Raw genomic sequence first — 121,896 nt, forward strand, 5'->3', positions numbered from 1 at the left:
ACTCACTGTCAACCCTCGTCGCATGATCATCAAATCGAAAATTTGAATTTTCAAAAGACGATTTTTTCGTGTCAAATTGAAAGCAGAACCAAATCTAATGCTATGGGATGTTGTTGTTGTGTTATGGGCTGAGACCAAGGCCGTAATCATAATCAATATTGGGGGGACACACCCCCCCCCCTCCAATATTAAAATTTACTCAAAATGTCCCCCCCAATATATTGCTATAAAATAGATGTATGTTTATATGATTGTGGTTATGGTTGTACTTTATTAATCCATAATCTCTGCCATTAGATACAATGAAACAAGAAAAGGGAAAAAAGAAAAAACAGAGCAATGTAATACAATACACTATTAGACATTATTGTAAAAAATACATAAAAAGTCAATCCTCTGTGTTAGTGAATTTTTTAAAATATTTTAGGCAGGAAATGGCAGTAAATTCGTTTTCAAATTTAGATTTTTTTTTCTGGGGGTGAGCCCCAGACCCCCTGGAAGATTTGGTCCCTACCCATGTTGACTCCATGGCTACGGCCTTGGCTGAGACCATCAGCTCACTCCACTTGAGTACCGAGTTTATCCACAGGTGGCTGAAGCCTGGATTTGAACCCACAAACTGTGAACGGTGCAGGGCTCAGTGCTGAGACCCTTTGAGTCGTGCGACCAAACTGCACGACGCGTTCATGGAAGTCACGTCAACTCTTGTCTCGCGTAATAAAATGCACGCCTTGGCCAAAACAATTTGATGCTGACGCATGATCTCAGCGAAGGTGGCGTAATGCAACTGGTTTACCCATTGCAACAGCTTATCTCTTGAGTTATACATATGGCGCTCAGTCAGGATTCTCAAACTGCTCAAAGTGTTTGGCGGTGTGCATCTCCATGCGTGAACTTGAGCCAGTGTTCGAAGCTCCATATTCATATGGCAGAGACAAGTAACTTCACAGCACTGCTATTGCAAGCTCTCTCGCGAGTGGTGCGGCCTCTTCACACTTTTTTTCTGACCCCGGAAGGACAAGGGGTACGAGTCAACCCGATATCAGGGATTGAGCCTGTGCGGTCTTCATTGGGAGGCCCTGCCTGTCACACCAGCTGGACTACGCAAGCACCCATTGCTGCCGCTGTGAGCGAGGGGTGAGTCCGTGTGCCCTCCACGATTCTCGTGCAGGACTGGGACGGCAACGCCTCTCTGTAAGTTGCAGCGGCGGCAACGCAAACAGCGTGCGGGCACGGATGGCATCAACAGCCGGGAGCCTGAAGCCGCCCCCACCAAAGCCTCGCCCTTCAACATCACTACAACAGTTAACTGTGAATAACCCAACCAATAACAGATAACTATTGTAATTGATGTGACAACATTAACCCCCCCACCCCTCTCTGGTCTTCGCACCTGATTGTCGTACAAGTAATGACATTTACCCCCCACTCTATTTAAGAGCGAATCAGGAGGAGGATTTTCTCCACAATTCTGGTTGCCGCCTGATGGTGCTGGTTGTTGTAATTACCGGCGAAACGCCACGGCTCTTGAATTGTAAATGTTGTGGATTTGCTCTCCAACACACAACCGGTGTGTGCTGAACCAGTAACGAATTGCCACGTTTGGTTTGCGTGACAAACCTTACTCATTGGCTGTGTCGGGTAGTGGCGGGTTTAACGACGCATTTCTATTTACGCGATCTAACCCAAACAACCCCTATTATGGATAACGTTGGTCGTGAAAGCCTCCTACGACTAACTAGGTGTTAAAATCACTGCAAGAATTACGCTTTGCTGCTCAATAAAAAAAAAACCCCTGTGGCTTTCGCACCGACGTCGCTTCAATTATGACCTGTGAACAATTCTCTTTCGCGTGAACGTCACACGCGAGGTGCGACTGAGATGTAAATAGCTACCTCGTGTGGGGTGGGGAGGTGCACTGCCGACAGGAACATGCTCTCTGCCGTGGCTGCTGCTGCTGCTGCCTGTGAGTGTGTCTGTGTGTGTGTCTGTGTGTGTGTCTGTGTGTGTGTCTGTGAGTGTGTGTCTGTGTGTGTGTGTGTCTGTGTGTGTCTGTGTGTGTGTGTCTGTGTGTGTGTCTGTGAGTGTGTCTGTGTGTGTGTCTGTGTGTGTGTCTGTGTCTGTGTCTGTGAGTGTGTCTGTGTGTGTGTCTGTGAGTGTGTCTGTGTGTGTGTCTGTGAGTGTGTCTGTGTGTGTGTGTCTGTGTGTGTGTGTGTCTGTGTGTGTCTGTGTGTGTGTCTGTGAGTGTGTCTGTGTGTGTCTGTGTGTGTGTCTGTGAGTGTGTCTGTGTGTGTGTGTCTGTGTGTGTGTGTCTGTATGTGTGTGTGTCTGTGTGTGTGTGTGTGTGTCTGTGTGTGTGTCTGTGAGTGTGTCTGTGCGTAACAACCGTGGGGAGCGGTGGTGTAGCTGTTAGCGCGCTGCGCTACGAACCTGGCGACCCGAGTTCGATTCCCGCTCACTGCCAAAACCAGTGACGATAACCTGAACCGGTTCTGAGCCGACCCTAGGTCGACTCAACCTCAAATGAGTACCTGGTGCGGTGTGTAAACATCACCAATAGGGAGACTAAGGTGGCTGGGCGTGGTGTTGGCCACCCACCCCCTCATTCATGTGCCTTACCGGCCTTCATAAGTGCTCACTAACAGCACTTGCCCCGACAGTATGTTCAGGCTATACGGGGGATCTTTGTCTTTGTAACAACCGTTATCGGTGCTGTAGCGACCTTCATGAGACAGTCAGAATCGCGCGCATGTTGATCTGTACTGCCGGCAGCAAGTGGGATCGTGAACCCATCTGTGGGGACCGCTCAGTGTTGTTCTATTCCCATGCGTGGGTTTCGGTGTTGTTTTATTTCTGGGTACTGCGGCTCCCTCTCGCTTTTCCCAAACTCTCCATTCATTCATGAAGTTGGCCAAACGGCCCAAATGCAGGACCCTCCTGAAAAGGAGTCTTAAGACTGAGACATTCATTTCAGTTTTCAGTTTCATTTATTAGGTATAGCCCTGTGAGCCATTCGGCTCTTGAATCGGGTGCAACCGCAACAAACGAAAAACTAAAACATGAAACAAAAACATGAACAAGAAAACATCTTAAAGTGACTATGCGCAAACAGAAAAATCCAGGAAAAAACTGCAAAGTCTTCCAGAAAAAAAGCACCGTACACCAACGCTGTGCAAAAATCCCAGTGAGATGCAATTCAAACAACAACAACAACAACCACGAGACAACTTAGATTGAAAGCCATCATTCTAACTCCGTACTACAACAAACAAATATGGCCAAACCAAAAAACTTTTCGAAATCACCAAAATGAAGCCATAAACAAGATCAGGCATGACAGCCCTGCAGTCTAACCCCTGAGAAAGGCCTACATCCAGCAGTAGATCGACCAGGGCTGATGATGATAATTGCTGTCGTTATTATTCTCACTCAACCTCACTGCTGATGGCAGTCAATGCGTGGCACGATGTCAACAAGTCTCGTACATTTACCAACGCCATTTAATTGTCAATTCCTGCCAAGTCCTTGTTTACTCAAGTCAGCTCGCTCTTAATCACTTGGAATAAAAAAAATATAGACAAAGTCTGCAACTCCCCCCCTCCGCCCCCTGTAAACCTTTCTATTTCGATAATAACATCAACGCGTCCATCACATTCTCTACAGAATCATTGCAGAAAACGCGTCAACATGTGTACCAGCATCTAACGCAACGCGCAGTCGCTCTGCGCTAGAGCACGGCAGCGGTAAGTTGCCGGACTCGCGTTGACGGCGCGTGCTTGGTCTACGTCTCTACGGTAGCGCCCGTTCACCATTCTGCAGGCGACCAGCATGGACACTTCACACACTGCACAAGGCCTCCAACTCAGCCGAAACAAAAGAGAGAAGCGGACAATACCCCACCTTCGCCTATTCCGTCTCTCCGCAATAAACAAATAAAGTATTCCTGACACAGCCCATCATCATCCCGACTGCCTTGCTGGAGTCGGACATTTCAGCGGCGCCGATGATTCGGTCGAAGCAAAAAAGGCTCTGGACCGGTTTCGACAGTCCGGGTCTGATCAGCTGACTCAGGCGCGCTCGAATCAATGCCGGCGAGCTCTCAGATGGGTGTCGGCACGATACGGATCCTCGTGACACGCAAAATTCTCGACAAAAAAGTAATACATTTCATCATGTAGGACTGGAATCAGGCAAAATATGTTCAATGTTGTTCTTTATCTTGATTTGAAGCTTTCGTGACCGCAGGAATCCCCACTCTTTGGTTATTTCGGTAAAGTCACGTAGTGAGAAATAAATTTAAATGAAACAAATCACGACGTCTCGATTGCAACACAAGCAATCATCATCATAAACTCTCCGCGACGGCGAGAATGAGTATTTAGTGTGGTGTCGAACGCAGCCGTTCAGGCGAATTCTGCCGCGATGGGCGCTCCCTCAGTGAGACGTGGGGCCGAGTGTGCTCACAACACCGGGGGGCGTCTGCGGACCCCCCCCCCCCCGTCTCCTGCGAGGGTCATCCTCGTGAGCCGCCTTCCCTGCGCCACAATGAGCGGCGGCGTGGGGGGCGGTGGAGGCAGCGGGTCGTCTTGGGGAGGGGCCCTGGGGGACGAGGAGGGGGGGTTGGTGTTCACCCAAGGCCGTAATAATTATTATATTGGGGGGGACACATTCCCCCCCAATATTCAAATATGCTCAAAATATTTCCCCCCAATATCTATATATATAAAATCGTGCATGTCTGTCTGTCTGTGTATGTGTGTGTAGATTTCGGACCATACGCACTTTCATTGGACGGCGGTTGCCCCTGGCAACAGCTAACGACGCCTTCGCCGCTTTCATTGGACGGCGGTTGCCCCTGGCAACGAGTAGCAACTTTTCTCCGCGGGGTGGACGCCATTTTTAATAGCGCGGGGGGGGGGGGACCGGCACCCGTACCCAGCGTTCGCCGGGTGGGAAAATCAGGCAAGGCGGGAGGCTCTGCACGGTGCTAGGCCTCGACACCCAACACGCCACTCTGAGGTAAATTCATACAAATTTCACGTCCTCTACAGAGTGGCGAGGGAGGCAGAGTGGCGAGGGAGGGACTCATCCTCAAAACGAGTAACTGGTGTGGCGTATTAACATCGCCACTGGGGAGACAAAGGCGGCCGGGCGTGGTGGATACAAGTCCCGGGCAAAGCCGGGTCATGACTATGTGTGTATGTGTTTATGTGTATGTCTGTGTGTCTGTATGTATGTGTGTATGTATGTGTCTGTATGTGTTTGTGTGTATGTATGTGTGTGTCTGTATGTATGTGTGTGTGTATTGTGTATGTGTTTGTGTGTATGTATGTGTGTGTTTGTATGTATGTGTATGTCTGTGTGTATGCATGTGTGTGTATGTGTTTGTGTGTATGTGCGTGTATGTATGTGTGTGTATGTGTGTGTCTGCAGCAAGCGCGTGTATGTGTACCTATGGACGCGCGCGCGTGTGTTGTGTAGGGGGAACGGTAGTGTAGTGCTTAGCGTGCTGCCTGTGTCTGTGTGTGTGTCTGTGTGTGTGCGTGTGTGTGTGCGTGTGTGGTGTGTAGGGGGAACGGTAGTGTAGTGCTTAGCGTGCTGCCTGTGTGTGTGTCTGTGTATCTGTGTGTGTGTGTCTGTGTATCTGTGTGTGTGTGTCTGTGTGTGTGTGTGTCTGTGTGTGTGTGTCTGTGTGTGTGTGTGTGTCTGTGTGTGTGTCTGTGTTTGTGCGTGTGTGGTGTGTAGGCGGAACGGTAGAGTAGTGCTTAGCGTGCTGCCTGTGTGTGTGTCTGTGTGTGTGTCTGTGTGTGTGTGTATGTGTGTGTGTCTGTGTGTGTGTCTGTGTGTGTGCGTGTGTGGTGTGTGGGGAGCGGTAGTGTAGTGGTTAGCGTGCTGTCTGTGTGTCTGTGTGTGTGTGTCTGTCTGTGTGTGTGTTCTGTGTGTGTGTCTGTGTGTGTGCGTGTGTGGGGAGCGGTAGTGTAGTGGTTAGCGTGCTGTCTGTGTGTCTGTGTGTCTGTCTGTCTGTGTGTTTCTGCGTGTGTCTGTGTGTGTGTCTGTGCGTGTGAGGAGCGGTGGGTGTAGTGGTTAACGCTACGCTGTGCTACCAACCCGGCGAACCGAGTTCGATTCCCGCTCATGGCCACCACCGGTCAAGATTATTTGAACCTCCCATAGGTCGACTCAGCCTCAAACGAGTAACTGGTGTGGCGTATTAACATCGCCACTGGGGAGACAAAGGCGGCCGGCCGTGGTGGATACAAGTCCCGGGCGAAGCCGGGTAGTACAGCTAGTATTGCTATAAAATAGATTTGTGTTTATATGATTGTGTTTATGGTTGTACTGTATTAATCCCTAATCTCTGCCATTATATACAATGAAACAAGAAAAGGTAAAAAAGAAAAAAAACAGCAATGTAATAAATACAATACACTATTAGACATTATTGTAAAAACGAAATAAAAAGTCCATCCTATGTGTTAGTGAATTTTATTTTATTTTAGGCAGGAAATGGTCGGAAATTCGTTTTCAAATTTAGATTTTTTTTCTGGGGGGGGGGGGGGGGGACCCACAGACCCCCTGGAAGATTTGGTTCCCCCCCCCAATGTTGACGCCATGGCTACGGCCTTGTTATTCACCCAAGGCTGCCCACAGGCCCCGATGTCCCCTCTTGCCAGGCGTGGCTTGCCCCAGCCCCATGCCCGCTGCGCCCTCGAAGCGACTCGATTCGTCAGCCTCTGTGGTGGATTTTGTTTGTTGTTGTTGTTTGTTGTTGTTGTTGATCTGTCGTTGTCGCCGTCGAGTGGCGATGGGTGCGGGCGTCTTCCGTGCAGCGGCCACGCGCTTGGCGAGTCGTAGCAACAGCGACAGCGGTGGTGGTGGTGGTGGTGTTGTTGTTGTGTCCGCGGGCTAGCCGCAGCGACAGCGGTGGTGTTGTTATTGTTGTTGTTGTGTCCGCGTGATGACGGCGCCGCGAGCGAGGCTCCTCGTGCGACGAGCGCAGCGCGTCCCCGATGGGCGAGAGCTGCAGTCGGAGGGCGATGAAAGGCCGGCGGGTCGCAGGGTTTTGAGGGTTTTTTTGGGGGGGGGGCGGTGCGGGTGGTTGGTGTAGATGATTATTGAACTGTATCATGGGACCTCCTTTGGCAAAACAGCTGTTGAGATGTTTTAACATCATCAACAGCTGTTTTGTTGCCAGAAAAAAGGGAAAACCCTATTCTCATATTTTGGTAATGGCAAAGGAGGTCCCATGATGTAGATGCTCGCCCCGAGCCCTCAATACTCTGATAGTGCATTGTCTTTGGGCTGTACGCCTTTTGGCGTCCTCTGGTCTAACACCGTTTGGAGACTAGGCTCAAAAGAAAGCTGTCTCTGGTGTGGACCAATCAATTTCAAAGACAATGCAAATATTATCAGAGTACGTTTTTACTATGCATTCTGACCACAAGTATTGTGGTTAATGCAGACATGATTCCTCGTAAAAGGTTTCAGTTTGGTGTTTTAACATCTCAACACCTGTTTTGTTGCCAGAGAAAAAGGGAAAACCTATTCTCATTATTGAACTGTGTTTTAAAAAAACACAACGTCGCATGAACACTGGCCTCCTTGTGTCAGCGCCACGAGGTGTGTTTTCAATCCGGGAGATGTGACGTGCCTCGGCCGCTGGGGGCTCGAGGCCCCCGTGGTTGGGCCCCTGACGTCACCCAGGGCCGGGAGGCCGCCTCGGGCTGCCGCAGGGAGCGGAGTCCCGGCTGCTGCTCATCCCACGTGCACGTGCACAGTGCCGCATGGAGCTGCTGCTCCCACGTGCACAGTGCCGCATGGAACTGCTGCTCCCACGTGCACGTGCACAGTGCCGCATGGAGCTGCTGCTCATCCCACGTGCACAGTGCCGCATGGAGCTGCTGCTCCCACGTGCACGTGCACAGTGCCGCATGGAGCTGCTGCTCATCCCACGTGCACAGTGCCGCATGGAGCTGCTGCTCCCACGTGCACGTGCACAGTGCCGCATGGAGCTGCTGCTCCCACGTGCACGTGCACAGTGCCGCATGGAGCTGCTGCTCCCACGTGCACGTGCACAGTGCCGCATGGAACTGCTGCTCCCACGTGCACGTGCACAGTGCCGCATGGAGCTGCTGCTCATCCCACGTGCACAGTGCCGCATGGAGCTGCTGCTCCCACGTGCACGTGCACAGTGCCGCATGGAGCTGCTGCTCCCACGTGCACGTGCACAGTGCCGCATGGAACTGCTGCTCCCACGTGCACGTGCACAGTGCCGCATGGAGCTGCTGCTCATCCCACGTGCACAGTGCCGCATGGAGCTGCTGCTCCCACGTGCACGTGCACAGTGCCGCATGGAGCTGCTGCTCCCACGTGCACGTGCACAGTGCCGCATGGAGCTGCTGCTCCCACGTGCACGTGCACAGTGCCGCATGGAGCTGCTGCGGGGCCTCTGGGATGTGTTATAAAGGGGGCCTAAATAAATAAAAAACCACGTGAATATTAACACACAAATTTTTAACTTGCATAGTAAGTAATTGTGTTTTTTTCATTTGCTATACAGCCGAATACGACAAATCGCTAACCTTAAACAGCCAGTCGTTCATAAAAGGCGGTATAGTATTATAGTAATGGAGCAAGTGCAGAGTCACTGAACCGCAATTGATAGCTTGAAAGCATTTAGCGCGGGGGGCCCTTGGAAGTGCGGGACCCGTAGCATTTGTAGTAGCTACATGTGTAGCTATATATATGTAGTAGCTACATGTGTAGCTACTACATATGTAGTAGCTACATGTGTAGCTATGTATATGTAGTAGCTACATGTGTAGCTATGTATATGTAGTAGCTACATGTGTAGTTACTACATATGTAGTACTACATATGTAGTAGCTACATGTGTAGCTATGTATATGTAGTAGCTACATGTGTAGCTATGTATATGTAGTAGCTACATGTGTAGCTACTACATATGCTTTTGCTCCTGGTATAATCCGGCACTGCACATTCCGCTCCGAGCCCCAGTCCGTTCCAGTTTGCTTGAGAACTCAGCGGGCGGCAACCAGGGCGGCAAGAGCGCCTGCAGGCCGGCCAGCCAGCGGCGCAGCGAGGAGGGAACAGCCGGGAGCCCCCCCCCCCCCAACGCCTCGCCCTTGAACATCACTGCAATAATTAAACTGTGAATAACCCAACCAAATAATTGATATCCAGTGTCATTTATATGAGAACATGAACCCCCCCTCCCCTCTGGCCTTCGCGCCTGATTGTCTCATCACTTGCACCCCCTCTATGTAAGGCCGAAGCGGGAGGATTTCCCCACAATTCTGGCTGTCGCCTGATGACGCTGGTTGTTGTAATTACGGGCGAAGCTTTACGGTACTCGAATTGTTAATGTTGTGGTGGGTTTACTCTCCAACACACAACCGGTGTGCTGAATTAGCAAGTAATTGGCAGGTTTTGTTTCCGTGACAAACCTTACTAATTGTCGGGTGGTGGCGGGTTTAACGACACATTATACGTACGCGATCTAACCCCCCAAAAAAGCAATTCTTTGGGAAACTCCCGTAGAACGAGGATTATTGTGACCAGGTTGCATCAAAACGTGCGATGGGGAATTCCCTTCAATGATAATTGCACTTAGATGTGGAATCGAATGGAGATGCACTCTGGGTTGTCCTCTGCGACTTCCGCCTTCTGAATAAGGCGTGCCCAGCTCCGTCTCACGCACATTGTGCCACGCTCGCCGCGTTTGTGAAGTCGCTTGCACTCCGCACTTGACGTGTATCATGACGACGTTGACATCACTTCCTTGAACTGCAACGATGCCTCTGACACGGGGCTCCGCGAGAGACTCACTGAGCCGGACTATCGCAGTGTTCAGATTGGTAGAGTTGAACACTTCAGAGGGCCAGGCTCATGGACCGCTGAGGTCCTTAAGATGTCAGCATCAGTAACAACGACTCATCGAGCCAGGCAAAGACACGTCTTACAATTCCTCGCATGAACGTCACCGGCAAAGGCTGAGATGGGAGCACATAGTCGTCAGAACAATTTAGATTTTCTCTGCTCCGGTATGAAAAAAAATGCTAAATGGATAAACACGTGGATGGGAATGGATTGGATTTGCTGGCATCATCTTTCACTATTTTTTGTTCCTCATCTCCACGGAACATTACGCCGCATCGCAACAATCCATCACCACGCGTCTCCATCAGTCACTTCGCCATTGCCCTTTAGCGAGAGTGGAGAACACTGCGGTCGTCATCCGTCTCGGGAAGCAACAGTGTGGACCTGCGGGGCACGGCCACAGCGAAATGCCTTTCACCACGCGACAATAGAATACATTGTTACGATATGCGACGTCGCGTATTCGACCATGGCATATCCGCCCAGAGCAACAATCCCAGAGCAGCACACGTGCACGGTGTCGACCCCGCGATCCTCTTCACAATCGATCGGAATCTTTATCGAGACTGCAGGGGGAATCCGATGAGCTATGAAGCGCTTTTTCACCGACGTCCTGTGGGGGCGGGTCAGCGAGTTACAAACAAAACCAACCCACGATAGGAGCGCACAATAGAGAAACAAATAAGCTGGGCGTGAAATGTAAATAATTAATAAATAACGTATTCATATAAGTCCGATTTATCACGCTTGGACAAGGCAGCAAAAACAACAAAAACAACACCAACAACAAGAACAACAAGAACAACAAGAACAACAACTCATTCCCAGACCACACCAGGACAACACCACGCAGCAGTCGTCCCTCCATACAATCGCACATTAAAATGTAACTATCGATACACCGGTAAGCATCAAAGTCACCAATCACATTGGCAAAATGTGCCTGCTGTATCCAGCACTAATCTTCTGCGTCAGGATATATTTTTTGTTATTATTAAATACGGATGTTCTCGAATCCGACCTTTTTCCAAATGCCACATATCCGCTGAATGTCGCTCAGTCCCCAGAGAGTAGGTCCCTGTACCGCCATTGCTTTGGGATCCATATTCTTGGCTCTTTCGGTAAAGTCACGTAGATAGAAACAAACATCAAAGTTAAAAGCATAAAAACCCACGACGTGTCGACCTTCTTCAGGTGGATCCTCATCGCTTCCTCGATGTGTGAGGCCCGCAGACCGCACCGGCGATGCTGGCGATGGCCACGTGGGGCCGTGGAATGATTCCCCCAGAGGAGGAGACGCGGGGTTCGCGTCACCTTGCCCTAAGTGGAGGTGGTAAATCTGATGTTCTCCCAAAGTCTGCCCCAAGTCACGGATCACAGGAAGATAATCCAGAGATCATCCCTCGCAACGACATGCAGCCCACCCCCAATACGCACCCCCAATACCCACCCGCGCATGGACGCCGGGGACGTGGCGAGGAAGAAACGGCGTGGTGGAGCAGCAATCTGTGGGCAGAGACGATGCAATTCACATTAACATAGCATGTCAATACATTGAGATGTCAAAAATTGTGAATTAATCTGCTTTGCACCACAAGTCATGAATTATTTAATAATTATTATTGCGCACAGAACGCATGAATGTGCACCGCTCCAATGTGGAAATCAAAGTGCTCTGGTGGAACCGATATATAAAAGATATATAATATATAAATAATGCAGTCTCATTTTGATATGCGCACAAACTGAATGGCACGTCACGTCACGCCCTGACGCGACGCCTGTAGCAGTCGCTGGAGTCACTGGAACATCTCAGACTCGCTTTGTAATGATCGTAATCAACGGGCGTGATATATCCACTGCTGGATGAAGCTTCCCCCCCACCAAGTCGTTACCATCCGTCACGTCTTTTTTTGTTAGAATGCATCAATCCGTCGAACTCTGCAAACGAGCCGAACTCGTCGCCCCCTTCCCCGTGGTGACCGCGCTCCCTCCTTTGGCTGCCACGCCGCCCTTCGTCTTGACCACTGGACATCATCCCCGTGCGAGCCATGCGTGCTGCCCAAGCCCGCCTTGCATTCACGGCCACCACGTCTCTAAGTAATTGCACGTTTTGATTTAAAGCTTTCGTGCCTGCAGGGATTCATATTCTTGGTTCTTTCGGTAAAGTCACGTAGAAGGGAAACAATAAAATAATTAAAATATAAAACAATTAAATTCTCACGACGTTTCGATTGCAACACAAGCAATCATCATCAGGTGTGAAAAACACTTTTTAAAAAAATGTATTGCTGTGGTTTTCACACCTGATGATGATTGCTTGTGTTGCAATCGAAACGTCGTGAGGATTTTATTGTTTTATATTTTTATTATTTTATTGTTTCCCCTCTACGTGACTTTACCGAAAGAACCAAGAATATAATTGTTTGTTCTCTAATCAATGGGCACCTCGTTCCGTATCAGCGTAAATCCTAAGCGTGACCTCTCCACTACAGGATGATGGAGCTCGCTGGGTAGGAGGGGGGAGCCTGTGACGTGAGGTTTTTGCGTCGCACGTACAAAAATAATTCACCCTTGCCCAGACCACCGGTTCAAAAGAACTGAATGCGTGACCATGTTTTCGTTTAGACCACCAGCTGAAGGGGTTGGGCAAAATATGGCCATTCCTACCAGCCAGCAAAATTTCACAACTTACCAGCAAATTGTTGGGTTTGAAAAGTATAAAGCCATCAATGCCCACGAATTTGCAAGAACTTGCCAGGACCATGGCGCGAATCCTCGTGCGACTCAGTGATGTTTTTTTTTTTCTCGATAAACAAGTGGAATACATTTTTTTTTTAGATCTGTGAAATAAAGGTACAGAGCATAGAGAGAGTTGGCGTTCCAACCCACACCCACGAGTTTGTGAGGACGCCACAGTGAACTTCGTTGTACCCATCACAAGTTACTTTAAAATGCCGCCCTTAACCGTTGCGACATTGGCCCCGTAGACGGGAGACGTAAATTGTTGCTGACCGCGCAGTGACAAGCACCTGCAGAGCGGTTGTGGAACGAGACGCGACCACGTCCACGGGTGCAGCCTCGGCGTGCAACCCGCCCGCGAGTGCATCGTGCGACTGGCTCCGTGACACGTGGACGGGAGTGCTGCGACGGCGTTACGCGCGGTGGGTGCACAAGCGGTGGGTGCACAAGCGATGGGTGCACACTCGGCAGAGTAAGAGACGCGCCTGCCAGGCGGACCCCACACCGAGTAAGCAGTGCCACGCGGACTCATGCAGTGACTCACTCAGCGCCACGGGGACTCACTCAGCGCCACGGGGACTCACGCAGTGACTCACTCAGTGCCACGGGGACTCACGCAGTGACTCACTCAGTGCCACGGGGACTCACGCAGTGACTCACTCAGTGCCACGGGGTCTCGCGCAGTGCCCGGCCCCCGCTGCGTGCGCGTGAGCGCGCGGCCACCGACGCCCCAGTCCGGGTGAACGTTACAAAGAGTCGAGTCAAAGTGTTGGGATTTTTCATAAGCGGCAATAAAGTTGGGTCTGGGTGGGTGGGGGGACAAGGCACAAAAGAGCATTCATTCATTTAACATCCTCCGTAAAATAGACATCGACACCTACAATACAATTTGTAGAGAGAAAAAAAAGCAACCACACGAGATAATGGACACCATATAATTATACTGCTTCCTGTGACATGTGAATGTTGTAAGGCGTGTACTGGTCGTGTCGGTTATAGGAGAGATAACCGCTCTCGCTGTGGCGAGGTGGCGAGGTGTGTGTGGATGTTGAACTTCTTTCGCACCGTGCTTAATCGGCGGTGCGAGGAGGACAACAAACGAAAGACAAAAAAGCGGTCCTCAAGAAATTCGTTTCCAATCTCGATGATGACGATTTAAAAGTACGTATCTCCCAGTGGACGTCCCAATATCGGAAGGAAGAACGTTCCAGACGGGCCGCAGAAGCGCATCGGAAAGGGCGCGTGATGCGGTGGCCGCCGTCTGTGTTCGATGGTTGGCCAAAAGCCGCTGCTGTTGCGAGGGTGGCCCGGAGTTCGCGTGATGATGGTTTGTGCTCCCTGGTGGTGGCGTGAACATCACAGCAGACGCCGGACTTCGTGAAGCGTTCACACGAATGTGGGCAGCAGGGTGGGAGCGCCGCAGTTGGTAACAACGCGTGGCCTCAAGACGCGCATGCGTTTGATTCACAACTTTGGTGACTTTTTTTTGCGTGGATTTTTGTTCTCTCTCTCTCCCCCCGTTCTACGTGCGGTTTTCTCCGGGTTCTTCGGTTTCCTCCCACGGCCTAAAATAAGAGACGCAACGTGACTGGTATTGGCCGCACACATCTCAATGCTGAAACATTTATTGCGAATAACTCAATCGGGGATCACAGCAGCAGCAGCAAGAGCAGTAGCAGCAACATCGCCTCCTGCTGCGACAAACTTGGCAGGACCCTCTTGAAAATGACTCCTGGGACTCGGGTGAGGATTTTCTGGGTAAACACGTGGAATAATAAAACACGAGTTCTCGAAGCCCTGGGGGTGAGATTCGCCCCATCTTTGGACATCTGCGGGTGAGACGGAGACGCGCCACTGGGTCTCTAGGACGCGTCCCAACGCTGCAGTGTGGCCGTCCCCACAGTTCCTTTCACAGCAGATCTGCCGCACCGATGCAATTACACGCGGATGTAAATGAAACGCATAATACGTACACAGACAAATATCCCCAACATAGCCTTAACAGACTGTAGGGGCAAGTGCTGTTAGCGAGCACCTATGAAGGCCGGAACGGCACACGAGGGGGTGGGTGGCCTACACCACGCCCGGCCGCCTTTGTCTCCCTAGTGGCGATGTTTACACACCACACCGGGTACTCGTTTGAGGCTGAGTCGACCTAGGGAAGGGAGGCCCGGGACCGGTTCAGATAATCGTCACCGGTGTTGCCCGTGAGCGGGAATCGAACCCGGCTCGCCGGGTTCGTAGCGCAGCGTAGCGCTCACCGCGACACCGCCGCTCTCGAGCATGCGCGGGCGTGTGCAGCCAGTGGATTGTGAGCGCCGAGCCGCTGAGAGACGCCGCGGGGCACGGGAACGAGCACCCTGGGCGCGCCCGATGGGCCGCCTGAGGTCACATTGAAGGGGCCCGCGCCGCAAGAGAGCGCTACGAATGATGAGGTCTGAACGCAGACAAATATTGGTCTCCGCGGAGCCCAGGTGAAATCGCGTGACTCCATTTGTTTTGCGTCTTCACGACGCTTCAGCTTGGGACGATTTCGGTGAACGTGGTAGGCGAGCAATCGACTTGCGTCGTCTGCCCCGCTCTGGCTCTGCGGACTGGGAGTGCTGTGTGTGAAGGCGTCTTGCACGACCCGCCAAACCCCTGGCGCGTGAACACGCCCTGGGCCGCCAGCGTGTTCCACCGGGCCTGGCAATGTGCTGAAGTCAACGTCGCACGGAGGATTCGTCGCTAACGCGCGTGACATTTCGCGGTGTCCTTTCCAGGTAACTTTGCCAGTTACATATTGACCATTGTGTTGCGTTTGTGACAAGTTGAACGTGAAATGTGTGATGCGAGATGATGATGAGGATCAGGGCTTCATTTGTCATGCAGTGATTTAATCACACAGCAGGAAGGGATTAAATAATTTCTGGAGCTCAGCCCTGGACAGCTCCAGATGTATTAAAACTTGCTGATGTTGATGCGTTTTAAATATATGCACGATGAACACTAAACGAGGCGAGGTTAAATCTTCCGTGAGATGTACACCACAGCGCTCAAATGTGAGGCTCGTTTTTGTTTAGGCGTTGTACTGAATCAGACACGGAGCGATTCACGATCGAGAAGACATCAACTCACCCGAGCGGGACCCCCACTCCCCTGGGAATCCCCTCACCCCAGAGGGACCCCCATGCACTCCCCTGAGACGGCATCCGTGCAAAACGTCAATTGTGTAATTACACTTGTATATATTTCTACACGTATATAAGACGAAGATCCGCAATCAATCTGTCAAGGTCCAAGACGTTGATTTCAGCAGCTCATTTTCAACATTCGCGTGGCCCACCAACCATGGCCCCCACCACCCACGGCGCTGGGCTTCAGGGCCTCGCGCGTGGCCCACCCCCGCCTGCGGAGCGCCGTTGCGGTAGAAACGGCGATGAAATTAAAATGAAAAGGAGTTGCGGTTCAACACGGGGCGCGATTCGAGCAGTCCCGATTCTCAGCCACAGCCGCTGCAAAGTTCCAACTTTCACGGCGACCCCCTCGTGGGGATCGTAGCTCACGGAGCCCGTGCGGGAGGAAGCGCCGCGCGAGTGACACGGGACCGCTCCGCCGCTGCAGGATCCGTCCCTAAAGTGCGAGACAATGAACACGCGAGCCACGCGGACGCGGGGTGCGTTTATAAGTAGCAGCGCGGGCTGCAGCGATGCACTCGAAGCAAAGCGTTCTTCGCATTGTCCCCAACGTTTGATTACACTGCTGCCAATTAGGAACGCTAGGGAACTTCGATGCGACCGAGTGGCATGGAACGTCAGTAACGTACGTGACCTGCCTGTCGGGGGTTGCAACAGCAAAGTCTTTCCTACGAATGACTCGGTTTTTAAAGCCACGGTTGGCAACGTACGGTGCGAAAGAAGTTCAACACATGGTACACACAATGCAATCAGATCCATATTTGCTCGTGGGTTAGGCCACGTGGTAACTGTTTTCTCTCCACAGAATTCCTCTAATTAAACCCTCCACTAGCCGACGAGATTGTCACGTGCGTAGAGGCTTTATCTCCACATTGCCAATGTGTGGATCAAATTGTGACCGATAAAGCTCCTCCTCACCGGTGGCCGAATTATTGTCTCCGGAAGAATGTTTGTTCGCACAACTGTGGTGTAAGAACAATAATCATCATCGCGACCTATTTACCCAGCAGGCCACACGGAGTTCAAGGACTCGGAATTCCAGGGGGGGGAGTAAAATTGTCCACAATGACATTGTCTAAGGAGATGATGTAATATTTTATATTGAGATGTTTTTGTTTCTTCTATCAAACAAATGAGTGAGTCAACACACTCTTCACGCGTGTTTCTAAACGTGGAGGAACCGGATAAAAATCCACGCGACCACGGGCGCCAGGGTCGGGATCGAACCCACGACTTTGCTGACGCCACAAAACACCCCCGAACCCAGAGCCTCCCAACCGCACGCTGCGTTAACCACGCGCCCCCTTGTCCCGCACCCGCGATTTGCGCGGTTGGACACGTACCGCGCGAAAGAAGTTCAACATACATACACAAAGACAAAGATCCCCCGTATAGCCTTAACAGACGGTAGGGGCAAGTGCTGTTAGCGAGCACCTATGAAGGCCGGCACGGCACACGAGGGGGTGGGTGGCCAGGACCAAGCCCGACCGCCTTTGCCTCCCTCGTGGCGATGTTTACACACCGCACCAGGTACTCATTTCAGGCTGAATTGACCTATGGGAGGCCCGGGACCGGTTCAAATAATCGTCACCGGTGTTGGCCGTGATCGGGAATCGAACCCGGGTCGCCGGGTTCATAGCGCAGCACGCTAACCACTACACTTCCGCTCCCCACACACATACACACACATACACACACACACATACACACATACACACACATACATACACACACGCACACTCTGAATAACGCACGCACAGGAACGTGTAAACTCCGCGGGTTTTTTGTCCGTGTTCATTCCGCTTGTTTCCCAGAGTCTCAAGACTCCTTTGGAGGAGGGTCCTGCCCAGGCTTCCTCAGGAGCCGGCGATGTTGCTGCGTAATCCCAACTCAGTCATGTGCAGGTCATTGTTCAGCAGTGGGATGTTTCGCCAATGCGGTACCAGTGACATGGTGTGGACTTGTGTTTCTTTAGCTACGAGACGAGAAGAGATCAACCCAGAGGGACTCCGTTCAGAGCAGAGGGGGGGGGGGGGGGGGGGGACGTGTTCTCACTCCACGCGCAAGGCGCCCGACTCCCGAATTGCACTTCTCCGCGCCAGTCTCCCGAGTGCCACCACCCCGCGGCTGCCTCCCTGGACGCGCTGGGGCCGCAGGTAACAAGGGGAGGCCGTCACCCCCCTCGTCTCACAGAATCCCGAACGCGTCTGGGGGGCCGTCCATAAATGACGTCACGCGATTTTGGACGGTTTTTGACTTCCCCCCCTCGTCACAACGGCGTCACAAAAAGTCAGACCCCCCCCTCAAATATGACGTCATAAAGCTCTGCCCCCCCCCCCAAATATAAAACATGCTTCAAATCGCTTTAAACTATTGTCATTGTACTGCGTATTTAATGTGGCGCTGCACTCTGATGTTGTAGGAGAAAACATTCAGTCTATTTGATGAAGGAGAACGTGTTGTCTATATTTATTTAAAGTTGCGCATGGCATCTTTGTCGAGTTGTAAATACATACCGCAGCATTAAACCATTTCATTTAACCAGACGATTTAAAACAAATATTTTACCAGGTGAGACCCACTGAGCTAAATAGTTATTTTTCAGAAGCGACCTGGCCACAAATGATAGCTCAATGAACTGGATTATCACGTGGGAATTTATAGTAACCAAATACTCTAAACGCGTGATGTTCATTCTAAATGTGGAGGGGAAAACCGGAGGACACGGAGAAAAATTCGCGCGACCACGGGGAGAGCGACACGCAAACTCCAAATATACAGCAGCAGGCGTCAGGGTCCGGTTCACACCCACGACCTCCTGTCCACCAGGCGAGGTAGTTAACATCTCCTAGCCACCGTGATGATGAGAGAGCGAGACACGCAAACTCCAAATATACAGCAGCAGGCGTCAGGGTCCGGTTCACACCCACGACCTCCTGTCCACCAGGCGAGGTAGTTAACATCTCCTAGCCACCGTGATGATGAGAGAGCGAGACACGCAAACTCCAAATATACAGCAGCAGGCGTCAGGGTCCGGTTCACACCCACGACCTCCTGTACACCAGGCGAGGTAGTTAACATCTCCTAGCCACCGTGATGATGAGAGAGCGAGACACGCAAACTCCAAATATACAGCAGCAGGCGTCAGGGTCCGGTTCACACCCACGACCTCCTGTACACCAGGCGAGGTAGTTAACATCTCCTAGCCACCGTGATGATGAGAGAGCGAGACACGCAAACTCCAAATATACAGCAGCAGGCGTCAGGGTCCGGTTCACACCCACGACCTCCTGTACACCAGGCGAGGTAGTTAACATCTCCTCGCCACCGTGATGATGAGAGAGCGAGACACGCAAACTCCAAATATACAGCAGCAGCAGGCGTCAGGGTCCAGATCACACCCACGACCTCCTGTACACCAGGCGAGGTAGTTAACATCTCCTCGCCACCGTGATGATGAGAGAGCGAGACACGCAAACTCCAAATATACAGCAGCAGCAGGCGTCAGGGTCCAGATCACACCCACGACCTCCTGTACACCAGGCGAGGTAGTTAACATCTCCTAGCCACCGTGATGATGAGAGAGCGAGACACGCAAACTCCAAATATACAGCAGCAGCAGGCGTCAGGGTCCAGATCACACCCACGACCTCCTGTACACCAGGCGAGGTAGTTAACATCTCCTCGCCACCGTGATGATGAGAGAGCGAGACACGCAAACTCCAAATATACAGCAGCAGCAGGCGTCAGGGTCCAGATCACACCCACGACCTCCTGTACACCAGGCGAGGTAGTTAACATCTCCTAGCCACCGTGATGATGAGAGAGCGAGACACGCAAACTCCAAATATACAGCAGCAGGCGTCAGGGTCCGGTTCACACCCACGACCTCCTGTACACCAGGCGAGGTAGTTAACATCTCCTAGCCACCGTGATGATGAGAGAGCGAGACACGCAAACTCCAAATATACAGCAGCAGGCGTCAGGGTCCGGTTCACACCCACGACCTCCTGTACACCAGGCGAGGTAGTTAACATCTCCTAGCCACCGTGATGATGAGAGAGCGAGACACGCAAACTCCAAATATACAGCAGCAGGCGTCAGGGTCCGGTTCACACCCACGACCTCCTGTACACCAGGCGAGGTAGTTAACATCTCCTAGCCACCGTGATGATGAGAGAGCGAGACACGCAAACTCCAAATATACAGCAGCAGGCGTCAGGGTCCGGTTCACACCCACGACCTCCTGTACACCAGGCGAGGTAGTTAACATCTCCTCGCCACCGTGAGCAGGGCGGCTACTGGAATCGAACCGCAAGGAGCGGTGGACGTGCTCCTGCTGCAGGCAGCGTCACCGCCCGATGGATGACATCTCTCGTGTTTGCTTATCTATCGGAAGCAGAAAAAAAACGATGAATGAGCTCAAAGCCGATAAGCCAAGCCAGCAGCTCGACATTGAAGAGCATTGTTCCAGAATGACCGCATGCGTTCCCAGCACTACGCATGAGCAACAGTAACAATATTGACCCATATTGCCGCTATAACGCAGCTGGTCCGATGCAACTGAACCTGAGTAATCAGGTCATTATCAACCAAGGCCATCTGAAGACAACGTTCAATGTTGCCTCTACCGCAGAGGATAGCCACGTGTGTGTGCTTCGCGTGGACCCTCCCTCTCTCGCGAGGTGGTCCGAGTGATCGCCAATGGAAAAGAAAGAGCGCACATTGCAATGGCATGGCCGCAATCGCACTCGTGTGACTTGCCTTTGATGTATCTCTATGAGTCTCTGTGTATCTCTCCGGGTCTCTATGCACCTCTATGGGTCTATATGGGTCTCTATGAGTCTCTGTGTATCTCTCCGGGTCTCTATGCACCTCTATGGGTCTATATGGGTCTCTATGAGTCTCTGTGTATCTCTCCGGGTCTCTATGCACCTCTATGGGTCTATATGGGTCTCTATGAGTCTCTGTGTATCTCTCCGGGTCTCTATGCACCTCTATGGGTCTATATGGGTCTCTATGAGTCTCTGTGTATCTCTCCGGGTCTCTATGCACCTCAATGGGTCTATATGGGTCTCTATGAGTCTCTGTGTATCTCTCCGGGTCTCTATGCACCTCTATGGGTCTATATGGGTCTCTATGAGTCCTCTGTGTATCTCTCCGGGTCTCTATGCACCTCTATGGGTCTATATGGGTCTCTATGAGTCTCTGTGTATCTCTCCGGGTCTCTATGCACCTCTATGGGTCTATATGGGTCTCTATGAGTCCCTGTGTATCTCTCCGGGTCTCTATGCACCTCTATGGGTCTATATGGGTCTCTATGAGTCTCTGTGTATCTCTCCGGGTCTCTATGCACCTCTATGGGTCTATATGGGTCTCTATGAGTCTCTGTGTATCTCTCCGGGTCTCTATGCACCTCTATGGGTCTATATGGGTCTCTATGCGTCTCTGTGTATCTCTCCGGGTCTCTATGCACCTCTATGGGTCTATATGGGTCTCTATGAGTCTCTGTGTATCTCTCCGGGTCTCTATGCACCTCTATGGGTCTATATGGGTCTCTATGAGTCTCTGTGTATCTCTCCGGGTCTCTATGCACCTCTATGGGTCTATAGGGTCTCTATGAGTCTCTGTGTATCTCTCCGGGTCTCTATGCACCTCTATGGGTCTATATGGGTCTCTATGAGTCTCTGTGTATCTCTCCGGGTCTCTATGCACCTCTATGGGTCTATATGGGTCTCTATGAGTCTCTGTGTATCTCTCCGGGTCTCTATGCACCTCTATGGGTCTATATGGGTCTCTATGAGTCTCTGTGTATCTCTCCGGGTCTCTATGCACCTCAATGGGTCTATATGGGTCTCTATGAGTCTCTGTGTATCTCTCCGGGTCTCTATGCACCTCTATGGGTCTATATGGGTCTCTATGAGTCCCTGTGTATCTCTCCGGGTCTCTATGCACCTCTATGGGTCTATATGGGTCTCTATGAGTCTCTGTGTATCTCTCCGGGTCTCTATGCACCTCTATGGGTCTATATGGGTCTCTATGAGTCCCTGTGTATCTCTCCGGGTCTCTATGCACCTCTATGGGTCTATATGGGTCTCTATGAGTCTCTGTGTATCTCTCCGGGTCTCTATGCACCTCTATGGGTCTATATGGGTCTCTATGAGTCTCTGTGTATCTCTCCGGGTCTCTATGCACCTCTATGGGTCTATATGGGTCTCTATGCGTCTCTGTGTATCTCTCCGGGTCTCTATGCACCTCTATGGGTCTATATGGGTCTCTATGAGTCTCTGTGTATCTCTCCGGGTCTCTATGCACCTCTATGGGTCTATATGGGTCTCTATGAGTCTCTGTGTATCTCTCCGGGTCTCTATGCACCTCTATGGGTCTATATGGGTCTCTATGAGTCTCTGTGTATCTCTCCGGGTCTCTATGCACCTCTATGGGTCTATATGGGTCTCTATGAGTCTCTGTGTATCTCTCCGGGTCTCTATGCACCTCTATGGGTCTATATGGGTCTCTATGAGTCTCTGTGTATCTCTCCGGGTCTCTATGCACCTCAATGGGTCTATATGGGTCTCTATGAGTCTCTGTGTATCTCTCCGGGTCTCTATGCACTTCTATGGGTCTATATGGGTCTCTATGAGTCCCTGTGTATCTCTCCGGGTCTCTATGCACCTCTATGGGTCTATATGGGTCTCTATGAGTCTCTGTGTATCTCTCCGGGTCTCTATGCACCTCTATGGGTCTATATGGGTCTCTATGAGTCCCTGTGTATCTCTCCGGGTCTCTATGCACCTCTATGGGTCTATATGGGTCTCTATGAGTCTCTGTGTATCTCTCCGGGTCTCTATGCACCTCTATGGGTCTATATGGGTCTCTATGAGTCTCTGTGTATCTCTCCGGGTCTCTATGCACCTCTATGGGTCTATATGGGTCTCTATGCGTCTCTGTGTATCTCTCCGGGTCTCTATGCACCTCTATAGGTCTATATGGGTCTCTATGAGTCTCTGTGTATCTCTCCGGGTCTCTATGCACCTCTATGGGTCTATATGGGTCTCTATGAGTCTCTGTGTATCTCTCCGGGTCTCTATGCACCTCTATGGGTCTATATGGGTCTCTATGAGTCTCTGTGTATCTCTCCGGGTCTCTATGCACCTCTATGGGTCTATATGGGTCTCTATGAGTCTCTGTGTATCTCTCCGGGTCTCTATGCACCTCTATGGGTCTATATGGGTCTCTATGAGTCTCTGTGTATCTCTCCGGGTCTCTATGCACCTCTATGGGTCTATATGGGTCTCTATGAGTCTCTGTGTATCTCTCCGGGTCTCTATGCACCTCTATGGGTCTATATGGGTCTCTATGAGTCCCTGTGTATCTCTCCGGGTCTCTATGCACCTCTATGGATCTATATGGGTCTCTATGAGTCTCTGTGTATCTCTCCGGGTCTCTATGCACCTCTATGGGTCTATATGGGTCTCTATGAGTCCCTGTGTATCTCTCCGGGTCTCTATGCACCTCTATGGGTCTATATGGGTCTCTATGAGTCTCTGTGTATCTCTCCGGGTCTCTATGCACCTCTATGGGTCTATATGGGTCTCTATGAGTCTCTGTGTATCTCTCCGGGTCTCTATGCACCTCTATGGGTCTATATGGGTCTCTATGACTCTCTGTGTATCTCTCCGGGTCTCTATGCACCTCTATGGGTCTATATGGGTCTCTATGAGTCTCTGTGTATCTCTCCGGGTCTCTATGCACCTCTATGGGTCTATATGGGTCTCTATGAGTCTCTGTGTATCTCTCCGGGTCTCTATGCACCTCTATGGGTCTATATGGGTCTCTATGAGTCTCTGTGTATCTCTCCGGGTCTCTATGCACCTCTATGGGTCTATATGGGTCTCTATGAGTCTCTGTGTATCTCTCCGGGTCTCTATGCACCTCTATGGGTCTATATGGGTCTCTATGAGTCTCTGTGTATCTCTCCGGGTCTCTATGCACCTCTATGGGTCTATATGGGTCTCTATGAGTCTCTGTGTATCTCTCCGGGTCTCTATGCACCTCTATGGGTCTATATGGGTCTCTATGAGTCTCTGTGTATCTCTCCGGGTCTCTATGCACCTCTATGGGTCTATATGGGTCTCTATGAGTCTCTGTGTATCTCTCCGGGTCTCTATGCACCTCTATGGGTCTATATGGGTCTCTATGAGTCTCTGTGTATCTCTCCGGGTCTCTATGCACCTCTATGGGTCTATATGGGTCTCTATGAGTCTCTGTGTATCTCTCCGGGTCTATATGCACCTCTATGGGTCTATATGGGTCTCTATGAGTCTCTGTGTATCTCTCCGGGTCTCTATGCACCTCTATGGGTCTATATGGGTCTCTATGAGTCTCTGTGTATCTCTCCGGGTCTCTATGCACCTCTATGGGTCTATATGGGTCTCTATGAGTCTCTGTGTATCTCTCCGGGTCTCTATGCACCTCTATGGGTCTATATGGGTCTCTATGAGTCTCTGTGTATCTCTCCGGGTCTCTATGCACCTCTATGGGTCTATATGGGTCTCTATGAGTCTCTGTGTATCTCTCCGGGTCTCTATGCACCTCTATGGGTCTATATGGGTCTCTATGAGTCTCTGTGTATCTCTCCGGGTCTCTATGCACCTCTATGGGTCTATATGGGTCTCTATGAGTCTCTGTGTATCTCTCCGGGTCTCTATGCACCTCTATGGGTCTATATGGGTCTCTATGAGTCCCTGTGTATCTCTCCGGGTCTCTATGCACCTCTATGGATCTATATGGGTCTCTATGAGTCTCTGTGTATCTCTCCGGGTCTCTATGCACCTCTATGGGTCTATATGGGTCTCTATGAGTCCCTGTGTATCTCTCCGGGTCTCTATGCACCTCTATGGGTCTATATGGGTCTCTATGAGTCTCTGTGTATCTCTCCGGGTCTCTATGCACCTCTATGGGTCTATATGGGTCTCTATGAGTCTCTGTGTATCTCTCCGGGTCTCTATGCACCTCTATGGGTCTATATGGGTCTCTATGACTCTCTGTGTATCTCTCCGGGTCTCTATGCACCTCTATGGGTCTATATGGGTCTCTATGAGTCTCTGTGTATCTCTCCGGGTCTCTATGCACCTCTATGGGTCTATATGGGTCTCTATGAGTCTCTGTGTATCTCTCCGGGTCTCTATGCACCTCTATGGGTCTATATGGGTCTCTATGAGTCTCTGTGTATCTCTCCGGGTCTCTATGCACCTCTATGGGTCTATATGGGTCTCTATGAGTCTCTGTGTATCTCTCCGGGTCTCTATGCACCTCTATGGGTCTATATGGGTCTCTATGAGTCTCTGTGTATCTCTCCGGGTCTCTATGCACCTCTATGGGTCTATATGGGTCTCTATGAGTCTCTGTGTATCTCTCCGGGTCTCTATGCACCTCTATGGGTCTATATGGGTCTCTATGAGTCTCTGTGTATCTCTCCGGGTCTCTATGCACCTCTATGGGTCTATATGGGTCTCTATGAGTCTCTGTGTATCTCTCCGGGTCTCTATGCACCTCTATGGGTCTATATGGGTCTCTATGAGTCTCTGTGTATCTCTCCGGGTCTCTATGCACCTCTATGGGTCTATATGGGTCTCTATGAGTCTCTGTGTATCTCTCCGGGTCTATATGCACCTCTATGGGTCTATATGGGTCTCTATGAGTCTCTGTGTATCTCTCCGGGTCTCTATGCACCTCTATGGGTCTATATGGGTCTCTATGCGTCCCTGTGTATCTCAGCGAGTCTCTACGCATCCCTACGTGTCTCTGTGTGTTTACGATATGGTCTATAGTTTGGGTTGAATGGCCACAACCGCATTGCTGTTTGTCTTGCATCGTGCATGTTTGAAGGAGATGTGAGTATCTCCATGAATGTTGCCGCCATGCGATTAGGAATTGAGAACTGTGGGAGGAGCGGTGGGGCTGTGGTTGGCGCACGGTGCTGAGGATCCAGCAACGCGAGTTCGATTCCCAGCACTAAATGAGTGGCGAGTGGCATCTGAAACGACCCTGGGCGCCAACACCTTTCACCCGACCTGCGTTGACCAGCGTGGTGAAGTAAGATCACACACCTCGCACGGCGTGGGGAGGCCTTCATCCAGCAGGAGATGGGGTGCCGCAGTGGTGAGATGTTAACTACCTCGCCTCGTATACAGGAGGCCGCGGGTTCGTTCCTGCTGCTCTGTATCTGGAGTTTGCGTGTCTCTCTCCTCGCGGTCGCGTGGATTTTTCTCCGGGACTTCGGGTTTTTCCGTCAATATTTTTTTAATGCGTTTTTAGTATTAGGCTGCTATACATTTCCACGTGATAAGTCACTTCGGTGAGCGATCATTTGTGACCAACCCAGCTTCTGAAAAAGAACAACACCGCTCAGTGGACCTTACCGAGTAAAACAAAAATAGTGGCAGGACGGACAAAGAGCTTGTGATTCGTTGTAATTAGAGGAAGAAATGAAGGGCTTGAATAATAACCATGCACGTAAAACAATGGTCTAATAGAGGGAGTCATCATTGCCTTGTGCAAACACGACATCAACCCACTGTGATTACATAGTGCATTCCATAAGCGCTCTGTAAACGCATTCACTGATGCGATGCTTTTTGACGGAGCGCAAGTCATTCCGAACACTGGGGGGGCTTTCAGCTCAAACCAACTTTGCCCAGCGTGGGTCTGGAATTTGCGATAGACAAACGCGCGACTTTAGCGCGGAGCAAACACACGAGCACGTGGCCGCCAGAGACAGGGAGGGCAGCCACGGGCCAGTGGCTTGGATGAGACGGTCACTTCTTCACATCGTGGTGATAACATTACAGCAATATTCAATCACAATTTACAGCCCTTTGTCAATCCACTGCTGGATGAATGCCTCCACACGCCCCACCGTCTGCCATCGTGCGTGCTGTTTGACCATACTTCACCACGCCGGTCGGTGCGGCTCGGTGAGAATTGGCGCAGGTTCGGAAGCCACTCGCCCCCCCCCCCCTTCCCCCACGTTAGCCGTGGTCCGGAATCAAACGCAGGTAACAGGTCTCACAGCGTCAACCACTGTCCCACACTTATCAGCTCACGCGTTCCGACATCCAGACATTATGCGGCGGCGGCTGCCGGAGGTACAACTAAATTGGCGCAGCATTACTGATATATTTATACATCACATCACACCTCACTCTGATCGCTCCCGCTGACGTCCCCAAGGGGAGGAGGGGTGGATTCACACTCGGCCTGCACTCTTCGGCGGCGTGCGAATTACGGCGCCTGACATTCCTCTCTGTAGACTCCCAAGTCCCTTCCTTCACCGGGAGGACACCGATCCAATCTCAACCCCCCCCCCCCCCCCCCCCCCCGCTGTGTGTGTGGCTACCCTCCCCAGGGTAACGGCTGCGTCGTGTTTTGGATCAGCCCAATGCGAAAACTGGACTCGGGACAGCAGCCGTCTGGCGAACGCGAACAGGCCACGCTTGCCGCTTACGTCTGCGGCTAAAAGCCAAATTCGCGGTTTTTGTGAGTGAACCTCACGCGCGCCATTGACCCTTCAACGGCGACGCGCACGCGGTCTCATCGACGCGCACGCGGTCTCATCGACGCGCCGTCGCGCGCGGAGTCAGCGTGCTCATTGTCAGTGACTGCGGCAGGGAGAGCGAGGAGCGATCCGCGGGCCTCGGCCTCCGCGCTTATTCACGCAGCTCCACGTAGTCTACCCACGTCGTCTTCCTCCAGGTGCACCGCGTTCATTGACTATCCGCGAAAATCCTCCCTCGGACTCCGCGTTATCAATGCCCGTTGACCCCTGACCCCGGCGCTCAAACCTCAGCTCCTAACGCGGCCTCGGTCCTCGCTCAGCCCGCTTCACCTCCACGTCGCTTCACCTCCACGTCGCTTCACCTCCACGTCGCTTCACCTCCACGTCGCTTCACCTCCACGTCGCTTCACCTCCACGTCGCTTCACGTCGCTTCACGTCGCTTCACCCCCACGTCGCTTCACGTCACTTCACGTCGCTTCACGTCGCTTCACCTCCACGTCGCTTCACGTCACTTCACGTCGCTTCACGTCGCTTCACCTCCACATCGCTTCACCTCCACGTCGCTTCACCTCCACGTCGCTTCATGTCACTTCATCTCCACGTCGCTTCAACTCCTCATCGCTTCACGTCGCTTCACATCCACGTCGCTTCACCTCCACGTCGCTTCACCTCCACGTCGCTTCATGTCACTTCATCTCCACGTCGCTTCACCTCCACGTCGCTTCACGTCGCTTCACCTCCACGTCGCTTCACCTCCTCATCGCTTCACCTCCACGTCGCTTCATGTCACTTCATCTCCACGTCGCTTCACCTCCACGTCGCTTCACCTCCACGTCGCTTCACGTCGCTTCACGTCGCTTCGCCCCCACGACGCTTCACCTCCATGTCGCTTCACCTTCACGTCGCTTCATCTCCACGTCGATTCATCTCCACGTCGCTTCACCTCCACGTCGCTTCACGTCGCTTCACGTCGCTTCGCCCCCACGACGCTTCACCTCCACGTTGCATCACCTCCACGTCGATTCATCTCCACGTCGCTTCACCCCCACATCGCTTCACGTCGCTTCACCCCCACGTCGCTTCATCTCCACGTCACTTCACGTCGCTTCACCCCCACATCGCTTCACCCCCATGTCACTTCACATCCACGTCGCTTCACCTCCACGTCGCTTCACGTCGCTTCATTTCCACGTCGCTTCATGTCACTTCACCTCCACGTCGCTTCACCTCCACGTCGCTTCACGTCGCTTCATTTCCACGTCGCTTCATGTCACTTCACCTCCACGTCGCTTCACCTCCACGTCGCTTCACCTTCACGTCGCTTCACGTCGCTTCACGTCGCTTCACCCCCACGTCGCTTCATGTCAATTCATCTCCATGTCGCTTCACCTCCACGTCGCTTCATCTCCACGTCGCTTCACCTCCACGTCGCTTCACGTCGCTTCACGTCGCTTCACGTCCATGTCGCTTCACCTCCACGTCGCTTCATGTCACTTCATTTCCACGTCGCTTCACCTCCACATCGCTTCACGTCGCTTTACCTCCACGTCGCTTCACGTCGCTTCACGTCGCTTCATCTCCACATCGCTTCACCTCCACGTCGCTTCATCTCCACATCGCTTCACCTCCACGTCACTTCACGTCACTTCACGTCGCTTCACCCCCACGACGCTTCACCTCCATGTTGCTTCACCTTCACGTCGCTTCACCTCCACGTCGATTCATCTCCATGTCGCTTCACCTCCACGTCGCTTCACGTCGCTTCACCCCCACATCGCTTCACGTCCACGTTGCTTCACCTCCACATCGCTTCACCTCCACATCGCTTGACGTCGCTTCACCTCCACATCGCTTCACCCCCACGTCACTTCACCTCCAAGTCGCTTCACCTCCACGTCGCTTCACGTCGCTTCATTTCCACGTCGCTTCATGTCACTTCACCTCCACGTCGCTTCACCTCCACGTCGCTTCACGTCGCTTCATTTCCACGTCGCTTCATGTCACTTCACCTCCACGTCGCTTCACCTCCACGTCGCTTCACGTCGCTTCATTTCCACGTCGCTTCATGTCACTTCACCTCCACGTTGCTTCACCTCCACGTCGCTTCACGTCGCTTCACCCCCACATCGCTTCACGTCCACGTTGCTTCACCTCCACGTCGCTTCACGTCGCTTCATTTCCACATCGCTTCACGTCACTTCACCTCCACGTCGCTTCACGTCGCTTCACCTCCACGTCGCTTCACGTCGCTTCACGTCGCTTCATTTCCACGTCGCTTCACCCCCACGTCGCTTCATGTAACTTCATCTCCACGTCGCTTCACCCCCACGTCGCTTCATGTAACTTCATCTCCACGTCGCTTCACCTCCACGTCGCTTCATGTCACTTCATCTCCACGTCGCTTCACCTTCACGTCGCTTCACCTCCACATCGCTTCACCTCCACGTCGCTTCACGTCGCTTCACATCGCTTCACCTCCAAGTCGCTTCACCTCCACGTCGCTTCACATTGCTTCACGTCGCTTCACCTCCACGTCGCTTCACCCCCACGTCGCTTCACGTCGCTTCACGTCGCTTCACCTCCACGTCGCTTCACCCCCACGTCACTTCACGTCGCTTCACGTCGCTTCACTTCCACGTCGCTTCACCTCCACATAGCTTCACGTCGCTTCACCTCCACGTCGCTTCACGTCGCTTCACCTCCACGTCGCTTCACGTCGCTTCACGTCGCTTCACCCCCACGTCACTTCACCTCCACGTCGCTTCACGTCGCTTCACGTCACTTCACGTCGCTTCACCTCCACGTCGCTTCACGTCGCTTCACGTCGCTTCACCCCCACGTCGCTTCACCTCCACGTCGCTTCACCCCCACGTCGCTTCACCTCCACGTCGCTTCACGTCGCTTCACGTCACTTCACCTCCACGTCGCTTCACCTCCACGTCGCTTCACGTCGCTTCACGTCACTTCACCTCCACGTCGCTTCACCCCCACATAGTTTCACGTCGCTTCACGTCGCTTCACCTCCACGTCACTTCACGTCGCTTCACGTCGCTTCACTTCCACGTCGCTTCACCTCCACATAGCTTCACGTCGCTTCACCTCCACGTCGCTTCACGTCGCTTCACCTCCACGTCGCTTCACCTCCACGTCGCTTCACCCCCACGTCGCTTCACGTCGCTTCACCCCCACGTCGCTTCACCTCCACGTCGCTTCACGTCGCTTCACCCCCACGTCGCTTCACTTCCACGTCGCTTCACCTCCACGTCGCTTCACCCCCACGTCGCTTCACCCCCACGTCGCTTCACCCCCACGTCGCTTCACTTCCACGTCGCTTCACGTCGCTTCACCCCCACGTCGCTTCACCTCCACGTCGCTTCACGTCGCTTCACCCCCACGTCGCTTCACTTCCACGTTGCTTCACCTCCACGTCGCTTCACCCCCACGTCGCTTCACCCCCACGTCGCTTCACCTCCACGTCGCTTCACGTCACTTCACCTCCACGTCACTTCACCCCCACGTCGCTTCACCCCCACGTCGCTTCACCCCCACGTCGCTTCACTTCCACGTCGCTTCACGTCGCTTCACCCCCACGTCGCTTCACCCCCACGTCGCTTCACCTCCACGTCGCTTCACGTCACTTCACCTCCACGTCACTTCACCCCCACGTCGCTTCACCCCCACGTCGCTTCACCCCCACGTCGCTTCACCTCCACGTCGCTTCACGTCGCTTCACCCCCACGTCGCTTCACTTCCACGTCGCTTCACCTCCACGTCGCTTCACCCCCACGTCGCTTCACCCCCACGTCGCTTCACCTCCACGTCGCTTCACGTCACTTCACCTCCACGTCACTTCACCCCCACGTCGCTTCACCTCCACGTCGCTTCACGTTGCTTCACGTCACTTCACCTCCACGTCGCTTCACGTCGCTTCACCTTCACGTCACTTCACCCCCACGTCGCTTCACCTCCACGTCACTTCACGTCGCTTCACCTTCACGTCACTTCACCCCCACGTCGCTTCACCTCCACGTCGCTTCACGTCGCTTCACGTCACTTCACCCCCACGTCGCTTCACCTCCACGTCGCTTCACCTCCACGTCGCTTCACGTCGCTTCACCTTCACGTCACTTCACCCCCACGTCGCTTCACCTCCACGTCGCTTCACTTCGCTTCACGTCACTTCACCTCCACGTCGCTTCACGTCGCTTCACCTTCACGTCACTTCACTTCGCTTCACCTCCACGTCGCTTCACGTCGCTTCACCTCCACGTCGCTTCACGTCGCTTCACCTGCACGTCGCTTCACATCGCTTCACGTCGCTTCACCCCCACGTTGCTTCACCTCCACGTCGCTTCACCTCCACGTCGCTTCACCTCCACGTCGCTTCACCTCCACGTCGCTTCACCCCCACGTCGCTTCACCCCCACGTCGCTTCACCTCCACGTCGCTTCACGTCGCTTCACCTCCACGTCGCTTCATCTTCATCGCCACGCTGGCTGTGCTCACGATGTCTCTGGGCGCAGTGTGGAGGGTGACACCTCGCTTCACGTCTTCCTCCCTTCTACGTCGTTTCGCAAACACGTCGTCACTTTATTGACACCACTACCTGGTTTGTGTCACTTTATTGACACCACTACCTGGTTTGTGTCACTTTATTGACACCACTACCTGGTTTGTGTCACTTTATTGACACCACTACCTGGTTTGTGTCGCTTTATTGACACCACTACCTGGTTTGTGTCACTTTATTGACACCACTACCTGGTTTGCGTCACTTTATTGACACCACTACCTGGTTTGTGTCACTTTATTGACACCACTACCTGGTTTGTGTCACTTTATTGACACCACTACGTGGTTTGTGTCGCTTTATTGACACCACTACCTGGTTTGTGTCACTTTATTGACACCACTACCTGGTTTGTGTCACTTTATTGACACCACTACCTGGTTTGTGTCGCTTTATTGACACCACTACCTGGTTTGTGTCACTTTATTGACACCACTACCTGGTTTGCGTCACTTTATTGACACCACTACCTGGTTTGTGTCACTTTATTGACACCACTACCTGGTTTGCGTCACTTTATTGACACCACTACCTGGTTTGTGTCGCTTTATTGACACCACTACCTGGTTTGTGTCACTTTATTGACACCACTACCTGGTTTGCGTCACTTTATTGACACCACTACCTGGTTTGCGTCACTTTATTGACACCACTACCTGGTTTGTGTCACTTTATTGACACCACTACCTGGTTTGTGTCACTTTATTGACACCACTACCTGGTTTGTGTCGCTTTATTGACACCACTACCTGGTTTGTGTCACTTTATTGACACCACTACCTGGTTTGTGTCACTTTATTGACACCACTACCTGGTTTGTGTCACTTTATTGACACCACTACCTGGTTTGTGTCACTTTATTGACACCACTACCTGGTTTGCGTCACTTTATTGACACCACTACCTGGTTTGTGTCACTTTATTGACACCACTACCTGGTTTGTGTCACTTTATTGACACCACTACCTGGTTTGTGTCGCTTTATTGACACCACTACCTGGTTTGCGTCACTTTATTGACACCACTACCTGGTTTGTGTCGCTTTATTGACACCACTACCTGGTTTGTGTCACTTTATTGACACCACTACCTGGTTTGCGTCACTTTATTGACACCACTACCTGGTTTGTGTCGCTTTATTGACACCACTACCTGGTTTGTGTCACTTTATTGACACCACTACCTGGTTTGCGTCACTTTATTGACACCACTACCTGGTTTGTGTCGCTTTATTGACACCACTACCTGGTTTGCGTCACTTTATTGACACCACTACCTGGTTTGCGTCACTTTATTGACACCACTACCTGGTTTGTGTCACTTTATTGACACCACTACCTGGTTTGCGTCACTTTATTGACACCACTACCTGGTTTGTGTCACTTTATTGACACCACTACCTGGTTTGTGTCGCTTTATTGACACCACTACCTGGTTTGTGTCGCTTTATTGACACCACTACCTGGTTTGTGTCGCTTTATTGACACCACTACCTGGTTTGCGTCACTTTATTGACACCACTACCTGGTTTGTGTCGCTTTATTGACACCACTACCTGGTTTGCGTCACTTTATTGACACCACTACCTGGTTTGCGTCACTTTATTGACACCACTACCTGGTTTGTGTCGCTTTATTGACACCACTACCTGGTTTGCGTCACTTTATTGACACCACTACCTGGTTTGCGTCACTTTATTGACACCACTACCTGGTTTGTGTCGCTTTATGGACACCACTACCTGGTTTGTGTCACTTTATTGACACCACTACCTGGTTTGTGTCACTTTATTGACACCACTACCTGGTTTGCGTCACTTTATTGACACCACTACCTGGTTTGCGTCACTTTATTGACACCACTACCTGGTTTGTGTCACTTTATTGACACCACTACCTGGTTTGCGTCACTTTATTGACACCACTACCTGGTTTGCGTCACTTTATTGACACCACTACCTGGTTTGTGTCGCTTTATGGACACCACTACCTGGTTTGTGTCGCTTTATGGACACCACTACCTGGTTTGTGTCACTTTATTGACACCACTACCTGGTTTGCGTCACTTTATTGACACCACTACCTGGTTTGCGTCGCTTTATTGACACCACTACCTGGTTTGTGTCGCTTTATGGACACCACTACCTGGTTTGTGTCACTTTATTGACACCACTACCTGGTTTGTGTCGCTTTATTGACACCACTACCTGGTTTGTGTCACTTTATTGACACCACTACCTGGTTTGCGTCACTTTATTGACACCACTACCTGGTTTGTGTCACTTTATTGACACCACTACCTGGTTTGCGTCACTTTATTGACACCACTACCTGGTTTGTGTCACTTTATTGACACCACTACCTGGTTTGTGTCGCTTTATTGACACCACTACCTGGTTTGTGTCACTTTATTGACACCACTACCTGGTTTGTGTCGCTTTATTGACACCACTACCTGGTTTGTGTCACTTTATTGACACCACTACCTGGTTTGTGTCACTTTATTGACGCCACTACCTGGTTTGTGTCACTTTATTGACACCACTACCTGGTTTGCGTCACTTTATTGACACCACTACCTGGTTTGTGTCACTTTATTGACACCACTACCTGGTTTGTGTCACTTTATTGACACCACTACCTGGTTTGCGTCACTTTATTGACACCACTACCTGGTTTGTGTCACTTTATTGACACCGCTACCTGGTTTGTGTCACTTTATTGACACCACTACCTGGTTTGCGTCACTTTATTGACACCACTACCTGGTTTATGTCACTTTATTGACACCGCTACCTGGTTTGTGTCACTTTATTGACACCACTACCTGGTTTGTGTCACTTTATTGACACCACTACCTGGTTTGCGTCACTTTATTGACACCACTACCTGGTTTGCGTCACTTTATTGACACCACTACCTGGTTTGTGTCACTTTATTGACACCACTACCTGGTTTGCGTCACTTTATTGACACCACTACCTGGTTTGTGTCACTTTATTGACACCACTACCTGGTTTGCGTCACTTTATTGACACCACTACCTGGTTTGCGTCACTTTATTGACACCACTACCTGGTTTGCGTCACTTTATTGACACCACTACCTGGTTTGCGTCACTTTATTGACACCACTACCTGGTTTGTGTCACTTTATTGACACCACTACCTGGTTTGTGTCACTTTATTGACACCGCTACCTGGTTTGTGTCACTTTATTGACACCACTACCTGGTTTGTGTCACTTTATTGACACCACTACCTGGTTTGCGTCACTTTATTGACACCACTACCTGGTTTGTGTCACTTTATTGACACCACTACCTGGTTTGTGTCACTTTATTGACACCACTACCTGGTTTGTGTCACTTTATTGACACCACTACCTGGTTTGTGTCACTTTATTGACACCACTACCTGGTTTGTGTCACTTTATTGACACCACTACCTGGTTTGTGTCGCTTTATTGACACCGCTACCTGGTTTGTGTCACTTTATTGACACCACTACCTGGTTTGTGTCACTTTATTGACACCACTACCTGGTTTGTGTCGCTTTATTGACACCGCTACCTGGTTTGTGTCACTTTATTGACACCACTACCTGGTTTGTGTCACTTTATTGACGCCACTACCTGGTTTGTGTCACTTTATTGACACCACTACCTGGTTTGTGTCACTTTATTGACACCACTACCTGGTTTGTGTCACTTTATTGACACCACTACCTGGTTTGTGTCACTTTATTGACGCCACTACCTGGTTTGTGTCACTTTATTGACACCACTACCCGGTTTGTGTCACTTTATTGACACCACTACCTGGTTTGTGTCACTTTATTGACACCACTACCTGGTTTGTGTCACTTTATTGACACCACTACCTGGTTTGTGTCACTTTATTGACACCACTACCTGGTTTGTGTCACTTTATTGACACCACTACCTGGTTTGTGTCACTTTATTGACACCACTACCTGGTTTGTGTCACTTTATTGACACCACTACCTGGTTTGCGTCACTTTATTGACACCACTACCTGGTTTGCGTCACTTTATTGACACCACTACCTGGTTTGTGTCACTTTATTGACACCACTACCTGGTTTGTGTCGCTTTATTGACACCGCTACCTGGTTTGTGTCACTTTATTGACACCACTACCTGGTTTGTGTCACTTTATTGACGCCACTACCTGGTTTGTGTCACTTTATTGACACCACTACCTGGTTTGTGTCACTTTATTGACACCACTACCTGGTTTGTGTCACTTTATTGACACCACTACCTGGTTTGTGTCACTTTATTGACGCCACTACCTGGTTTGTGTCACTTTATTGACACCACTACCCGGTTTGTGTCACTTTATTGACACCACTACCTGGTTTGTGTCACTTTATTGACACCACTACCTGGTTTGTGTCACTTTATTGACACCACTACCTGGTTTGTGTCACTTTATTGACACCACTACCTGGTTTGTGTCACTTTATTGACACCACTACCTGGTTTGTGTCACTTTATTGACACCACTACCTGGTTTGTGTCACTTTATTGACACCACTACCTGGTTTGCGTCACTTTATTGACACCACTACCTGGTTTGCGTCACTTTATTGACACCACTACCTGGTTTGTGTCACTTTATTGACACCACTACCTGGTTTGCGTCGCTTGGACCCCAACACTTTCGTCGCTGACAGCGTCATCCATCCTGTTTTCGCCACCACCTCTCCTGCACATCGATTTGATTGACGTCGTTTCGATATTCGTCGTGAAACCTTTCAGGAACGCCTCCCCGACGTACACCGGGTGTATCGCTGTATTTGTAACGAGGCTTCGTGATAAACCCTGCAGAATCCCCAACTTCCAGAGGCGCCAGGGAGCTCTGTAAAACCACCTGGAAGAAATCTCACGCCCTCTGGTCCCATTCAATGGTTTGGCTCTCCCCCCCCCCACAAACCCCAATTATATTCCGCGAGTGATATTAGCGTCACACGGTGACGGTGTAGAACATTCCATTGGGAGCAGTGCACGTTCCTGCATCAGGACATGGACCCAGAAGCTGAGGTCACAGAACTACTTATGAAATCACGTCACTTTTTTCACCAACGGGTTACTCCTCTTGTACGCCCTGTAAGTACCACGTGTGACATTACCATCAAACCAAGATGTTCGCATGTCAGTGCGTAGAAACATCTAAATTAATTTACAAACCAAGTTGTTCGTGTGACGTTTCGTGTTCATTTATCGACGACCAGGCTGAGACCATCAACACATTTGAGGGATCGTGGCTTCATCGGTGGCAGCTGAAGAGTGGAATTTGATCCCAGGGTGTGTCACCGGTGCCGGCTCAGTGATCTGCCGAGGAAGTTCCAGCCACCTGCACCACTCCCACCCCCTCCCCGTCACTTACAGGCCCCTGCAACGCCAAGACCCACACTCCTCTCCCATTCAGCTCGTGGCGTGTGTCTATGTGCAAATATCAGCCAATTCTTGATTTGACCGTACAAGTAGCTGGATGATGGGGAGAATTGTGGATCGTGATATGACAAAATGGTGTGCATGTTGTTTATAATTAAATGTTCGTGAATATGACCCACATAAATATATAAAGCTAAACTTAACTATTGTTTAAAATTTTACCAGGTAAGGCCCACTGAGCTATGGAGCCGCAAATGACAGCTCAACGAAGTGGTTTATCGCGTGGAAATGTACAGCAGCCAAATACTTTAAACGCGTGATTCTAAAGGCGGAGGGGAAAACCGGAGGACCCGGAGAAAAATCCACGCGACCACGGGGAGAGAGACACGCAAACTCGAAATACACAGGGCTGCGATAGAAGCCACGACCTCGTGTATACCAGGCGAGGTCGTTAACATCTCGCCACACGCGAAGCAGGGCTCGTATCTCACTGGCAGCGTGTCCCAGAATGCCACGCGGGGTGACAGAGAGAGGGAGAGAGAGACCGCCAGTGACGTCACAAGCCAGTGGCCGCGTGCCGGGTGGTCCCAGCCTCGAGCGAGCGATGTCCGAGACGGCGCCATCCCGGTGTCACAGGCTAAAATAACCCCTGCCCCGATTAAACCCGGGTATAGTTTGGCCCAGGCCAGAGTCTACCCGGGGGGATAACGTGTCCTCGGCTAAACGATACCCCCCGGGGGTTTAAACTCGACTGGGCCAGACCATACCCCTGCAGGCCAGAATACTGTATGCCCCATGTGAAAGTTCAAACGAACTTCAATCGATACCTAAAAAGCGTATAAATGGAAGTAAGAATCTCAATTTGATCAATTGAAGCATTTTTAGGGTTCGGGATAGGGTTCGGGATAGGGTTAGGGATAGGGTTAAGGTTAGGGTTATGGTTAGGGATAGGGTTAGGGTTATTATTACAGTTTTTCTGGTTGAAGCAATCAAAGTCTATGTGTTTACAGTTTTAAATAAAATGTTGGAAAAATTTAGTAATGCGTGTGTATATCGCTCAACACTATTACTATCATGGGGGTATGATTTGGCCTAGAGGGGCATAATCTAGCCTAGGCCGTTTTAACCCCGGGTGTACGACGGCCTGGGGGTGTACTACGGCCTGATACACCGGGCCGCCTGCTGTGCCCCCTCACAGCTGCGAGCGTCGCTCCCTTCGGCGACAGCGGAGTGCGCACACGGCGCAGACCACCCGAGTGTTGAACAACCGGAGCGAGAGTTGCGATGGCGAGGGGGCCACTCTCCAACAGGCGCGGAGACGAGAGACGCGCTGACCGCGTGAAACGGCTTCCCGGCTGCCCACCGTTCAAACGGCCCGCCCGCAGTGCAGCAACAGCATCCTGTTACTTGTGGTCGAGCTCGGACGCACGGGTCCCTGTCAGAGGAATGTGGAATTTCCGCTGCAGGGTGAGGGGCTTCTGATGCAGAGCAGCACCAAGCTCGTGCTCGTTGCGGCAGAAGCACCTCGTGTACGCGACGTGTACGCGACGTGCGTACGACGTGTACACGATGTACCGACCGAGACATCCCCAACGCGTGAGACAGCGCTCGGGCACTGCGCTTCTGTGATCTTGACTCGGAATTGGGTGCCAGGACATCTCCTGTTTAGTTTCGGACAGAGAAGACGTCTGGCCCATGTTTACAGCCAGCTCTAGTTAGCAACAAGAGCGTTCACGTACATACACAGTGTGGTGGGTATGTACACTGTATATGATTATATGTTGTCCAATTAACAATGCACGTTGAACAGAAATTATTCGACGCGCCAAGCGTGTGGCACTTAGCGCAGACGAGCGCGTGACTCACCCTGCGTCCAATTAGCGGGGCTCTGAACAGCGCGACCGCAAGCTCAGAGGCCTGGGCATGAAGCGAGGAGGAGGAAGAATGTCTCTGGGAGAGGAGGCGAGCGAGAGAGCGAGAGAGCCCGCGCCGGTAATTACTGCGGATTCACCACAACCTCCGCTGGCCACTGCGGAGGCCAGCGGATGTTGCCGTTGCAGCGACGCGGAAAGGGAGCGACTGGTCGGGTGAATGAGAATTCGGCCAATTTTGTTTTGCCAGCGCCACACACCGGGGAGTCTCCCCGTGCAGCATCACGCCGCTGCTCGGAGACTTACCATCTGCTGCCCCGAAAATAAACAGAGTCAAATTCAGAGTGATGTTTTCACTTGGGAAAACGTGCACTCATCACAGCGGCATTGTCCAAACTGGTTTTGAGCGAGGTCCAATAAAGCCATGCACCCAGGACATTGGAAACTCTTCAGTGAAATGCTGCTTAGCTGCCAATCGTATAATCCGTAATCCCCAATCAATCCACGGAAACGCACGTTACACACGGGTCAGTTCTTCAGATAATCCGTGATATTCCATGGATGAGAGGGAATGACCTGGAAGTGGGGGCAGCAAGCACTAAACCTATCCTATTATAATTATCCACGGTCTCCCATAGATGAGAGGAATATGACGATGATGATCCTGTGATGACGACCACCATGCTGCTGCTGCTTGGATGATGACATTGATGCGATTTATTGAGCCAGAAAAATAGTTTCTCTGAGTTTCAAGATGTTGTTTTTGCGAGCAGGCCCTGCCTTGGGATGAGCCCGTCCGGTGTTCGTCTCGTCAGAAGAAGCAGGAGCACCGTAGAGAGGCACCACGGCGGCTAGGAGATGTTCACTACCTCGCCTGGTATGCAGAAGGGCGTGAGCTCGATCCCGACCCTGACGCCTGCTGTATACAGTATGTGGAGTTTGCGTGTCTCTCTCTCATCATCACCACGGTGACTAGGAGATGTTTACTACCTCGCCTGGTATGCAGAAGGTCGTGAGCTCGATCCCGACCCTGACGCCTGCTGCTGCTGTGTATTTGGAGTTTGTGTGTCTCTCTCTCCCCGCGGTCGCGTGGATTTTTTTCCGGGTCCTCCGGGTTTTCACTCCGCATTTAGAATCAACATCGCGCTTAGAGAATTTGGCTGCTATAAATGTCCACGTGATATGCCACGTTGTTGAGCTATCGTCGTTGGCCACGTTGCTTCTGAAGAAGAGCTCTACAGTATGGTGCAGTGGGCCTGACCTGGTAAAATAAAAAACATAGTTTTAAATAGTTTTAGAACCCACACACGTAGGTAGGAGTCAGTGACCGATATTGCAGAGCGCATATTACATCTGTTTAGCGGAGCAAGCCAGACAAGTCCGTGCGGAGAACACATTCCCGTTTCTATCACACGTGCAAGCAGAAACCCTCAAAGTGTATCGTGCATGAGATAAGTTATGCCCCAGCCACAGGAACGTGGAGTTTCCACCACTGGCTCAAGACTGTAAGCAGTGGAATACAATTCTTTCACGGACCGGGGGTGGGGGGGGGTCATCGTTTGGTCTTTCCCCCTTTTCAAAGAAGCTCTCCAGCGACGTTTGTTTTTTACTCATTTTGGCTACTAGGGGTTAGCAGCTTGTGGGCTTACTAAAAACTGTGACTGAGACAAGCGCGCAGTGCGGGAAAGAGGCGCGGATGGAAGTGGTAAATAATAAAACGATAATGGGGGCGGGTTCCACGCGCGGACTCACCGCTCTCACCTCCTGCTGCTGTGCGGCCCGGTTCCCACCAGGCCACGGACCGGGACCGGCTCGTCGACCCGCGCTGCTGCTTCCAATGCCGCGTGGACGTCTCCCCACGCGGGGAGGATTCGGACGCTCACGACTGCGGTGGATGCTTAAACATTCCCCAATCCTCCTTGCGCCCACACATTTGCCTTTGTGCATTGTGCAAAATCCATCAGGACATCCCCAATAACTCGTCGTCTTTTGCAGTAATAGACAAGGGCCTGGTAATTATTTGTGGATGTGTGTTCTGCTAATTGTCCGAAACTGATGGTATTCCGGCCAGCACGAAATAGATATTGGCGTGATGGATTTTAATTGTTTAGATTTGCCTTCACACGAGAGCAGATGAAAACTCTTTAATATTATACTATGCGCAAACGCGGGGGCTTCTACAGAGGGCAACTCGTTACTGACGACTCCCCTTGGCATGGGCGATGTATCGGCCCAGCACGTGTCCGCGCAGGGCACAGCTGCCGATGTCAGCCGTGGCTCGTGAACTCAACAGTGATATTCATGCGGCCGGGGCGGCAGCTGTTGTTTACTGGAGGCGCATTGTGAGCGGGGTCTTTGCTCGCGGGAGCACGGGACGACGAAGGCGACGACGAGAGGGCGATCTGATGGCTCGGATGGGATTTGGATGGAGCGAGTTGTGACCCCGTGGTGACCCCCCTGGCCGCGGTGTCCTGTTTCGTGTCACAACTCCGTCGAAAAATACAAACTGAATAATGTTTTATTTTTCCAGAGTTGACACAAATTAAGTGGCGTACATCGTCGTGCGGAAATATCGAGCAGCCAAATATTCAAAACACGCGATGTTGATTCTAAATGTGGAGGGAAACCCCCGATAGAAATCCACGCGACCACGGGGAGAAGAACACGCAGACTCCGAATATACAGCAGCAGTCGTCAGGTCGTGGATCGAGCCGACGACCTCCTGTACGCCGGGCGAGGTAGTTAACATTTAGTCATCGCTGGCAGTGCCCCCCAGGGCACTCCCACAACGACGTGGTTCGTTTGTTTTGCTTTGTTTTACGGCACGTGACAGATGAACGGGATAAAAGAATGAAAACTGCGTAAATACGATAATCTGCCATTGTGAGAGGAGCTCTCAGCTGCGTCTTGGCCATTGTGCGCCTTGGGGCACCTCGCAGGGAGGGAGGCTGCCGGCGGAGAGACAAAAGCGCCGCACGGGGCGCGTTTGGTGAACCCCGCCGCCGCTTCCTGTCGCGGGCAGCGCTTAATGACTCGTGATTCCCTGGACCAAAGGGAGGTCTGCGATGCGGTGTGCACAGCGCAGGCTGCAGGAAGAAAGGAAGATCCCCACCCACCACATCGCCCCCCCCCCCCTCCCAGTGGTGGTTAAACAATCAAGATTCCACGGTGAATCCCGACCGGGGCGCGAGGCTGCGTGTCCGGGCATGCCCCCCCCCCTGCGCATCCTTGCGGGACAAGTTCCTGATGAGCCCTGCTGCGCGAAACGTCATTATTTATCTTGAAAACAGAGTGATCTAGTGTTCACAGGAATGTGTGCGCGTGTGTGTCCGCGTGTGTGTCCGTGTGTGTGTCCGTGTGTGTGTGTCCGCGTGTGTGTCCGCGTGTGTGTGTGTCCGTGTGTGTGTGTCCGCGTGTGTGTCCGTGTGTGTGTGTGTCCGTGTGTGTGTGTCCGTGTGTGTGTGTGTCCGCGTGTGTGTCCGTGTGTGTGTGTCCGCGTGTGTGTCCGCGTGTGTGTCCGCGTGTGTGTCCGTGTGTGTGTCCGTGTGTGTGTCCGTGTGTGTGTCCGTGTGTGTGTCCGCGTGTGTGTGTCCGCGTGTGTGTGTCCGCGTGTGTGTCCGTGTGTGTGTCCGTGTGTGTGTCCGTGTGTGTGTGTGTCCGCGTGTGTGTCCGCGTGTGTGTGTCCGCGTGTGTGTCCGTGTGAACATTCCCAGTTGCTTTTCTGGTCGAGGGTGACAGGAAGAAAAAAAAACCCAAAACAACTGTTGAGTGTTCCTTGAGAAAGATTCTTCTGACGGCAAATGAAACGTCGTTACTGAGTCAAACATCACAACACACGGCAAACAGCGCCTGCCTGGGACTGCTGCAGTCAAAGCCAGCGCGCCTCACTGCAGCGGTCACAATCCACTGCTGGGGATGTTTACTGTCAATAGGCATCGTGTGTGTGTGTTTATATTTGAAAGATGGCTTCAATCTTCAAGTGCACGAGGAATGTGCACGAGAGTGTCTATCGGAGTGCCTCTACTTCACCGCCGCGCCGACAGGAGGCACCGCGTGGCTGGCAAGTGCCACCGGGTCCCGGGAGGGCCCTTCTCGGCGTGAGCCGCGTGCGCGGTGACCGATGGCACCACCACCACCACCTCCTCATCCTTATCCTCCTGCGCACAGATCAATGCTTGATGGAAACTTTGTTCGCCCCATTCATGGCAAAACATGTACAGATCTCCAAATGGAACTTTTAACTTGTGAAAATGAAAAGAAACTTAACGCAAAAAAAATACAGGTACATTTTTTTGTTTTCTGAAACGGAAAAAAAACAATAATCCCTTTTTGTGTTTTCAACTTCTTTAAAAAAACAATTAAGATCAACTCGCAGTGGGCCTTGGGGGTGTGCTTTTATCAACACCTCCCACCTCTCTCGCTGCTGTCCCCGCCTCACGACGCGCTGGGGCTGCGTCCCCACAGCCAACGACAGCCCCCGGCGCCACTGCTGCTGCTGCTGCCGCTACGCGCGACTTCACCAACAGCATCGCAGGGCGTACACGGTGTGGGTGGTGAGTAACTGCGTGGGGAACGGTGGCGGAGTAGCGGTGAGCGCGCTGCGCTACGAACCCGGTGACCCGAGTTCGATTCCCGCTCACTGCCAACACCGGTGACGATGATCTGAACCGGTCCTGGGCCTCCCTCCCAAGGTTGACTCAGCCTCAAATGAGTACCTGGTGCAGTGTGTAAATATCACCACTGGGAAGACAAAGGCGGCCGGGGATAGTGCTGTCCACCCACCCTCTCGTGTGCCGTGCCGGCCTTCATATGTGCTCGCTAACAGCACTTGCCCCAACAGTCTGTTAAGGTTACATGGGGGGTCTTTGTCTTTTAAACAGTAAAATTGCTTCATTGGCTCGAGTTCACAGGGCCAGACTCAGGCTGTGTTCTTAGTCAGGGTTCGGCTCAGGCTTGGTGATGGCTCAAGCGAGCTGGTCCAGAGCCACCCTGAACTTCACCACTTCAGTTCCGAACGCCACCGACGCACGGAGTTCACTCAGTCTCGAAGAGGGAGGACGACTCGAACGAACGATGCGCGAGGAGGAACCACAGGCAGCCGGCGTCAACAGTTTTGCCCAATCTCTGCGGCCCTCTACATATGAAGGTGTTATCGGTCAGTTAATGAGGGTTCACACTTGAGTCGGCTCTGAGCATGGTCCCAGCCTTGCCCAACATTCCCATGGAGCTGAGCCGAGCCACCACGGCTGAGCCGCTCACGCGTGCGTCTTGCAAGCGACCGGGCGACTTCAGCCTGAGCGGAGCTGTCGGAGGCCGAGCCAGAGGCAAACCGCGGCGGCGAAGAATTCGGTACAAAATAAAAAAAATGAAAATTAAGTGAAACTGCAGCGACACTTGAGTGGCACCACCTGTCAGGACTCTTCGGCGGCGTAGATCTCGGCTCCACTGAGTTGGCATCATCACAGGGGTCGTCTCTTGACGCGTCTCAGTGCCCCTTGCGCGCACGGGGGGCGTGTGGCACGCGCTCCGGATGAGAAGGGACGCACGGCGCGTTCAATGGTCACGGGTGCGAGCGATGCGCGCGGCAGTCCGTGAGCATTGCTTCAGCGCGCCGGTTGAGTCTGAGCGCTATTCTCACAAGCGAGTTGCACTCCAGCTGCAGCTGCAGCTCGCCTCAGCCACTGCGACTGCGACTGCTCCCGTGCGCGATGCCGCTGCCGCTGCCGCCTGTGGTGGCACCGCGGCTCGTGCTCATCAGCCTGGTCCGTCTCGCTGCCCTTGAACCACTTGACCCCTTTGCTGCTCTCACACAGGCCGATGTCCTCACATCCACGAGCTCTAGCAGCAGCAGCCAGCAGCAGCAGCAGCAGCCAGCAGCAGTCAGCCGTAGCAGGCAGCAGCAGCCAGCAGCAGCAGTAGTCAGCAGCAGCAGCAGTAGTCAGCTGTAGCAGTCAGCAGCAGTAGTTCAGCTGTAGCAGTCAGCAGCAGTCAGCAGCAGCAGCAGTCAGCAGCAGCAGTCAGCCGTAGCAGTCAGCAGCAGTAGTCAGCTGTAGCAGCAGCAGCAGTCAGCAGCAGCAGCAGTCAGCAGCAGCAGCAGTCAGCAGCAGCAGTCAGCCGTAGCAGGCAGCAGCAGCCAGCAGCAGCAGTAGTCAGCTGTAGCAGTCAGCAGCAGACACCAGCAGCAGTAGTCAGCAGCAGCAGCAGTAGTCAGCAGCAGCAGCAGTAGTCAGCTGTAGCAGTCAGCAGCAGACACCAGCAGCAGTAGTCAGCAGCAGCAGCAGTAGTCAGCTGTAGCAGTCAGCAGCAGACAGCAGCAGCAGTAGTCAGCTGTAGCAGTCAGCAGCAGTCAGCAGCAGCAGCCAGCAGCAGCAGTAGTCAGCTGTAGCAGTCAGCAGCAGTCAGCAGCAGCAGTAGTCAGCTGTAGCAGTCAGCAGCAGTCAGCAGCAGCAGTCAGCAGCAGCAGTCAGCAGCAGCAGCCATCAGCAGCCTTAACAGCTTTCTGCTTGAACAGCGCGGCCACTTGAGCCATCTTGTTCACGACCACCGCCCAGCGCCCTCCGCGTGGCGAGTGGCGAGTGGAGACGCGATGCGGTGACGGCTCGGGAGGGTTCGCGCTACAACAACACCAAGTCCACTTGTGCCCCCCCCCCCCGTGGTGTACAATAGACGCGGGGTTCTCAGCTCACGCTTGTTGTCCTTCACCCGCGCCCTCCTCCACGTGAGCAGCACGGCTGGCTACGCGCCAAAGGAGTTCAGCGTGGGCCTCGGGGTTCCTCGGCCACGGCAGGTGAATCATCCGAGCAATGTGATGGTGGTCAGGGATGGAGACCACACGGACACCGCTGGGTGTGTTGATGCGCTGTTTTACCACGCATCGCCATTACACGCGCCGACCAAATCACTTCGCTACACTTTGATTGCAACTCTGATCCGCGGTCGCCTGCGGTGGAAAGGGACCCGAGGTGTCTGAGCTTGCCACACACCTGTCCGGTGTGTTGGACCTCAGGTTCATTCGGAACCATTGGGATGCATTGTAAATGAGTGCTCGTTGCAATTCATTATCAACCAGAGTCCAATCAGCGTCATGATGAATTACACTTAAAAGGCGTTATTGCTAATACGAGTGTAGCTGAGAGGCTTTTTTACGCATCAAAAAATCTGTTTAATATCAACGCTTTACAGATTTTTTGACGCATATTAAAAGACTTCACACCAAAACGTTTCCCATTCGCATCAAACCGCTGCCAATGTTCTCGCAACGTTGCGTCTCGCCACGCGGCTCCATCATCGCACGCCGTGGAGTTGCTCGTCGCCGCACGAATCGTCGCTTCCACGGGGACCTCTTGCCGGGCCACTGCTGCCTGAGACAACAACAACAACAAACCCCCACGCCGCTGGGGCCGAGAGGAGGAGAGGAGAGGGAGCGGTGGAGATTTTGCTCGACATAAGAGCTACTCCGTCTCGTTGCAAAGAGAAGTATCGAACTCTCTCTGTGTGTGTGTGTGAAGTAAACGGAACCCATTCAATGCTTCGGAGATCTGCTCTGGATCTTAAACTTTCACACACGAGGTGGGGCTAACGCGGGGTAACTGTAGACTGCCGGTCGCATTGTGTTAGCACCACACAATGCCGTGGCGCTCTGCAATGACTCCCACACTCGATGGACTTGCCTGGTGGCTGTGTGAAGACGCAATCCTGGATAGAGAAACAATCTAAACCCAGCGCTGCTCTCCTAAAGCGTCTTCACACCACGAGTGGACGCGGTTCATAGAGAGGAGGATGGAATTAACACATATATATCTCTTTTTGGTTCTTTCGGAAAAGTCACGTAGAAGGGAAATAATAAAATAATAAAAATAAAACATAATAAAATACAATTCTCACGACGTTTCGGCCACAACGCAAGCAGCCGTCCTCAGGTGAAGAACAGACAGACCTGTCTTTCCGACAGACCTGTTCTTCACCTGAGGACGGCTGCTTGCGTTGTGGCCGAAACGTCGTGAGAATTATTTTATTGTTTTATTTTTTATTCTTTAATTATTTCCCTTCTACGTGACTTTACCAAAAGAACCAAGAAGATGAATCCCTGCAGTCACGAAAGCTTTAAATCGAAACATATATATATGTGCGCGTGTGTGTTCGCGAAATTCTAATTTAAAAATTCCACCGAGTATCGGAAGCAAGAGCGTTCCAGACGGCCGCTGACGCGCACCTGAAAGTGCGCGCTGCGGTGACCATCGCCTTTGTTCGACGTCCAGCCAAGATCCGCTGCTGCGAGGCGTCATGGTGGCTGATGCTGCTTGACGAGCATCGGCGAGGCGCTGCGGCCCATTCGTGGCGGGGCACGGTGCGCGTGGCGAACCACGGTGCGTGTGGCGAGCGCGATCTCACGATGGTCTCGGCTGGCAAAAACCGACAGCCAACGCGGCTCAAACCATTTCTGTGCAAATCTCCGCCTCGTCGGCCACCTCCTCCTGCAAGGACGACCGCCGTCTCCCGAGAGGCTCGCGACAAGATCTGGGTCGCGGCAGCCTGCGATGCGCGGGGAGCGAGAGGCAGCGGCACATTCCCAGCTGGCGCGGATGCCTCCTCCCGTCACACAAACACACGCGCAGATGCCTCCTCCGTCAGCCTCACACCAACACACACACACACGCGCGCCGTCTTCGAAATGCGCGTGTGGGTTTTCTCCGTAGTACTACCCGTGTCGCTGTGCGTCTCTGAAGTGCACGGGCAGCCGAGGTCAAGTGAACGCGGCGGGGTGAACGACGATGTTCAACTCGGGAGCAACAGACGCTGTGACGGCGGCGCATGGCCACCTCGTGCGCCAACCACCACCACCACTAACAACCACCACCACCACCACCACTCACCACTAACAACCACCACCACTAACAACCACCACCACCACCACTCACCACTAACAACCACCACCACTCACCACTAACAACCACCACCACTAACAACCACCACCACCACCACTCACCACTAACAACCACCACCACTCACCACTAACAACCACCACCACTAACAACCACCACCACCACCACTCACCACTAACAACCACCACCACTAACAACCACCACCACCACCACTCACCACTAACAACCACCACCACTCACCACTAACCAGAGGTGGGACAAAGTCATTGTTATGCAAGTCCAAGTCGAGTCTGAAGTCATCAAATTCATGACTCGAGTCTGACTCGAGTCCAAGTCACATGACTCGAGTCCACACCTCAGAGGTGGGACAAAGTCATTGTTATGCAAGTCCAAGTCGAGTCTGAAGTCATCAAATTCATGACTCGAGTCTGACTCGAGTCCAAGTCACATGACTCGAGTCCACACCTCTGCCACTAACAACCACCACCACTAACAACCACCACCACCACCACTCACCACTAACAACCACCACCACTCACCACTAACAACCACCACCACTAACAACCACCACCACCACCACTCACCACTAACAACCACCACCACTAACAACCACCACCACCACCACTCACCACTAACAACCACCACCACTAACAACCACCACCACCACCACTCACCACTAACAACCACCACCACTAACAACCACCACCACCACCACTCACCACTAACAACCACCACCACTCACCACTAACAACCACCACCACTAACAACCACCACCACCACCACTCACCACTAACAACCACCACCACTCACCACTAACAACCACCACCACTAACAACCACCACCACCACCACTCACCACTAACAACCACCACCACTAACAACCACCACCACCACCACTCACCACTAACAACCACCACCACTCACCACTAATAACCACCACCACTCACCACTAACAACCACCACCACCCACCACTAAATACCACCACCACTCACCACTAACAACCACCACCACTCACCACTAACAACTACCACCACTCACCACTAACAACCACCACCACTCACCACTAACAACCACCACCACTCACCACTAACAACTACCACCACTCACCACTAACAACCACCACCACTAACAACCACCACCACCACCACTCACCACTAACCACCACCACCACTCACCACTAACAACCACCACCACCCACCACTAACAACCACCACCACTCACCACTAACAACCACCACCACTCACCACTAACAACTACCACCACTCACCACTAACAACCACCACCACTCACCACTAACAACCACCACCACTCACCACTAACAACCACCACCACTCACCACTAACAACCACCACCACCCACCACTAACAACCACCACCACTCACCACTAACAACCACCACCACTCACCACTAACAACTACCACCACTCACCACTAACAACCACCACCACTCACCACTAACAACCACCACCATCACCACTAACAACCACCACCATCACCACTAACAACCACCACTAACAACCACCACCACTCACCACTAACAACTACCACCACTCACCACTAACAACCACCACCACTCACCACTAACAACTACCACCACTCACCACTAACAACCACCACCACTCACCACTAACAACCACCACCATCACCACTAACAACCACCACCATCACCACTAACAACCACCACCACCACCACTAACAACCACCACCACTCACCACTAACAACTACCACCACTCACCACTAACAACCATCACCACTCACCACTAACAACCACCACCACTCACCACTAACAACCACCACCACTCACCACTAACAACCACCACCACTCACCACTAACAACCACCACCACTCACCACTAACAACCATCACCACTCACCACTAACAACCACCACCACTCACCACTAACAACCACCACCATCACCACTCACCACTAACAACCACCACCACCATCACCACTAACACAACCACCACCACTCACCACTAACAACAACCACCACCACTCACCACTAACAACCACCACCACTCACCACTAACAACCACCACCACTCACCACTAACAACCACCACCACTCACCACTAACAACCATCACCACTCACCACTAACAACCACCACCACTCACCACTAACAACAACCACCATCACCACTAACAACCACCACCACTCACCACTAACAACCATCACCTCTCACCATTAACAATCACCACCACTCACCACTAACAACCACCAGCACTCACCACTAACAACCACCACCACTAACAACCACCACCACTCACCACTAACAACCACCACCACCACCACTAACAACCACCACCACTCACCACTAACAACCACCACCATCACCACTAACAACAACCACCATCACCACTAACAACCATCACCACCCACCACTAACAACCATCACCACTCACCACTAACAACCACCACCATCACCACTAACAACCACCACCACTCACCACTAACAACAACCACCATCACCACTAACAACCATCACCACTAACAACCATCACCACTCACCACTAACAACCACCACCACTCACCACTAACAACCACCACCACTAACAACCATCACCACTCACCACTCACCACTAACAACCATCACCACTCACCACTAACACCCCTCACCACTCACCACTAACAACCATCACCACTCACCACTAACAACCACCACCACTCACCACTAACAACCACCACCACTCACCACTAACAACCACCACCATCACCACTAACAACCATCACCACTCACCACTAACAACCACCACCATCACCACTAACAACCATCACCACTCACCACTAACAACCACCACCACTCACCACTAACAACCACCACCATCACCACTCACCACTAACAACCACCACCACCATCACCACTAACAACAACCACCACCACTCACCACTAACAACCACCACCACCACCACCACTCACCACTAACAACAACCACCACTCACCACTAACAACCATCACCACTCACCACTAACAACCACCACCACTCACCACTAACAACCACCACCATCACCACTCACCACTAACAACCACCACCACCATCACCACTAACAACAACCACCACCACTCACCACTAACAACAACCACCACCACTCACCACTAACAACCACCACCACTCACCACTAACAACCACCACCACTCACCACTAACAACCATCACCACTCACCACTAACAACCACCACCATCACCACTAACAACCATCACCACTCACCACTAACAACCACCACCACCACCACTCACCACTAACAACCACCACCACTCACCACTCACCACTAACAACCACCACCATCACCACTCACCACTAACAACCACTCACCACTAACAACCACCACCACTCACCACTAACAACCACCACCACTCACCACTAACAACCATCACCATCACCACTAACAACCACCACCACTCACCACTAACAACCACCACCATCACCACTAACAACCATCACCACTCACCACTAACAACCATCACCACTCACCACTAACAACCATCACCACTCACCACTAACAACCATCACCACTCACCACTAACAACCATCACCACCCACCACTAACAACCACCACCACTCACCACTAACCACCACCATCACCACTAACAACCATCACCACTCACCACTAACAACCACCACCATCACCACTAACAACCACCACCATCACCACTAACAACCACCACCACCACTCACCACTAACAACCACCACCACCACTCACCACTAACAACCACCACCACTCACCACTAACAACCACCACCACTCACCACTAACAACCACCACCACTCACCACTAACAACCATCACCACTCACCACTAACAACCATCACCACTCACCACTAACAACCACCACCACCACTCACCTCTAACAACCATCACCACTAACAACCACCACCATCACCACTCACCACTAACAACCACCACCACTCACCACTAACAACCATCACCACCCACCACTAACAACCACCACCACTCACCACTAACAATCATCACCACTCACCACTAACAACCACCACCATCACCACTAACAACCACCACCACTCACCTCTAACAACCATAACCACTCACCACTAACAACCACCTCCATCACCATCACCACTAACAACCACCACCACTCACCACTAACAACCACCACCACCATCACCACTAACAACCACCACCATCACCATCACCACTAACAACCACCACCACTCACCTCTAACAACCATCACCACTCACCACTAACAACCACCACCATCACCACTAACAACCACCATCACCATCACCACTAACAACCACCACCACTCACCACTAACAACCACCACCATCACCACTAACAACCACCATCACCATCACCTCTAACAACCACCACCATCACCTCTAACAACCACCACCATCACCACTAACAACCACCATCACCATCACCTCTAACAACCACCACCACTCACCACTAACAACCACCACCATCACCACTAACAACCACCATCACCATCACCTCTAACAACCACCACCATCACCTCTAACAACCACCACCATCACCACTAACAACCACCATCACCATCACCTCTAACAACCACCACCACTCACCACTAACAACCACCACCATCACCACTAACAACCACTATCACCATCACCACTAACAACCACCACCACCATCACCACTCACCTCTAACAACCATCACCACTCACCACTAACAACCACCACCACTCACCACTAACAACCAACACCACTCACCACTAACAACCACCACCATCACCACTAACAACAACCACCACCATCACCGTCTGACGTCTGTGTGAGCAACACCCATGGGGGGTCAGCAGCCACTGCAGCTGAGTTCACGTGACATTTACATCACACGAGACCATTTGTCGCGTGCAATGCATGAAACATGTCGCGGTCAAATGTTGGTCACTGGACACGTGACAGCATGCAGCTGTCGAACAGGAGGCTCCGACACGTAATTTATTCATCTTTATTTTAACATTGCAATGCAATAATAATGTAGTTACAAGGAAAGCCTTTTTTGCCGACTACATTTTTAATTGTGTCACCGTGCCACCCGCTGCGGTGGCCTGCCGAGTGATCGGTGTTCGCTAACAGCACTTGCCCCTACAGTCTGTTAAGGCTACTCGGGGATCTTTGTGTGCAGGGCAGAGTGTGATGACGTCCGCCCTTGGGAGAAGCTCAACAACGCGTCCCGTCAGCCGAATGGAGGTGGTCGCACCAAAACACGGCACGCGTTTGGGTAACGATCTCCGGGTTGCACGTACACTGTGCAGTGCACGATCTCAAGTGTTACTCGACTCGCTCGTGATGTCACAGTCACTGCGATACAAAGTCACTTCTCGCCGGAACTCCTGAGAACGACACAGCCTCGTGTCGTCACGTGACGGAACGGCCGTGGAAGTGGACACCCCAGATCTACCTCCTGGCATCATCTCAACGGCCATCTCGTGGAGAGTGATAAAGCGGAACGTTCACGTGAAGGGTTTAAAAAAAAATTGTATTTGTGCAGTCCTTGCTTGAGATCAGCTGGTCTGTGTGGCTGCTTTTTCACGAGTGGCGGTCCGGGTACTAATCCAGGATCTCAGTGCTGCTGCTGCTGCTGCTGCTGGATCGGTGCTCACGGACACAGCAGCCTCTGGAGTTTCATTTATTTTAAGAGCCGCGTTTTTTTTTAGACTGCAATATATTTGTTGAAAATGCCAAAAAATGTCAAATGTCAGATTGAGACTCTATAAACAAATTACGTGGCAATCTATCCAAAATGTGACACACATCGGCTGAAATTTAATTTACAGATATTTTTCTATGGAGAAAATCATTTGAAATAATACAATAATACATTTTATACCTCATTTATCCATACGCAGGTGTTTTCCAAGCGGATTGAAGGAGCACGGTATATAAATATGGTGTGAATTTTTATAAAAAAAAGTGTTTGTGCAAAAAATAAATTATGTAACGTTATAGTGGTGTCGAATAAGGGCACAAAGTAAGATGGTGAAATAAGTTGACTTTCCGCAATAAACGGGGAGTTCTGTAATTCACTGACGGTTATGAAAAATATTTTTTTTATGATGGAGACCTTTAAAAAAAGATCAGGGCTGATTTCGTTCAAACCTACGTATAAACCAAGAATGACAAAGCAAATCTCAAAGACAAAACAATTGAAGGAGTCACCCGAATTGACGTGGAAATACGCCCCGTGCCGATGCGGCAAGTACACGTGTAGACACACACAGGGTGGTGACGATGATGATGTTGAGCGTCAACATTCCTGTCATTGTTACTGGATGTCAGAGAAATGAGGGTCACGAATTTAGTGAGGGAGTTTTGCTAACATAGTAAAAATAAGTGATATTTAAAAAACTTTTTTTAAAACACGCTTTAATGAGATCTACCATAATAGTAATGGAAGAACTCCACGACTCCAGGAAGTGGCCCCGAAGCTTGCCACAACGTAAGGGACCGTGGTGATTTACAGCCAACGTCAGTTGAGCGTGGACAATTAGACGCAAGCCGAAACATAACATATAAAAAAGATTGATAAAAAATACACATTTTTATTTTATTATGATAGAATATAGTATTGTCATCAGTATGGCATAAGTATACAAAGTTTGCAGTCGATACCACATTGGGAAGTTGGTTAAAATTTACTTACAAGATTTGAGGATACAACAACAACGACGACAACAACAACAGCCAGAGTGAGTTAATAGAAAGCGTGTAATAAACCTCTCTCGAGAAACGGTGCCTTAACGCGGCGAGAGAGTTTGTGTACGTCTGAGAAGCTGATCGCTATACCGTCGAGAGCCTAGTGCTCTCAGAAGGGTCACCCAAGGTGGGAAGACTTCAGTGGAGACGTCAGACAAAACCCGTTTCGAAAGGTCCCCACATGACCTTTTCAAATAAATTGTGATCCAAGAAAGCAACGGGAAACTACTTGGATTATTTCTCCCTTGAAAACTTCAATGATGACAAGCAACATCAGCACAGGCCCTGAGTATGGGCGTCCTTTGAATAGGACAGGGGTGCTAAGAATCTCCGAGCTTGTGTCAAAGAACCCTTTCAAAGTAGCAACTTGGAACGTTAGAAGTTTACTTCAAGCAGGAAAACTAGCCAATGTCATACAAGAAATAGATCGACTTAAAATGAACATAATCGGTCTAAGCGAAACTAAATGGCCTAGAACAAAAAAGATTATATCGAGCGAACACCACATCTTCTGCTCCGGAGGAGAAGAAACACCAAACAAACATACGGTGTCGCCTTTATAGTACACAAGAAATTAGCGAATAAAGTCAACAACTTTACCCCAGTATCAGAACGAATAGCACTACTACAATTAGCAGGCAACAAAGTCAACGTGAACATTCTACAGGTTTATGCTCCAACAGCAGACAAACAAGATCACGAAATCGAATCGTTCTATGAGCAACTAACCAACACGCTGAAGCCGCTGAAGAAGCAAGACATCACTATAATCCTCGGCGACTTCAACGCCAAGGTTGGCCACGGTCGAATGCAGAACATTGTCGGAGAACACGGACTAGGAACAAGGAATGGACGAGGCGACAGACTGGTTCAATTCTGCCAAGAAGAACGTTTCAGTATTGCTAACACGTGGTTCCAATTACCACCTCGACGACTGTACACGTGGACCTCGCCGCAAGACTCCGACAACAGCATCGTCAGGAACCAAATCGATTATATCCTAATTAACATCAGGTTTAAGTCCAGTGTGATTACAGCAAAAACCTACCCTGGAGCCGATATATTGTCAGATCATAACCCAGTAACAGCTACAATAAGACTCAAATTGCGATCAATACAATGTACAAAGACGAGACGAGCAGACCTGGAGAAACTGAAGAACAGCGCCAATAAAAGACAAGTACAGCAACATCTCAACGATAGCATCCGCTCAATAACAACAGAAACAGCAGATGTTCGGGAGTACTGGCGCTCGTTCAAACAATGCATCACAGAAACAACAGAAGTCATGCTGGGACACCAGTCACTGAAAAAGAAACAACGATGGATGACAATATATTCTCGATCTAATGAGCAAACGAAGAATGTACAAAAATAACAACTTGGAGAAGTACAAACAAATGCAACAGGAAATCAGAGAAGCAATCCTACAGGCAAAAGAAAAGTGGATGGAAGAGCAATGCGCCGACATTGAAGAACTAATAAAAAACATGACAATTTTACTCTGCACAAGAAGCTCAAAGAAGCTGGTAACATCTACAGACCAGCCCCAACAGCTACCTTGTATGTGGACAACAACCAACCAATCCTAAATAAACAAGAAAAAATGGACACCTGGACAAACTATATACACAAGCTCTATGGCGCCGCGAGAACACCTGCAGAAAAAGACCAACAGATGTCGAAAGACGCTCTACACATTTTAACATCAGAAGTAGAACATGCAATCAAAACAGCTAAGCCAGGCAAAGCGTGCGGGCCCGACACAATCCATGTAGAATTGCTCAAACTATTAGACAGCAACAACACACGACAACTGACTAATTTGTACAATCAAATATACAACGGCAATAAAATTCCATCCAACTGGCTACAATCCATCTTTGTGGCCATACCAAAGAAAGCAACAAGCCGGGAATGTGAAAACTACAGACTGATAAGCTTGATGAGCCATGTGCTGAAAGTCTTCCTGAAGGTGATCCAACAGCGCATACGCTCCACATGCGAAAATGCATTGAAGAACACACAGTTTGGCTTCTGCAAAGGACTAGGCACAAGAGAAGCAATCTTCTGTCTACAGATACTACTACAGCGATGCTACGAACATCAGAAAGAAGTGTACATCTGCTTCATAGATTACGAGAAAGCCTTTGACTCAGTCGACCACGACCGACTAGCAGCTCTATTAAAACAACTGGGACTAGATAAAAACGACATTGACTTCATCATTGCTCTTTATTGGAAGCAAACAGCCCAACTCCGATATGACAACGAATTGACAGACCTAACACCAATACAAAAAGGTGTACGACAAGGCTGCCCACTGTCACCGATTCTTTTCAACATCTACACGGAGGAGATTTTTGATCGAACACGAGCAGACAAAAACATTGGTATTAAAGTCAATGGACAATACATCAACAACATCAGGTATGCCGACGACACTGCACTGCTGGTCGATTCGGAACAAGACCTGCAACAAATCTTGGACGCGGTTGCCGCAGAGAGTCAAATATGGGGTTTACGAATTAACAAAAAGAAAACAAAGGTTATGAAGGTCAGCAGAACTACAAGCGAAACAACAATCAAGCTGGGCAGCGAAAAATTGGAACAAGTACACCGATTTAAATACCTTGGTGTAATCATTGACGATCAGTTGAACCATGAAGTCGAAATCAAGAGCAGAATTGAACAAGCAAGGCAAGCATTTATTAAATGGAAAACACTCCTTGCAGACCGCAACTTGAGTACATCACTGAAACTGCGCACACTGAAATGCTACATCTGGTCAATTTTGCTGTACGGAGTAGAGACGTGGACACTGACAACAACAGCAACAAAAAGGCTCGAAGCTTTCGAGATGTGGCTGTATCGAAGAATGCTGAAAATCCCATGGACAGCCAAAACCACCAACACACAAGTTCTGCAAGATATGGGCACTGACAGGCAACTGCTGAAGACCATCATTAGCAGGAAGTGTTACTACCTAGGCCACATTGCCCGAAACGACCACAAATACCAGCTATTAAAGCAAATCCTGGAAGGAAAAATCGAAGGTAAAAAACGACCAGGACGGCCAAAAACGACATGGCTCAGTAACATCAAAACATGGCTAATTAACAACAGCACAAACTCTACACGCCGTGCTAGACCGGGACCAATATCATCGTGAAGTCGCACACGCCGTTAGGCAGCACTAAAGAAGAATAAGTGTAATAAACAAAGCATCAGCTTCTTTACACCAAGTCCATCCAGCCGTCCTGTGATCTGGAAAGACACACGCAACAGGGTGGAATACAAATCAGCGGGACTGCATGGGTAACAAGAGTCACGATAAAAAAATTAACCCATAAAAACAAAGTTTTTCATTATAAATCCTTTATATGCGTGGCGGCTAGAGTCCTCTCGTCCTCTGGCTTGAGATGGCTGCCACCTATGGGTCAGATGATTGCCTGCCACCATTAAGCAATTGGTAATTAAATATCATTTTTTTCCCTAAAAAGTGTAAAATTTTGGAAAAAAAATTTCACGAAAATTAATTGTCACGCACAACGAGTCTGTGTGGAAAATGTCAGCTCGATTGGATCACGGGAAGTGGGTTAAAAAACGACCGAAAGATTTGCACGGTCGTAAGCGCGCAAGCAAGTGAACTTAATATAAAGGATTTAAAATAATAGCAACTGATCACAGCGAGTGCATATTTGGGTAAACATTGCAATAATATATAATTCCCAAAAATGTGCATCAATGGAAAATAGATAAATATGGACAATGTGGCGCTGCAATACATGCAAAGCACGTAACAAATGTACAATGCCTTTGACATGCAAAGCAAACCTAGGCTGATGACACGATGTAACACGATTTTTGTCCCTGGGTAGTCAGTGTTATTTTCTAATTGCTTATGCCTCAAAAGTTTAGAAAATGGATATTATTCCCAACAAACTTTGCTTTTGTGACCAGGACTTTATGTGAAGGAATGACACAAATGCACATTTAAAGTAGGTAAATTTCAAAATATCACTGTCCTGGTCACAAAAAAAAAGTTTGTGGGGAATAATAGCCATTGTATGTACTTTTGAGGCATACGCAATTAGGAAATAACACTTACTACCCAGGACCAAAATGTTTTTGTTACACAGTGTAATCATTGTTGCAGCATTTTCGCCACTTATGGCTCCAGGTTAGAGGCAACAGATAGTCCGTTTCGGGGTTTCCAGGGCATGAAAAACCCCTTGCAGCTTCCCTAGATAATTGCCTCTGGTCTGGCAAAGTCTCAAACCACTACATTAAACATGGCCCCTGCATTCAGATTGCAGATTAACCACCACCTACTACACGCCGTGTCACCAGCAGGCCAAGCCAGCTGGCCCTGACGGCTATCCACAGAAAGTAAGCCAGCTGTGCATTATTAATTTGCATTAGGCTGACACGGCCATATTTAAATTCCGCAGGGATATTGTTATTTCGTGAATTAGTCAGCGTGGATAATTCCCCCAAAGTGGCAAATCCGAGCAATGGCATTGGCATGCGATGGATTGCTCCGCAAGCGAAGCCTCGCGACCACTTCCAACAGACAGCCCCCGCATTGAGAGCTCCCTGCAGCGCCACCGATCAGCCTCAGGAGTCGAGCGGGCGACCAGGATGGCTTGTCCTCGGCAAAGGCACAAACCCAACAGACTATCTAACTACCCTGAATGGTCTTTACCCTGGGAACAAGAGACGTGCTGTCCTCACAGTGGACCTGCCGTTTGCTACACGTGTATGCCACGGTGGCAAGATGATAACTACCTCGCCTGGTATGCAGGAGGTCGTAGGTTCAATCCCGACCCTGACGCCTGCTGTATATTTGGAGTTTGCGTGACACTCCCCCCGTGGTCGCGTGGATTTGTCTCCAGGTCCCCCGGGTTTTCCTTCCAAATTTAGAAACACGCGTTTAGTGTATTTGGCCGCTGCTATAAATGTCCACGTGATAAGCCGCTTCGTTGAGCTATCTTTGTGCTCGCCAGGCCGCTTCTGAAAAAGAGCTCTACAGCTCGGTGGGTCTTACCTGGTGAAATAAAATAGTTTAAATAGTTTCGAGTGTACAGTGGTGGAATGTTGTCAGTGTTTACCGACAACCCTCACTGCCCCAGATTTCAGACTGAAAAAAAAAACACGCGTGCCTTTGGGGTTAAATGCCGCGTTTCCAATTGAAGAGAATTCAACCGGCATGTGCCCTTAATTACTTCTGAATGTGCCACTGCCTGTTAACTTAATTATCAGCCACGCCGTTGGGATTCCTTCGCCGCCGGTGTTGTGGTTACTCTGCGGCGTTGTGTGCATTGACAGTGAAATACATTGACAGTGAAATACATTGACAGTGAAATATATGGACGCGCTAACAAGAGGCCGGTTCCAGTACACGAGCGATCAAGAGGATGGAAAAGACGACTCGCCGCTCGCTCCGTGGTGGCATCGACGCAGCAGCACAGGCGCAAGACGTCGCTCATTTTTATTTTGGTAGATGAAAACTCATCATCTCTTTAGCACTGCTTTTGTGTGTGTCACGTTTATTGACCATACCCCGTACCTCCGATCAGCGCGGTTGGCTACGTACGGTGCAAAAGAAGTTGCACATTCTGTATATGCATCGCTTGTTTTGCCGCACAATGGAAAATGTGCTTCGGTTTTTTCAAACACTAAATTGGAGAGTGGAGCTATTTGGGCTATGCCATAGCATAGTTGTACCCTGACATAACTGAGATGTCAACATGGAGGGAATGAATGAGAGTGGCTTAACCTATTTGTATAATTATTGCCATGAAGAACCACACGATTTGATACGGATGAAGACTTAGCATGAATCTGTTGTAAATGTGTTGAAAATATCGAATTAATCGTATGCCAAAAAACGGTGCGCCATTGAAGCACTGCACTGGGAGTGGCTCCCCACACACAAACAGACATAATAGGCTCACTCCTAAGGAGATGGGAGAATCCTGGCTCACCCCAACGGGTTAATCGATTAATACACTACGATAATTATACAATCAATTGCCCGGAATCCCCTTTTTTCTAAACTTGGAAAAAAAGACTAAAAATAAATTGCGACAAATATAGAGATGTTAACACTCTAACAATAATGTAATAATGTAAGCAACAGAAACCAATTGCAATATTTGTTGTTTCATTCAATGTATTCTTGTAATCTTCTTACTTGTTTACTTTACTTTATCAACCAAATTAGGTTATGCAATGTCACAAAGAGCTGTTGTTACTCTCATGCAATGTTTACGGACGGCACGTGGGTGAGCACGAGGTTTACGTCTTGCGCTCTTCGCTGGAGCCGCTCATGAGCGAACTCGTTTTGACAGCCGCGCGCACCGACTGGGTCAGCCTGGCCACGGCTCGTCGCCACGTCGCTTCCTGAGCCTGGCAGGTGACCAACATTCCTCCCAAAAGGCGCGCTGTGAAACTCCAGACGGCTGGGCGATGCAGAGAATAGAGGGGCCGTTTTAGATCGCCCGTGCCCAGACTGGCCGGAGCCCGTGCTCCCACTTGTGACTATTTATCACGCGCTGGAACGGCCCTGCCAGGGGGACACGCTGTGGGATGCCGCTATCTCTGCACGTGGAGGTGCGATGTTAACTACCTCGCCAGGTATTCAGGAGGTCGCGTGTTCGATCCCGACCCTGACGCCTGTCGTATATTCGGAGTTTTGAGTTTTCAATCTTAAAGTAAACGCCCACTTGCAGGGCCCTCCTGAAAACAGAGTCGTACGGCGCAATGTGGCGTTCCTGCATAAATAAGTTAAAATATTATTTTTCGATTTAAAGCTTTCGTGACTACAGGGATTCATATTCTTGGTTCGTATTATTTCCCTTCTACGTGACTTTACCGAAAGAACCAAGAATATAAAACATATATAGACCAACTCCCAGGAGTGCATTATTGGTCCTTAAAATTTCGATTTAAAGCTTTCGTGACTGCAGGGATTCATATTCTTGGTTCTTTCGGTAAAGCCACGTAGAATGGAAATAATAAAATAAATAAAATAAAACAAGTCTTCTCGATAGACAGAATCTTCTCGTTAGACCTGTTCTTCACCTGAGGACGGCTGCTTGCGTTGTGGCCGAAACGTCGTGAGAATTATTTTATTATTTTATGATGTTTTATTTGTATTATTTTATTATTTCCATTCTACGTGACTTTACCGAAAGAACCAAGAAGATGGTCCTTAAAAATGTGAGGGATGTATTTAAAAATGATGAACACAACTCATTTGCGTGACATAAAATCGATCGCAGTCCACTCGCACCAACAGCAGGCACATTACCCATGTGTGAGCGTTGCATCACAATTCACAGTCCTCTCCGAAGAGAGTGACACATGCAAGCAAAAGTGAACAGCAATCGGTGAATTAACAATTTAGAAAAGATGGTCTGCAATGTGCTCCGTGCTGCAATGCGATGTCTTATATTCCTATGATCTGTACAGCATATTCGTCGTAAAGCTTTTGCTCATATGCCACGTGGGAATGATGATAATGGTGGCTTTGGTAAGGGGTGGCCTTCATAAGTTAATACACAATGAGAGCGATTGCCATTGGCGGTTACGTGAAGAGCGCATTTGAGCGATACCGATCGGTGAACGACGGTGATATTATATTCTTGGTTCTTTCGGTAAAGTCACGTAGAAGGGAAAACAATAAAATAATAAAAATAAAACAATAAAATTCTCACGACGTTTCGATTGCAATCGATTGCTTTTACTGAAAGAACCAAGAATATGAATCCCTGCAGTCACGAAAGCTTTAAATCGAAATTTAAAATCGGTGACATTGTTCGGCTTTTTCGCGATGAACCGCGCGGTTATCGGTTTGCACGATTTGTTGTTAATGCTTTTGGGTTTGAGTAGCAGAGTAAATATAATTGTAGTGCAGTCGTGCATCACTGTACTACTACTGGTGGGTGGATGGCCCTCTCAGCGCTCACCATGGAGTGGTTCTCTTCCTTCAGAACTGCCGATGCTGCAGTGGCGTGCGCGTGATCCCCGACTGCGCCCCGTGATGCTGGCTTCCTCTGTCGAGTTCGCCATGGCCGTGTGGGTGTTGCTGGAGTTTGTTGAGACGTAAAGAGAGCCATTTGGATACCGTGCGCCGTGGGTAACCGTCCTGAGGGCATCAGCTTAGTGAACCCAAGACCCCCCTGGAACTCATAAACAACAAACATGAATACTCGTAGCTAGAAAAATAAAATCACGACGTTTCGATCGCAACACAAACAATCATCTTCAGGTGATAAAATACCGCAGGCTGGGCGAGAGGCCGTAGCGCGGCGCTTTGGAGCCGATCGCTTCGGATCAGATTTGCGCGACACTCAAATGTGTCTGCGAGGAGGCCAGGAGGCAGCAGTACAGCAAGCGGGTTCGTGAGCCCGTCTGTGGCGGGCCGTGGCTCTCCTGCGGGTACTCTTCATGCATTCCCTCACACAAATCACGATTTTAAATGCAGCCCGTTCTCCTCTAACGTGGTGGTGGCGTCCCTGCAGAAGGCCGCGTTTGGGAAAATCGCGTTATAATGAATAATAAACAATATAGGGGGTAAAGCACAGTCCGTGATAACACGTGAGACGCGTTCGCGGGCTGAACAAAGACTGAGGGCGCGTGGGTGGCGTCTGGAAACATCCAGCAGCATCCCACTGCCTTGTGCGATGATGCTATGCCGAGGCAGGCGTACGGCCGCTTAGTCCGACTCGCGCGACGTCGTTCCGTTCACTCGATCGCGTTAAATCCAATTCGCATCCGCGTTAAAAAAATGCGTTCCCTAATACATTCATCGCGTTGTATCCACTGCTCGTTATGAAAACAACACGCAGCATTTAGGAGAACAGACTGTAATTGGCCAAAAAATATCGCGTTTCTGGTTAAATAAATGACAAACTTTATCTTATTATTATTATTATCATCTCAGAGCCACACAATACGACAGTGGTGGTGCGTGTCGCGTTGCGTTTGTGATCTGGAATGTTCTACGCCGGAGCTATTCAACGCAACAGTTCTTTCAGACATCCTTTGAGGCCTTTGTGAGTGTGCCCGGCACCCACAACTCCACCAGCTTGCCAGTGCCGGTGGGGCGCAGACAGGAAACGGGGCACTGCGCTGCTGAGGCTTGGTACAAGTGTTGGCTCGACTTCAAAGGGTCCCCAACGGGAATCCGAATGACCTTAAATTGTCACGGTGAATTTTGCGCTCGCGTGCGGCTTCCCAGAATAACGCGGCCACGGTGACGATGGCAACACCGCACACACACAAAAACCATCCAACAGCAGCCAAACGCTGAATAACGCGTGCCAGGTCCGGCTTGCCTGTGAGGGCCCTTGCCACACAGGCTCGGCCAGATTTAAACTAAAAGCTGAACTGTTTTTCTTTTATTATTTTTTTCAGAAGCGACTTGGCTAAACAAATAATAGCTCAAAGAAGTGGCTTATCATCACGTGGAAGAGTGCAGTGGCAGCCAAATATTCTCAACGCGCGTTGATTCGAAATGTGGAGCGGGGAAAAAATTGGAAGACCCAGAGAAAAATCCACGCGATCACGGGGAGAGAGAGAGAGCGAGACACGCAAACTCCAAATATACAGCAGTCGTCAGGGTCGGGATCGAACCGACGACTGAGCGATGTGAAAAGCACCCCCGACTCAGACCCTCCCAACCGCAACGTGCTGGGCTACACGGAAGAATGCATTTTGCTGCTCTGCCCACAACGCCTACCACAGCTGCCTTCTGTAAGGTGGTCCACCCATCCTCTGGCCAGGCTCTCGCCTGCTTAGCTCCTGAGCTCGGACGAGGCCGGCTGCATGGTTGTGTCGTAGGGCGGTCAGTGGCGATGGTGGTGGTGATGCGTTCGCTCTGTGCTCGCCCGCTCCTCTCATCGCAGTCTCTCCAGTTAAACCTGTGTCCAGCTCGTGGTTGCTTGCACCACAAACAAACAAAAACAACGCACGCATTTCTGAGCCAATATTTGCCATTGCAAACTTGAATTTCCGAACCGCACGCGTTTCAATAACTACGGCGATTGCCAGCGGATTATCGTCGCCGACCTGCAACGCCAACGGCATCCCACCACAGGACACACAAGCACGGAGACAGACCACTCGACCGCACGTGCACTGTCGGCTTGAGACCGAGCACGACGACGACCATGATGATGGTGGTGATGACAAATGAAACGCGAGCCGCGCAGTGGGAGCGTTGCTCAGCGAGGGACGGGCAGCACCGCCGTGCTGGGAACGTGCGCCGAGACCCAGGCGGGCTCAGGGTAAGAGGAGCATCCCGGGCAGAGCCCCCCACCGCCGCTATTTGTGTTTGTTTGTTACAGAACAATCGGACGACGCGCGGCGAGGCCGAGTGATGCGAACGTTTTCTGCGGAAGCGAAGCGGCCGCTTGGGGGGTGGCGGGGATGGGGGCAGTGTCGGATTATCGTAGTAGCACAAGGAGCTACTATTTCGATTTAAAGCTTTCGTGACTGCAGGGATTCATCTTCTTGGTTCTTTCGGTAAAGTCACGTAGAAGGAAAATAATAAAATAATAAAAATAAACCAATAAAATAATTCTCACGACGTTTCGGCCACAACGCAAGCAGCCGTCTTCAGGTGGAGAACAGGTCTGAAGGACTTTATTATGTAAAATTTTTATTATTTTATTATTTTCCTTCTACGTGACTTTACCGAAAGAACCAAGAAGAAGTAGCTACTACATAAGTATCTGCATGTTTAGTAGCTACACAAGTAGCTACACATGTAGTAGCTACTACACGTGACGTAGCTACAAAGGCTACGGGCCCCGCACTTTCAAGGGCCCCGCGCTAAATGCTTTCAAGCTATAAATACGGTTTTCAGCGACTCTGACTGCTCTATACTATAGTACTGAGCTGCTTCAAACTTTTTTGAAACGGCTGGGTGTTTAAGGTTAGCGATTTGTGTATTATCGGGCTGTATAGCAAATGAAAAAAATACAAACTTTATTGTGCAAGTAAAAAATTTATTTATAGAGTTTTTTTAGGGCCCCTTTATATGCTCCAGGCCCCGCACTAGTTTCATCCGGCACTGGGGGGGTAGCCAGCCGCAGGGCCTCCGGTTGCGGATTGAGATGAACCCGGCACATGCGGCTCGGACTCCGATCCCCCACGAACTGCCCGGAGCCCCGCGGGGCCGAGACAGCGGCCAAGGGCGCAGGGCGCAGGGCCCAGGGCGCAGGGCGCAGGGCGCAGGGCCCAGGGCGCAGGGCGCAGGGCGCAGGGCCCAGGGCGCAGGGCGCAGGGCGCAGGGCGCAGGAACCAGGGCGCGGCCCTTCCGTGCTCAGCAGCGGTGGCGGCACGATATGCAGGTTTTGTATATTTGCTTCGTCGTTGCATGACCCGGAGGGTCAATATTAAACGGATTATGTAGGTGATGCTGCAGCTGCTTTGGCAGTGGTGCGCGGACACAATTAACAACAAACACACTCAACGCATATTCGTCGATAACGCTGTGTGGCCTTCAAATGAAACGTGATAGGCGACGTTTTGGGCGAAGGCCCTTCCTCAAGCGCCCCGTCTTCATAGCACAACCAAAGTGTCAGTGTCAATCAAGCACTTTGTCCGTGGCGAATGTAACGGTGGGTGACCACGACGTCTACACCATTCCGGGTGAGAGAACCCTCCCCCATCACCCCCCCTCCCCAGCACAGATGAGTCCCCAATGATCACTGCCGTCGTGTCTGCTCCTGGCAACCAGAGATTGCGGAGTGCCCCAACGTCCACACGTGTGGGACAGCACTGGGAGGCCAGTCAGCCACAACTTGCTCGCTTTTGTGTTGATGCGACTCGAGACGAGAGGCCCAGGGTGCACGTCTTCAGGAGCCGCTGCTGGTTGCTGCACCACTCGCAGCGGCGGCGTGCTCGCTGCTGCACGTGGTCGACTTTATTGATGTTCCCCGCCTGCACGACGATTCCGCTACGATGGCCCTTTTCACCGCTTATAGATTTGGCTTCTGCCGTGAGACAATCCACCCCCCTCCCTCTCCCCGGGACTGCATAAGTATAGCCTGGAGCACATCACCGCCACTAACGCGAACTGCTCCGTGACAGACGGGCACGCGGGCGTGGACGCGCGCTACCACCACTCTCCCAGAGAAGTGACACGAGGCGGCAGGACTTAGTTTGAGTCTCTCACTTAATCCGAGACGACCGTTTTACAATGTGCCGGCTGGAAATAAACTGGGAAATGTTACCTTCGGTGATGGATGATGCCCATGTAAGTGTGCCCGTGCAATGCTTTTTTATTTTTGGTCAGAGGTGGCAAGGCACGTGGTGTTGTGGGTCTCCTTTGCTGCTCACCATGCATCCCCCTCCCCGGGTTACAGCACCCCCCTCCCCTCCATTTCAAATGTCTATCCACACCCCCGGCATGCGTGGCTAAACATTTACATTTAGAACTCTGGACTGGACAACAGCACCCAGTCGCCATCTCTTGTTCGTGACGTGCCAATATTTAATATTCACTTTATAGAAGATTTGTGCATGGGAGGAGTCATATTGATATGCACGCATTTTGAGGTCGCCCTCATTGCACGCAAAGTGCTGTCCACAAGTAAACCACGATACCTCGATGACGTCGTCAAACAGTGTGGACCGTCACGTGACCTCCGGTCATCCTCGCAGCAGCGGCTTTGTCTCGCCATCGGACGAAGACGGTGGTCACCGCATCGCGAGATTTCAGATGCATTTCTGGGGCCGTTTGGAACGTTCTTCCTTCCGATAGTAGGAATCCACTGGGGGCTATGCAACTTTTAAATCATCATCTAAAGTGAAAACGCATTTCTTTAGAACTGCTTTTTGTGTTAAGTTTGTTGTCCTGCCGCACCTGCGATGAAATGCGGTTGGTCTACGCACGGTGCGAAATAAGTTCAACACAGACACGTGCTGGCTACTATGCTCACAATTAACATAAACGGCGGCACAATCGTTTCCACTTTTTAAAGTAATAAAATGCAAATAAGGAATTCCAAGAAGTGCTCTGTCAACCTGAAGCAACGGGACCGTGGATGATCACTGAAACCGGGGCAATCACAGTCCGCGAGTACTACCTCCGGTAAACAGATCACAGTGGCCATTTACACCTAAATCCCCAACGATACATATTCTTGGTTCTTTCGGTAAAGTCACGTATAGAAGGGAAATAATAAAATAATAAAAATAAAACATAATAAAATACAATTCTCACGACGTTTCGGCCACAACGCAAGCAGCCGTCCTCAGGTGAAGAACAGATCTGTCGGAAAGACAGGTCTGTCTGTGTGAAAACTACAGCTAAACATTTTCCTGCTGTAGTTTTCACACCTGATGATGATTGCTTGTGTTGCAATCGAAACGTCGTGAGAATTGTTATTATGTTATTATTTCCCTTTTACGTCACTTTACCGAAAGAACCAAGAATATGAATTCCTGCAGTCACAAAAGCTTCAAATCCTCAACGATAGTCACGTAAACGCCAAACCAGGACTCTCACAGAACATCTGTGCGTCTCGTGGGACACACACCGGCTGACAAGAAGCGGTAACTTCACCTGGGCACGTGGGATCGCGCGCGGCACCGAAGCATGGATGATGTTGGAATTTTTTTCGCACCGTACATGGCCGACCGCGCAGTGCCGGGGGTAAGCGCCACGGGACGGAAGCCACCGGCGGCGGCAGCGCTGGGCCCGGCTGCTCGAGTCCACGGCGGTGCCCGAGGCGAACTCCCTCGCCCCTCACCGTCGGCCACTCTCCGGCGCTGCCGCGGGACCCCCCCCCCCCCCAGATGCGGGCGGAGGCTCCTCTTGTGACGTCGGCGCCGCGAGCCGCCCCCCCCCACCAGGTCCCAGGCGGCGCGCCACGTGTTGTGGGTTAAGCGTCATTATTCCGAGGGGCCTCAGGGGCGACTGAAGCCAAGCAGAGACAGATGTGGGGGGACGTGCAGGGAAATCCGTTAATAAGACAATGAAACACGCGCAACACGTTCGGTTTGCTTTCAAAGGCTAATTGTACATTTCCACGGGAACTTGCTCCATTTTTACGACGACAAATTGCATTATGCGAGCATCGCGGCGCAGCGGCAGTGCGTGTAGCGCGCACGCGGTCAGCGCCGCCTTCGTTTGGTGGCGCGGAAGCTGAGCGCAGCACGGCGGCGTTGTGAGGCTTTCCATCCTCGGCTCCGGTGTTTGACTTCGCTCTGTCTCCAAAGATGTCACGACCAAAACCCAGCCACCGTACGTTCAGCCCAGGCGTTCCGCGACACTCGGTGTAAAAAAAACGTCCGACAATTGCACAAAACCGTGAAGTGACATTTGTTGGCCGGGCTTTCCAAAAAGTGCTCACGTTCAAGTAATGTGCAAGCATCAGCACCGTGAGCCCCGGCCAACACCAAAACCAGCAGTGTCTGCTGTTTGTCGTGTCAGAGGCTAATTAACAGCAGACGTGGAAATCAACTCGCGGACTTAATGACATCCGGCTCTCTCGTGCGCTCATGCGCGCGCACGGCGTGCGCTTCGTCGTTCGTTCCTCATCCGGTCGGGTTGACCGGCATCGTTGCAGCAGCGTCGACGCAAGCGCCAACGTCGGGCAGAGAGAGGCGATCCCTGAGGGGGGGATGGCGAGCGACCGCTGCCAAAGCCACGTGGGTCGGAAATTTGGGTTCGATCCAGCCGTGGGGGCCTTCAGTTGCAAATGAGAGAAACGCTGCGTGCGCTCGCGTTGGCGGTTCGTGATCATTGACAAAACTCGTGGCTGAGAACGGCGATGCTCTAAGAAAACAAGAAGTACATTTTTGCAGAGAAAGGCAGACGTGTAACAAAACAAAAAATATGTCAATTAAAATTTTGAGAAAGATTCCTCCCACCCGTTTTTTTTTACGTCAGGCCAGCAAGCATTGAGCAACAATTCATGATATGTAATTAACTTACAAGTTTGTGGGTCCCTATGTGATCTCCGATGCCAACCAGGTGACTAGCGTGTAAAATCAACAGCCGTTCCCAGAGATGACCAAACGCTAAACCCAGAATCAGGCAAATTCACGACCTGGCCCAGTGGGCCATGGGCCACAGAAGAAATCCGTGCCACCTCAGGAAGCAAACATTCAGTCGTGCAGCACCCATCTGTTTATACGCCAATACGAGCGAATCGATAACCTCCACTCGTTTCAAGTATTTATCACAGAATTCACTGTTATTGGCCAAGTAGAGAAATTAAATAGTTTGCACGACGAGAGAGATACACATATGCTGTGGCCTCACGGACTACAGAGACGACAGTGGCCTCTGCGTCGACTCAGTTACCAGTGGAATCACTGGTAAACAAGTAGACACCCACAATGGAATCACACGGACGGTACAGCAGTATCGTCGTGCATGCGAGAACCATGTTGCTCTTTATATAGCTTCTTGCTCGCACCCCGCTGGTCCTGACAGCGGACCAGTGTCTTCTCACGCGCGCCCCGCACGCGCTCCCTCGTCAGTCCTTCCGCCCCCCCACTCCGCACACCGCTGGCCGACGGTATGGACGGTGTGCCGAAGCTCCTGCAGCCACGTGGCTGATGGCGCGGATCCCCTCCGGCCACCCAACGTGGTCCAGCTTCTTCACTCCAACTGACCTGGAGCCCTTCCGGGATCCCACCTATAACCCCTTTACCACGTGATCCTGTCTCCGCCCCTTCCGGACCGTCAGATCCGGCCTTCCCATAGCGCCCTGCTGGCTCCACCCCCGTTCACCTCGCTCCCGATTGGACCCGAGGTGAACGGCGGGCCCTCCCCTATGCCCCCATACTGGGCTCCGCCCCCCAATACCCCGGGCCGTATGATTGGGCCAGAGCCCAGCAGCGAACCCCGTTTACGCTCGCATTACAGGAGTATAAAATCATTCACTAGTATTGGCCATATCAATACTTTGTTATGACAAGATTCGCTACTCATACATGTTGAACTTCTTTCGCACCGGACACAGCCGAACGTGCTAATCGGAGGTCCGGGGAAGGACAACGAACTAAACACAAAACGAATTTGTTTAAAAATGATTGGTGGTAGCGGTTTCTGCCCTGGCCGATGAATTAACTATAGGTCTCTGTAACACAGGGGCACCTCTGATGACCCTCGTGCACGTGTCTGGGTGACTGCCTTGCCCCATACCTGTGTAGCTTAGCGATGCGCCCATAGTTGCGATGACACAATTCACAGTTGCTGATCAACAGAATTAATTGCAAATCGATTTTTTTTGCAATGCGTTCAGGAATGATTGGTGGCAGGAGTAACAATATCAAAACCGTTGCAAATATAAATGTACTTTACCTCAGGTGGTCTTGTGAGGATTGAACAACAGAGCTGGCCTCCTCTCCTCGGATCATGGGAATCGGCTTCCACATGCTACCCACGCCACGCACGGTTAGCACATCAGACACCTTCACCAGGCGCACACTGGATATCAACAGAAATAAGCCTCATTCCAATTTAAACTGACACCCGAACTTGGAACACCATGCTCTCTTTTTAATTGTGGGTGCCACGGTGGCGAGATGTTAACTACCTCGCCTGGTATACATGAGGTCGTGGGTTCCATCCAGACCCTGATGCCTCTATATTTTGGAGTTTGCATATCACTCTCTCGTGTGGATTTTTGTCCGGGTCCTCCGGTTTTTCCCTCCACATTTAGAATCAACACGCGTTTAGAGTATTTGTATGCTATACATTTCCGCGTGATAAGCACTTCGTTGAGCTGTCATTTGTGATAGCCAGGGTCGCTTCTGAAAAAAGAGCTACAGAGCTCAGTGGGGTCTTACCTGGTACAATAAGAAATGTTCGGTTTTTAGTTTGAATGTGGCCGAGCCTGTGTGGCAACGGCTCTCACAGCACGCGGCGTTCGGCGTTTGGCTGCTGCTCGATTTTTTTGTGCGGTGGTGCCATCATCGCCGTGGGCAAATCAATAAATAATAATCACCCATAAATGTCTGTCCGTCCCGCGCGTGACGTCACTCCACAAGATGCCCACCCCCTCATTAATATTCATGAGTGGGTGGATTTTTACACTAACGCAGAGGAAGGTCGAGCCGAATCAAATAATTTATTACGCAAAGTCGCATCAAGTATGACGACTATTCTTTACAGAAAGTGATGGTAAAAAATAAATCTACGCAGCACAGGGCTACATCCGTGCGTGACGTCACTGCAAAAGAGCCCCCCCCCCCTTCATTAATATTCATGCGCGCGTGGAGATTTACACTGACGCACAAGAAGGTCGCGCACTCCACATGCCGCACCCCTCCCCTCGTTAATAATCACGAGCGGGTGACGTCACTCCACATGCCGCACCCCTCCCCTCATTAATAATCATGAGCGGGTGACGTCACTCCACATGCCGCACCCCTCCCCAATAACCGTGAGGGGGTGACGTCACTCCACATGCCGCACCCCTCCCCTCATTAATAATCATGAGCGGGTGACGTCACTCCACATGCCGCACCCCTCCCCAATAACCGTGAGGGGGTGACGTCACTCCACATGCCGCACCCCGCCCCAATAACCATTAACGGGTGACGTCACTCCACATGGGGCAACCCAATTTTTCTATTGAATATTTCAGATTTACTGCAATAAACACCCGTCCTTGGACGGGCAAAAAAGCTAGAATATAAATAAATAGATACTTAACTCGATGTACATCGTATCGCTCGTAGCTGAGCATCGTTTTTTTTTGGATTTGAATCACAGTTCATATGATTACTGTTACATTGTTTTTGTAGCTTTATTTTGGTGATTTTGAGGACGGTTTGGTCTGGCCATGTTTGTTTGTTGTAGTACAGAGTTGGCCTGATAACTTGAATCTACATTGTCTTATGATTGTTATTGTTTGACTTGCATCCCACTGGGATTTTTTCACACAGCGTTGGAATTCTGGAAGACTTTGTTGTTTTTTCCAGGATTTTTTCTGTTGAGTGTAGTCACTTAAAGATGTTTCTTGTTCATGTTTTTGTTTTGTTGCGGTTGCGCCCGAGTCAAGAGCCGCATGGCTCACAGGGTTGTACCTAATGCATGAAACTGAAACGAAACTGAAAATTGGTGCTGTCTTTTTTTGTTTTGTTTCGTTCGGGAACACGCGAGCACCTTTCTCTGCACTTGGCATTCGCTGCTCCGCGCTGCAGGTGGGAGACCTCTCGTCCCTGAACCGCTCGGACCAAGTCGGATGGCAATTAACAATTATTCGTGCATAATAGAGGTATTTTTAGTTAGATCGCGTAAGCATATAAATGTGTTGTTAAACCCGCCACCACTCGACACAGCCAACTAGTAAGGGTTGTCACGTAAACAGAACGTGGCCAATTCGTCACTAGTACATCACACCGCTTGTGTGTTGGAGAGCCAAGCCACAACATTTACAATCTGAGTACGACGTTTCGCCAGTAATTACAACCAGCTTCATCAGGCGACAGCCAGATTTGTGACGAATTGCCAGGTTCTGTTTAGGTGACAACCCTTACTAGTAGGATGTGTCGGTGTTGGCGGACTTAACAACACATTTATAGATTTACGCGATCTAACTCAGAAAAATCTCTATTATTGATGATATTGGTCACGAAAGCCTCCGTGTTAAAATAATTATTCCTCTTCATTACCTTTTGCTCGGGAGTCATTGATACCGGCAACTTCCCCTCCACCGATCAACGGTGGCGCGTCAGCGAGCACGCCGCTGCGGCTCGTTCAAGCGCAGCCCTCGCACGTGTACACGCAGTGTCGGCGTTGCCAATCCACTGCTGGATGAGGGCCTCCCCACGCCGCGAGGGCCGTGGCGAATGCTTGACGATGCTTCACCACGCTGGTCACTGTGCATCGGTGACGACGGAGAGCGTAGTCGTTGAAGCACAGTACAGTACAACTAGTCATTACGTTGCTGCAGAGAAAGTTTCTACGGGCGCAGGGATCTGCGTGCAAGATGGGGTAGAGCAGGTCATGGAGGCGGCCATTAGAGTGGCAGCCAGAGGGTGGCAACGAGGGGGGAGGTCTGAAGCCCGACGGTTTGCAGCAAGCCAGATGCAGCAGTGAGCATTGATGGTTAAACTGTACTGATGAGTTCCACAGTTGTCGTTCTCTGTGTCTCACTGCTGCCAGCCGATCACATTTCACTCAAATGTATTTTGATGGTGACCGCAGACAAGATGGCCACAGTGTAGTACTTCAGGAACCAGTAATGGTTGTTGCATAATGCGCAATGATTGTGCATGCGTTTTACACACACGCGTCTGTGTGTTGTTTGGCACAAGCGGTGGGATTCTGCGTGAGCAGGCCTTGTGTGCTGCTAGGCAGGAAGGGGGAGTGATGGCGTGGTAAGACATCATCAGCAGTGGCGACGATAGCCTCTCAATGCATTCTGATACTTTACTGTTATTAACGGTACCGTACACTAACATTGAAATTGTAATATCAGCACGCAGGTAAATAGTGAAGCATATCCTATTTCTGAATCCTTTGTACTAGTGAGGCCATACGTAATGTTAGATAAATGATCTGGGAATTATTGATTAATAATGTTGTAGATATCTGCATCTCTTCGTGGGTTAAGGTTAGGAAATGAGGCGCATTGCTCTCATTCTCTTGAAACGATCGCCCATGTACAGGGCGATAAGATCCATTGTGATCTGTGATAAAGAGTAAACAATGCGACGGGGTTATCCAGATGCATTCACGTCGGGCTGTCTGAAATTAGGGTCAACTCGGGTCATCCAATTGCCGCTGCAATTTGCATCGAAAGTATTTTGTGAAAAAGGCCAACGAAGAATCTCCTTTGCTGAGAAATGCCTTCTGTCTAATGTATATCTCTACCCCGCTGTGTACTGAATTATTCACGTGACCCTAAAGGTCACAGATTGCGTGCTCCCCGAAGCTCGATGCAGCGACGGCGCCGCGATATTGGAATTTCCAGGAGCCCGAGCGGCGAAACGTGCGCGGGGCTTGTTGTGCAAATCGTATTTTCCGCTCCGACGGTGTTTTGTAAATGCTTCCAGCGACGTACAGAAGAAGAATAATAACAATAACGACGACAGCAGCAGCAGCAGCAGCCCTCCGTATGAAGAGTCTTTCATTAAGGATGTCAAAGCGCTGAGACACATCAGCAGACGCTCAGTTTGGCAGCGACTCAAGCAACTAAACATCAAGGCACGGCAAAGATGATGGATCAAATACAGAAAGTCGCTGAATTAACCGCACGTTGAATAAATACGTTTTTACGGCGTATTTTTTTGTAAATGCCCGCAGGCTCGAGAGAGATCTCATGAGAGAGGGAGAGAGTCTAGGGGGGGGGGGCACACGGGGTAAAGCTCGGTCGTCCAGAGACCTGGGAACGCAGAGGAGACCGACATCCCGTCTTTCAGTTTCAGTTTCATTTATTAGGTATAGTCCTATGAGCCATTCGGCTTTTGAATCGGGTGCAACCGCAACAAACAAAAAACTAAAACATGAACAAGAAAACATCTTAAAGTGATATAGTCACATATTCACATTAAATCCAGGAAAAGACAGCAAAATATTCCACAAAAAGCACCGTACACCAACGCTGTGTGCAAAAATCCCAGTGGGATGCAAGTCAAACAACACCAGCAACCACAAGACAACTTAGATTTAAAGCCATCAGTCTAACTCCGTACTACAACAAACAAACATGGCCAAACCAAAAAACTTTTCGAATCACCAAAATAAAGCCATAAAAGCAATGTAACAGTGATCATAGGAACTGTGACCGAATTCTCACAATAAACGACGTGAACAACATGTAGCACCAGACCCTGCAGCCAGAGCTCACGTTGCCAGCTGGCGCGGGGGTCTCTGCTGATGCGGCACCGCCGGGGCCCTGGCACGGAGTCGACGCCCTCCTCCAGCAGGCCGTGGCGGTCGCGGAGGGCAGCGGCTGGGCGCTGCTTGTGGAGCGCAGTCAGTTGGCCTACGGCAATAATCGAATCTGCAACAAATGAGAAATTCCGTTATAGTTGAAACAAAATACAAAACAAAAAATAACCGGCGCAGTTCTTCAGGAACTGTTCATATATTTTTTTTTGCATAACGCGCGTGACGCAGCGGCGAAAATGTCCACACGAGGCAGACTCATTTCAGCAGCAATTGTGCAGAGGGGTTGCAAAATCGTGCCTCGGCAGGCGAATACCCCGAACAAGGGGCGCGTTGGGGGTCTCCAGTTGCTCTCGGCGTGGCGCGAGGGAGGATGTTTTTATCAAAGGGATGCTCAGCGCTGGCAAACTTTGGCCGTCTATTTATAACAAACAACAACAACAACAAAACGCCACTCCAAAGAAACGATTGCACGAGAGTTTATTTACGCACTTGACTCGTCATATTAAAGGTTTTCGGCATCGTAAAAAAACCAAACAAACAAACAGATGAGTCGGGAACATCTGGCACCTTGAAGTAACGACAGCAGGTAGGATCAAAGCGAGTGCTTGTGAAAGGCCCGGGCATGTCCGGTATGCGAACGTCTGAAGCTGTGGCCCCATTAAAGTCTGCGTGACCTCCGCTAATTAGGCCCTTTCCTGGTGTTCCGTTACTTGCGCCGTGCCCGCAGTGCCACGCTTAATGCAAGTCAAAGTCAGCCTTCCTATCCTGCGAGAAGCACCTTGGGGGCTTCCTTTTATGTCTTCAGACAGCGCGGAATGTTACATCGTTATGCAGCCACTGCCACTGCTACGGCGAGGCTGTCACTCTACCCGCTCCTGTGCTGCCCCCTCGAGCCCGCGCCTGGTCACGTGCTCACGCAACACGAGGACGAGCCTCTCAGTCTACCACAAACCCAGCCTCCTGCTGCCCCCTAAACCAGCCTCCTGCTGCCCCCTAAACCAGCCTCCTGCTGCCCTCTAAACCAGCCTCCTGCTGCCCCTAAATCAGTCTCCTGCTGCCCTCTAAACCAGTCTCCTGCTGCCCCTAAATCAGTCTCCTGCTGCCCTCTAAACCAGCCTCCTGCTGCCCCCTAAACCAGCCTCCTGCTGCCCTCTAAACCAGCCTCCTGCTGCCCCTAAATCAGTCTCCTGCTGCCCTCTAAACCAGCCTCCTGCTGCCCCCTAAACCAGCCTCCTGCTGCCCTCTAAACCAGCCTCCTGCTGCCCCTAAATCAGTCTCCTGCTGCCCTCTAAACCAGCCTCCTGCTGCCCCTAAATCAGTCTCCTGCTGCCCTCTAAACCAGCCTCCTGCTGCCCCTAAACCAGCCTCCTGCTGCCCTCTAAACCAGCCTCCTGCTGCCCCTAAACCAGCCTCCTGCTGCCCTCTAAACCAGCCTCCTGCTGCCCCTAAACCAGTCTCCTGCTGCCCTCTAAACCAGCCTCCTGCTGCCCCTAAATCAGTCTCCTGCTGCCCCTAAACCAGTCTCCGCTGCCCCCTAAACCAGCCGCCTGCTGCCCCTAAACCAGCCTCCTGCTGCCCCCTAAACCAGCCTCCTGCTGCCCTCTAAACCAGCCTCCTGCTGCCCCCTAAACCAGCCTCCTGCTGCCCCCTAAACCAGCCTCCTGCTGCCCCCTAAACCAGCCTCCTGCTGCCCCCTAAACCAGCCTCCTGCTGCCCCCTAAACCAGCCTCCTGCTGCCCCCTAAACCAGCCTCCTGCTGCCCCTAAACCAGTCTCCTGCTGCCCTCTAAACCAGCCTCCTGCTGCCCTCTAAACCAGCCTCCTGCTGCCCCTAAACCAGCCTCCTGCTGCCCTCTAAACCAGCCTCCTGCTGCCCTCTAAACCAGCCTCCTGCTGCCCCCTAAACCAGCCTCCTGCTGCCCCCTAAACCAGCCTCCTGCTGCCCTCTAAACCAGCCTCCTGCTGCCCCCTAAACCAGCCTCCTGCTGCCCCCTAAACCAGCCTCCTGCTGCCCCCTAAACCAGCCTCCTGCTGCCCCCTAAACCAGCCTCCTGCTGCCCCCTAAACCAGCCTCCTGCTGCCCCCTAAACCAGCCTCCTGCTGCCCTCTAAACCAGCCTCCTGCTGCCCCCTAAACCAGTCTCCTGCTGCCCCCTAAACCAGTTTCCTGCTGCCCCTAAACCAGCCTCCTGCTGCCCCCTAAACCAGCCTCCTGCTGCCCCCTAAACCAGCCTCCTGCTGCCCCCTAAACCAGCCTCCTGCTGCCCCTAAACCAGTCTCCTGCTGCCCCCTAAACCAGCCTCCTGCTGCCCCCTAAACCAGCCTCCTGCTGCCCTCTAAACCAGTCTCCTGCTGCCCCCTAAACCAGCCTCCTGCTGCCCCCTAAACCAGCCTCCTGCTGCCCCCTAAACCAGCCTCCTGCTGCCCCTAAACCAGTCTCTTGCTGCCCCCTAAACCAGCCTCCTGCTGCCCCCTAAACCAGTCTCCTGCTGCCCCCTAAACCAGTCTCCTGCTGCCCCCTAAACCAGTCTCCTGCTGCCCCCTAAACCAGCCTCCTGCTGCCCCCTAAACCAGCCTCCTGCTGCCCCCTAAACCAGCCTCCTGCTGCCCCCTAAACCAGTCTCCTGCTGCCCCCTAAACCAGCCTCCTGCTGCCCCCTAAACCAGCCTCCTGCTGCCCCCTAAACCAGCCTCCTGCTGCCCCCTAAACCAGCCTCCTGCTGCTCCCTAAACCAGCCTCCTGCTGCCCCTAAACCAGTCTCCTGCTGCCCCCTAAACCAGCCTCCTGCTGCCCCCTAAACCAGCCTCCTGCTGCCCTCTAAACCAGTCTCCTGCTGCCCCCTAAACCAGCCTCCCGCTGCCTCTAATCCGACTGTCGTTCACACACAACCGCTTTGGCCTTCGGATAGATCTGCGCTTTAAAAGGTGCAACACGCCGCGGGAGGTGTTGTGGTCAAGGCCTGAGTGCTGAGGACTTGATAGCGAGTCGGGGGCTGATCCGCCATCGTTAGGAACATCTCAAAGCCCGACTCCATGGGAGCCACAGCGAGACCCCGCGGTGATCGTTAACGGGTTTAAATCCCATTCAACGGTGAAGGCCCGTGTAGTGATTGCGATCATCCCAACTTTCATCAGGTCGCCATATCGCCCCTCTGTAGCAAAAACATTTAAACAAAAAAAGTGATTTCAGAGGATTCTCAGAGATCAGAGCGTTTCACTAATCTCGTGTTATGATTTACGAACACTGGAATACATTCTCATCTTGCCCTGAGAAATTCCGCAATGTGCGTATTGACAAGCCTCTTCATAGCGAGTCAGCAAAATACAGAATAGAAGGGAGACCCGGTGTCACAGGCTAAAATAAGCCCTGCCCCGATTAAACCCGGCTATAGTTTGGCCCAGGCCAGAGTCTACCCGGGGGGATAACGTGTCCTCGGCTAAACTATACCCCCCGGGGGTTTAAACTCGACTGGGCCAGACCATACCCCTGCAGGCCAGAATACTGTATGCCCCATGTGAAAGTTCAAACGAACTTCAATCGATATCTAAAAAGCGTATAAATGGAAGTAAGAATCTCAATTTGATCAATTGAAGCATTTTTAGGGTTCAGGATAGGGCTAGGGTTAGGGATAGGGTTAGGGTTATTATTAAAGTTGTTCTGGTTGAAACAATCAAAGTGTATGTGTTTACAGTTTTAAATAAAATGTTGGAAAAATTTAGTAATGCGTGTGTATATCGCTCAACACTATTACTATCATGGGGGTATGATTTGGCCTAGAGGGGCATAATTTGGCCTAGAGGGGTATAATTTGGCCTAGGCCATAATATACCCGGGTATAATCTAGCCTGGGCCGTTTTAACCCTGGGTATACTACGGCCTGGGGCTATACTACGGCCTGTTACACCGGGTTGCTGGCAGAGGAAACAGTGCATATTAGGAAGTCACTGGGAGCTATGATTTAGATTAAAAACTCACTTCTTTAGAACAGCTTGTTGTGTTTAGTGTGTTGTCCTTCCCCCCGCACCTCCGATTAGCACGGTTGGCTACACGCAATGCTAAAAGAGTTCAAAATACTGTACACATACAAACACATTGCGCTAATTTCATAATTACCGAAGTCCAAGACTCTTCCAAATAGCAAACACAATGCCTCTTGATTCTCAATTAAATAAATAAAACGCCTCAACGGGGGCCCGAGCCGAGGGCTGCTTTATGATGACGATGGTGATGATGATGTTGTTGTTTAACTTGCACATCATCGCACAATACAATCCCAGCCACCAAAACTCCCATGTGCACCGTAAATAAATGAAGTAATACAACACTTGTAAATTATCAAGTCTTAGGGGAAGCCCTTGACCTTAAACGTGGAGCGACGAAGCGTTTAGCAGCGAGCGATACCTGCTAGAGAGTTGAGTGCTCCGTCCCTCTGCCCTGGCCACGTAATCAACATAACTTCACAATTCCATGAGACTCGTGCCATGCCCAGCCCATGGTGGCCACGCACAGGATGGCCCCGTGACGCAGCGTGCCACAGTGGCGAGACGTTAACTACCTCGCCTGGTATGCCGAAGGTCGTGCTTTCGTTCCCGCCGCCTGCGTATTTGGACTTTGCATGTTCTTCTCACCGTGGTCGCGCGGTTCTTCCCTTCCACATTTAGAAACGTGCATTTAGAGTATTTGGTTGCTTATACATTTCCACGTGATAAGCCACTTCGTTGAGCTATCATTTTTGTCCGGGTCACTTCTGAAAAAGAGCCGTATAGCTCAGTGGGCATTACCTGGTAAAAATTTGTTTAAAAATTGTTTAGTTTTCGTCAAGTTTGGGAAGGGAGAGATGTAGAACCCAAAAATAATCCCACGCGACCGTGGCTCTGCGCAGCTGGAGGATGCAGAGGCACCGTGCCTGCTGCTCACGCTGGCGTTGGTGACAGATTCTGAAAGGAGTGAGCCGTTGCGTGTCCGCGAGTTATTAACGCCACTTTGTGTTTCCTTTATTAAGTCACTCTGTCTGTTGTTGTTGTTGTATCCTCAAATCTTGTAACTCAATTTTAACCCACTTTCCAATGTGGTATCGACTGCAAACTTAGTATACTTATGTCATACTGATGACAATACTATATTCTATCATTAAAAATATATTGTTTTAAGCATTCTTTTTTAGATGTTATGTTTCGGCTTGGCTCTAATTGCCCACGCTCAACTGACGTTGGTTGTAATTGGCCACGGTCCCCTTACGTCGTGGCAAGCTTCGTGGCCACTTCCTGGAGTCGTGGAGTTCTGCCATTACTCGTACGGTACATTGCATAAAAGCGTGTTTTTTAAAAGTTGTTTTTAAATATTACTTATTTATAACGCACGGCGCGTACGTACCATGCGACCCCCCACAGAGAGAGGCACGGGGTCCATCTGCCCCCGCCGCGTGACACGGCGCAGAGCCGCACAGGCGATCGCAGCCCTGCCGGACACATTTCAGACAAATGAACCGACATCAACTCGACTCGGGGGTTGCCTTCGTGGTGCCGCTCTCCGTCGACTTCAGCACAGAGATTTCAGGAGTTGTGCCCCTAACGGAGTTGACATTTCGCACTCCGTATGCAGGGGCGCAACGGCCTATTACAACGGTGGGGGGGGGGGGGGCTATCCAAGAGGCGACTGTGGGCCCCCCCTCCTTTCTCCCGACTCGCTTTTACTGAAATAGCTACGGATGTTTTTAACCCCATCGCTCTAGGATTTCCTCAAAGGGGGTGGATCGCGCAAACGTTCTGCTGCTCTGTTGATGCGATAGCCAGATGCGTTGGTCGGGCTTGGCCAATGGCAGATCGCAGCTTTTTTCTAATGATTGTTTTTAAATATATTTTCTTCACATTTTGTTGCTTATCTGTTGATTCGGGGCCCCCTTGTGGCCGACTGGGCCCCTACGCGTCGCGTAACGCTGCCACATGCCCCCAGCCAGAGTTGCGCCCCTGCTCTTATGCGCTGCATTCAATACAGCGCCTGGCCAGAGCAAACAGCACTCGCATTTCATACCTGGGTGTTGTGAAACATTGGTTGGAAGTTCTCAATCAAAAGTGCACGCGGTGATCGCGACGGTGATCGCGACGGTGTCATCCGTCGTTAAAGAACAATAATTGACAGCAGTTTGGGCAGCTTGTCCCGGCTGATACAACTTTACACACAGACACAAAGATTCCCCGTATAGCCTTGACAAACTGTTGGGGCAAGTGTTGTTAGCGAGCACCTATGACGGCCGGAACGGCACACAAGGGGGTGGGTGGCCAGCACCACGCCCGGCCGCCTTTGTCTCCCTCGTGGCGATATTTACACACCTCACCAGGTACTCATTTGAGGCTGAGTCGACCTAGGGAGGAGGCCTAGGACCGGTTAGATAATCGTCACTGTTATTGGCCGTGAGCGGGAATCAAACTTGGGTCGCCGGGTTCATAACGCAGCGCGCTAACCACTACACCACCTTTCTCCACACACAGACACACAGACACACACACAGAGACACACACAGAGACACACAGACAGACAGACACATACGTGGTGGTGGCATGAAGGTTTAATTGTAGGACTTTGCTGGTGGAGAGCAAAATACAACCGATGGAATTTTGCAAATGTTGTTTTAATGATACCAATTGAAAATCGTTCTCTTTCAATGAAACTACTCGATTAGGAATTTGGCCAGACATCCCAATGTAGGAGCCTCATGACACAAACAGATGGCAATGCTTTAGATAACTTATTTGGGATAATAGTTTTCTTCTTGCGTGTGTTTTTTAAAAATATCTATCAGTCTTTTATGATTTCTTCCGCACGGCTACTGATGTGGATGCAGACCAGCAACCGCAATGTCCCATCCTGGCGGTCAAGCCCAGCCTGCCCAGGTAACCGCATCAGAAGCAGCGGAGTAGCATCGCCGCCACGATGCCTCTCCTTCGCACTCGTGGATTGCGGCATTTGCGTCGTGCCCTCAGTTCTGGGATGACCGCAGTGTTGCCCATCGGTGAAGGACGTCGACCCAGCCGTTGGCAAATCGTGAGTCCCGTGCCCCCCCCCCCCGCAGCCAGCCAGGCGCACGCAGCGCCGCTCGTCAGCCAGCCGGGAACGGAAAGCGTCGGGACCGTGGAATGTGGGCAGCGTGCCAGGGCGGCGCGGAGTGGGGGCTGAGTCGGGGGCAGGGTGGGGAGGGGGGGCTGAGTGGGGGGCTGAGTGGGGGTTGAGTAGGGGGCTGAGTGGGGAGATGTGTGTGGGGGGTGGGGGCTGTGTGGGGGGGGGGGTTGGAGGCTGAGTGGGGACAGAGTCGGGGACTGAGTGGGGGGCTGAGTGGGGGTTTGAGTTGGAGGCTGAGTGGGGACAGAGTCGGGGACTGAGTGGGGGGCTGAGTGGGGGGTTGAGTTGGAGGCTGAGTGGGGACAGAGTCGGGGGCTGAGTGGGGGGCTGAGTGGAGGGCTGAGTGGGGGGCAAAGTGGGGGGCAGAGTGGGGGGCAGAGTGGGGGCTGTGTAGGGGTCTGAGTGGGGGGCAGAATAGGGTGCTGAAGGGGGCTGTGTGGGGGCAGAGTGGGGGGCTGAGTGGGGAGATGTGTGGGGGGGGGGCTGAGTGTGGGGCTGAGTGGGGGGCAGAATAGGGTGCTGAGGGGGGCTGTGTGGGGGCAGAGTGGGGGGCTGAGTCGGGAGATGTGTGGGGGGGGGGCTGTGTGGGAGTCAGAGTGGGGGGCTGAGTGGGGGGCTGAGTGGGGAGCCGAGTGGGGGGCTGTATGGGGAGATTTGTGTGGGGGGTTGAGAGGATGGGCTGTGTGGGTTTCTGAGTCGGGCGCTGCATAGGAGGCTGCTGCTCCGGCTTACAGAGAGCGCACTCAAGACACGGCTCACGTGATGCTGCCACTTCGGGTCTACGAGCAGCTCAATTGTGTTTGGTTATGCTGGTAGGAACCACCTGGTTCCACCAGCCCACAGGGGATTATTGTCCGTCCGTCCGTTGTGCATCCAAAAATGGGAGGGGTGGGGCTGGTTGGAGAGGGGAAGGTGGGGAGGGGCTGGTTGGAGAGGGGAAGGTGGGGAGGGGCTGGGTGGGGAGGGTGGGGAAGGGTTGGGTGGGGAGGGTGGGGAGGGGCTGGGTGGGGAGGGTGGGGCTGGGTGGGGTGGGGCTGGGTGAGGAGGGGAGGGGCTGGTCACCCCGTGGTGCCCTTATAAAACTCAACGTTTAACCTACTCACACCGGCTTGTGCCTGCCCTCACAGTCGGGCATATTTGCGGAATACACCACGCCGCCGTTGATCCCGGCCGTTGACCGAGCAACCCAACGTTCCTACCAGCTCTCCCTCCGCAACAGGAATGTGTTCATCTGACTCCAAGTAACAAGGTTTAAAGTAAAACTCACCGGTCGTGTCTGTCTGTCGGCCTCTCGTCTCTGAGCCGAATCGCACCTCAATGGGTCTCTGGCCCTGTCAAGGGTGCTCGTCCGCGGTGGTTATCCACGTGGAAAGAGCCCGAGCTCCCGCCAACAGGAATGTGGAATTTCCAGCACTGGTTCTGGGTCCACCAAATGGAGACGAGGAACGCTTCCCGCTTGCGTGGGGGAGACTCGGCGACTCGGCTGAGGTGCGGGAGAGACCGCGAAATAGAAACGAAAGCGGCACGCAGGGAGAAGTCACATCGGGCGACGCAGAGGTTTGCAGAATCGAGCAAATGGACACAGGCGGGAGACGAGACGCAGTCGCTTTACTCACTTGATAGTAAACATTGAACAATCGCTGAAATACATTTTAATAATACAAACTTTCGGATATAGATGTGACTTGCAATGCCACGTGTTTCAAATAATCGTGGCCGATTTAGCGTTCACCATCGCGGTCGCAATAAGTTGGTGACCAGCTCCTGTAGCAAGTGTCGAGGTCTACGATTCATGAAAGAGCCCTTCGTGGGACCCCCTCTGTTCCCATCAATCGGTTTGCCTGATGTCGTGGATGCCCCAGAACGTCAGGATGTCGCAGTGTATGATGTGAGGATGTGGAATAAAAATATAAAAGTGTGATATACACAGGGTGCAATGTTAACACTTACATGGGACTTTCGTTTTTAATGGGAAAAGAACGGACAACGCACTGTAACACGAAAACAAATGTAATGTTAATAGCTTCACAAAGTCTCCGCCTGTTCGCCATCGTTGTCAACGCACGCCTGGAATCTTCTCCAGGTGGTCTCCAGAGCTCGGATGGCGGCACATTTCTCGTGGCGTTGTTGCAAATTCTCGGAAGTGATCACATTTTTTTTAAGCACCCAGTATTTAAAAAAAGAGCCCGTTCGTTGCACGTGGAAGAGGTGAGACCGTTGAAGGCGAGCCGGTTGTTGTCAGGGAGCGATTGTGTGGAAAGGTGAGTTACATTTTGTTCTGCCTGTGCGCGGGTTTCCTCTCCAATTCCCCACCCACTGGCACCGGATCCCCGGGCAGGAATGTGGAGTGGAGCGGTGGAGCCGCGCAGCCCCGGGGCGCAGGCGGCGCTCCCCCGCCTCCACCTGTGGTGGCGTGGCGACGTTCATGACTTTACACACCGAGTTCACTTCAAACAAAGACAAAGATCCCCCGTTTAGCATTGACATAATGTAGGGGCAAGTGTTGTTAGCGAGCACCTATGAAGGCCGGAACGGTACACGAGGGGGTGGGTGGCCAGCACCACACTCGACCGCCTTTGTCTCTCCAGTGGCCATGTTTACACCGCACCAGGTACTCGTTTGAGGCTAAGTCGGCCTAGGGGAGGCCCATGACCGGTTCAGATAATCGTCACTGGTGTTGGCCGTGAGTGGAAAAAAAAAGTATCTTCTTGAAATGTTGGTTGCCCTTCATGAGCTGCGTCCGTTGAGCTTCACGTGGCGACCCTCGGGTCGCGAGACGGCGCTGCAGCTGCTGCTGCTGCTGCCGGCTTCAGCTGAACGAAGACAACTGCCGCGTTCACTGCGACACCGAGTTCACTGCGACACCGAGTTCACTGCGACACCGAGTTCACTGCGACACCGAGTTCACTGCGACACCGAGTTCACTGCGACACCGAGTTCACTGCGACACCGAGTTCACTGCAACACCGAGTTCACTGCGACACCGAGTTCACTGCAACACCGAGTTCACTCTGACACCGAGTTCACTGTGACACCGAGTTCACTGCGACACCGAGTTCACTGCGACACCGAGTTCACTGCGACACCGAGTTCACTGCGACACCGAGTTCACTGCGACACCGAGTTCACTGCAACACCGAGTGCACTGTAACACCGAGTTCACTGTGACACCGAGTTCACTGCGACACCGAGTTCACTGCGACACCGAGTTCACTGCGACACCGAGTTCACTGCGACACCGAGTTCACTGCGACACCGAGTTCACTGCGACACCGAGTTCACTGCGACACCGAGTTCACTGCGACACCGAGTTCACTGCGACACCGAGTTCACTGCGACACCGAGTTCACTGTGACACCGAGTTCACTGTGACACCGAGTTCACTGTGACACCGAGTTCACTGCGACACCGAGTTCACTGCGACACCGAGTTCACTGCGACACCGAGTTCACTTTGACACCGAGTTCCCTGTGACACCGAGTTCACTGTAACACCGAGTTCACTGTAACACCGAGTTCACTGCGCTAACACACCGAGTCACCAGTGCAGCTGACAGGCGTTTTTTATGAACACAACCGAAAACTAATTTCATTGGAATTGATTTTTGTGTTTAGTTTGTTCTTCCCCCGCACCTCCGATTGGCAAGGTTGGCTACGTACGGTGCGAAAGAAGTTCAACGTACATACGGTACATACATTTCCAAGGGGGGGGGAGATCATTACCCCTGAGCTCTGGGGAGGATTTCTGGACTGCAGCGAGAGTGGAGTTTGTGTTTGGTGGCAGGGGCGTTCCGGCCCATTTCCACCACTGAGATCCTTTGGAGGTCTCTTAATGAGGTGACCTTCCAGAGTAATTGGGTACAAATATTAACTTAACGGATTGTAGTTAACATTATGAAGGCGGCACGCACGAAGGGTGCATTTTGGTGAATGTCGACAAAGCGGTGCTTGTGGCGATGGGGAGAACGGTAGAATAATCTGCGCTTGCTCAGGCGGTGATGAACGATGCAGTCCTGTGGCTCGCTTTGCATTTACTATCTAAAGCAATCACAGGTGAGGACGGATCTTGCCAAGGCAACAAGATGCCGCTTCTCCACCAGCGCTGTGAGAAGGTTGAGATGGCACGGGGCTGAGAGAAGGTTGAGATGGCACGTGGCTGAGAGAAGGTTGAGATGGCACGGGGCTGAGAGAATGTTGAGATGGCACGGGGCTGAGAGAAGGTTGAGATGGCACGCGGCTGAGAGAAGGTTGAGATGGCACGTGGCTGAGAGAAGGTTGAGATGGCACGGGGCTGAGAGAAGGTTGAGATGGCACGGGGCTGTGAGAAGGTTGAGATGGCACGGGGCAGAGAGAATGTTGAGATGGCACGTGGCTGAGAGAAGGTTGAGATGGCACGCGGCTGAGAAAAGGTTGAGATGGCACGTGGCTGAGAGAAGGTTGAGATGGCACGTGGCTGAGAGAAGGTTGGGATGGCACGGGGCTGTGAGAAGGTTGAGATGGCACGGGGCTGTGAGAAGGTTGAGATGGCACGGGGCTGAGAGAAGGTTGGGATGGCACGGGGCTGTGAGAAGGTTGAGATGGCACGGGGCTGAGAGAAGGTTGAGATGGCACGGGGCTGAGAGAAGGTTGAGATGGCACGGGGCTGAGAGAATGTTGAGATGGCACGGGGCTGTGAGAAGGTTGAGATGGCACGGGGCTGAGAGAAGGTTGAGATGGCACGGGGCTGAGAGAAGGTTGAGATGGCACGCGGCTGAGAGAAGGTTGAGATGGCACGTGGCTGAGAGAAGGTTGAGATGGCACGGGGCTGAGAGAAGGTGGAGATGGCACGGGGCTGAGAGAAGGTTGAGATGGCACGGGGCTGAGAGAAGGTTGAGATGGCACGGGGCTGTGAGAAGGTTGAGATGGCACGGGGCTGAGAGAATGTTGAGATGGCACGTGGCTGAGAGAAGGTTGAGATGGCACGCGGCTGAGAAAAGGTTGAGATGGCACGTGGCTGAGAGAAGGTTGAGATGGCACGTGGCTGAGAGAAGGTTGGGATGGCACGGGGCTGTGAGAAGGTTGAGATGGCACGGGGCTGAGAGAAGGTTGAGATGGCACGTGGCTGAGAGAAGGTTGAGATGGCACGGGGCTGAGAGAAGGTTGAGATGGCACGTGGCTGAGAGAAGGTTGAGATGGCACGTGGCTGAGAGAAGGTTGAGATGGCACGTGGCTGAGAGAAGGTTGAGATGGCACGGGGCTGTGAGAAGGTTGAGATGGCACGTGGCTGAGAGAAGGTTGAGATGGCACGGGGCTGAGAGAAGGTTGAGATGGCACGTGGCTGAGAGAAGGTTGAGATGGCACGTGGCTGAGAGAAGGTTGAGATGGCACGTGGCTGAGAGAAGGTTGAGATGGCACGGGGCTGTGAGAAGGTTGAGATGGCACGTGGCTGAGAGAAGGTTGAGATGGCACGTGGCTGAGAGAAGGTTGAGATGGCACGGGGCTGTGAGAAGGTTGAGATGGCACGTGGCTGAGAGAAGGTTGAGATGGCACGTGGCTGAGAGAAGGTTGAGATGGCACGCGGCTGAGAAAAGGTTGAGATGGCACGTGGCTGAGAGAAGGTTGAGATGGCACGTGGCTGAGAGAAGGTTGAGATGGCACGTGGCTGAGAGAAGGTTGAGATGGCACGTGGCTGAGAGAAGGTTGAGATGGCACGTGGCTGAGAGAAGGTGGAGATGGCACGTGGCTGAGATAAGATTGAGATGGTACGTGGCTGAGAGAAGGTTGAGATGGCACGGGGCTGAGAGAAGATTGAGATGGTACGTGGCTGAGAGAAGGTTGAGATGGCACGGGGCTGAGAGAAGATTGAGATGGTACGTGGCTGAGAGAAGGTTGGGATGGCACGGGGCTGTGAGAAGGTTGAGATGGCACGGGGCTGAGAGAAGGTTGAGATGGCACGTGGCTGAGAGAAGGTTGAGATGGCACGTGGCTGAGAGAAGGTTGAGATGGCACGTGGCTGAGAGAAGGTTGAGATGGCACGTGGCTGAGAGAAGGTTGAGATGGCACGGGGCTGTGAGAAGGTTGAGATGGCACGTGGCTGAGAGAAGGTTGAGATGGCACGGGGCTGAGAGAAGGTTGAGATGGCACGGGGCTGAGAGAAGGTTGAGATGGCACGGGACTGAGAGAAGGTTGAGATGGCACGGGGCTGAGAGAAGGTTGAGATGGCACGTGGCTGAGAGAAGGTTGAGATGGCACGTGGCTGAGAGAAGGTTGAGATGGCACGTGGCTGAGAGAAGGTTGAGATGGCACGGGGCTGTGAGAAGGTTGAGATGGCACGTGGCTGAGAGAAGGTTGAGATGGCACGGGGCTGAGAGAAGGTTGAGATGGCACGGGGCTGAGAGAAGGTTGAGATGGCACGGGGCTGAGAGAAGGTTGAGATGGCACGGGGCTGAGAGAATGTTGAGATGGCACGTGGCTGAGAGAAGGTTGAGATGGCACGGGGCTGAGAGAATGTTGAGATGGCACGGGGCTGAGAGAAGGTTGAGATGGCACGTGGCTGAGAGAAGGTTGAGATGGCACGTGGCTGAGAGAAGGTTGAGTTGGCACGGGGCTGTGAGAAGGTTGAGATGGCACGTGCCTGAGAGAAGGTTGAGATGGCACGTGGCTGAGAGAAGGTTGAGATGGCACGGGGCTGTGAGAAGGTTGAGATGGCACGTGGCTGAGAGAAGGTTGAGATGGCACGTGGCTGAGAGAAGGTTGAGATGGCACGGGGCTGTGAGAAGGTTGACATGGCACGTGGCTGGGAGAAGGTTGAGATGGCACGTGGCTGAGAGAATGTTGAGATGGCACGGGGCTGTGAGAAGGTTGAGATGGCACGTGGCTGAGAGAAGGTTGAGATGGCACGCGGCTGAGAAAAGGTTGAGATGGCACGTGGCTGAGAGAAGGTTGAGATGGCACGTGGCTGAGAGAAGGTTGAGATGGCACGTGGCTGAGAGAAGGTTGAGATGGCACGTGGCTGAGAGAAGGTTGAGATGGCACGTGGCTGAGAGAAGGTGGAGATGGCACGTGGCTGAGATAAGATTGAGATGGTACGTGGCTGAGAGAAGGTTGAGATGGCACGGGGCTGAGAGAAGATTGAGATGGTACGTGGCTGAGAGAAGGTTGAGATGGCACGGGGCTGAGAGAAGGTTGAGATGGTACGTGGCTGAGAGAAGGTTGAGATGGCACGGGGCTGAGAGAATGTTGAAATGGCACGTGGCTGAGAGAAGGTTGAGATGGCACGGGGCTGAGAGAAGGTTGAGATGGCACGGGGCTGAGAGAAGGTTGAGATGGCACGGGGCTGAGAGAAGGTTGAGATGGCACGGGGCTGAGAGAATGTTGAGATGGCACGTGGCTGAGAGAAGGTTGAGATGGCACGGGGCTGAGAGAATGTTGAGATGGCACGGGGCTGAGAGAAGGTTGAGATGGCACGGGGCTGAGAGAAGGTTGAGATGGCACGCGGCTGAGAGAAGGTTGAGATGGCACGTGGCTGAGAGAAGGTTGAGATGGCACGGGGCTGAGAGAAGGTTGAGATGGCACGGGGCTGAGAGAAGGTTGAGATGGCACGGGGCTGAGAGAAGATTGAGATGGCACGTGGCTGAGAGAAGATTGAGATGGCACGTGGCTGAGAGAAGGTTGAGATGGCACGGGGCTGAGAGAAGATTGAGATGGCACGTGGCAGAGAGAATGTTGAGATGGCACGGGGCTGAGAGAAGGTTGAGATGGTACGTGGCTGAGAGAAGGTTGAGATGGCACGTGGCAGAGAGAATGTTGAGATGGCACGGGGCTGAGAGAAGGTTGAGATGGTACGTCAAAGCCGTAGCCATGGAGTAAACATTGGGGGGGACCAAATCTTCCAGTGGGTCCGGGGGTCACCCCCAGAAAAAAAAAATCGAAATTTGAAAACGAATTTCCCGCCTAAAATATTAAAAAGTTCACTAACACAAGGGATGGACTTTTTATTTATTTTTTACAACAATGTCTAATAATGTATTGTATTACATTGCGCTGTTTTTATTTTTTCTATCTTTTCTTGTTTCATTGCATGTAATGGCAGAGATTAGGGATGAATAAAGTACAACCATAACCACAATCATATACACATACATCTATTTTATAGCAATATATTGGGGGGGACATTTTGAGCATATTTGAATACACACCCCCCCCCCCCCCCCCCCCAATATATATAATAATTATAACGGCCTCGTGACACGAGGCGAGGAGGGGGTTCAGTCCCTTCCCCGCGTGGCTGCGGCGACACCGCCCCCAGGCGGCCATCAGCTGTCACTGCGACCGCGAGAGCTGCGACGGGCGGCGCGTGTTGGGGCCACGTCCCAAACTATTTATATTTGTAACTGTTATATATATTTTAAAATTATTATATATATTTTAAAATTATTATATACATATTTTTGATACGTTAACCAGGTAAGGCGCACTGAGCTATGTAGCTCTATTTCAGACGCGACCTGGCCATGTGATATTGCCCAACGAAGGAGTTTATCATCATCATGTGGAAATTTACAGCAGCCAAATATACCCTAAACGCGTGATGTTGATTCTAAATGTGGAGGGGAAGAAACCGGAGGACCTGGAGAAAAAAAGTCCACGCGACCACGGGGAGAGAGAGAGAGAGAGACATGCAAACCCCAAATATATGGCCGTCAGGATCGGGATCGAACCCACAACTTACTGTATACCAGGTGAGCTAGTTAGCATCTCGCCACCGCGAGACCTGTGCCCTGAACATGAGTTTGGTTTCAGAAACAGGTGCATCACTCACCCTGTAGATTCATGACAGACCTAGTGTTGAAAGTTCAGTCGCAAATGTCGTAATTGTAAGTGCCGTGGCTTTTACCTGCAGGCAATAACTGTGGTGTGTGTTAAACAAGTCAGCTATGCGCCGAGATCTTTGGGGCCGTCCATAAATGACGTCACGCACCTAGGGGGGGGGGTCATACATTTGTGATGATGTGTGACGAGGGGGGGGGGGTTGAGAAATGTGACGTCACATCAAAATGCGCCACTTTAAATAAATATAAACAACACATTCTACTTAATTAAATATACTTTTTTTTATAAATGTTTTCTCCTACAACATCAGAGTGCAGCGCCACATTAAATACGCACTACAATGACAACAGTTTCAAGCGATTTGAAGCATGTTTTATTTTCAAAATGAAAATATGGTTTTGGGGGGCGGGGGCAGAGGTTTGTGACGTCATATTTGAGGGGGGGGGTCTGACTTTTTGTGACGTCGTGTGACGAGGGGGGGGGGGTCAAAAATCATCCGAAATCGCGTGACGTCATTTATGGACGGCCCCTTTGCTGTGGTGCAAAGCGCTCAGCCGTAGTGCAAAAACGTGAACAAAAACCCACTCATCTTCGTGCATTATACAAAACCATCAACGGCTCCTGAGAAATTCACGTCTTCGACCGCCATCACTTACATTTGGGCGAACGTGACCGGCTGATGGGCAGCAGAGAGAGAGAGAGAGTCAGGCAAGGTGTAAGGCCAGAGAGTAGTTGTGGCTCTTTCTCTGCGTTCGTCGCGTGGTATAAACACAGAGTAGTGAGTGCCCTGCATGTGAAGCAGGGAGACAGATGCGGATCCAGAGCAGAGCGAAGCCACTTTCCAGCAATCCCACCGGCTCCCTCGACGCACTGACCCCACTGCACACGCAGTCATCTCCGAAGCAGAGAGATCGCCGCCGTCATCGTTATCGAGCGTGTGGTGAGAATATATTCACACGTGGGGAACGTGCAAATAGGACTCATCCTGCTCAGGGCAGCATTGGTGGTCACCTCTGTGACATTAGTTTAACGCCTCGTAGTAGTAGTAGGAGGCTTTCGCGATCGATGTTATCCATAATAGAGTTTTTTTTTGGGGGTTAGATCGCGTAAATATAAACTTCTCGTTAAACCCGCCACCACCAGAGACAGCCAATTACAACCAGGGTCTGTCACGTGAACAAAACGTGACAATTCGGCACTAGGACAGCAACACCGGTGTGTTGGAGGGTAAATCCACGACATTTACAATTCGGGTACGACGTTTACAATTACAACCAGCCTCATCAGGCGATAGCCAGAGCTGTTGTTGAAACCCTCATGCCACCCTCTCGTCTTCGCAGCTATTGGCTCACAAGTGACGACATCACATTTACCCCTCTATTTGACACCGGAACAGGAGGATTTCTCCACAACTCTCACTGTCGCCTGGGACAGCAGTTCAAAGCCCCCATTGCATTTGCGGGGTGACGTCTTTATGAGGACAAATCTGTTGGTCGCGAAAGCCTGCGTGTTAAATTGGGTTGACGTCCATTCACAATTCAATCACTGCATGTTGACTTTCCCCAAAGGGGTCTTCATTTTATTGACCCCGGAGAGATGACAGGCCGAGTAGCCCAACGACTGAGGATTTTTTAATCGGAAGCGTTTGACTGTGAGCCCCAACGCTCGACGTCTGGCAAAAAAACACAAACCAGTGCCGAGCTGCAGCGCGTACAAAGCCCTCTGGCACGTGTCCGTGACCTGTCGTGCAAGATCCGAGTGCGTCCGTCCAGTGCTTGCCGAGCTGCATGGGCTCCCGGTTATAAGGTCGCGCCCATCACACACAAAGTGCTTGCCACAAATGAACCACAATACCTTGCTGATCTCGTCAAGGAGCATAAACCATCATCACACGAACTCCGGTCATCCTCGCAGCAGCGGCCATCGAACAAGGACGGTCACCGCATCGCGCGATTCCAGGTGCACTTCTGGGGCCTTCTGGAGGGCTCTTCCTTACCATACTAGGAGGCCATTGGAGCTATGCGCTTTTAAATTCATATGAAAAATGAATTTCTTTAGAACTGCTTTTTGTGTTTAGTTTGTTGTCCTTTCCCCGCACCTCTGATTAGCGCGGTGGGCTACGGACGGTGCGGAAGACGTTCAACACAGTCGCTATGTACTGCTGTGATCATAGCAGGTACCACCACAGTCAGTATGCACTGCTGTAATCATAGCAGGTACCACCACAGTCAGTACGCACTGCTGTTAAATTTGTAAGAGTAGTTTCGAAATATTTTATTGGGCCTGGGCAATGCCGGGTAAATAAGCTAGTATGTACATAAGAGAGACATCCAGGTAAATGATTTAGAGGAAACAGACATTCAGTCCAATATAGGATTTAGCTTCGGTCAGCAAGCAGTATGATTGTGGGCTCGCATGTCCTTGCGTGCGTAGAATCAATCTGCGCAAGCATTTCTGATGCACTCTTTGATTCATTGGGTTCGGTGTTTCTTGACAGTGGCCTGGGAGAAACATGCTTGAGACCAAGGCCGTAATTATCATATATATTGGGGGTGGACACATTCCCCCCAAATATTCAAATATGCTCAAAATGTCCCCCCCCCCCCCAATATATTGCTATAAAATAGATTTCTGTTTCTATGGTTGCGGTTATGGTCGTACTTTATGAATCCCTTATCTCTGCCATTAACATACAATGAAACAAGAAAAGGTAAAAAAAAGACAAAACAAAGCGATGTAATACAATACACTATTAGACATTATTGTAAAAAAATAAATAAAAAGTCCATCCTACGTGTTCGTGCATTTGTTTTATATTTTTGGCAGGAAGTGGCAGGAAATGTGTTTTCAAATTTAGACTTTCTTTATGGGGGGAGGACCCTCCAGACCCCCTGGAAGATTTGGTCCCCCCCCAATGTTGACTCCATGGCTACGGCCTTGCTTGAGACACTCAAGCATGAATGCCGAGTGCACACTGGGCCTGGAGTCTGTTGTGGCATTGAACCCTCACGCACAGAACTGTGACTGCGGTACCAATGAAGTGTACTCTACAGTACACGCAGATGTGCAACAACCCCATTCTTCTACTCGTGGGCTGCCACCACCACCACCGCTAGACCACTGCTTAGAACTGGATTGCAGTTGCACGAAAGAAACACAAATCTACGTAACGTTTCAGGCAACACATCTTCTCCGCAGGGCGTCTTAATTCAAGGGAACGCACCAAGGGAGCAGGAGGAGGATTCCTGCCCGTGCCGTTGTTGAGCTCTCGGCGTGCGCGGTCGTCTGCCGACGAAGGCGCCGAGGTGACGTTCGTCGTCCGCGATTTGGGCTGCACCGCAGCCGGTGCAGGACGAGCTAGTGCGGGGCCTGTAGCATGTGATGTTATAAAGGGGCCCTAAATAAAAAAAAAATTAAAACACAAAATTTTAACAGCCAGATAATGCGACAAATCGCTTATCTTAAACACCCAGTCGTTCATAAACGTTAAAGGCGGTATAGTACTATAGTAATAGAGCAAGTGCAGAATCACCGAAACGGAATTGATAGCTTGAAAGCATTTAGTGCGGGGCCCTTGAAAGTGTGGGGCCCGTAGCTACTACATGTGTAGCTACTACATGTGTAGTTACTACTACATATGATGTAGCTACTTGTGCTACTGCGATAATCCGGCACTGCCTGCAGTTGCCTCCTCCTCCATGGTTGTTTGGTGGCGGCTCGCCCATTGATTCGCTCCTCGGGGGAGCTGCAAGCCCAGGAGGGCCCCCGAAACCGGCGGGTTAATGAGTTGTTTCCCGTGCAGGGTAAACATGGTCATTCTTTGAAATTCGCTGACATTTCTCTGTTTGCGAACATTTTTCCCCCCTCTCTCCCCTCAACGTAAACAGAGAATGGAATCCGCTGCGAGATTCAACATTCCACTGGTAAACACGACTGGCAAAGCACTTCGTTCTGTTTTCACTTGCGGAAGAATGACCATTATTTTAATGGTCACCATTATTTTAATGGTCATTCTCCACATTTTTACTTACGTGACATTTATATGCATTTCCCTCAATTTAAAAAGCCAATTTTTCCACCAGTGCACTGGCGAGGTTGTATTTTGTCACTGCTGTTTACAAATGTGGATTTTTCTGTCTGTGCTCGCAATGTTGACAGAACTGGGGGGGGGGGGGGGCAGCTACATTCCTTCTGAGTTTGTTGAAGTTGCACCTGCTCCGAAATGGGTCGCGGCTAAACCGGTTCCCAAGCGGACAGAGGGTGGCATCTGGCCTTGCTGTGTTCAGGACACAATGGCTAAGGATCCTTCTCGCTCTCTCTCGTGGCTTTTAGCACCATCACTGACTTTGTGCATCGCGTGTCATCTCTGCCAGCAGCCACAAGGCCTTGCACTGTGTGCGGAATGCTGCAACAACCGCAGCAGCAGCAGCAGCCTTTATTTAACCAGGAGATTAACTGAACCCATTGAAAAGCATGGCACCACGTTGCTTATTTTGCACGGGCAAAAGCCTGTAAGGTTATATTAAGAGCAAGTTTAAAAATTTCGATTTAAAGCTTTCGTGACTGCAGGGATTCATCTTCTTGGTTCTTTCGGTAAAGTCACGTAACTTTACCGAAAGAACCAAGAACAAGTTTAAAAACACAATCGTTTATAAAACATAAACATGAATAGAGATTCAATGTAAAGGTATATTACACGTGAATATAACAAGTTAAATTGCACTTAAAGTTATAATTATGTCAACAATGTAGTGTGACCATAGGAATGGAGACTGACGAGACCCGCTTGGAGAGGGAATGGGGAGAGAATTGTGCAACATCTCATCGATGGCGACGAGCCGGCTTCAGTCGGAAAACAAAACACACACAAATCATTCACATACACACACACACACCGTTGACACACACACACACACAGATCACACACACACACAGATCACACACACACAGATCACACACACACAGATCATTCACTCACACACAGATCACACACACATATCACATACACACATATCACACACACACATATCACACACACACAGATCATCCACACAGATCACACACACACAGATCATTCACTCACACACAGATCACACACACACAGATCACACACACACAGATCACACACACACAGATCACACTCACACACAGATAATTTACACACAAATCATTCACACACACAGATAATTCACACACACAGATCACGCACACACAGATCAGTGTGTGTCTCTAGGGTAGAACCGTCTGTGTGTGTGTCTGTGTGTGTGTGTCGAGTGATAGTGTAGCGGTTAGCGTGCTGCGCTATGAACCCGGCGACACGGGTTCGATTCCCGCTCACGGCCAACATCAGTGAGATTATCTGAACCGGTCCTGGGCCTCCCCTAGGTCGACTCAGCCTCAAATGAGTACCTGGTGCGGTGTGTAAACATTGCCACTAGGGAGACAAAGGCGGTCGGGCGTGGTGCTGGCCACCCACCCCCTCGTGTACCGTTCCGGCCTTTATAGATGCTCGCTAACAGCACTTGCCCCTGCAGTCTGTTAAGGCTATACGGGGGATCTTTGTTTGTATGTCTGGGGTGGAATCGTCTATTGCTGCTCGGCGCGAGCAAGCAGCAAGGTTGATTGACGTTACAATCAAAGCAACAGACGTTGCTTTTCAAATGGGTTTCACAAAGGTACCGTTCAAAGCAAGGGATATCCAACTCCAACAGCCAACAACAACTGGGAGCGTCAACATCGCTGTGACTTTGATGTCCAAAATCACTCTTCCCCACGACAACGGAACGACTCGTCTGGTGACCGATGAAGAGCACAGGGGGTGACGCTCTTCGGCAGTGGCTCTCAGAGTGTTGATGGCCCACGATGCTCCTCCACGTGGGCCGCGGGGCTGTGATGCAAACGCGGGTTGATACGGACAATAATGACGTCCATGTTCTTGGGTCTTTCGGTAAGTCAAAGAAAATGTGTTATTTTCTTTGAACCTATCTACGTGACGACGTGACTTTACCGAAAGACCCAAGAATATGAATTCCTAATAATAGGGGTTTCCCCTTTTTCTGGCAACAAAACTGAAACATTTTTACAAGGAATCATGTGTGCATTAACCACAATACTTGTGGTCAAAATGCAAACAAAAAACACACTGATAATATATGCATTGTCCTTGAAACTGATTGGTCCACACCAGAGACGGCTTTCTTTTGAGCCTCGTCTCAATTGGTGCTAGACCAGAGGACGCCAAAAGGCGTACAGCTCAAAGAAAATGCATTATCAGAGTAATGAGGGCTCGGGGTGAGCATCTACATCATGGGACCTCCTTTGCCAGTACCAAAATATAATAATAGGGCTTTTCCACTTTTTTTCTGGCAGTTTTGTTGCCAGAAAAAAGGGGAAAACCCCTATTATAACATGAATTCCTGCAGTCACGAAAGCTTTAAGTCAAGATTTAATAATGACGTGTATTGTACCTTTTAGTTTCGGACATGGATTCATATTTTGCTCGTGATGTTTAATTTCAAAATTAAGTTACGGGAAGCTACCCCGATGAAAATTAAAAAAACACTTATTTTCTGTCCATGATTTTCATGAACAACGTTTAAGTTTGCAAAAGGGATCTATTTGGTGTTTGAACACCTGTTTTTATTGCCAGAAAAGAGTAAAACCTATTCTTACGTTTCCATCACGAATCATTTTGTATTCCTGGTGTCCAGAGAGCGAGAGAGGAGTAGTGAATGCGTTTCATCACCAGGGGAGTGGGGGGGAGGCTGGGTGGTCCGGTGGAAATGTTCGCATTGGCCGAGTGATTGGCGGCGCCAAACACGTTTTTATTAACGCTGCTCTGGGGGGGAGATCTGGGCCTCGCTGTTTATTCGGGCGATTGTGGTCACATCGGAGAGCATCTGTCGGGGCGCTGCTCCTCTTCCTCCAGCTCAGCAGAAGTCGCACCCCGCTGCGTGAGGTACAGCCCACGGCGGCCCCATAGCCGCTCACGATCGCTGTGGGGCTGAGACGTTCTTTGAGAATTCACGCATTTGGAGGGACTACGGACAGACAGCTTACAGCGTTGAACACGTGTCGGCTTTCGCGAAACCGGAGGGATTCTCCACGAATTCTGGCGGTCGCCTGATGATGCTGGTTGTTGTCACGGTACTAGAATGGTACATGTTGTGGGTTACTCTCCAACACACCGGTGTGCTGAACTACTAACAAATTTGTTTAAGTGACTAACCTTACTAATCGGTTGTGTCGGGTGGTGGTGGGTTTAACACATTTATATTTACACGATCGAACCCAAAAAAGAAAACCTCTCTTATGGAGCTTATATAACTCTTCAATAAAATATCGCACTTGGGTTGCAACGTGAAGAGGACTCGGAAAAACATTTCCATTATGCAAACACTAAAAGCATGTCGAGCAATAGGATTGTAGAGCAATAGGATTGTAGAGCAATAGGATTGCTGTGCGTTATGATGCCGGCTGCGTGCCCGGCTGAGTGCCGTGCTGGATTATCTTGTGCACAGGCGCGGCTCGTCCGTGCAGGCGGACTGTTTAGGTGGTCGCCGAGGGCACCAAGTTAGGTGGAAATATAGAAACAAATAAAAATAAAAATAACCAAGATGTAATTATTTAAATTATCGTGCGCGTACAGAAGGACTATTAATTATAATTCATTTCTTAACATTTCTGAGAATGTATTGGTTGGACAGAGGGACGGACGGACAAACCGAATAATCATGCCTCTGTTTTAGACAATATATACTTAAAAAAAATGAAAGGAAAAATAGGGGCACAATGTTTCCCAGTTTACCAAAAAACCTCAGCCGAGATCTGCCCTCGGGGTTTGCTGGTGGGGGCGCCTATTGCGTGGTTCGCCTCGGGCGTCAGATGTTGGCAGCTAGTCTAGGGCAGCCCCTGCTTGTACTTGTAATACAGTCGTTCATATATCTCGCTGGTAAAGACTGATGTTAGTGCTCAGCAGAGAACTGATGGTTGAGATTCATAAACATTATCTTACAGAGAGCTTGAGATTTTTATGTTTACTAAAATAAAATGTTTCGTTTAAAGGTTGACCTCGGCATTCAGGGTCACGTACATTTTATTCAGAATGCCATATTGTTACATTTGAGCACAGACCGTTGATGGAGGTTTGGCTTGTGGGTGCATCCTGACCGGGTGTACAGAGGAAAGGCTTCATAAGCTCAACAGGGTGCCACGGTGATGAGATGTTGACTACCTCGCCTGGTCTACAGGAGATCGTGGGTTAAATCCCGACCCTGACGCTGCCTGCTGTATACTTGGAGTGTGCGAGTCACACTCCCCGTGGCCGCGTTGGTTGTTCTCCGGGTCCTCCGGTTTTCCCCTCGACATTTAGAAACACGCGTTCAGAGTATTTGGCCGCTGCTTATAAAATTCCACGTGATAAGCCACTTCGTTGAGCTATCATTTGTGATAGCAAGGTCGCTTTTGAAAAAGAGCTACCATAGCTCAGTGGGCCTTATCTGGGGGGGGGGGGGAGTTTATTTCCAATGTAAAAAAATAAATAGTTTAAGTTTAAGCGGAGCTCCCGCAAGAGGCCCACAAGGTCCACTCTCCACCACCGGGCGTGTCGGGAGAAACATGGCGAGCACATTGACCACAACCTTAAACTTTCAAGCAAAGCAAAAGTGTACAATGCGTTATTTACACGGTGGTCTCAATGCAATCGCATCACAATGTGTTACACAAACTAGTGGGACATGTCCATCTGGGGTAACAATTAGGCACGTGCTGTATATAACCGCTGTACTGTATTCATGAACATAGACAAGGAGGTCGCAGGCAGGCGGAGGAAACGAGGAAGGCCTCGAGCCTTGAGAGTTCCCACCGACGCCGGCAGCAGCGGAAGCGTGACCTCCCAGTGAGTGCAGGTTCACTGGAGGCTTTCACAGAAGGCCTTGGTTGTCCTTCCCCCCGCGCCTCCGATGAGCACGGTTGGCTACATACGGCGCGCAAGAAGTTCAACGTGCGTACTGTCCACACCTGTTTGGTGGAGTGGATAGAACCTCGGCAGGGGGCGCAGAGGGAGATGCCAGGCAGGCGCCAGTCCTGGGAGGATCTTGAAGACTGAGATCAATCTTGTCATGGATGCGATACGGGAGCCGGTGGGAGGGATTGGACTGTTGGAGTGATGTGCTCATGGGTGCGGATGACGGGTGTGGCGGTGACGTTTTTTAATGATCTGGTAGAAAGTGAGGAATTTTGGGAGGCCGTAGAGATTTGCAGAAGCCGAGTGGAGATGCGATGTAGTTGCGGAAGAGGGTCTCGGCAGTCTAGCTTACAAATGCGTCATTGTGAGTGCCAATCAAATCAATCGACACACTCGGCCGACCTCCGTGGTGAGTCGCAGCATCGAAACGGCTCTTTTCCAGGCCACTTCCGCAGCATCGCCACACGCTGTCAGTGCTGACCGTGTTACAGAGGGGACTCTGGTCCACAGGCGCGGAGATGCACCACGTGCAACGAACACTGTCAGCACAGTGATGTCACAATGGAATGTGAGACGTCATCACAATGCCCTCGTGCAAGCCTCGTGGGTGGCCTTCGACCGTCTTGCCGTACTGAGGGAATATGATCGAGCGACGATGTGTGGTCGCATGCAGGGCACCCAGAGACATGACCGGCCTGCGGTCGATGTCGCTGCTGCTGGTGCTGATCGCTGTGTCACGTGGACAGCATCTTCACACGGTAACCATGACGACTGCAGCACAGGGCAGGCTCACCAACATGCTCTGATGCCCCCTTTGAATCGAGAAGTTTAAGCAGACGTGGTAATCCAAATTGAAAGTCGAGTCTTGAGCATAATTTGGAATTTGGCCGTGCCATACTGCCAGGAACGTCTCTATTACTCATTCGTTAAGGACTACTTTTTGTGTTTAGTTTGTTGTCCTTCCCCGCACCTGCAATTGGCACTATTGGCTATGTACGGTGCGAAGGAAGTTCAGCATTACACATTAACGTAGGGTTCGCAGTCTAATATGCTTCGTTTTTATAGGATGTTAACCATACCCATCAAACCCATCAGCAGTTATGCCATCCATTGTAGTTGTGGGTAATATAATGTGCCCAAGTACATACCACCTTTTCGGAGCAACTAAAATACTTTTTAGTTTAATATTCAGCTAAATGGCAGGGGGATGTCATACCTGCATTGAATATTAATACTGAAACTGCATAAATGCTGCTAAAAGCATATGCCATAGAACCAACACACATGGACATATTAGCAGAAACCCCATATCTATGAATCGTCACTGGGAAAACAGCCACATTTAAGGAAACTATTTGTTTTTTACATTTTAGCAAAATTTCGGCATTAAGCTGGAAATTCCACAAAAGTGATTTAATAAAATTCATTTTTAAAAAAACAATGTCGGCCCATCTCCCTGAAAAACCTCACGGCCGATCAGTGGCTACAGAAGGTGCGCACCGATTGCCGGCACGCTCGCCACGCGCGTACGGAGCGAGCCAACGACCCCGTGGGACTCGGTCCAATCTGGAGCACTCGCCACGCAACGTGCGAGAATCGCTCCACCCTCCTCCACCACCGCCAAGGGTGCGATGCCGTCGCGGTTTTCTGACGACGCTCAAGAATCGTCGCCGCCGACGCGTTTTTTCCAACTCCGCGCGTAAGTGTCGCTGGTCGTGAGCGGTGGTGCAGCGGTTAGCGCGCTGCTGCGCTACGAACCCGGTGACCGCAGTTCGTTTCCCGCTCACGGCAACACCGGTGCCATTATCTGAACCGGTCCTGGGCCTCCCCTAGGCCGACTCAGTATCAAGTGAGCAGTACCTGGCGAAGTGTGTAAACATCGTCACTGGGGAGACAAAGGCCGCCGGGCGTGGTGCTGGCCACCCACCCCCTCGTGTGCCACAGTGCCGGTAGCCTTCATAGCTGCTGCTCGCTGACAGCACTTGACCCAACAGTCTTTAAAGGCGACACGGGGGATCTTTGTCTTTGTGTGCCGAGGAGGGCGGCGAGTGGGAGCCGGGGCCGTGCGACGACTCCGAGGTGCGGCGGCTCCGCGGGCAGGTGACGGCGCTGGAGCGCGCGCTCGGGGAGGCGCACGCCCGCGCGCGCGCCCTGCTGCAGGAGCGCGCCGCCAGGACGGCGCCACCACAGCCGCCGCCGCGGTCGGCGCCCGCTTTCGGCTCCCAGGGGGAGTACGCCGGTGCGTACCGCCCGCCCGCCTGCCCGCCACACCCCACTCCCCTCCTCCTCTGCGATCGTCACAGTGGCTTGGGAGTCAAAGCACCACGGATCATTTATTGTGCCCCCTCGAGTGAAGGGTGGCGGTGACCGCTTCACGCGCTGGTGTTTGTGACGCTTTGCGTGCTGGTACCATTGGCAAATTTGGAGAATTCGCTTGAATGAAAAAAGTTTTCAGAAAATTCCGCACGTGGTGACGTGTGCCCTTGTGCTCGGCCACGATTGTTTTTGAGTGAAGTTGTGAGAATGCCAAAGTGGTGCCGCAGCCATCACGAGGGTGTGCGTTCAGAGTGAGGTCAAACACCCTCATGCCAAATCGCACGTAAACCATGGCCCTCAGTCTCTCACACGTAGAAAGTTAAACACTCAAGACACAATCGTGCGATTGTGGCCACGCAACTCAAACTGTGCACCATTTTCTAAACCACTGTGGCCGCGCTCCTTCAATGGAGGAGGAGGAGCAGCGAAACGGCACCAAGTCTCTCTCTGCTGAAGCCCTCTTGTGGTCGCCAGCAGACCTCGACATTGGCACGTATTCCTGCCGCACGCAAGGATAGAACCAGCAACGTAATAACACGCGGATCAAACTTGAGTGGACATTGCACTCAAGTGCTATGTGATTACTTGTGAGCAACTTACAACACAAATTGTACATTTTACTTCAGTAAGGAGCCCGGCACAGAGCACAAGCCGCGACGTGGCGAGGGGCGAGACAGAAACTCCGCGAGTCGCCAACGCTGTGCACCCGAGTTTAGAGAAGGGGGGAGATTGAGCTCGCTGCCGCCCCACTGAGTGGGGACCCCGAGAGCGGGCAGCGCGTTGTCCTCTTATATGGGAAGGTGAAAAAAGAATAACTTAAGAAAGTGGAGGGAGCGGGGGGAAGAGGGGGGGGGGGACTCGTAAGCTAATTGAATAATCGTTGCAGCGCTAATTGAACGAGCCAGACAGGGCGTTGGTGTCGTGGTGGTGGTCGTGGTGGTGGTGAGCGCGGCTGAGAGCGCGAGGGGCCCGTGCTTGTCGTGCCGCAGACTGCGCGGAGGCGTTCAACGCGGGCCGCGTGCGGAGCGGCTACTACCGCGTGCGCCCGCGCAGCGCGCCGGACGCCTTCACCGCTTACTGCGACATGTCCGACGGGGGCGGCTGGACCGTGCTCCAGCGTCGAACCGACGGCGCCGTGGACTTCAACAGGTGGCTCCCGGCGCGCTCGCGCCGGGACGGGCACAGCGGCCACACTCGCCGCGTAGAGACACCGGCGCCGCGGATGGCGAGATGTTGACTCCCTCGCCTGGTACACAAGAGGTTGTGGGTTCGATCCCGACCCTCACGCCTGCTGCTGTGTATTCGGAGTTTGCACGTTCTCTCTCCCAGTGGCCGCGTGGATTTTTCTCCGGGTCCTCCGGTGTTTACCCTCCACATTTAGATTCGACGTCACGAGTTGAAGAGTATTTGTCTGCAATAAATGTCCACGCGACAAGCCGCTTCGTTGGGCTATCATTTGTGGCCAGGTCGCTTCTGACAAAGAGCGACATAGCTCAGAGGGCCTTACCTGGTCATATAAAAAATATTATTTAGTTTTTTTAGTTTACTTTGTCAGAACCTGGAAGGGTAATCACATTTGAGCTTGCCACGCCAACTCGCCTCCTCCCTGGTTCCATGTCGGCAATAATAATAACGACCATGTTAAGGTCAAGAGGTCATCACTGAAAATGCCACCAAGGTAACAATGACAGTCATAATGATGAGAGCCAAAGTATTCTCCATGGCCAATTGAGTGTTGATGTGCTGCATCATTAGCGGTGTAAATTCATCATGGCTATGGTGACAGCCAGCATCTACACAGCAAAGCGTATGTAATGTTCTTTTTTTTTAAAATAAGACACGAATCATAAGAACAGCTTTCAATCCGTTGTCAACTCACTGCTGGATGGTCTTGCCACACATTGTCAGCCATGGTGGTTGCGGGTTGGTAAAGGGGGAGTCGAGCAGCAGTTCCAATATCACTCGACACTGACGTTAGCCGTGATCGGGAATCGAACTCGGGTCACCGTTCTTTTTATCGCAGCGCGCTCAAAGTACGAGTCAGAGCCACGGCGCGCGGCCACTAAGTTCACATACTGTGCCATGGTTACAGTGCACGTTCATGTTTCATGAGATACAAAGACGGTCACCGCGTGGCGCTTTCAGATGCGCTTCTGCGGCCGTCTGGAACGTTCTTCCTTCCGATATTCAGAAGCCACTGGAGCTGTGCACTTTAAATATGAATTGAAAAGAATTTGTTTAGAATTTCTGTTTGTATTTAGTTTGTTATCATTCCCCCCCACACCTCCGATTAGCGCGGCTGGCTATGTACGGTGCGAAAAAAGTTCAACACATTCATACAACATATACACGTAACCGCTTCTGTTGCTTTTCATTGTAGAGCATGGAAGGAATACAAGGATGGATTTGGGAACTTCAAGACTGACAACAGCGAATATTGGCTGGGCAATGAAAAAATACACCAACTCACCATTCAAGGTAGGTGATCGCTCCAAGCACTGATAGTGCCCTGCTGGTCACGTTATTCATTGTTCCCTGGCAGATATATTGTACACAAGCTTAAGAAGCCCTATCAATGTCATATCTCACTGGCAGCTTGTGTCATGGGCATTGAACCAGGTAAACCCCACAGTTGTAGCATTATAGGAGCCATCGTTAGTTTTACAACTACCATCAAATATTAGGCACAGACTAATCTGACCCCAGATTGTCAATTGTAACTGTTTCCCCAATTTTGATCCCAATTGAGTTTCTTGATGTCGCATGCCACGAAATGCAGGTTGCCATTCCGAGCTCACACAGAGCTGTGTTAGCAAGCGGACCACGGCAGCGGATGTCAAAGAGCTACCTCTGAGATCTCTGCAAGTGACCTCGGAGAATGAAGTTTTTTTTAAAACATCACTTCCAAACCACCACCCCCGTCAGACACGTCTCGATGTATGTCCTGTGAAGGCGTCCCCTCCAGGGGTCGGATAGAGGGAAGGGGTGAGCACGTGGACAGCGAGTGGCGGGGAAACTAGACAGGACGAGGCCACGGGCTTCACGGGGACACGAATGCGCCCATCTCACTTTGTCTCGGGCCTCCTCGTGCGGGCTTGCCGCTGGGCTGTCTGCCGCGTGTGCCTGGGGCTGGGAGCGGGCAAGGGCTGAGCGCTGCTGTGCTGCCCTGCAGGTGACTACATCCTGAAGGTGGACCTCACCGACTGGGACGGCGAGCAGCGCGACGCTCAGTACCAGAAGTTCCAGGTCGCAGATGAGAAAGTAGGTCCGACCGGAGGAGCACAAAACGCCGCGTCGTCGTAACCACTGTCCAAAGCATTTGTGAGCATTCATTTGTTGGCAGTTTGTGACGTGCGTACATGTTTTGTTCCTCTTCAAGTTTTAGCCATATCTGTGGATGTTTGCTTTCGAAAATGTCTTTCTTTTAAAAATGCTGCTGATGAAAGGATAACATAGACCAGTAATTTGTTACTCAATCGCCCATCTGGGTGCGGACACAAACTGCTGTGAGTGGCAGCGTGCGTCACAGTCACTCGCTCACCATCACAGCATCACCGAGTTACCGGAGTCGTGCACATTGGTGATCACCATGAACAACATTTCCATGACAGTGCTATGTTAGGAGATGTTTTAGTTCCGTGTAATTTCCCCCCCAAATTTGACCACGATCGTGCTGTCGGCGGGAAGCTGGAATTTTGGCAAATTAAGTGCAGAGCCAAATTTAATGTCACGAATGTTTTTGTTGTTGCAATCATTGGTAACCAGACTCATCAGCTCACCGCACTTGAGACAGTTATTCAAATTACCTCAATAAATGAGATCGATCAGCAGTGTGTGGGTGTTGGGCACGTTCTAGTCCTGTGGGTGCTCCTGCACTCCAGCAGCAGCGGCATACCCGGGGTTATCGTAGAGGAATCGCAGACAAATCTCCTCCAGCACCGCAGAGTATTTTCTTTGATTGGAAGTTTCTGCGTAGCCTTGATGGAAATGAATGCCGAAACTTTATTCGGGTATGACTGGCCCAGTGCACGTGATTTGAAGGCGTACGTCATGTTGAGCCAAGCCCCCCCCTCCCCCCTCTGTCTGCAGGCAAAATACCAGCTGACGTTTGGCGCCTACAGCGGCGGCACGGCAGGGGACGCTCTGTCGGGCGGCTTCCACCCCGAGACGCGCTGGTGGGCCGACCTCAACGGGATGTCCTTCAGTACGCGCGACCGCGACAGCGACCGCTACGAGGAGGGGCAGTGCGCCCGCGAGGACACGGCCGGCTGGTGGTTCAACAGGTGCGCCGCGCGAGCAGCAACGCACGCACGTCTGGCACGCATGTCTGGCACGCGTGCCTCCGAGCAGCTGCCCCGAACAGAAGAACTCGAAACTCTCCCCCCGCGAAACGCGAACGCGCGCTGCACCGCGATGCGCGATTCATCACATTTTCGTAGGGCTTCGCGTAACGGGACACGGCCACGTGGCCTCCGCGCAGTATCTTTTTGCGTGGATTTTGACCGGGCGCAAGGTGGCTATGCCCGTGGCCTGTCGTCCAGCAGCACTGGAACCAGCAGCGAGAGGATGCCATAGTGTGGATGCCATAGGCGTCAAGGTCCTATTTCTCTGGCTTGCCAGAAGACGCCAGCACAGCAATAAACTCTACTTGTTACATATGTACGGGATCGTGTTTCCCACTGCACGCGTGGTTTCTTTCAGGTGTTCCGGTTTCCTCCCACATAACACCGATAACACCTTAATATATAGAGGACCGCAGAATTTGGGCAGTTGTTGGCACTGGTTCAACTTGTCCGTGGTTCCTCCTCGCGCCTCCGAGTTGTGTTGAGTTTGTTGTCCTTCCCCCGCACCTCCGATTAGCATGGTTGGCCACGTAAAGTGTGAAATAAGTTCAACACACATACGTACGCTGAGAAGCAATGTGAAATGGGCACACTTATTTATAATTCGGGCAAGGAAAACAAATGCACAATTGAACGTTGCCAAAGCATATAACCCAGCATGCGGAGGTGTTTCTACAATTTACGCTCACCCATCAACACGTGTGAATCCCATCATTTTGAGAAATGTAGGGTCCCATTTTAAATGTCCCACCGAGCGTGTCAGGCCCGTTTTAAAGTATAGCGCTGCTTCTTCGATAAACTTGCACAATCACAAACAAGTTTATTGAAAATAAGCGAATTTTACTGAAACTCAGAGCAAAGGAAAATCTCAGCTTTTATGATTGACAGGGCCTTCTGCAGGAAATATTGAGATTCATTAGCAGAATCATAATACTGGACTGTGCAGTGGACAGTTCAGAGTTGGGGGAGTTGTGTTGATTCTGTTGACACATTCATTCAGGCTTTTCAGGAGAGTGCGACTTAGATACCGTAAGTTCAATAACATGACAGCAACAACCGCCGTTCGTCACTCAATGGCTGTGATGTCACCAGGGTGGTTGTGCCAGGCTAGATGCACCTTGATGTGAAGTGTCGAATGCACGCCCGCAGGTCACGGGACAGGCACAGGCGTTATGGGTTAACTGAGATATCTGGCAGATGCACCACCAGTCACCTCCAGTGTGTCAACTTGCGTCGTTTAAGCCGCCCGGCGCTCTGCTCGTTGCCATGAACATCGCTCCTCTGTCCTCCGCTGTTGCAGTGGCGAGATGTTAATTCCATCGCCTGTTATACAGGAGGTCGTGGGTTCCATCTCGACCCTAACACGTGTACATTTGGAGTTTGCCTGTTCTCTCCGTGGTCGCATGGGTTTTTCTCCGGGTCCCCCGGTTTTTGCCGTCCACATGTAAAAACTTCACGCGTTTAGCGTATTTGGCTGCTATACATTTCCACGTGATAAGCTACTTCGTTGAGCTATCATTTGTGCCCAGGTCACTTCTGACAAAGAGCTATATAGCTCAGTGGGCCCTACCTGGTAGAATAAAAAATAGTTTATGTTTAGTTTAATTCAAGCCTATCAGGTGGGTTTACTGAAGGTAGGATTTTTTAAAAGTACGATTTAGGTACCGTAAGTTTTATAGCATGACAACAACCGCTATTCGTCACTAAATGGCGATGATGTCACCAGGGTGCTTGTGTCAGGCACGGTGCACCTCGAGGCTATCATGTGAAGTGTCACCTCCACTGTGCCAACTTGCTACGTTTTGGCTGCCCCGTGCGCTCTGCTTGTTGCGGTGACGCTCCTCTGCCCTCTGCTCTTGCCATGACTAGAATCGGATGGGCAGGTGGGCGACGGCATCTCGAAAACCCGCCGCTTCTCTCTCTCTCCTCCAGATGCCACGGAGCGAATTTGAACGGCGTGTACCACCTCGGAGGGCCCTACTCGGCGGGCACGGACAATGGCATCGTGTGGTACACGTGGCGTGGCTGGTGGTACTCGTACCGCGCCGCGCGCATGAAGGTCCGCCCGGCCGCCTTCCAGCCAGCGGAGGCCACCTAGGGCTGGCCGTCATCGCATTGCCCACCGAGGGCCCGCGGAGACGATGGGAGCGCCTCATCGGCCTCATCGGTGGTGGCTTCTTGAAAATTCGCCGTTTTGTCTGAAAAGAGGTTGGCTCTCAAATCGGTTTTTTTTTGTGGTTCGAAATTATTGCGGAAAATATACCGGCCTTGGGGGAAAACGAGACCCTCATGTAATGTGATTTTCCAAGAGCAATTGCAGAAATACAGTTTAAGTCTTTTTTTGATTTTTAGTTATTACACTGTATATACTGTACCAAATCGACCAGCAAACAACACATGCCCTGACTAGATACTGCCAATAACTTAATCAAACTCAATCATGTAAGCACATGATGCCCAACTGGTTGGCAAGGCCTTGAAATGGTGGCAAATGTGCCTCAGCAGTGCTGTGGCCCGTGTGTTCATGTGCCCTGTGCGTACGAGCGGAACTAAAGGGGCAGCAGAATCAAAGAATTCCTGAATGAGTCCCATCACCGTGGCCCAGGGTTTGGCCCACACACACTTGTACCAGCCCTGCGTGGCCTACGGTGTGGGACGATGATTTTTTTAATGAGCTTGGCTGTTAGATCTCTTAATGCCTCGAACTAAACTAGAGCTCTTTGTTGCTAAGGGGGCAACACCAACAGCCGCTTCTGACCCGCCCCTACTGGACATGTGAAAAAGAGCTTCATAGCTCATCAGATTCCTCCAGTCGCTTCGTTGAGTGGAGGTGGCTGTGGACAGGATTAGCTGCCATCACCTGAATTCCACGGCCCCCCCTCTTTTGGATTCCAAGGTAAGAACCGAGGGTTTCCGAGATGCCATCCGCATTTATAGGCACTGCATTGAGGACCACTGATCTGCGATGGGCTCCAGTGCCTACAGCTTGTGGTCTGTTTTCAGGTTGGACGCCCTAGACCAGGGGTCGGCAACCAAAATAACAAGAAGAGCCATTTCTTTCCAATTCGGTACAAAATTCAGTATTTCAAGAGCCGCAATGCATCTGAGTACATACGTACTCATCGTCAAGAAGCAGCCCGTAAAGAGCCGCATGCGGCTCCGGAGCCGTAGGTTGCCGACCCCTGCCCTAGACCATGGGTTGCTGCAGGCTGAATCGACACCGTCTTGCTGTGCTCTTTTTGGGCGTTGTGACCTGTGTGACAATCCTGTTGGCCACCACGCTCGCTTGAAACATGCACGTTTGATTCCCATGCCTGAAGCATCTGCAGCCTCTGTGAAAAGTGATCCACGAATAAATTGCAATCGATGTCGATTTGTATAATGTTGTTTATGTAACCCCACCAGCTTTATACAGTGCTTATATTTCATTCAGTATGGAAGAACCTTCATTTAGCAGGTGGGTATGACTTTTAACTCAAGTATATATTTTTAGGGCATTTTCTTGATTAAGTAGATGCATTTTTGCTCAGAAATTAACATGAAGTTTGCATTGGACTCTCGACGTGGGCAACCAATTTATAAAAAGTGTGATACTTCTTCATATTTAGTTCGATTGTCTATATATAAAAGAATGCACGGGTGGCTTCTTAGGGTTAACGCTCAAAGAAGACATCCAACCAACCACTAGCCAGGCCCAGTCACTAGCCAGGCCCAGCTACTAGCCAGGCTCAGTCACAAGGTCACTCAACCACCCCACCATGTTGCCATGACATTGTCACACATTCATCCCGCCAACAAAATCACTTGACCCAAACCTAAATACACTATTAGTTGGATATAAGCACACCCCTTTGGAGCAAGGACCGTGCTTATATGCAAAGTGTGCTTGTATGAGAAGTTTCCCTCCCCTACCAATGTAATGTAAGAATGTGTTGCTTATGACAGAACTGTGATTGTGTGCTTATGTCCAATTTCCACTGTATAGCCACAAAACAAGGCTGCCCAAATATGATTAAGTCACATGTGGCCAATCTCATCCAAATGATGAACTTAACCTACTCCATCAACACACCAATTAAGAGATTATATTTATTCATTATGCATGTCACAAAACAATCATGTGTAAAGCATGATGGCAACAGAGGAATCTGATGCTCGGTGTTTAGATCGGGCATGTCCACACGATGAATGTAATGAATGCAGAGATACGAAGACGGTTACAAAATGTAAAAGGTTGATAGGCATGCACGTGACTTTAGGCACCATGCTGCTTTTGTTAACTCGCCGAGGCGTTCTGATGACACTGATGATGAGACGAGGTTTCATTTGCAGCCCCCCTGCACCCACCATCCAGACTGGAGAGCATCCAAGCACACCCTTCTCAGGCATGACCAAATTGTCTACAATCAGCAGTGTCAACTGGTGTTGTTATTCTTCTTTGCAGAGTAAAGCCGAGAATCGGGAGCGTGGAAACGTGCACAATCACCACACGCTAATTTGGCATCGAGCACGGAGTAGACATTTGTGGGATGCTTTGGTGACCGAACCGAATGTCACGTGTGACCAACGGTATAGAACGAGCAGTACCAACCGACTGCTGCTGATGCCGCTTGTTCACTTCTAGACGTGGTCAAAGTGTGAGGATTAATTGAGTCGTGATTGTCGTCATACATCATTCCTACATGAATCACAAAAGGAGACCTATTCTAGGCAACACCACATTACTTTGGTTGCATGTCCATATGGGTAACTTCGAGATCCGAAAAGTTCCATTATATATTTAGTCCCTTAAAACAACCTGAGTAAAATAGCTCAATATTTCACAATGTCATTTAAATTACATTTTTGTTCGCAACAAAAGAATGTCACGGTATCGTGCAAGTTATTAAACTAAAATATTTTTTTATTTGACGAGATAAGGCCCACTCAGCTATATAGCTCTTTTTCAGAAGCGAGCTGGCAACAAATTATAGCTCAATGAAGTGGTTTTTCATGTGGAAATGTATAGCAGCCAAATAATCTCTACGCTTGTTTCTATATGTGGAGGGAAAAACCGGAGGACACGGAGAAAAATCCACGCTACCATGGGGAGAACATGCAAACTCCAAATATACAGCAGGCGTCAGGGTCACGATCGAGCCCACGGCCTCCTGTATACCAGGCGAGGTAGTTAACATCTCGCCAAATTGGCGGCATCCCTGAATAAGGATGGCATTGCTTTTCTTGAAGCTCGTACAAGTGAAAACAAAAAAAACAAAAGCATCCTGACACTGCCTTGCCATGAGCACAAAGAACTTTGCTCAAAAGTCACCAAACATAACCAATGCATGGACGAAGGGTCCCCAGGCCTTCACCAGCTCTCACACGATGGAGGCCACACAATCCACGTAGAGCCTGTGCACGAGCCGATGTAATCTCTCCGTGGCCACGGCAGAAGCTCCTCTCGGGCGAGTTTCCTCCTCTGGCTGCCACTCCAGCGTTAGTCTTAACCACCGTCCACCGTCCCTGCCAGGTGTGACATGTCCTGCCCAAGCCCACTCACTTTCCCTCCCTCTCCATGTGAGTCTAACTTGCATTATGTTCTATAAACCACGGGTTCTCCTTCATGTTTCTCAGTGCAATTCCAAGTGCAGGCAATCCCCAGGTTATGGAAGGGTTAGGTTCCCGAGGAACTGTCCGTAACCCGAATATTCCACATGTCGGAAACTGAACAATTTTTCCCCAAAATCAAGATAAAACCCCAAAGCCGGAAATAGTTGTGACTCTTATTCCCGATTACGAGGTCGTTTTCTCTCAGTACTGATTCACACTGTCGTCCGTTTTCTATCGCTACCTTGTATCGTATCGCTGTACATACACTTTGCATTGCCTGTGATTCTTTAATTTCATCGTATACCCTAACACATACTGCATCCAATTGTTCATGAATACCACGAAACATTTTAATAATTGTTAACAGAAAGCAGTCACTTCCGAATGTTTGTTCATACATACACAAACACCCCCGCGTAGCCTTCACAGATTGCTGGGACAAGTGCTGTTAGCGAGCACCTATGAAGACCGGAATGGCACACGAGGGGGTGGGTGGCCAGCACCACGCCTGGCCGCCTTGGTCTCCCTAGTGGCAATATTTTTACACATCGCACCAGGTACTCATTTGAGGCTGAGTCGACCTAGGCGAGGCCCAGGACCGGTTCAGATTATTGTCACTGGTGTTAGCTGTGAGCGGGAATCGAAATCGGGTCACCAGGTTTGTAGCGCAGCGCACTAACCACTCCGCCACACATACACACACATACACACACATATACATGCACACAAAGACAAAGGTGGAGTAGGCTCGTCTAAACACACACACAGTACACACAGTAGATAACTCCTGAAATAAACTTAAAATGAAGAAAAGTAGCAATAGAAACATGGGGGGGGGGGGGGGGAAAGATAGTTCTAAGCATAGAAAACAAACAATTAGGTAATGGTACAAAATAATTACATGACGCTACAAAAATTCCATCTACCTTGATCCGAGTGAAGCTTGGGCTCGGTGAAGGCGGCGTTTTGGTATTCATCCGCAACCTCACCGCGTTGCAGTATTTGCACTTACGTAACTAACGCTACAATTTAAGCATATCCATTTTTCTTAAACATGATTTTTGGGAGCATTTCCATAAAATCGGTTTTCCAAACATCGAATCTTCCGCAACTCGGGGACTTGCTGTACTGCCTTACACCTCGCCGTTTTTGTCTGCTCACTTTTCGGCACATGTTCTGTTTATATTGGTTAAGGGCCACGTCTCTGGTGGATATGTCACAGCGGGCAACGTTCACCGAGACACACCACGTTCTTATTTAGTGCTCTCGTGTGTTTAAAAGTGCTACAATTTAAAGGAACGTCAAACATGAATGATTCACACTGCATGCATCGGTGCCGCCTGTGCAGTCTACGCACACTCCACCACCGTGCCCCCCACGGGTCTCGAGATAAGGGGCAGCATTGGGAACGTTTCATCGTCTGCACTGCAACCATACGCTTGTGTTCTATCCCTTTTGGAACGGGTCATTTGTAAAAAGATACAAATTAAATACAACCCCACATTACGTCCTTTTATATCACAATTACGTTTCCCCGCGATATATATATTTTATATTTTCATGTTATATTGCATGAGGCAAGATCATTTTGATGCAGCAGCAGCATTGATTAATTACAAAAAAGAGAAAATTATATTTCCTCTGCCAAATACAGCTTAATATTTCACAAAAAATGGCTTTCAAGAAAGACACGTTGGTATGTGGCTGCATTTGGGGTTTGGTTCTATACAGAGCCACTGCCCGGCACGGCCAGAGGGCCTACAGGACCGTCATGGCCACCTCTTTGCGGTCCCAGGTGTGCGAGGTGAGGACTTGCAGCATGAATCGCGCCACGTCCCCACGGGACACCTGGGAGCCCTTGGTGCCCAGCCAGCCGGAGTCCTGCACGGGCACGAACATCCCCTCCACCACCTCGATCTCCTTGTCTGGCAGTGGGGAGCACAGCGGGACAAGGCACAGAGACGCACAAACGTGCACATTCTCACAAACGCGTAAAGCATACGGTGCCTCACAGCAAAACGGGTTTGATTCTTGACTCGGCGCCTTTTCTGTATGGAGTTTGTCCTGCCCCTATTCTGTACGTATGTTGAACTTCTTTTGCGCCATACGTAGCCAACCGTGTTAATCGGAGGTGCGGGGTAACCAGTGTTGTCCAAACATTCCAACGCTGAAAGATTGCCTGCAAATTACTCAATTGGCACCATTCACGGCCACATCGCCCCCTCACTGCATAACCTTGGCGGGACCCTCCTTAAAAGGCAGTTTCGTAAGGACGATAAGGACGCACACGTACCCGTCGGTGGCTCGTTTTTCAGGCCCGGTGGACGGACGACGGTGTAGTTGATGTCAGAGCACTCGGTGCACAGGAACTGCTCCATGACACGCATGCTGGCAAGGATTGGTCTGATCATGGGCAGCAGAATCCAACGAACAAACCGAGGAGCATTGGCCTGGGAATCGACTGTTGTGCAAAAAAAAAAACACCATTATTGTATGAACTTTTTTCGCACCATACATAGCCAATCATGCTCATCGGAGGCCCAACTCTGATTCACCAAATGTGAACACTTAAGGAAACTGATACAACATTGTAACCACGGGTGTGCTTTACCTGTGCATGGATATTTTATTCATCTATTTCTTAATTCGCAGGGGTTAAACTAACACACCTTTTTAATTTTTTCAGCAGTCATGAGATTTTTGAAAACATACGTTATTAATGCAATCCTGTACATCTGATTATGTGAATGTGTCAGGTCAGGTGACAATGTAATTGAGCTTGATTTGTGATAACCTGGTCATGAGATCAATCCCAGCCAAAAAAACAACCAAATCCATTCCTCTGGGATCAATAAAATGAGTACCACTTTGTGGCATGCCAACCTGTGGACACCCTTTCAACAGTTGGGCAGTGGACATAAGAATGTGGAATTTATACTGCTGGATTAGGGCCAACAAGAAAGTTGAATACGTTCCTGGAAAATCCCCCTCCCTCTTGAACTCCTTCCACAAGATTTCCGCCCTTGTTATTGTGCCAAAGGATGCTGCGGCGCTGTCAGTTTCTTGTGTGTGTACACTTCGTTTTTAAATTTCACCTCGACACAAAACCCCTATCTCCGTTACTCTTTCTGCACTGCGACATTCATGCCCAACTCTTGCCCCCGACACTGAATTGGCAGCCCGACGCTCGCCCCCAACACATGAATCTCCCAACGACTGGACGGCAAGATGCATGCGGGGAACGTGCGGGAACATTTGCTTCGTGTGTGAGCGTGTTGAATGTGTGTTACACAAAAGCCATACATTAAATAAAAAAAACACATACATGGTAATTAAATCGTTCTCACAGTCGATTCACTCAGCGCAGAGTAGCTTCCCTAAAGATGCAGCACTCTCCACCTCTCGCAAGCCTAACAACAATCTTAGCAATGTCAAATCGTGTCTAGCCGAAACGTCACCCCCCCCCCCCCCCTATTCCGGAAAACAGACCTGAGCAAGTAAACGTTTATAGGCGAAGCACCGCGCTCTATGAGACCGAGTTCAGCGAGGTTCTCCTGTGCTGCCCCGTAGTGGTTTACACAGGGAGATGTTTTGATCCTGGGGGTGTGCGTCAGCCACTCTCCACCACCGCTCTTCATATAAACAACATGGCACCAACATGCGAGTTTGTTTTTTAGAGTTCCTCAGCACTCACCATCCGTATACCAGGCTGTCATGGCTATGAAGCGGCCGACCCCGGCCTGCCTCATGGCATCCACGATGGCTTTAGCGGAGTCGCCGTAAGCTGTGACCTCTTGCGGAGTGAAGCCCAAACACGACATGACCGCGTCGTGACCAACCAACGCATCCTTCAGGCTCTCCGTCGAGAAAACATCTCCCTGGATCACCTGAAATCGCGGCGATAAATCACGCAATAAGCGAAACACATCGTATTACAAGCCAGAAGGTAACTATCCTCGACGAGTTAGGCAACTTTTAGATTTAAAGCTTTCGTGACTGCAGAGATTCATATTCTTGGTTCTTTCGGTAAAGTCACGTAGAAGGGAAATAATAAAATAATAAAAATAAAACAATTGCAACACAAGCAATCACATCAGGTGTGAAAACCACAGCAAGAACATTTTTTTTGTTGTTGTGGTTTTCCCACCTGATGATTGCTTGTGTTGCAATCGAAACGTCGTGAGAATTTAATTGTTTTTTATTTTATTATTTCCCTTCAACGTGACTTTACCGAAAGAACCAAGAATATGAGTTAGGCAACCCCCCCTGTGCCTCCCTGGGAGGGCCCAAACCTCACCTTGAGATTCTCGTGTTGGATTTGCACTTTGCTGGGAGAGCGCACGACGGCGGTCACGTGGTGTCCTTGCTGCAGGGCCTGGGCCATGAGGCGCTGGCCGGTGAGGCCCGTGGCCCCCAGCAGGGCGATGCGCGTCGCAGAGGCCATCAGCAACTGTGGCTTGGAGCTGCGAGGCCACGGAGAGAGACCGAGAGAATGAGACCACGAGGGAAAAAGCAGGGTCATATAGTAATACCACGTACTGATGTATCTAACCAAGTGCGTTACCTAACGCGTCGTCAAATGTCACACCATGATGTGGATAAACTTTCCAACTTACGGGCACGGGAAATACAGTTTAAGATAAAAGTTGAGTGTTTCACGGGGGGAAATTAATGTAAATCACCGCTAATATTCGTCGATTGTCCTCACACTGGGAAACCTTTGGCAGGACCCTCTTGAAGGAGAGTCGTCAGACTCAGCGCGATGCTTTCATGGGTAAATTGCGCGTAACATTCCTACTAAATCACTGGACTATTGCTGGGATGTAAATGTGTGTATGCGTAAATAAGTAACATTTTAAAAAAACTTTTTTTAAACACGCTTTGATTAAATGTACCCTTCTCGTAATGGCAGAACTCCACGAATCCAGAAAGTGGCCCCGAAGCTTGCCACAAGGTAAGGGCCAGTGGCCAATTACAGCCACCGTCAGTCGAGCGTGGACAATTAGACCCAAGCCGAAACATAACATATAAAAAAGATGGTTTACAATCTTTATTTTTAATGATAGAATATCGTATTGTCATCAGTATGACATAACTATACCACGACATTTGCAGTCAACACCACATTGGGAAGTGGCTTAAAATGGAGTTACACGATTTGAGGATACGACAACAACAACAGCAGAGCGAGTTACAAGCAAGCGTGTAAACAACATGAGCACACGGCGAATGCAAGTCACGTGCCGCTGGCAGGGCGACTCGAGCAGGTTAAACAACAACAGCCCTGGCGACAATCGAGTTGCGTAACCAGGGCGTTGTTAAAACGACAACCGGTGAATCGATCAGGTATCGATGACACGGTTCCGAAAGCCAGGGAGCGGTAACCGGTTCAGTGGCCGGTAACCGGTTCAGTGGCCGGTAACCGGTTCAGTGGCCGGTAACCGGTTCAGTGGCCGGTAACCGGTTCAGTGGCCGGTAACCGGTTCAGTGGCAGGCAACCGACGCGTAACGTTGGCGACGATACATCACTGGGAGACTTGTTGCGATGTAAACGCGTGTTCGTGTCGCAAACGACGGGAAATCAAAACGCAGCGGGAGGCTCGCTCCCGTCGCAAAGCAGATCGCGCTAATCGATGAGCGCGGTGGGCTGGGTGCGGTGCGAAAGAAGTTCAACGTAGTACAGTACAACAACGACGACGACGACAACAGCCCCACGTGGCTTGCAGCAGCGACGGCGCCGGTCGCAACTAAGACCCGGAGCGTGAAACCCGGAGCATGGACTCCACTCCGGACTAAGGCGGAGTCTGCGGCCCGGGAGCCCGAGAATCCGGATCCGAGAGTCCACGCCGGGAGTCCACGCCGGGAGTGTGTGCAGCGCGGTGACGTCACGGCGGCGGCCTCTTGGGCGTTCACAACAACAACGACGACGTCGTCGTCGATTACTCGCGAGCGCAAGGGGCTCCACCTTGCGGGGATCATCAGCACGGCGCAGCCTCCCGGCGGCTCAGCGGGCGGGCAGCCACGCGGCACGCAGCGGTGTGAGCGAGGTTCGCCTGGTGCGAAGTGACCGAATCTCATCACCCCCGTGTGAGGCTCGCCGCGTGTGTGAGGAGTCTCACCTCGTGACGCTCGCGCCGTGTGAAGGTCTCTCTCCCCTCGTGAGTGAAAGTCTCCACACCCCGTGTGTGTGAGTCTCACGCCCCGTGTGTGTGTGAGTCTCACGCCCCGTGTGTGTGTGAGTCTCACGCCCCGTGTGTGTGTGAGTGAGCCTCACGCCCCGTGTGTGTGTGAGTGAGCCTCACGCCCCGTGTGGGTGTGTGAGTGTGTTCGGGCTGCACCTGTGCGAGTGCGAGGCTCCCGCTGGCGGATGAGGTCTCTCGGTTTCTGTTGCGGGGACCCCCCCCCCCCCCACCGGGCGCAGGGCGGACCCCAGTGGCCCGATCGGTGCAGCCGAGGGCGTGGCCTCTGGGCACCCGGGGGCGTGGCCTCTGGGCACCCGGGGGCGTGGCCTCTGGGCACCCGGGGGCGTGGCCTCTGGGCACCCGGGGGCGTGGCCTCTGGGCACCCGGGGGCGTGGCCTCTGGGCACCCGGGGGCGTGGCCTCTGGACACCCGGGGGCGTGGCCTCTGGGCACCCGGGGGCTCCCCCCCCCCCTGATGACGATCGCTTGTGTTGTGATCGAAACGTCATAATTTTTTGTTATTTTCCTTAAACCTATCTCAGTTACTTTACCTAAAGACCCAAAGAATAATCATGAGCGGGTCATTATTTTCGATTGAATATTTCAGATTAACTGCAATACACCCGTCCTTGGACGGGCTATAGGCTAGTATATTTATAATAATATTGAGGTTTTTTTACATGGCAAGTTTCATTCATGCAGCTGCATCACACGAGGCTGCACAAATACCCACACGAAGGCGCATCGATGAAGATGTTTCGTTAAACCCGCCAATTTATAGTAAGGGTTTCCACTTAAACACAACGTGCCAATTCGTTACTAGTACAGCACAGCGTTGTGTTGGAGAGCAAATCCACAACATTTACAATCTGAGCACGACGTTTCGTTTTTATTACAGCTAGCTTCATCAGGCGACAGCCAGATATATTTACGCGATCTAACCCAAACAACCCCTCTATTATGGATGATATTGGTTGCGAAAGCCTACGTGTTAAACTAATGAAGATGTTTTCATCCAATTAACGAGGAGTGTTTATACACGTGGGGGGGGGGGGGGGGGGGGGTCCCAGAGCACCGGGAGAAACGCGGCGAGCGCAAAGGGGAAACACTGTCCCATGCAGAAGGGATAGATGGAGACTAGTCCACACTTTGTTGTACTGCGTTCTATTTGCCAGCCAGGGTATGGCACCTCGACGCCCACCTGCGAGAATGGAGTTGGAACAGATCAAGATAAGTCCACACTTGCTGTACCAGCTCCTGGCGGACCAGGGTATGGCACTCCCTTGACGCCCACCTACAATCGAGTTGGAACAGATGGAGATTAGTCAGTTGACATGGCGCCATCTCCTGGCGAGCCGGAGTACAGCACCTCGACGCCACCCATGGGAAGGGAGTTTCACAAACATTTTCCAACAAACCTTGCAGCTGCCTCCACTGCTGGACCACAGGCCCGGAGGTCGTGGACGTATATTCCTCAACCCGCAATGCTTCTCTCAGCAGTGCACAATGAGCGTGTGCTCTGCACAGACTTTTGAAAGAAAATTCCGAGTCTTGCTGAAACAGTGAAACTCCTCTTATCGGCGAACCTATTGCCCACGACGTGTTATCCGTGCCCCAGAACGATCCGTAACACTTATCCGTGGAGAGGCTCTTCCTCTTAACGGTTTCTTTCATGGGGAACGGAGTCGTACCAGGCCACCGTGCGCACAACACTCATCCGATTATCCACAACACTCATCCGATTATCCACAAATTCACGGATAAAATGAATAATTCTGCAAATCAAACCACGGATAGATTAGTGGATACGACGAAACATTCTTGCGGACAATCGGACGACAACTCTCCTCACCTGCACGTTTCCTAATCGACCAACACCATTCCCCCACTCAACGCCGACGCTGCACTGAGGCTGATGGATTAGCTGCTGTGAGAGACGTAATTGGGAAGCTATGCCTGGTGTCCAGTTTACATTCTCATGCAAATATACTAATACCCTGGCTTACGTGAGGGATGCGTTCCTGAAATGTGCGACGACGAATATCGAAACAACAGTGACGGATAACGAGAAAGGACGGATGATGCAGTGTGGGTAGAGGCGATGCATATCAGGTAGTGGAGTTAATAATAAAGTGACGACGTGCTCGCCAAACAACATAAAAGGGGGAGACGTACATCGGGGTATTACTGTACTCTTGATATTAAAAAAATCAGTAATCTCCAAAATATTCCATTTGTGTTGAGACAATTAAACGTCCCACCACACCAGTCAGCAGGGCGTCATTGTGCATCGTATGTTGTCGGGGAATATCCCATCCAGGTGCTTTCAGTCAACAACTGAAGTCAATTCACTCCACCTCTCGTGACACCATTGTGCATGTGGTGCACCAGATAAGTAATATTGAAAAATACTTTTTTAAAACACGCTTTAATTAAATGTACCGTGCGAGTGATGGCAAAACTCCACGACTCCAGGAAGTGGCCCCGAAGCTTGCCAGAACGTCAGAGAGCGTGGTGATTTACAGCCAACGTTAGTTGAGCGTGGACAATTAGACCCAAGCCGAAACATAACATAAAAAGAGGGTTAAAATTGTTTTTTTTATGATAGAATATAGTATTGTCATCAGTATGACATAAGTAGCTTGCAGTCGATACCACATTGGCAAGTCAGTTAAAATTGAGTTACAAGATTTGAGGATACGACAACGACAGAGTGAGTTAAATAAAAGCGTGTAATAACGTTTTTTTGCAAAAGCTGCCATATACATTCACTTATCATTCACAATGATTGGCACGCTGTCAATCGAAAAAGTGTACCATATTATAAATATGGACCATATCGTTGACCACTGTAGGCCTGCACCCCTTCAACGGAGGACGGAGAGCAAAAAGA

The 121,896-nt window shown here is 50.9% G+C and overlaps 2 protein-coding genes and 1 long non-coding RNA gene across 10 annotated transcripts; 1 reads left to right on the forward strand and 2 right to left on the reverse strand.

Annotated features, from left to right (window-relative positions):
- Window positions 1-57,020: 57,020 nt before the first annotated feature.
- Window positions 57,021-64,456, reverse strand: LOC133342844 (uncharacterized). Its single transcript, XR_009755188.1, has 2 exons — window positions 62,781-64,456; window positions 57,021-58,071 (listed from the first exon to the last, which is right to left on the reverse strand). It is a non-coding gene; the product is annotated as an uncharacterized LOC133342844 (long non-coding RNA).
- Window positions 64,457-98,409: 33,953 nt separating this feature from the next.
- FGL1 (fibrinogen like 1) lies at window positions 98,410-110,603 on the forward strand. Of its 3 annotated transcripts, XM_061552164.1 has the most exons (9): window positions 98,410-98,564; window positions 100,409-100,502; window positions 101,245-101,329; window positions 102,609-102,810; window positions 103,877-104,036; window positions 105,268-105,365; window positions 106,060-106,148; window positions 106,977-107,170; window positions 109,163-110,603. In XM_061552164.1, the coding sequence occupies exons 3-9, from the start codon at window positions 101,258-101,260 to the stop codon at window positions 109,326-109,328; spliced, it is 981 nt and encodes a 326-aa protein (XP_061408148.1). In that variant the 5' UTR covers window positions 98,410-98,564; window positions 100,409-100,502; window positions 101,245-101,257; the 3' UTR covers window positions 109,329-110,603. The 3 variants fall into 3 exon arrangements, with proteins under 3 accessions (XP_061408148.1, XP_061408147.1, XP_061408149.1); XM_061552163.1 differs by lacking the exon at window positions 100,409-100,502; XM_061552165.1 differs by lacking the exon at window positions 100,409-100,502 and having other exon boundaries at window positions 102,612-102,810.
- A 702-nt stretch (window positions 110,604-111,305) lies between these two features.
- Window positions 111,306-119,293, reverse strand: LOC133342846 (flavin reductase (NADPH)-like). 6 transcript variants are annotated; one of them, XM_061552172.1, is made up of 6 exons: window positions 119,092-119,205; window positions 118,942-119,039; window positions 117,120-117,285; window positions 116,517-116,709; window positions 115,116-115,283; window positions 111,306-114,747 (listed from the first exon to the last, which is right to left on the reverse strand). In XM_061552172.1, the coding sequence occupies exons 3-6, from the start codon at window positions 117,264-117,266 to the stop codon at window positions 114,581-114,583; spliced, it is 675 nt and encodes a 224-aa protein (XP_061408156.1). In that variant the 5' UTR covers window positions 117,267-117,285; window positions 118,942-119,039; window positions 119,092-119,205; the 3' UTR covers window positions 111,306-114,580. The 6 variants fall into 6 exon arrangements, with proteins under 6 accessions (XP_061408156.1, XP_061408152.1, XP_061408151.1 ...); XM_061552168.1 differs by lacking the exon at window positions 118,942-119,039 and having other exon boundaries at window positions 119,161-119,293; XM_061552167.1 differs by having other exon boundaries at window positions 118,942-119,199.
- Window positions 119,294-121,896: the final 2,603 nt, after the last annotated feature.

The sequence above is a fragment of the Lethenteron reissneri genome, chromosome 16, assembly GCF_015708825.2.
Source record: "Lethenteron reissneri isolate LAM-NWPU_2019-01 chromosome 16, ASM1570882v1, whole genome shotgun sequence".
In the NCBI taxonomy this organism is placed as follows: Eukaryota; Metazoa; Chordata; class Hyperoartia; order Petromyzontiformes; family Petromyzontidae; genus Lethenteron; species Lethenteron reissneri.

Excerpts from the sequence above, each read along its gene's own strand:
- FGL1 (XM_061552164.1), top strand. The coding sequence starts at position 101,258 with ATGACCGGCCTGCGGTCGATGTCGCTGCTGCTGGTGCTGATCGCTGTG. Across the intron at positions 101,330-102,608 it reads GTGGACAGCATCTTCACACG|GAGGGCGGCGAGTGGGAGCC; the intron begins GTAACCATGACG and ends TTGTGTGCCGAG. Across the intron at positions 106,149-106,976 it reads TCCAGGTCGCAGATGAGAAA|GCAAAATACCAGCTGACGTT; the intron begins GTAGGTCCGACC and ends CTCTGTCTGCAG.
- LOC133342846 (XM_061552168.1), bottom strand. The coding sequence starts at position 117,266 with ATGGCCTCTGCGACGCGCATCGCCCTGCTGGGGGCCACGGGCCTCACC. Across the intron at positions 116,710-117,119 it reads TCCAACACGAGAATCTCAAG|GTGATCCAGGGAGATGTTTT; the intron begins GTGAGGTTTGGG and ends CCGCGATTTCAG. Across the intron at positions 115,284-116,516 it reads GACAGCCTGGTATACGGATG|TCGATTCCCAGGCCAATGCT; the intron begins GTGAGTGCTGAG and ends TTTGCACAACAG.